At 41.0% G+C, this 121,896-nt stretch overlaps 1 protein-coding gene across 5 annotated transcripts; it reads right to left on the bottom strand.

Annotated features, from left to right (window-relative positions):
• Positions 1-3,587: 3,587 nt before the first annotated feature.
• LOC140486418 (exosomal polycystin-1-interacting protein-like) lies at positions 3,588-70,271 on the bottom strand. 5 transcript variants are annotated; one of them, XM_072585518.1, is made up of 2 exons: positions 70,128-70,271; positions 3,588-5,982 (listed from the first exon to the last, which is right to left on the bottom strand). In XM_072585518.1, exon 2 carries the CDS (start codon positions 5,926-5,928, stop codon positions 5,260-5,262), a length of 669 nt encoding a protein of 222 aa, XP_072441619.1. In that variant the 5' UTR covers positions 5,929-5,982; positions 70,128-70,271; the 3' UTR covers positions 3,588-5,259. The 5 variants fall into 5 exon arrangements, with proteins under 5 accessions (XP_072441619.1, XP_072441621.1, XP_072441618.1 ...); XM_072585520.1 differs by lacking the exon at positions 70,128-70,271 and adding an exon at positions 21,558-21,652; XM_072585517.1 differs by lacking the exon at positions 70,128-70,271 and adding an exon at positions 20,493-21,041.
• Positions 70,272-121,896: the final 51,625 nt, after the last annotated feature.

The following is a 121,896-nucleotide window of genomic DNA, read 5'->3' as shown; positions in this document are numbered from 1 at the left end:
AAGATTATTCCATCCAAACTCATTCCCCTATCCTATTGCTCCACGTTTCCCCTAACTAATGCACCTAGCCTACACATTCCTGAACACTATGGGCATTTTAGTATGGCCAATTCACCTGACCTGCACATCTTTTGACTATCTCAAGGAACATTTTGAAAATGGCATCAAACTTTAAAACTATGATTAAAGCTTATTGTCAGCTATAAGGATGCTCCTAATGACCCCATAGGATTTAGTCCTTTTGGACTGATATGTGGAGATGAGGTGAAAGGACCTTGACCAATGCTCGAGGACTATGCTTCCAGTCTATGTTTCGTGCGTTGGATATTGTGAATGGGAGGACAGTCAGAACATGAGTCCAACTGTGTAGAAAGTGAAAAATAAACATTAAAACAATGAATCAGATTGAATATTTGAACGCTGATTCTCCAATACTCAGTTCAGATAATGCAAAGGCAATTCAAAGACTAGATGACGTATTATGCTATCCTTCCAAAAAGTTTTGAAGTGACTTACAGACTCAATAGTTTTTCTTTTAACTCTCTGCCAAGCGGAACAGGTTCCTCATGTCTACTCTATGTTGACCCTTCACAATTTTGTATATCTCAATCGTGTTCCCTTGTAGCCTTCTCTGTTCCAAGGAAAACAACCCCAACCTCTCCTTGTAGCTGCAATTCTTCAACCCTCACAACATTCTTGTAAATCTTTCTACACTCTCTACAGAGAAATTACATCCTTCCTTTCATGTGATGACCAGAACTGCAACACTTCAGTTGTGACCTCATCAATGTCTTGTACAGTTTCATCACTACTTTCGGACTCAAAATCTCTGCCAATGAAGGAGAGCACTCCATATGCCTTTATACAACCTTGATCTGCATGTACTGCTACCATTAGGGACTTGCACGTCAAGATCTTTCACGTTGTTGACCCCTCTTAGTATATTCCCATTTATTGTGTGTTCCCTTTTGATGTTTGATCTCCCTAAATACAGTTATCGAAGTTGAACTCCATCTGCCACTTTCCTGCCCAGTCCACCAACTTATCTATATCATTTTGGAGGAGCACTAATTCATCAGCCAATGGAGGATGTCACGTGATAATCAGCAGGAAGTTTCCTTGCCCATGTTTAACCTGAAGCCATGAGACTTCATGGTGTCCAGAGTCAATGTTGAGGACTCTCAAGGCAATTCTCTCCCAACTGTGTACTGCTGTGCTGTCCCCTCTGCCGGGTCTGTCTTGCTGGTGAGTTTAGGACATTGTCTGTGAGATATGATTCTGTGAGTATGACTATGTAAGGCTGTTGCTTGACTAACCTGTGAGTCAACTCTCCAAATTTTGGCATGAGCCCCCAGATGTTATAGGAAGGACTTTGTAAGGTTGACAGTTTTTTCTGCTGTTGTCTTGATTGACTTGTTTGATCAGCTACAAAGAGCCAATTTTGTTATAAATCTGGTTCAGAGTAAATTTGTCAAAAGTGATTTATTTGAGCCACACTGTGGGACATGGCCAAGTTGCACCTAAAGAAGTGAAAGCAAGGGCTAGTTTGAATTTTCCTGTACTAAGGACAAAATGTGAAAAATATATTGACATGTTGGATTCTCTTGGTGGTTTGTTCAAAACCTCAGCACTGGTACAGGTACCCAATCCTTCATCCAAAATACCTGGGATTAGTTATCTTTTAGATTTTGGAATCAATGACATTTTCACAGTGAAATAAAAAAAAAATTACCGAACAGCAGACCCATGGGTGCCTAGTACGAGCACTGAGACACAATTGACACCTGTCAGTGCTGGGCCACGCTGCCACGTCACATCTGAGTGACGGGGTTCAAATCGGTGTGGAGTTGCGTCACCTGTTTGCATGTTAAACAACCTTACGATGCAGAAAAAACTTCACGAGAAACCTTCGGACTTTGGAGATTTTCAGATTTTGGAATTTCGGATAAAGGATTCTGTACCTGTACTTACACTTTTATCACATCTATTAAAGAAAGGCAGAAAATTTGAATGACATTAAGAATGCCAGAATGTATTTGTCAACTTGAAAGCCATGCTGGGAATGCCTGGAGCCTAACATTGAGTATTTGAATTTGTTTTCTGTGAGAAGAAGAATTATGAAAATTCTTAACATGTAGCTTCCAGCAAAGAAAAATGTTGGCTTTGTGATGTATACCGTAAATATTTTGCACAAATAAAATAATTGCCCAATTTCTGCCAACAAACAAGACAGATGTTTTGGACTGGTAATATCACTGAAGACACATCACTGTTTACTTTTTTCAAAAATATTCTGCCATATTTGAATAATAAGGATTCCACAAAACTGTCTAAACTAAATAACTGCAGATGCTGGAAATCAGAAACAAAACTAGAAATTGCTGGAAAGCTCAGCAGTTCTGACAGCTTCTCAGAAGTTCTGAGGAAGGGTCGCTGGACTCAAAACATCAACTCTGATCTCTCTCCACAGGTGTTGCAAGACCTGCTGAGCTTTTCCAGCAATTTCTGTTTTTATTCCCCAAAACTATGTCTAACCACAGGTACCATAATTATTAGTTTTAACTTCTATGGCAAAGATAAAGTATTTTTGATCACCATGAATTATTTATTGAATTCTTCCATACTGCGTGCACTGGCAGAGAGGTAAAAGATACTTACCCTGGCACTTACTCTGATGCAACGAAGAAGATCATCAACTTTCTTATGGCAATACTGGATGTTCCTCCACATGCGATAGTGATGACTTAAGTTGCAACTAAGGATCAGACAACCAGGGTCTGGTGGCATGACCACCTCTGCCTGTCCATCAGGAAGCGGACACCCTCCTTTGCACTATCCCTCAACCATGACATGCAAGTCCTGTTAGAGGATCACAATGCCACCATCCTCTTCTCTGATACATTCAGATTCTGTCAGTAAAGGAACAGGAAAGCTATAGTATGCCAGGTATACAGAGGCTTTCAAAGATGGCATGGATGCGGGGAATGCCAGTGTCATGGCAGATATCCGCTGAGTGTCGAGTTGTTCTAGGAAGGTACATGGTAGGATAGGACTGGCGTTGGACATGAAAGTCGCCACAGGTAGGTAGCTAAATGAGGCGGGGTTTGTAAGATATGGCGAGAGAACCTGTAAAAATCCCTCCAGAAAAATCTTGACACAATGCAGACAGAGCCAAAAAAACTCATATAATTCAAACCTTTAAAACTGTGTCCTCGCCAAAATTGGGTGAGCTGAGGGATGGCATACGGTGGGGGAAAATGGGAGGTTGGGGTAGTTGAAGGGAGATGAAATGACAAATTCTGAAAATTTCCACTATTTTTGTTGATAGACATTGAATATCTATGCTATTAAATAATAAACATATAACTCTCTTGATCAAATAACATTCTTATTCAACCTAAAGGGAGTGGTTGAGGCAAAGAATATTATTTATATTATGAGTAAAGCAAATATGTATTTAAAAGTGTGGAACACTAGAGGAGAAAACAAAATGAGTCAAATGGCTTCTGATTGTGATTTACGCTTTTATGATTCTAATCCCAGAAATTACAATTAATGGTATTAGCAAACAAAAGTTTAGTATGATATTCTTTCAGATCATATTTTATTAACATAAATGAATCGTGCATTGGAATAACGGACAGAGGAATAATATACCTTCACAAAGCAGGTAATTTTATCAGCTGAAACAAGTTTGCAAGGAATTGGCAGTGTCCTGAAATCAAAATCTGCAAAAGAAAATCATGTGAGGTATCAAATGGATTTCTGATCCGTGCAGTGATATAAGTTAAAAATACCCATGTTAAGCATTCAGCAGTAGTATCAGCAATAGCTATTTTAATTGCCCTTTTAACGATCTTAAATTGGAAAACATAGACAGAATCTGCTTGGACTTGCGAGACAAGACTGGCAGTAGCAACACTTAAAAGTTGAGACAGTGTTCCTGTCTTAAAGCAATCTTGCTCGATGCAAAACCTGATCAATATTTATACCTCAACTAAAAGCAGTAAAACAGATTATTTGAGATTTAGTTAATTGCCATGTGTGAACACTTGCTGCAGGCAAACAGGTTTCTTAAATTACAAGTAAATTACTCTTCGAAAATACATTGCTGGTTATTAGCACTTCGAGACATTGTGAAACCATGAAATATGCATTATTCAATAAAGTTATTTCTTGACATGTAAAGTCAGGTTGAAGTTAAAATTATCTTGTTAAAATGACATATTAACACGTAAGTTAAAACTACTGGATAAGTCATTAGAATTCCAATGTCAGGTCTTCACTACACAGTCTCCAAACTTTATTGTCTGTGTAAAATCTAGTGTTGTCAACAGTGTAAAAACACAGTAGGTGTTTGTGTAGAAGACAGCAATTTAAGTGTTGAAAATAGTGGGTAATCTTATGTGCAAATAATTACGCAAATAGTCTTATTCAGGGGAGTGCATTTGCCACTAATCCAATCCTGATGTTTATGTTTTAGATTCTTCAATGCTGTTTATTTCTCAGGGCCTCCTAAGTTACTTGTTCTCTTCTCAGACTCCAGATTTCCTGGTCATCTATCCCAGATTTCCTGATTCCTGCTCCCTCTCTACATCAGTGGAACAGTTGCTCTGCATTAAAATCAAATTCCTTTTGCAAAGTGCAGTGAATGGGGTATTCTTTATACTTGTTTGTCATAGCTTAGAAGGAATGATCTCATTCTGTGAATTCTGTGATCTGGGAACACGTGTCAGCTTAAATAAACGTATAGCCAAAATATGCTGTTAATAGTCTTTTGCATCTGACATTATAGTAGGATCACTTATCTGAAAAACCTCAATACTAATAAGGTACAGACAACACAGAAATCTTCCAAACCTGATTACAGTCACGTCAGTGTTACATATATTGCTGTTAATATCATTTTAGGCATATTAAATTGAAAAAATATTCTTATTTTCACAATGTTATATTTTAATAAATTAAACCTTGATAGTTACTATCATGGTCTAACATTATCTTCAAAGTTATATTCCTAACCTAAAATTTACAGTGGAGTCAGTTGATGGTAGATGTTTTCCATGAGTTCTTCCTTGTCTATATTTGAAGCTTCTGCACAAAAATAGCATTAAGAAGAAATACAAGCTACAGGAAGGAATAATACAGGAACATTTGTGCTTTAAAATTCCCCAAAATGCTTGGACAAAAAAAAATCGCAAACTCAGCATCTATGTTGTACTTTGTTGACTGTCCAAAAACAAGTTTACTGCACAGCTCCTAAACGTAGATGAAAGTAACAAAAGAACTGTTAGCGTCAGAAGGCAGAGAAGTGGCGTCATAATGAAGATCTGGAAAATATTCTGCAATGTTTGTGACATTAGGCACCGAGTATGCTTTTAACTTAGAATCTCCATTTAACAGAGCCATGTTTAAGAATGAAATATAAAATGAGAATCCTGTGCCATTCTGCAAGGATGACTTGACGGCTGTGCCACCCGTGCTGTATATCGTTATATTTTGCAGCGGATAGGCATTTGCCTTAGGATTTGCCACCCAGAGTTTTTTCAGGCCAAAGATAACAAGATATTCAGTAAGTACGGCATTAGGACTGCACAAAGACAGCCTGAGGTTTGGAACTGATGAGTAGTTCAGCAACAGCCCCACTGTAGCTGTATCTGACACCCACACAACTAATTCACTGCCATAGCTGAAGGTTGGGCTGGATTTATCAATTTCTTGAGACGAGACAGTCTTACAGTTGCATGCGATGTTGGCAAGAGCAAACCCACAGTCTGGTATGCTGGAGAAACAGCTGCAGTTGCGGAAGTTGCTTTCTTTTTGAAAGATGAGTGTGTGGTTACTGCTTCTCACCAAAGCCACACAGACACAGAACCACAATCCAAAAGAAAATACCACCTGGTCTTGCTCAGAACCAGTCACCTTCATGTTTATGACATAACGTTATAGAGCCTGATGGACAGTTTCCATTTTTCACAGCGCCTGAAACAGACAAAAAAGGATGTGGTTGAAACTATTCTTTTATCATTGTACAGTCATTTAAAAATAATATACAAGGGTTGGTGGCTCCTGATCATAAACAACTAATCCAAAAGAAATGTGAAATTGTCTTGAGTTCAGTGAGTATAGATCCAAGTTTGGCTTTTAGTCCTCCTATTGACATAACAAAATAAAACAAAGAACTGCGGGTGCTGGAAATCTGAAACAAAAACAGAAATTGCTGGAGAAACTCAGGAGGTCTGGCAGTATCTATGGAGAGGAAGCAGAGTTAACATTCCAGGTCCAGTTCTGAAGAAGTGTCACTGGACCTGAAATGTTAATTCTGCTTCCTCTTCACAGATGCTGCCAGATCTGCTGAGTTTCTCCAGCAATTTCTGTTTTTGCTCCTGTTGACATAGTTCAAGCTTCTATGTAAAGTATTAAAGGGTGGATAAACAGTTACATCAGCATTGTTAAGAAAAAGGTTTTAAATAACATGATATTGCATTTTGTGGATTGGATGGGCAAATGCTGACAGAATGACTACTTGGCCAAACACCTCTCCTCAGGTGCAAAAATGACCATGCGATTTTGATCACTTGCTGTTTCAATTCACCATTTTGTTGTCATATTTCTGTACTAGGTCTCCTGCAGTATTCCAGTAAAGCCCAATTCAAGCTGGAGAAACATCACCTAATTTTTCCAATCAGGCATTTTACAATCTTTTTGACTCCAGCTGATACCACATAATCTAAGAATGCCTTCGGAATCAGTGTCCAGGTTAATCTGTCACTCCCTGATGCTTCATCCAATACTACCCTAGTCTATAGGTCAATGTTTCCTTGAGATGTACCTTGTTATGATCCCAGTTGATGGTATTACTGGCTAACTCATACCTCCAAACAAAACCTGGCCTGATAGACTTTTTTTTTAGTTTAATTAATGTAATGGTCATTCACTGGAACAGAGTCACACAAGATATGGAGTTTCTTTAACACTTGAACAGTTTTATTACACACGTTATGAGACCAAAAAGAAAGCTAACTAGAGATAGAATTTCAAAAAAAAGAGCTTCAATCTATTCCCCAAATCATCGCTTGACAGTGATTCAAATCCAGAGAAATTATACCTCGGAATCAAATATTGAATTCAATTTAATTGATTACATAAGTACTGTCAAAACCAAGAGCTTGGTTATTTCAAGTTCTGATATCAGAAGATTTCTAATCAATCACTCTTGGTGTGGAAGTTGCACAAATTAAACTTTTCTGCAGAAGTAAGTCAATTCATTAGTTGCTCCAAAGAAATACTTTTTAGGAGAGGTACTAAAGACTTGCATCTGATCCCAGTTAGGGTCCCACCAGACTATCAAAAGACACTCAATCTTGGTGAAGGGGTACTGGTGGCATTGCTGGATGGCTGAGGAGTGACAGTGTTCCTGGGTGACGGGTGTGTGACAGTGTTTCTGTGGGGCAGGGGAGTGGCAGTGTTGCTGGGTGAAGGGAGAGTGACAGTGTTTCAGTGTGACGGGGGATGGTGATGTTTCTGGGTTCTGGTATTGTTGCTGGCTAAAGAAGAACTGACAATCTTGAATTAATACTTCGGGGGTTCCCTGCACTCTGACACATTATGGATTAAATTCTGGAAGGACTCTATGACCTAGATTTTCTTTGAAAATCCCTTCACAAAAGTAAATTGCACCCTTATGCCACTATTTTAAAATCAAAATTCTAAAAATGACTTGTGCCTTCTTCCTTGGGATGAATTTCTGCTGTACCTTTCGAATTACCCCCAGAAAGTCATACCATTGCTGCTTCACCATCTTCCCTGCTAGGCACTCCTTCCAATCAACTCTGGCCAGCTCCTCCTTCATATCTTTATAGTTACCTTTACTCAATTATACATTTGATTCCAGCTTCTCCCTCTCAAACTGCAGAGTGAATTCTATCATATTATGGTCACTGCCCAGTGGGAGTTCCTTCACCTTAAGCTCTGTAATCAAGTCTGCCTCGTTTCACATCGCTAAATCCAAAATTACCTATTCTCTAGTGGACTCTATCACAAGTTGCTCCAAACAAAAACTTCTTATAGACATTTCATAAATTTCTTTTCTTGAGATCCACTACTAACCTGATTTTCCCAGTCCATCTGTTTATTGAAGTCTACCATGATTATTGAAATTGTGCCTTTCTTCATGCCCTTTCTATCTACTGATTGAGTTTCTGCCTGACATCTTGATTACTGTAAGGAGACTTGTACACAATTCTCATGAAGGCCTTTTTTCCCTTTGCAGTTCATCAATTCTACCTTCACTGACTCTGATTCTTTTTTCACCTCTTACTATCAATTTAACTTCATTTCGTACTAACAAGTCAACCCAGACCCACAGTTCCATCTACCTGCCCTTTCAATAGGATGTGTATCTTTGGGTAATTAGTTTGCATCCCCTTGCAGTCATGTCTCTATGGTACCCAGAGCATTGTACCTAGCAACTTCAGTCTGTGCTACAAGCTCATTTCCCTTCATTTGTATTCTGCATGCATTTATGTATAACATCCTCAGTCCTATGTTGACTGCCTCCCCTTCTCATAGCTGTCTCCTTATCTGCTGTGCCTGAAGTTAGATTCCTGACCCTTGCTATACTCTTTGTCCTATTACTAGTTCTGGAAACTTTAATAACCTCTGCTGAGCCCTCACCCCCTTTAACTTTTTCCATAAATTTTTCATGGAACTGAACCCAACATTGCATTATTTAGTTTAAAGCCCTATCCATAGCCCAAGTTAAGTGATTCATTACATAATTTAGGTGGAGCCCGTCCCATCAGAATAGCTTCCTCCTTCCCTAGTCCTGGTGACAATGAAGTCGTATGAAGTCAAACCCGTTTCTTTCACACCAATCTTTGAGCCATATGTTCAATCTTGTTGACCCTGTGCCTATTTGCTTATGGTAGTGATTCAGAGACTATTGCGTTTTTGGTATTCAGGTAGCCCTTTCATCTCATGTCCATATATATATATTAGATCAAAAGGATTGGATCCTATGGACTCAGTAGATGCATCCCTAATGAGAACCAATAACAAGGGAATTCCTGTAACTACTTATAAGGACACTCTTGGCAATAAGCTATAATTATGGTCTTCAAAGTCTCATGTCATTTTTCAAAAATACTTTGAGCTTGGGTACAATACGTGAATCTAAACTTTTATTTGCAAACAAAACATAATTCCTTTGAATATTTATCCAACAAAATTTGAACTTTGATCTGATTGTGTTGCTTTCCCTGTTTTGTAAAATATTGAACTAACTTTTCCACAATCATTTTTGTATTCATTTTTCCTGAAGTCCTTATCTCAGGAAATCTTGCAGCAATATTCATAGTTGAAAAGATCAATACTGGTTCCTATTTCATTTTTTAGGTAGGGGTCTAATATAACCTATGAAGACCCTGCCAAACTATTTAGATTTAGATTCTCTACAGTGTAGAAACAGGCCCTTCGGCCCAACAAGTCCACACCGACCCTCTGAAGAGTAACCCACCCAGACCCATTTCCCTCTGACTAATGCACCTAGCACTATGGGCAATTTAGCATGGCCAATTCACCTAACCTGCACATCTTTGGACTATGGGAGGAAATCAGAGCACCCCGAGGAAACCCACGCAGACACGGGGAGAATGTGCAAACTCCACACAGACAGTTGCCCAAGGCTGGAATCAAACCTGGGACTCTGGTGCTGTGAGGCAGCAGTGCTAACCACTGAGCCACCGTGCCGCCCTTTAAAAGGCTGTTTACAAACCAAAACACTGTGATGGCTGGGAATTGAATCGGGGTCAATTGCTTGGAAGGCAGTTACGCTCACCACTGTACCACCTTCACTCTCCTTTGAAGCTGGTATCAGGAGCAGGTTTAATTGATAGTTAGACTATCTCCATTACTGGTGTGACTGACAAAATGTGGCAATAACTTTATGATCGATAAAAATATTATAATATTTTAACCTGTGTTTTCTCAATATGTAAGTGACCCTCCAGTGGAATTTTATGAGTCACTTAGAAAATTTTGATATGATATTCCAATGGGATTCCACCTAATGGAACTGATATTAGCAGTGATTTCAATTTCCTCATTAGTACATCATTTTGTCAAATTACAGCTTCCAGGCATTGTTTCTGATTTAATTTCTGTGTGCGCTGTTCCTAATAACGCTGACAATTCAGGATCCATTTGTTGATGTCTATTAAATATAATGGGCTAAACATGTCTATTTCATTCTTTTTGCTTTCAATCTTTTTATTTTAGTAATCAAAAAATTGTACCCCTCAAATGAATTTCCAAGTCATTTTCCTTTATCATAAATGAGTCCACTTCCTGTCTAATTCTTTGGACCTGAGACCTAGTCACAAAATAGTCAGGAAACAATCCAGAATGTTCCTCCTGCAGCTCCACAGTTCCTTTTACGTCCACTGTTGTCCTATCATAGAGAGTGAGAGCAATATGTTTACATCAGCTAGGTTATTTCTCAAGATAAGATCAATTCCTTCCAGAGGGATTTATTTCTTGATCAAACCACAACTTCTCGATTTATCAAGTCACTCTTCAATCTAACTCTACGAATGGAACCATTTTGCAATCTTCATGTATGTCTCCAATTAATATATTCTCACACTTTTGATCACATTCTCACAGAATCCCTACAGTGTGGAAGTAGGCTATTCAGCCCATCGAGTCCACACTGAACTTCCAATGAGCATCTCATCCCAACCTATCCCTCCATTCTATCTCTATAATTCTGCATTTTCCATGATTAATCCACCTATCTTGCTCATCTCTGGACACTATAGGGCATTTTAGCATGGCTAATCCACTTAACCTACACAGCTTTGGACTGTGGGAAGAAACCAGAGCACCCGAAAGAAACTCACACAGAAACAGAGAATCTGCAAACTCCACACAGGGAGCCACCCAAAGGTGGAATCAAACACAGGTCCCTTGTGCTGTGAGGTAAGCAGTACTAATCACTGAACCACTGTGCCACCCTGACAGAAGAAACATATATCGAAGATACAGTCATTTTGGTTTGAGATCTTTTCCAGCTCCTACATGCTGCAGCAGAGGCATACCTTCTGCGCTGCTATTCTACTTAGCCCCATAGTATATTGGGAAATTGCATGCATGTAACCATTGTCTTCTGGCCACTAATGTCCTTTAGGGAAGCAAATCTACATACTTATCTTTGTGTGATTCCACACCGACAGAAATGTGGTTGACTCTTAACTAACCTCTGACATGCTCGAGCAAGTCATTCAGTTCAAGGATAATAAGTATCGGTCTAACCAGCACCATTCACAAAAAGAAATAAAGATTATTGGAAGTGAATTTGATGTAACAACATCATAAAACGGCCTGTTGTGATATACGAGGAGATTTCACTTCAAACTCATTTTGGAGATCTGTTTCCTAGTGAAAGTGTCAATTTTATTTGTTTAAAACTAAAAATCTTTGCACTATCTTCCAAGCCAATGAAAACTAAAAATTGGTGTGATGTATAACACACCTGCTGATTCACTCCCAGTCTGTTTTCCAGGGCTGATGTAGACCAAGTTCACCCCCATATGTTCATTCAACTTTGCTTGGGTTCTTCTTAGATTTTTAGCTGACTATTTATGTCACTGATGTGGAATTATGATGCTGCAGACTTTTAATGATAACGCCCCTGTTAAAAAATATCATTTTGCTTTGAATTAAATATTATGTTAAAAAGCTCTTAGACTGAGGAAGTGTTGGATGTCTTGAAATGCACAAAAGTGGATCAGGTTCTGATCAGGTGTACCCGAGAACTCTGTGGGAAGCTAGGAAAGTGATTGCTGCACCTCTTACTGAGATATTTGTATCATCAATAGTCACAGGTGAGGTGCTGGAAGACTGGAGATTAGCTAACGTGGTGCCACTGTTTAAGAAGGGTGGTAAGGACAAGACAGAGAACTATAGACCAGTGAGCCTGACGTCGGTGGTGGACACGTTTTTAGATTAGATTACATTACAGTGTGGAAACAGGCCCTTCGGCCCAACAAGTCCACACTGACCCGCCAAAGCGCAACCCACCCATACCCCTACATTTACCCCTTACCTAACACTATGGGCAATTTAGCATGGCCAATTCACCTGACCTGCACATCTTTGGACTGTGGGAGGAAACCGGAGCACCTGGAGGAAACCCATGCAGACACGGGGAGAACTCCACACAGTCAGTAGCCTGAGGCGGGAATTGAACCCGGGTCTCTGGTGCTGTGAGGCAACAGTGCTAACCACTGTGCCACCATGCTGCCCACTGTGCCACATTGTTGGAGGGAATCCTGAGGGACAGGATATACATGTATTTGGAAAGGCAAGGACTGATTAGGGATAGTCAACATGGCTTTGTGCATGGGAAATCATGTCTCACAAACTTGATTGAGTTTTTTGAAGAAGTAACAAAGATGATTGATGAGGGCAGAGCTGTAGATGTGATCTATATTGCCTTCAGTAAGGTGTTCGACGAGGTTCCCCATGGGAGACTGGTCAGCAAGGTTAAATCTCATGCAATACAGGGAGAACTCACCATTTGGATGCAGGACTGGCTCATAGGTAGAAGACAGAGGTAGTGGTAGAGGGTTGTTTTTCAGACTAGAGGCCTGTGACCAGCGGAGTGCCACAAGGATCGGTGCTGGGTCCACTACTTTTCGTCTTTTATATAAATGATTCGGATATGAGCACAAAAGGTACAGTTGGTAAGTTTGCTAATGACACCAAAATTGGAGATGTAGTGGACAGTGAAGAAAGTTACCTCAGATGACAACAATATCTTGATCAGATGGGCCAATGGGCTGAGAAGTGGCAGATGGAGTTTAATTCAGATAAATGTGAGGTGCCGCATTTTGGGAAAGCAAATCTTAGCAGGACTTATACACTTAATGGCAAGGTCCTAGGGAGTATTGCTGAACAAAGAGACTTTGGAGTGCAGGTTCAGAGCTCCTTGAAAGTGGAATCGCAGGTAGATAGGATAGTGAAGAAGGTGTTTGGTATGCATTCCTTTATTGATCAGAGTATTGAGTACATGAGTTGGGAGGTCATGTTGCAGCTGTACAGGACATTGCTGTTGGAATATTGCGTGCAATTCTGGTCTCCTTCCAATTGGAAAGATGTTGTGAAACTTGAAAGTGTTCAGAAAAGATTGACAAGGATGTTACCAGGGTTGGAGGATTTGAGCTATAGGGAGAGGTTGAATAGGCTAGGGCTGTCTTCCGTGGAGCGCCAGAGGCTGAGGGTTAACCTTATAGCAGTTTATAAAATGATGAGGAGCATAGATAGGATAAGTAGATGAAGTCTTTTCCCTGGGCTGGAGGAGTCCAGAACTAAAGGGCATAGGTTTAGGGTGAGAGGGGAAAGATAGAAAAGAGACCTAAGGGGCAACTTTTTCACTCAGAGGGTGGTACGTGTATGGAATGAGCTCCCAGAGGAAATGGTGGAGGATGGTGCAATTGCAACATTTATGGATGGGTATATGAATAGGAAAGGTTTGGAGGGATATGGGCTGTATGCTGGCAGGTGGGACTAGATTGGGTTGGGATATCTGGTTGGCATGGATGGGTTGGACCGAAGGATCTGTTTCCATGCTGTACATCTCTATGACTCTATGACTCTATGACTGAGATAGAAAAAGGTTAAGCAACAGCAGACAGCAACTATTTACTTAAAGCTCTGTTATCCCTGGCTGTAAAGAGTCCATGAAATGCAAAAGACTCCTTCAGGACTGTAAGAGAAGTGACTGCTCCTTGTCTTCCAAGAAAATGGGAGACAGGAAGTCACTGCAGAAGGACTGCACTATGGGTAGCTCCTCTGCTTGCTGGAACAATAGCTTATGTGAAATTAGCGTAGCAGTCATTTTGCTTTGCTTATGATAAAGATAGGTTGCCAATGCTATTTTGTACCGAAGCCCCAGGTACAAGCCCCATCAGAAAGGGTTTTAGCTCAGAGAGTTCAAGGGGGAATTCATTCTAGTGCTAGTCTACCAAGAGTTGAGGCAGGTAACAAATGCCATAACTGTGATACCAGTGAGGAACAAAATAACCTTCTCTAGCTCTTCCTCCAAAAAGCTACTTACCTGCTGAACCCACCTTTTCTTGTAAACACAATTTGACCACAGGAATCATCACAGCTCCTGAATCTGAATTCAAGTTTCAACCCTTGCTTTTGGAAAGAGGAACTTCAAGAACTACTAGACCTGCATTGATCTGGGGACTAATTTTATTACAATCTTTGTTAGTATCTGTTATCTTTACCATATATTGTCACACATATACTTTCAGTTAATAATCTTATACTAATCTTTTCCTTTTTGAGACTTTGCTGCTGGCTATTTTATTTTCTTAAATTCAGTCATGGCATGTGGGCATCTCTGACTTAGCAAGCATTTGTTGCTCAACCCAAATTGCCTCGAATGCAGTTAAGAGTCAACCACGTTGCTGTGGGTCTGGAATCACGTTGGCTATACCAGGTAAGGACAGCGGTTTCCATTCCTGAAGGGCATTAGTGAATCAGGTGGGTTTTCCTAATAATCAACAATGGTTTCATTGTCATAATTAACCCCAGCAGGATTTGAACCTGGCTCCCGAGAACATTAGCTGAGATTTCTGGATTAATAGTTCAGTGGTAATATCACTCGACCATTGCTTCCCCGCATTGAAAGTCTGAAAAATTAAAAGAGGGCAATGTATGAACTTATGCAAATTCCCAGTTCACTGTGCAGTCTCAGGGTACACCCGGTGTATAGTTGTGACACTTGATTTCATTGGCTAAATTAGATAATAGCTCATAATTTAGCTTCATCCATGTACGATGACGTAACTTTGTGTTTTTATTCCTCTCATGTCATTCATAGTTGTTCAATGCCTTCACTCTCTTTTTAAACAGCTGCTGCTCAGAGTTGCCACTATTTTTAGTCAATTGCTCAAGCCGTCCATTCACTTCTTATCTCATTAAGCAACAAGAACAATAACTTGCATTTACATGGCATTATTAAAATTGATGGAATGCCTCGTGGCGCCAGTTTATTTTTTTTAAAAGGCAGACAGTACCTATTCACAAACAGTATCCTGATCATCAAGAAAGAAAAACAGAAAAACAGGAATGTAACAGACGAACAGTTTAAATGGATACAACTCATCACCAGTTAGGGAATCAACATATTATTTGATTAAACTATTTATTAAGCTGGGATGTTTTATGAATATGCCATTTCATCTGTATCTATTAATTTATCTTCTTCTTACACCATTAGAAATTAAAATTGAAAATGTTGTAAACTGGGTAGTTGATAAACTGCCTCCACACAAAAGTCAAAATTCACTTCAGTAAATTGAATCAATCCCAGCTTTATGTTATTAGTCACAATTTCACAGTCATGGCAAAAATGACAGTTTGCTGCTGGGCCATAGAGAAAGCGATTGACAAAAATCTAGCGGTCTTTGTCATTTATCTTTCTCCAGTGTCTGGTTCTGCACTAAGTGTGATCTACAGGAGGCCCTCAATAGTGATGACATTAAACAGCCCATCATATCGAACCATTCTCACAAACAGCAAGTTAGGAATTAAAGTTGTCTAAACTTGTGATTTTTACTCAATTATTTTGCAGAGTGAAATAAATAATTGGGATGGGGTAGAGGTTAATTGCAGAAGCTAAAGGGCTAGATCCAAATTTAAAAATAATTAAAAGGAATTTCTTTTATCATCAGAGAATAATTGTGGTGAAGAAGGAAGCACTTCAGCTCATCATAAATGCACTGGTTTTCTGAGCATTTTGATTTAGTGCTAATCCCCCACCTTTTCACTATATTCCTGCACTCTATTTCCATTCAAATAATCACCCAATGCCTCAAATGAGCCACACTTCCAGGCCGTGTATTCCTGAACCTGGGTTATTTGCTGTGTGAAAACGTTATTTTCTTGCATTTGCTTCTTTTGCAAAGCACATCTTTTGTCAAATCTCCCCTCAGCCTTCACCTCTCCAATGAAAACAGTCCCCATTTTCTCTAAACTATCCTCAAATAAAGTTAAAAATCACACAACTCAAATCACAAAACTCCCTTTCAATTCTCATTCCTTCTAATTCACTGAGTTTTCTTCTTTCCCACAATAACAAGGGCAGTATCTGTCTTGTAGATAAAAACAGAAACACATTTATTCAATGAATACCTCAGTCCTCAATGCATAAATCCTGTTTTTGGTTTCTAATCAGCCCTGTTCCTCCTTCCACTAATGAAATATTTATAGAAGATATTGGCCAACTCTATCATTTTTGCCATGACTGTGAAATATGTTAGCTGTTAATATTTTTATAATCCCTCTTTGCTTCTCTTCTTTATCATTTCCCTTCTGTATCTCTGGAATCAGCTCATTTCTCAGTTGTACTTATTAAGTAACACCTGTCATAAGCACATTTTCTTCTTTAACTTAATTTCTCTTTGCTCTGTCTTATGGGGACCTCTGGATTTGTTTATCTTATGTTTCCCTTTTGAGGGAACATACCTCAACTGTGCCCAGAATATCTCCTCTTTGAAGATAATTCAATTTTCTGTTGCTATTTTCATTGCCAATCTTTAGGTCCAGTCTATCCAGCACAAATCCATTGCAGTCTGCTTGTCATCAATTTTGTTTGGGATTGACGGGCGTGAATTTCCATTGTCATCCTAAACTTTATAAGAGCATATGGTATAGGAGCAGAATTAGGCCATTTGGCCCATCGGGTTGCTCCACCATTCAAACGCAGCTGTTTCTCAATTCCATTCTCCTGCCTTCTCCCTGTAACTCTTGATCCCCTCACTCATCAAGAATCTATCTCTCTGTATAAAACAATGATTACTGTCCCCAAGTATGCTGCCAATGTCACTTGATCTACTTGGCCCACCTCAGTTCCAAGGATCAGGTCAACAGTGCCTCCTTTCTTGTTGGATTGGATGCGTTCTATTGGAGGAAATTCTTCCAAATACAATCTACAAACGCCTGTTCCTCATTGGTCCTTACTCTAACACTTCCTATATATACCAATCAAAGTCCTCCGTGGTAACTATTCTATGATATTTATGCATCTCTGAAAATTCCCTTGCAGATTTATTCCTCTACATTGTTCCCTCTATATCCTATCTCATCAAGATAGAGAAAATTGACATTCTACACCCGTAAGGGTAGTTTTTTAGAGCTGGGAAAGCCCTAAAGGAATCTTTGAATTTTAGAAGAATGCGAAGCCATCTCTCTCCTAGTTTCTGTGTTCCTATAAAAATGCCTGAAAAGGATAGACAGAAATTATGCAGACACTGGCTGTGGGGTATAGTGTCAGAGGGCAGTCTCAGAATTAAAGGCAAATCATTTAGGACTGAGAGGAGGAGACTGGCAAATCTTCATTCAGAGACTGGCAAATCAATGGGATTCTCTGTGCCACAAGCCTGTGGAAGCTCAGTCATTGAGTAAGCTCAAGTCAGAGATTGAGAGATTTCTAGTTGTGAATAATATCAAGGGAATTGCGTGAGAATATGGCATTGAGGATAATCAGTCATGATCTCAAATGGCAGAATAGGCTAAATGGGCAGAATGGCCTATTACTGCTCCTATGTTCCAAAGTCTAACTTTATTTACATTTTCAAGGTGGAGATGCTGAACAAATCCAACTCACAATCGTCCCAACCTGCTGCCACTGACTTGGATGAAACCTTTCGGAGTTGGGGGTTTGCTGGGCACCTCATTCATACCTGCCTTTGAGTCTATTCCTCAAGTGGGCACCTGCAGGCATCATTCTGCCTTGCTATTATGTTATTGGTGACATGGGGAAGCCTATGCCAAGCAGTTAACTCAACCTATGTGTGGTAGTGTTGGGCATATGGAACCGCCTTTGCAGGCCCTCTCTGTCCATAAGAACACTAGCCTCTGCCCCAGAGATCACACATCCTTTTTTATCCTTTCCTCATGGTCTCAAACTCAACTTTCATAGCCTCACCGGGGACCTACATAGTTTTACCAATGCTAAATACCTTGCTGACTGATTCAAAGGATGATCTTAATTGGGGATTCCCCTTAGTCTGAGCAGTGTCCTCCATTCCTGCCTGGTACTGAAAGGACTGCTCCCAAAAGGTAGGCAGTTCCTTGAGGCTAGACTACATGTCCCTCAGAAGTAGAAATCTTGCCTTCAGCCTACTAGTGGCCTGTTAAGCATGTTGTTGACCTTCTTGTAGGATAAATCTGCATGAGCATTATAGCTTGGGACAGGGTCTGCAAGGGGCTATTCAAAGAGGCTAATAGTTTAAAAGGTTTTCATCTGTGCATTGACTTCCATTTATGTGCAGTCTGGGGTACAATGGAAAGTGCATCCTGTGTTATAGTCTACAATCACCAACAGCATCTTGGTTTCTGTGCAAGTATAGATTGCAGAAGTGGGTCTCAGTTATGGGGAAGTATTGTGGTGAATGTTGACAACTTCAGTGTCATTACAACTTCAAGGTCCAGACTATTTGATTTTGAAAATTAAAAAAGTGTTGGTTGATCACAATTTTATAACGAAAGCATGGATTATTAACTGGCTGGGGTGGGGAGGAATTGCAATAATTTTAACTTAACCTGTCCGTCAGAAAATTGATTGTGTCAGATTACCATTTTGTGTTGCATCCAATCAAGGGGGTGGCATGGTGGCTCAGTGGTAAGCATTGCTGCCTCACAGCACCAGGGACCCAGTTTCAATTCCCGCCTTAGACGACTGTGTGAGGAGTCTGCATATTCTCCCTGTGGCTGCATGTGTTTTCCCTGGATGCTCTGGTTTCCTCCCACAGCCCAAAGGTGTCCATGTTGTGTGGCTTGACCATGGGAAATGTAGGAATACATGAATAAGGTTGGGGAGTGATCTGGGTGGGATGCTCTTTGGAGGGTTGGTGTGGACTCAGTTGGCCAAATGGCCTGCTTCTATACTGTAGTGATTCTATGAAGTCACTCAGAATTAACCAGTTTCATCTAATTTTGGACATCTGTGTTCAAATTAAATGTTATTTCCCTTCTCTTTCTCCTGCTTGGAACTTAACATTGGACATGTAGGCAACAGATTGAAGTTCTTTTGGGAACTTATTACACTGGTTCAGGCCCAGATTTATCTCATTGTGATCTGAATCAATGCATAAGGTTGTTTCTTCGGATCAGTGAACTATTTTTACTTCAGTCTAGACACCAAAAGAATCCACCCACAAGTTTGCTCTTGACAGTTTCAAAGGTCATTCTCACTGTTAGTGTGGAGGCATCAGCATCACTGTAGCTAGACTTGACAACCTGTTTATTTATCCTGCAAGTACAGTGGAATTGTAATTACAGTAATAATTGTAATTATTCCTTACGTACTGTATCTACAAAATTATGTTATCTCAATATGGTCAAAATGCAAAATAAAGAAGTATAAATCGTTTGAATTTCTACAATAAAATATTTTGTAAGAAAACTTCAGTCACTACCAAGTTAAATTTACATTGCAGTGTGTCAAATATTTATTCTTGATTTTCATTTTGATTCCTTAACTTCAGTTATTTTTTCAATACGGTTTAAATTAAACACCTTTGAAATATTCAAACCCCATATCTTAATTAAAGCATCCAGGGTGGATCATTTACAAATACATTAACAATTCTCTGACATACCTCTGTGAAATTTTCACAAGAAGGGACTGCCAGTTCAGCTTCATATGGTGTCATTGGCTGCTGAATTATTCAAAAGGAGTCATAACTTTAGTTCTACCAGTGTTAGCGATGAATTTTGATTTGTTCCTATTCTTTCTCTTGCTTTCCTGAAAGCTGCGATTTGTATTGGGTAGAGCCTTCAAATACAAGCACCAGTTGTCCTACTTCTGGGCCAAGTGACCACTGCTGATGTCCTAATGTGAGAGATCCGTAACTGAGTCCCGACAGAGGATTGAGGCACAGTGACACAAGCTCAATTCTGTTCTCATCCAGAATCTGCACACACAGTCACGCATAGCAATTGTGGCCTGGCATCTTAGAGGATCCTCCCTTAACTAACGCAAACTGTCAAATTCCAACTCCAGTTTTGGCTGAGCCCAGCCATTTCACTACAGATTGTAGGTAACACCTGAGGACCTTTTTGATCATCGTAGCTCAGTTCCCGAATATGCAGAATATTCACCTACCGAACCACTGCTGTAGATGAACAAATTCTTCCATTCAAGTTAGGAACTTTCATTAAAGCTCGGACACTCATATAAATGCTCCCTGTCGGACAATTTTCAGAAGTTTTGATGAAAAGTTTAGCATGCGTAAACAGGTGAAAAGCAGAATAATTGTTAAATATCATTTTGTCAAAAACATTAATATCTAATAAAGTCTGATTCAGGCTGAAAGAAGGAAGTGTTACTTCTCAAGTTGAACCAGCACACACACCAAGCAGCGAGATCCACAGGCAATGCACACATAAAAGAGAAAATGCATATGACTTACGTTACGCAGATAAAACATTGTTAAATTTTGAGTCAGTCGTCATCATCGAATAATGTAAAAATGTAGGTAGAACAACTTGGTTAAGTCATCAGATGGAAGAATAATTTTCTCCAATTGCATCTGCTTCTTGTTGCATGGTTATTTAATTACTGCTTCATAGCAACCTGCTGGCAGCTGGCTTATGGTTCTACTGTGAAATATATAGGGATGGTTCCAATTACGCTGTTTTCTGTCTTAATCCAGAAACCAGACTACTGTACTGAAGCTGCAGTGGCTCATAGCGGTTGCAAATGTGTTTTTTAAATGGTATATAGGTGGGAGCCAAAGAAGGCTATTTGTTTCTCCTTCTTTACTATTTCCTGCCAATAGGTTGCTACAGGCAGTGGGGGGAATATTTCAGCAGTGAACTGTATGCGTATTCATGCTGCTGATCACCATTGTCTTGCTCCTTGGCAATCACCAGACTGGGACACAGGGGAAGAGCAGAATCAGCAGCATGAGCACAGACACTGGAACAGATCCACATTGCAAAAATATGAAAAACTTCAAAATGGGTCAAGTTAAGAAAAACACTCCTAAGATTGAGGCAAGATTCTATAGCTCCCACTAGTGCTACAGAATGCAATAAGTTTTAAATTTTAATGTTCCAGTTTAGGTATATCAACACATTTATATAGTCTTAAAATACAGGATATTATTTGGCCCATTGAGCATGCACATTATGTCCCTTGAAAACAGTTCCACTTATTTTCTTTCTCCACATAGAGTTGTAAGGTTTTCTGTCTTTGAAAGTGCAACTAATTTCCTTTAAAAATTTACAATTGACTTTCCTTCCTCCTTTCAGCCAGCACATTTTCGCTGGTAACAACAACAGGGCAAGTGTCTTCTCCTCTCCATGCTGGATCTTGCGCCAAAATATCATAAAATTGTGTCATCTAGTTATTAACACTCTGTTCTCACCCACCCCCCATTCCACACCACGCCCTCCCACTGCTGACCCCCTGCCTGTGGGAACAGTTTCTCTCTCAGTATCTGAAAAGTTATAAAACATTTTGCTGCTCTCACCTTCCTCTGCAGAGGATGATTTCATGCCAATTTGTGATGCTTTGCCATAATCCTGTTTCATTTTCATAGTGAAAAATGTTGTTGGCCTACAACATCTTGTCAGCCTGCTCTGCTGTTAATAGGAGTGGGAACCCTGTAACTTGTGTTTTTGTTTTCAGTTCCTATTTTATGAGTTAAAATGTGTCATGTTCTAGTATATTACAAACTTATAAGTCAATACTTTTAAAATTTGTATATAAACAAAACTCTGGAGATGGCAGCAGCAAATCATGTGATCTTTGGCATTTTGAGGTACGGACATACATGGTATGGAAAAATGTAAGGTTATGGGCTTTGGCAGGAAGAACAGAGGGATTGAATATTATTTAAATGGAGAAAGACCTAATTAATAAGGACTTACAGTCATCTAAGGAATTCCCACATCCCCTTTTCAAGCGTTATTTATATTTTTAAAAATTACCTAATTCCAGCCAACTTCATTCTGAACAAGAGTAAACATCAAAATTTAATGTGTGCAAGATAAATATGAATGGATCCTCTGGACCTTGTGTTGTATTATGATGGTTTCCTCATTCAAATTTAGACTGAGTAAATCTCAAGGTGTCAGCATCAACATAGGGGACTGGGGGTCTCCTGATGAAGGTCTTATGTCCGAAACTTCGATTCTCCTGCTCCTTGGATGCTGCCTGACCTTCTTCAGCACCATACTCTCGCCTCTGAGCTCCAGCATCTGCAGTCCTCACTTTCTCCTAATAATCCAGAACCTCAAGCTCATGTTTTGCTGACATGAGTTTGAATCCTTCCATGGCAGATAGTGCAGTTTCAATTCAATAAAAATTCTAAAATAGAAAGCTATACTAAAGGTGGCCATGCAAGCATTGTGAATTGTTGGAAAAAAGCTATCAGGCCTTTTCGTCATCACTTATCTTCCTTTAGGGAAGGAAAGGTGCCATCCTTACCTGCCCAGTCTCCAGATCCTCAGCAGTGTTGCTGACTCTTAAGTCTTCTGGGCAATTAGGGATGGACATTCAATAAGATCATGGCTGATGTGATAATCCTTAACTCCAATTTCCTGCCTTTTCGTCATAACCTTTGATTCCCTTACTGATTAAAAATCTGCCTACCTCAGACTTGAACATACTCAGCATCCCAGCCTCAACAGCACTTTACAGTAATGAACTCCACAGCTTCATTATTCTCTGAGAAACAAAATTCCTCTTCATTTCCGTTTTTATTATGTGACTCCTTATTTTGGGACCTTTGGTCCTAGGTGCTTCTACAAGGGACGTCACCTCTCATTCTTCTAAATTCCACTGAATATAGACCCAACCCACTCAATCACTCCTCAAATGACAGTCCCTCTATACCTGGGATCAGCCTTATGAACTTTCTCTGAAGTGCCTCCAATACCAATATATCCTTTCTTTAATAAGGGGCCCAAACATTTTGCACAATTCCAGCTGTGGTTTGACTACTGCCTTTCATGTTTTAACAAAACTGCCCTTCATATATGTTCTATTCGCTTTGAAATATAGACCAATATTCATTTAGCCTATTGCCTGCTGGGTTTTGTTGCTAATTTCTTTGTGATTCATTAACAAGGATTTCTAAATCCTTTGTTCTGTTGCTTTCTACAGTCTTTCTCCATTTAAATAATATTTAGTCCCTCTATTCTTCCTGCCAAAGCCCTTAACCTCACATTTTTCCATTTCATATTCTATCCAGCAAGTTTTTGGCCACCCACCTAACATGTCTATATTCTCTCTGTAGATTCTTGTGTCACCCTCACCACTTACCTTCCAATTACTTTTGCGTCATCCACAAATGTGGCTATTGTACATTCACTTCTTTCATCCCAGTCATGAATATAACTTGTAAATAATTTTGCTCCTGGCACTTACCAGCGTGGCTCTCCATTGATTACAGATCATCACTCTGAAAATGCACCCTTATTCTAACTCTTTGTCTTCAATTAGTTAGCCAATACTCTATCCATGCCAATATACTACCTCAAAACCATGGGCTCTTATCTTAATAAGTAGCTGATTATGTGGTACCTCATCAAATGTCTTCTGCAAATCCAAATATATTACATCTGCTACTTCCCCTTCATCTATCCTGCTTATTACCTCCTCAGAACATTCTATTACATTTCTCAGGCATGATTTCTCCTTCATGAAGTCTTGCTGACTTTCCTTGATCATATTATGTATTGTAAATGCTCTGCTAATACATCCTTTATGATAGACTCATATCATTTTCCTAAGAGCAGACATCAATCTAATCGCCTATAGTTACCTGTTTTCTGTCAGCAGTTTTCTGATCCTCTAAGACTTTTCCAGAAACTAAGGATTCCTGGAAGATTTCTTCCTATGCATCCACTGCCTCTGTAGTTACTTCCTTTAACATCCTAGGATGCATCCCATAGTTAATCTGGTTGTGGTCTCATCTCCACTTTTCTACCTTCCTGTCTGTACTGCACCACCTATAACCTTTGACTTCCTTTGTCTATGAGCCACCCTATGTTTGGAAAAAAAAGGACTTTGAATTTTAGAAGTCAGATGATGAGGGAAACCATTTTGGTGCCATGCTTTAAAAATTAGCAAAAGCTACTTGTAGACAGTGGGAAGTCCATCAAATGCTATCAAGCTAGCTGTAAGTCATTAAAGCAGCTAAGGTAATGCATAGCAAAACCTGGAAAGTGGGAAGAGAATTCCCCAACTTGTTTCTACATTGAATTCATCAGAGGACCAGCCTTCTGGTAGTTAAATTACAGGAACCACCACAGCTTATTGAGAATGCTCCACCACTGAATTTCACTTCATCTTTAGCTTAACAACTTCTAACAGACCACAGGCAAGATGAATTGAATATAAAAATAGAGAGGTTATGCTATATCCAAGGCATTAGTAAGACTACGCCTGGAGTACTATGTACAATATTGGTCTACTCATTTTAGGAATGATGTAAATGTGTCAGAAACAGTTCAGAGAGGATTTATCAGACTGAGACCTGAATAGGCCCATTATTTTATGAGGAAATTTTGGACTGGCTAGGCTTGTATCTGCTGGAGTTCAAAGGAATAAAAGGCAACTTGTTTAAAACAGTTAACCTCCTGCAGGGTCGTGACAGGATGGATACAGAATGCGTGTTTTCTTTCATTGGAAAATCTAGAACTAAGAGTCACTGTTTAAAACTATAGAGTTGCCCATTTAAGAAATGAAGCAATTTTTTTAGATACAGAATGGTGAGTGCTTGAAACTGGCTTCCTCAAAACATTGTGGAAACAAAGTCTTTGAATATTTTCAAGACAGAGGTAGCTATATTTTTGATGATGAGGGGGTGAAGAGTTTATGGGGTAGACAGTAATGCAGAGCAAGGAGATCAGCCATGATGTTATTGAATGGTCAAGCAGACTGAGGGGTTGAGTAGCCTACTCCTGCTCGTAATTCATACTTTCATTTATATATTTGTAAGGTAGGCCAGCCACAATGGAAATTAAAATAGTTATGATTTTTACCAATTGTTTACCTTTATATGTATCTAATCTTTGTGTGCACATTCGGAAGTGTTTGAGGCGTGTGAGTGAGACTATGCATTTTAAAACTGGGGGCAAGTGATACCTTTCTTAATTTTTTAATTCACAAAAATCATTGCTGCTGGTATTATTTAATATGGACATGCACTCTGATGGTGAGAAAACGCATACCTTTTGCTGAACAACATATTGTTTATGCACAGTAAAAAAAATAACAGAAATTCTGTTTGTCACAAAACTAATTCAGTATCCTTAACTTCAAGCTATTTTCAGTCCTACATTTAATCTAATAATTACTGCAACTGTTAATTTAGTTGTTAATACTTCGAAACTAGAAGATTTCAGATTTACTAACCAAACTATGTTCTTTTAATGCAGTACTTTATAAAGCTTCTGTTTTTCCCATGGTCAAGAGTATGGTTAAGAAAAAGTAAAGCTGTAAGTTATAATAGAATTTACATTTGTAATAGAATTTGCACAACATTGAAAATAAAAGTACGTAAAGGGTTGAACAATCCATTATTGAGATATCAATATGTTTATGAACAGGTCAACAACTTAAAAGTGCATATTGCCATTTTGGAGATGGGTGGGGCCCAGAAAGGATTTAGGATTCAAAGATATGCTCAGAACATTGTAGCTTCATCAAATGATAGCAACAATATATTTATGGCATATTTTATAACACAAGTTCTGCTGGTGGGACATAATGATGTTCATATGCAACAAGCTATAAGGCATGATAACATCCTTTTAAATGTAATTGACTATGGCAGTGTAAGAAACGACAATGATTTTGTTCTAAATTCTTAGTTTTACATTGTATCATACAACAGGTATCCTGAAAAGAGATTAATACTCAATAACCATAATAGGTTTGCTGTGCTGTGGTGTAAACAGTAACTTATGCTACCCTTACATGCACATTAAAATAGAAGTAATACATTCAACACCATGAGCCTGTTCCACCATTCAATTATAATAAATAATGGTTAATCTGAACCTCAGCTCAATGAACTCATTTTTGTTCTGCATCCTTTGATATCCTGGTCATCAGAAACTCTTGATCTCAACAATGAAAACTTAGAATTGATGCAGCATCCATGGTTTTTCTAATAACTGAGCATGTATTTGATTAATTATATGCAAGTGGAGGGCATGGTTTAGAATTGTTACTGGAGCACATACAAGAATATACTTATCAAATCTAGAGTAAGGGTTGAATTTGATGACATGCTGGTACTAAAGGGCTCTTATGGCACAGTGTTAATGTTTTTACTTCTGGGCTAGGTTAGTCTTGGCTCAAGTCCCACCTGCTGCAAAGGTATAGCAAAGCAGTTTGATTAAACTGAATCAGCGGTGTTAGCGGTGAGAATGCCTAACTCTGGGAATAAATCTAAATTGAATGAAGATTAACTCTGGTTTAATTCTTCCCAGTGGGTTATCAGGATTTTAATGCTAGAATTTTCAAATCTCAATACAATTGTGTGATTAAAAAGGCTTGCTTAATTTTGCATCTATATGGCCTGCTGCAAAATTTAAAACTTTGCCCTCTGCTGAATTATCAGCAAATAAAATGACCCTTTTTTTTCCTGTTGCATAAGACCATAGACATAGGTGAAGAAGTAGGCCATTTGGCCCTTCAGGTCTGCACCGCCATTCAACCAAGTCATGCCTCATGAGATATTCCTCAACACCACTTTCCTATCTTAAACTCTTGAATCCTTTACCGATTAAAAGTCTGTCTATCTCAGCCTTGAATATACGTAATGACCCAACCTTAACAGCCCATAGCGTCATACAGCCTTTTCAATGTTGAAATTGTACCTAACTCCACCACTTCTGTGGTAAAGAATTCCATAGACTCACTTCACTTTGAAAGGAACAAATCAAACAACGGTTAGCAGAAAGTTGTGGGTTCACATTCAATTTTAAAGATTTGGACATGCAGCACATTTTGAGGTGTAGTCTTTTGCCTTTTGCTTTAAAGGTCCACAGAATGTGAGTGATGCTGGTTGGGCTGATGTTAATTACTGTCGTTGGTTGCCTTTGAGCAGATAATGGTGAGCTACCTCCTTGCACTACCACAGTCCATGTGCTGTTTCTTTTTTGAAACTTTCTGGTGATTGTTAATAACTTGCTAGGCCATTTCAGAATCATCCACATTGCTGTGGATCTGGAGTCACATGTAGGCCAGATCAGGTCAGGATAGCAGTTTCCGTCTCTAAAGGGCATGAGTGAGCCAAATATTTCAGCAATTGACAATAGTTTCATGGTCATTGCTAGATTTACAATGGAAGACTTTTTATTGAATTCAAGTTTCACTATCTGCCATGGTTGGATTCAGACTCATTTCTCGGCGTATATGCTGAGGGTTTTGGATTCCTAACCCTTTAATATTAACAGTACATTGCCACTTCCCTTGAGAAAATGAGATGCTAAATTAAAACTCTCTCTCTTCACAGGTAAATGTAAAAGATCCTATGGCATTATTTTGAAGAAAAGCAATTCTCCTGGGTGTTCCGGACAATATTTATCCCACAGTCACTACCACTAAAAACAATACTATTTGGTCTTTACCTCATTGCTTTTGGAGAGACTGTTTTGTAGGTAATTTGACTGCTATGTCTTCTGCAAAATAGCAATGTCTACACCCTGAAAGTATTATATTGGCTATAAGAGCACATTGAGACATTCTAAGTTTGTAAAAGGTACTGAAAATAATGTGATTCTTTCTTTCCCTTTTACCCCATTGAGTCATTGAAACATTTTGATTAAGTCATCTGTCAATCTTTTATAGGCTCAAGTCAAGTTTTGCACATGTTCTGATAAGTTGACACCTTTAAAACCTAGTATAATTTTGCTGGGTCTGCACCATGTCCCCTTTGGCCAATATATCCTCAATTACAGTGCCAAGAACTGAACGTGATATTCCAGATGGTGTCTGATCTAAGCTCTTTAAAACTGTGGTATGACTTCTTTCTCGACAAAGACCTTTGATTCAACTTAAATATGTTTTAGATGTGTTATCCCCCTCAGCACTCTAAAGCCAACTGTTTCCATTTCTGCCATATTGTCTGTCTGTAACTTGACCGCACCGAGTGGCTAATGAAACCTCAACACTTGCCTTTATTATTTCTATTGGCTTCTCTAGTGCTCATCTCCTGATTAACATGAACGTGTTAAACTATATCTGGGGTAATAGTCATCTTGATGGTATTTATCCTCCATAAACTCCAGCCTCTCCAAATTCTTTTGAATTTATCCATTCCAATATTAGGTCCATCCACCAGATGGGGGATGCTCCACAAATATCTCCCATCAATGATGGCAGAGACCAGTAAAACAGTGCTAAAGAAAGCGCTAAAGCCAAGAGAATTATCCATCTTGGTGTCCTCCTGAGATCCCCAGCAAATTAAGCCAATTTAATTCACACTATAGAATATCAAGAAATGGCTGAATACACTGGATACAAGTAATGCAAAGGCTCTGACATCTTCTTAGTTATGGTACTGAAGACTTGTTCTTCAGAACTAGCCATGCTCATAGTCAAGCTGTTCAAGTGCAGCTGCAACATTAGAGTCTATCATTTGCCGAGAGGTGCGAGGGAGGAGGGAAGGACTTCTGGGAAGGTGAGTCTAACTGTTTAAAAGACTTGCTTCAGGCGTTGCGGCCTCCATTTGCTGAGAGATGCGAGGGAGGAGCGAAGGACTTTGGGAAGGTGAGTCTAACTGTTTAAAAGACTTGCTTCAGGCACCGGGGCCTCCATTTGCCAAGAGGTGCGGGGTAGGTTTTAAGTGGGTGAGATCTCTTATTTTCTTCTCTTCCTTTGTTTAGTTCTGTGTGGGCTTTCAGAGTAATGGGATACTGATGTTAGGGCAGTTGCATGTTCCTCCTGCAGAATGTGGCAGGTGAAAGACACTTCACATGTCTCTTGATTGTCAACAAATTCATGGAAGGTGTTGACTTTGTTATGATGCAGCACCTCCTCCACAGTCAAAGCACAAAAGAAGATGTGAGTGGGAGTAGGTAATTTGGAGTTGAGAGTGTGGTGCTGGTGATGAAGGGCTTTTGCCTGAAACATTAGCTCTCCTGCTCTTCGGATGCTGCCTGAGCTGCTGTGCTTTTTCAATTCTAATTTCCAGCATCTGCAGTCCTCACTTTCACGGAGTCGTTTTGGAGGCCAGTCATCTCAGTCCTAAGATATTGCTGCAGGAATTCCTCAGGGTGATGATCTAGGCTCACTATCTTCAAATGATTAATCAATGACCTTTCGTCCATCATAAGGTCAGAAGGAGGGATGTTTGCTGATGTTTACACTATGTTCAGCGCCATTTGCAACAGCTCAGATACTGAAGCACATGCCAATATGCAGCATGACCCAAACAACATTCAGGCTTGGGTTAAGATTAAGTGGTGCACAGATAACATTTGCTTCACTCAGTTGTCAGGCAAAGATTATCTCCAACAAGACAAAATCTACCCATACCTACTCAGCATTCATTGAATCTCCCACTATCAAAACCTGGGGGTTACTATTGACTACAAACTGACTTGACCAGCCATATTCATACTGTGACGGCAAGAGCAGACTGAGAACTCTGAGGGACAATAATGTAACACCACTATGAAAGTATCTCCAACCATGGACTGCTGCAGTTAAAGTGTCTGGCTCCCCACGACTTTCTCAAGGCAAATTAAGGATGGGCAATAAATGCTGGAACAGTCAGCGACACCGTGATCCTACGATTAAAAATCAAAAACCAGCCTCATCAAGAGTTAACCATTGACTCTGATGAAGATTCTCAGGAAAAGTTCTACTTTGATGAAGTCCCCGGTATCATCAGAACAGATGGAAAAATCTATGATCTGGGAGTCTTTTTGGCTGCGACTCTGGTACTGGAGCAGAACCATTAGGAAAACAGGTTTGGAAATATCACAGCAATTAGCATCTTTCTGTTGTTAAAGTTTGTTCAGTATTGCCTTATTATAACGAACACATCCTTCACCAGAAGGATGGATTCAAAGACACATGGATGCATACTAGGTCAAAACATTGCCACCACCCTTCAATTATGTGATTGTCAAAGTTAAAGATATATGTCTGCCTTACAATAACTGTTAACTGTTGGACAAAACATGGACTTGTTTAATTAGTGATGAACATTCTCTTAGCACCAAACTATTTTAATGCTCTTTAAGACAGGTAAATACCCTTTGGGATTGTTTAAGAAGACATGAATGCATGTAAAGACTATATTAAATAATTGGAACCATCAAGCACACTACATGACATCTGGCAAGAGAGATGTCGAGTTAGCTGTCAAGGTGGTGAACAAAGGAAGGTGTCAAGCTGTAAAGGTTCTTTCCACTGTATTAGTGCTTAATGGTGGATTTCCTAACCTTTTATTATCATAGTGAGGCACCTGTCAGTTCATGGTTTAGCTGACAGATCCAAGTGGTTGCAAATTTTTTGAAGTGGGATCATGAATTCAAATAAGAAAGTAGTGATTTTGTTTATCAATGCAAATGTGTTATCATTGAATAATGAATTCATGAATGGACAGTCAAGAACTTTATTCAATCTCAGCCTGAGATCTGCTCCTGGTGGAAACTGGGTAAGTGGGCATCGTAGTTGTGAAGGCAAAATATGGTGGTGGGAGGCATGAGTTGATACTAAGCTGTAATAGGGGCTGAATTGGGCTTTTGGGAGGGTTACATGAATGGTGGGGGAGCGTATTTTCACCATAGAGATAAGTGGAGGGTATAAGGGGCTTCATGAGGTTAGTGGAGGGCATGAGTTAGCATGGGTTAACACGGATCAGGCATGGAGAATGTTGTGGAGGTGTGAGGGCTGGAGAGCTTCTCCTTGTTAATAGTTTTGGTAAGTTTTGAACTGAACCAGAAGTTTGCCTCCACACTGTCAGCCTCTGCTCTCACTGTGGGGTGAGGGGTGTACCAGCCACTCGCTCCTCCCACCATCTCTCTCCCAGGAATGAAAGTCTAACCTTCTGAAACACTTTCTCTCAAAGTAAGTTTGTGGACCTGGGAATTGTTCTGAATCTGCAGTCCTGCTCTGGGAACAAAATCCGAAGCTAACATTCCAATCCAACTCACACTGTGCCACTCCCAGGTCAGTGGTCTGAAGTCAGGACTTTTTGATTCAGAGAGAATCCTGCAGTTTCATTTACTGAAAGTCCACTGCCTTTAAATGCCTCAATCCTCTATGTTCTGGAAAGATCAGTTACACAAAACATCTTGTGTATGTGTTCTATTCTTGCACCATCCTGTTTATCCTAATCCCTGTCTTTGCCAACTTACTTTGGCTTCCAGTTCTTTAGTGTCTTCAATTTAAAATTAATATTCTAGTCCCATCACAGCTTTTCCATTCCCTATCTCTGTAACTTCCCCAAATCTTAAAATTTCTCTGAACTACACTGGGTCAAAAACTCTAGTATCCTATTTTTTAAAGCAAAACCTGCATTTTGAATAATTAACTATGAAGTAGGATTCATGCTTTCATGATCTGTTTAAGCCCCAAATGTGCAACTTGTGTTAGTTCAGTGAATACTGGACTTTATGGTTTGTTTTCTTTCAATTAAAGGCATGTTGTTTGTTGAATACATTTCATCACCATGGTAATCATTTGCCACAGAACTGCCTTCATTTGCTTTTCCAAGTGGAAATCCAACTTCTAATGTGTTACCATGTAGCTCCTGCACTAAAAAAGTTCAACACATGATCACTCATGATATTGCCTGTGGCCTGTTTGGAATCTGAAGTATTGCTGTAATATTTTTATGCAGTTTGACTTCAAATCAGGGAGTGGAGCCCTGCACAAGGCAAGCAAATATGGCCTGAGAGGGCGCTGGGAAATGGAGGATAGGGGATTTGACTGTGGAATCTAGGAAATAGGTCTGGGGAAAATAGTACAGCAGAGTTTAGGGGTTGCCAAAAGCCAGGAGTGAGAACTGGGGAAGGGATAAAAAGGAGAGATTGGAACAAAGAATTGCAGGCACAGAAAGAGGCCTTGAAAGAAATGGGAACTTACCCATTCAAGCTAACATATTTCAGCTTTCAGTGTATTCCAGTGTTTCTAAAGATATAAAAGCAGCTGGAATGTTGTGCACAGTTCTGAGCACTGCCCATTAGCAAGGGCATGAAAAAAACAGAGAGTGAAGAAAAGATATATGGGAATGATTCCAATGATGTGGAACTTCAGTTTTGAAGGTAGATTGGAGAATTTGGTGTTATTTTTCCTAGACAAGTGAATGTTGAGAGTGAATTTGATCGGCAAACTTGAAAACCGTGAGCAATCTGGACAGAGTAGATAGTGAGAAACTGTTTTCACTCATGAGTGAATCAAGAACGAGAGAGCACAGATTTCAAAGAATTGACAAAAGTATCAAAATGGAGATTCACGCAGCAAATGATTAATGTCTAGAATAGACTGTAGGTAGGTTCAATTGAAGAATTCAAAGCAGAATTGCAGACTGTTAATATAAAAAAGGAAGAATGTGAAGGATGGTAGTGAGAAGGTAGGAGAATGACACTAGGTGAACTGTTCATTTAGACAATAGATACAATAGGCTGAATGACCTCTTTCTCTGCTGTAATGATTCTGTGATTCTGCGATTTAAAGCAAAACTTACATTGAGCATGCCAAAATTTGCTTTTAAGTCTTGGCCATTTCAGTGGAAAGCTATTGAGAACAAAAACCTTAGGGGAACCATTTTTAGACATAATTGGATTTTAAAAAGTATATAAGTCATGAGAACAAGTTGAAGCATGAACTTTCAACACATGCTGAGTTAACTTTGAAAACAATGATGTTAAATGAACTGTTGTCCTGGAACTATAGCAGCAAACATAATATGCGAGCTAACGCATGTAGACAGCTGGAAGGAAATGTGCAATAACCTGCTTCTCCTGCCACACTGTCAGACATTTATTCATTATCTTATAGCTGTGATTAATGAATTCTCTAAAAATATGGTTCTGCCTAACTTTTATGGACCTGTCTGAAACCAAAGGACACACAAAAATGGCACAGGTCAAAATATTGAACATGGAAATTTTGAGAATTTGAAATAACGTGATAGCATTTTGTTAAACAGCTAATACAATGGACATTTTAAGCATAGAGCGTGGAGTCATACAGCATGGAAACAGATCCTTTAGTTGAACCAGTCCATGATGATCATAACCCCAAACTAGACCAGTCCCACCTGCTTGTGATTTGCCAGTATCCCTCTAATTTTTCTTATTCATGTGCATATCTAAATGTCTTCTAAATGTTGTAACTGTATCTGCATCCACCACTTCCTCTGGAAATTCATTCCACACATGAACTACTTCTTTAAAATAAATTGCCCCTTACATCGTTAAATCTCTCCTCTCACCGTAAAAATATGCCTCCTTGTCTTGAAACCGCCCACCTTAGGGAAAACGTACCTGCCATTCACCTTATCTATACCCCTCATGATTTTATAAACCTCTATAAGGTCAGCTCTCATACTTCTACACTCCAGTGAAAAAAGTCCTAGCCTCTCCTTATTAAGTCAAACTCTCCATTCCTGGCAACATCCTGGTAAATCTCTTCTGAATTCTGTCCAGCTTAATTTTATCCTTCATATAACAGGGAGACACAGTACTCCAGAAGTGTCCTGTACAATCTCAACATAATGCAGATTGCCTGTGTTGTATGCAAGGGTGAAAGGAGACAGGGAAAGAGGTTTGAAATTTCAATATGGAATGGAGGGGTCAGGGAATTTATTTGTATTCCTGATGAATTTGGGATAGGGAATAGTTTTGGAAGACAAGAGCAGAACAGGATACTACTTTAGGTCATCCAACCAGACCTGGCAATGAATGCTGAAACCAGTTGATTATCAACTTTCAAGCCCAAGGCTTGGACTTAAAGATGAGGGCCATATATCATGAGGCAACTCCATCCTAAAATCAGCATCTCAAAGGGTCTGTGAACTGCTTGCAAAACAAGCTTATTCCTCAAGTAAGGACACTAAGTAATGGACACAACTACCCGAGGTGCAGTCCCACACAGTAAAATTGTAGCAAGACCTGTTTACCTTTATGCTGTATCCCTCTTTCAATAAAAGGTAATATTGTGTTTATTTTCTTAATTACTTATTTTATCTGCATGAATTTTTTTTGTGATTCAGATCCAAGGACACCCAGATCCTCCTGTATCTGTTGCTTTTCTATTCTTCGTGTCAAATGGACGTTTCATGTTTCCACATTAGATACCAGTTGCCAAATCATTCCCCATTCACTTAATCTATCTATATCCTTTTACAGTACTGTATCCATTGCTCCTGATGTGGTCTCCTCTACATTGCAGAGATTGGATGCCTACTCTCAGAGTGCTTCACAGAACATCTCCGGGACATCTGTACCAATCAACTCCACCACCGCGTGGTCGAACATTTCAACTCCCCCCTGACTCTGCCAAGGACATGTAGGTCCTGGGCATCCTCCATTGCCACTCCCTTACCACCCAATGCCTGGAGGAAGAACGCCTCACCTTCCGCCTCGGAATCCTTCAACCCCATGGCATCAATGTGGACTTCATCAGTTTCCTCATTTCCCCTCACCCAACATCAATGTGGATTGCACCAGTTTCCTTATTTCCCCTCCCTCCACCTTACCTCAGTTCCAACCTTCCAGCTCAGCACCGTCCTCGTGACCTGTCCCACTGTCAATCTTCCTTCCCACCTATCTGCTCCACCCTACTCTCCAATCTATCACCTTTATCCCCACCTCCTTCCACCTATTGCACTTTCAGCTACCTTCTCCCCAGCCCCACCCCCCCCCCCCTTCCATTTATCTCTCCACCCCTGAGGTTCCCAGCCTCATTCCTGATGAAGGGCTTTGGCCTGAAATGTTGATTTTCCTGCTCTGCGGATGCTGCCTGACCTGCTGTGTTTTTCCAGCACTGCTCTAATCTTGACTCAAATCTCCAGCATCTGCAGTACCAACTTTCACCTGTGACTACAATACAGTTAATCCTTGTATCAAAGTCATTAATACAGATTATAAATAGTTGAAACCCCAGCACTGCTTCTGCAGCACTTCATTAGTGCAATGATCCATTTATCTTGACTGTTATTAAGTGAATTTTCTATCCATGCTAATAGATTTCCCCTGATACAGAGTTTACATCTTCTGCAGTAACCTAGTATGATTCTGTAATGAATGTCGTTTGGAAATCCAAATATACTCCATCCATTGGCTCAATTTACATCACTACATCTTCACAAGATTTCTAATTAAAATGTCAATGACAATTTCATTTTCACAATACTATGATGTGTCTGTCTTGTTTTATTATGATTTTCTAAATTTTCTAGCACTTTCTAATGCTGAGTGGAAGACTGACTAACCGGCCTTGTGTTTCCTGCCTTCTGTCACCCTTTTCTCATGAATAGTGGTTTTACATTGTGGCTTGCCAATCTACTGAAATTTTAATAAAAACTTTACCACAGTCTGTTCCTTTCCTTCTATTCTTCCATAATGTCAAATATTCTTGTGTATTCAAGACCCAGCCATGGCTTCTTCTGTAATCATATCTCAGTCGTGGTTATGACACTTATTTGTGCTATCAATGTAATATCTTGTTACAAATGTGGATGCAATTAGTTAGAGATTTTTTATTTTTACCATATTTTTCCAACTCTACTTATATGGCCCTCTCACCATATCTCTGTGTTTGCAAGCTTTCTCCCTTCCTGTCACACTCTGGTTATTATTACCCACAGTATGACATTGCTCTATTGGCTTGGCTGTTTTGTTTTGAAATAAGAGACTTTCCAAATATTATCATGCATGAATGTTCCAACTATACTGACTAGTTAGTTTAAAGCCCTGTTTATAATCCATTTAAACTATTTGCGAGTACAATCTCTCTAGTACAATTCATAAAAAAGATGTCACAATGATAATCGCTCGCGCTTTCCTCAGTACTGGTGCCAGTTCCCAATGAACCAAAACCTATTTCTTCACCACCAATCTTTGAGCGTTATGTCTCATCTCTGATCTCATTTATCCTATGTTAAGGTGGCACAGTGGTTAGCACTGCTGCCTCACAGCACCAGAGACTTGGGTTCAATTACTGCCTCAGGCAACTGTCTGTGTGGAGTTTGCACTTTCTCCCTGTGTGGGTTTCCTCTAGGTGCTCCGGTTTCCTCCCACAGTCCAAAAATGTGCAGGTTAGGTGAATTAGCCATGCTAAAATTGTCCATAGTGTTAGGTGTAGGGGAATGGGTCTGGGTGGGTTGCCTTCCAAGAGTCAGTGTGAACTTGTTGGGCCAAAGGACCTGTTTCCACACTGTAAGTAATCTAAAAAAAAATTTGTTTGTGACTCAGATGATAATCCAGTGATTATCTTTTGTGATTCTGCATTTTATTTCAGTCACTAGCTGCTCATACTCCCTCAGTAGAATTTTTTTTCTTAGCCCTGCTTACATCAGTGGTACCCACATGGACCAATTTTAAAAATAATTCTGACTGTTGTAAAAAAATCGGGGCTCGGTAGACTCCATTTATTGATATGCAAAAGTCGAGGGCTGCAGATGCTGGAGATTAGAGTCGAGAGTGTGGTGCTGAAAAAGCACAGCAGGTCAGGCAGCCTCCAAGGAGCAGGAAAATCAATGTTTCAGGCAAAAGCCCACCCTGATGAAATGTCGATTTTCCTACTCCTTGGATGCTGCCTGACCTGCTATGCTTTTCCAGCACCACACTCTCGTCTCCATTTATTGCTATGTTTCATTGGTTAGCACAAAATTTACTGAGTAATTTTAAGGGATAATAGCAGATGTAGAGAGTGTATTTCACAATAAATCAAATGAAATGGAGTCAATTAGCTAGCCCCACCATTTTGCCCAAAGATTGAATAATTACATTTGTCATTGAGAAGGAACTGTCAAAGGAAACCCAAGAGTGAGGACAGGAAGAGGAGCAAATTCTACAGATATTGGATTGAGCTCAGATTTAGGACTTTTCTGGGTGAGTTTGGCCTCAACACAGCCCTGGTATTGCTCACACAAAGCAGCAGTACTCTGCTGTGCAATCAGTGAATTCTCAAGCTTTGGAAAATGAGCCTGTCACAACAATAAATAATTGGGAAGTTCTTAACAAGTTCGACAGAACTGAGCATTTTTCAAGTGAGATCTTATACTAGACTGGAGGTGTATTACATCAAATGGGAAGCCTATGTGGGGTTCAGACTATCAGGAATGGTATTATACCACCTCACTTCACTAAGCGTACCAAGAGATTTGTATCCATTACTGCTTTACTGCTTTCATACCAATACTTTTAAAAGTGCTTCACACAATGCATAAGCATCAGAACAATGGCAGTGGAAATGTACAAGTAGAAAGTCTTCACCCCAAAAAACATGAGAATGCGAGATTATGAAATGAATGTAATGTGTTGAAGAAAATAAAGTCTCAGTAAACAAACGATAACCCCACAATTGACAAAGGCAGCAAAGGTAGAATCCATTGTAATTGAGGTAATAAGAGTCAACTGTAATCATTTTATGCCACTTGGTAAGCAAAATATCTTATCTTGTGTAATAAATTATTCTATGTTTAGTACTGTATGTACGGTTTAAGTTTGCAAAATTAGCAGCATGTGTTCATGGGAAGAATGCAAAAACTGGCCAATGGCAAGTTGTAGTGATGAATTATTGATCCCAGCATTATGAAAGCAACCAAATGGATGGTCTAACAAACTAAGTTGAATGTGGTAAGCATTACTGAACTCAGTTGGTTCTTCATACAACCCAGGAAATAATTAATTAGATAAATCTGGAGATATCAACCTTCAATTCAGTTTGGATTCCCTGATTTGGTACAATCTAGGCTGATGTTTCAACAACTAAAATTTCTTTAACATTCAGCCCAGGAGAAAATAAATATTGTCCTGTTATGAGGCTGTAACCCTTTTACAGACAAGGGTTCTTGTTCTTTATCATCCCTATTCGCAACAGGACTATATCAAGATGTCTATAATTGGTGAAAATGCTCCCTATAGACCATTTTCCAAGTAAGTTTCATTACTGGTGCTACTTGATTTACCGTTAATCAGAGTTAATGACTGAGTTGATGCAATGCTGAATCAGCCAGCTTCACAGTGAGTTGGCTTTAAGCTGGACATTTCCTGGTTCTTATGTTTGAATTTCCTCCTAGTCAGTACTGTTACACACCTATCTATTAGAGGTTATGGTGGAAGAGGGAGAATTCCTTCAAACATTTTAAACTTGATTTCAATATGCACCAAGCACACATTTTTCAAACAGGGAATCTTGTTCCCCAGAAAGGTTATTACTCACTCTATCACATAGAGTCATAGAGTCATTGAGATGTACAGCATGGAAACAGATCCTTCGGTCCAACCTGTCCATGCCGACCAGTTTTCCCAACTCAATCTAGTCCCACCTGCCAGCACCCGGCCCATATCCCTCCAAACCCTTCCTATTCATATACCCATCCAAATGCCTCTTAAATGTTGCTTCTTCTGGCAGCTCATTCCATACATGTACCACCCTCTATGTGAAAAAGTTGCCCCGTAGGTCTCTTTTATATCTTTCCCTTCTCACCCTAAACCTATGCCCTCTAGTTCTGGACTCCCCGACCCCAGGGAAAAGACTTTGCATGTTTATCCTATCCATGCCCCTCATAATTTTGTAAACCTCTATAAGGTCACCCCTCAGCCTCCGACACTCCAGGGAAAACAGCCCCAGCCTGTTCAGCCTTTCCATATAGCTCAAATCCTCCAACCACATGATCCAATGCAATTTCAGATTCCGCGCATATAAAACAAAAGGAAAGATAAAATAGCAAGAACATTTTGTTATTTCACTTTGAAAACAAAATTTATGTTGCAGACTAAATTACTGCAATGGTAATTCTTTTTCTGAAATTCAATCTCTGCCATATATTAAAATGGGTAACAACCAAATTTCTCAACCAGGTCACTGCCAAGCAGTTCAGAACTCAGGTGGTATCACTAGTATTGGTGCAGTGTCTTTGTGTCTGCTTACAACAGATTTATAAAGCTTAATTTAAGATAACATTCTGTGGAGTGCAGTGTTATCAAGAATGTTTTGAATCCTGTGGAGTCATGTCATTGAAATAGTATTCAAAGCCTCTTGCTTTTTAAAAATTTCTCATTGCATGTGGGTATTGCTGGCTCGCCCAGCATTTATTGCCTGTCCCTAATTGTCCTTGAGAAGATGATGGTGAGCTCTCTCTTGAACCACTGCAGCCCATGTGATGTAGGTTGACTCAAAATGGTGTTAAGGAGGGAATTCCAGGACTTTGACCCAGCAACAGTAAAAATGGTGATATTTTTCTGAGTCAGGATAGTGAATACCTTGGAAAGAAACTTGTAGGTGGTGGTGTTCCCATACATCTGCTACCCTTGTCTTTCCAGATGGTAGCAACCATGGGTTTGCTTCACTAATGGTCTTTAGGGACAGAGATCTGCAGTCCTTCTCTAGTCTGGCCCCTATGTAATTCCAGACCTACAGCAATGTTGTTGACTTTTATTGTCTCTTTTATGATCTCTTTTATTGCCTCTGGGCAATAAATATTGGCCGTAGGTGATTTAATTAAAAAACAGTGAAGCAATGTTATGCAGTAACCTGACCAACTGTACACATCAAATCTTTGGATCCTGATGAGTAGAGTGTGGATGCGAATGAGAATTCTCACTGATAAAAAGGAAACAATTTCTTATCAAAATGAAACAGCTATGTCTTCAGGATATGAGGGCTCTTTGGGAGTGTTTTAGAGCTCCTCAGGAGGGTTTAAACAAGTTTGGCATGGGAGTGGGAACTGGAGTATGGACCAGAGGACGGAGTAGTTAGTATACAGCCAGATACAGCATGCAGAGGGTCAATGAGGAGGGATAGATAGTTGATAAGGCAAAGCTGTCGTCAGTGTGATGGGTTGAAATTTGTCTATTTTAATGCAAGAAGTATCAGGAATAAGGGTGATGAACTTAGAGCATGTATCAGTATTTGGAACTATGATGTTGTGGCCATTACAGAGACTTGGATATCACAGGGGCAGGAATGGTTGTTGGATGTTCCAGGGCTTAAATGTTTCAAAAGGAATAGTGGGGAAGGTAACAGAGGTGGAGGATGGCATTATTAATCAGGGTCAGTATCACAGCTGCAGAAAGGAAGGTCATCAAGGAGGGTTTGTCTACAGAGTCAGAATGGGTGTAAGTCAGAAACAGGAAAGGGGCAGTCTCTTTATTGGGAGTTTTCTACAGATACCCAATAGCAACAAAGATACAGAGGAGCAGATTGGGAAGCAGACTTTGGAACGGTGCAGAATTAACAGGATTGTTGACATGGATGATTTTAACTTCCCTAGTATTGACTGGAACCTCCTTATAGTTCAAATTGTTTGGATGGAGCAGTCTTTGTCACCTGTGTCCAGGAAGAATTCTTGACTCAACATGTAGATAGGCCGACTAGAGGGGAGGCCATATTCGATTTAGTGCTTGGCAATGAACCAGGCCAGGTGTCAGATCTCTTGCTGGGAGAGCATTTGGTGATACTGATCACAACTCCCTGATCTTTACTATAGTCATGGAGAGGGTTTAGAGCAGATAGTATGGGAAAGTATTTAATTGGGGGAGGGAGAATTGCAATGCTTTGGAAAGGAACTGGGACACCTACGCTGGGAACAAATATTCTCAGGAAAACACATGACAGAAATGTCGAGGCGGTTTAGAGAGCGCTTGCTGATAGTGCTGAACAGATATGTCCCACTGAGGAAAGGAAGGAATGGTAGGGTGAAGAAACTTTGGGTGACAAGAGAGGTGGAACATCTAGTTGAGAGAAAGAAGGAAGCTTACTTAAGATTGACGAGGCAAAGATCAGCAAGGGCTGTAGAGGGTTACAAGGAAGCCAGAAAGGAACTGAAGAATGGACTTAGGAGAGTTAGAAGGGGGCATGAAAAAAACCTTTAGTGGGTAGGATTAAGGAAAACCCTAAGGCATTCTACACTTTTGTGAGGAAAAAGAGGTTGGCCAGAGTGAGGGTAGGGCCAATCAGGAATAGTGAAGAGAAGGCTTATGGTGTGTTGGCTTTCATTAGCAGGGGGATTGAGTTTAAGAGCCGCGAGAGTATGCTGCAGCTCCATAGAGTCCTGGTTAGACCACTCTTGGAATATTGTGTTCAGTTCTGGTCACCACATTTTGGTAAGAATTTGGAAGCTTTGGAGAAGGTGCAAAGGAGATTTACCAGGATGTTACCTGGACCAGAGGGCATGTCTTATGAAGAAAGGACTGAGGCTTTTCTCATTAGAGAAAAGAAGGGTGAGAGGCGACATTATAGAGGTGTACAAGCTGTTGAGAGAGATAGATGGAGTGAATAGTTAGAGAATTTTTCCCAGGGCAGAAATGGCTATCACAAGGGGGCATAATTTTAAGGTGATTAGAGGAAGGTTTAGGGAAGATGTCAGATGTTGATTCTTTACACAGAGAGTTATGGATGTGTGGAATGCATTGCTAGCAGTGGTGGCAGACTCAGATACATGAGGGACATTTAAGCAACTCTTGATGTGCACATGGACGATAGCAAAACGAAGGGTATGCTCTGATATTAGAGCAGGATAAAAGATCGGCACAACATCAAAGGCTTGTACTGTGCTGTACTGTTCTAGTTCTTGTTTTGCTCTGACAGCATTTACATTTATAAGGAACTCAGAATTTATCTTTACTCCTAATTGAAAGCAAAAGCAGAAAAGTTGCTGGTTCCCCTGATTTCATTAAAGATTCACTATAATTGTAGTGGAACTTCCCATGTTTCTTTGAGTGTCCTGATGTACATTACCATATTGAAGTGCCTCAGTGGCAGGGACTAAAAGGTTATTTAAGGTTATGCTGACTCAGATGAGAGGGCACAAAGCTTTCCAATGTCCACTGATTGATGCCATCATGTCCTTGTGAATGAGAATATCGAGGGTGTAGGTTTGCTCGCTGAGCTGTAGGTTTGATATCCAGACGTTTCATTACCTGGCTAGGTAACATCATCAGTGGCGACCTCCAAGTGAAGCAAAGCTGTTATCTCCTGCTTTCTATTTATTTGTTTGTCCTGGATGGGGTTCCTGGGGCTTGTGGTGATGTCATTTCCTGTTCATTTTCTGAGGGGTTGATAGATGGTATCTAGATCTATGTGTTTGTTTATGGTATTGTGGTTGGAGTGTCAGGCCTCTAAGGATTCACTGACACCGTCAGAAACCCTAACCACCTTACCATACATCAAAGAAGTTTCAGAAATGACAGCCAGACTACTAAGACCCCTCAGAATCCTAGTAGCACACAAACCCACCAACACTCTCAAACAAAAACTAACAAACTTAAAAGCCCTAGTACAACCCATGGACAAAACCAACGTCATCTACAAAATTCCATGCAAGGACTGCCACAAACACTACGTAGGACAAACTGGAAGAAAGTTAGCCACCAGGATACATGAACACCAGCTAGCCACAAAAAGACACGACCCTCTCTCCCTCGTAGCCCTACACACGGATGAAAAAACCCACCATTTCGACTGGGACAACACATCTATCCTGGGACAGGCTAAGCAAAAACATGCCAGAGAATTCCTAGAGGCCTGGCACTCCAAGCACAATGCCATAAACAAACACATAGATCTAGATACCATCTATCAACCCCTCAGAAAACGAACAGGAAATGACACCACCACAAGACCCAGGAACCCCATCCAGGAGAAAGATATAAATAGAAAGCAGGAGACAACAGCTTCGCTTCACTTGGGGGTCACCACTGATGATGTTACCTAGCCAGGTAATGAAACGTCTGGATATCAAACCTACAGCTCAGCGAGCAAACCTACACCCTAAACCTCAACCTGAGCTACATAACTTCACAAACCTTGCAAAAAATGAGAATATCCTCTTTCTCCATCTTTCACCTTATGATAACTCATAACTTTGGAAAGCTTCTAATTCCTTCTTGTCAACATCTGTCACCTTCACAAATCTCCTTTAATCTCTGGTCACTATCCGATACCTCTCCACAATACACTCATTGTCACCCCATCCCACGCCTCTCTTGTAAAAGCCCTTGGGAATTTTCACTGTGCTGTTGTGGAATGGTGTGAGGTCCTCTGGCAGAGAAATGGAGGCAGAGCTGTCTGGTTATTATTCGCAAATGCATCTTTTCTTGCAAGTGTTGATCTCAATTTGTTGATCAACAAATTGAGACATTTAGGTAGCCCTTGAACTCTGGTGCAGAGATTCTGAAGTACATTGTTACCCTGCACATGTTCAAAGTTATTCAGGCAGTTCACAACCTGATTGTAATGATATGTGGTAGGCAGCCCAGCATTGAATAAATGATTGACTGATTACATGGCATAGAATAGGGCCCAAGTTCGCGTGAGGCTTATTACCATTTACAATGGGCCCATGCTACGCAAACTCAGATCAAATCCCTACAACAAGGCTTCACAAAGTGAGGGATGGGATTCCAAGTGTGCTTCCACCATTATAGGCCCACCTCCTAACCCTAATCTCAGTTCTTACCTCGCATCAAAATGTCACGGGGAGAAGGAGCTTGAAAAGAACTGCCTTAAAGGGCATTTGGCTGCACGCAGCAGGGACTGAAATTGCTTGAAGACATGTAGAAGACCTGAAAGAAGCAACAGAAATGGCACAATGGAATGGCGAGTGTGTGCTAAGCTTCTTGGGAGACTGCTCTGGAGATGGGCAGATTAAAGAGGGCCACTTTCATCAGGAACCAGGAGGACCTTCAGAGAAGTTCTGAGCAGGTACTGTGAGCAGGGTTAATGTGATCTCTGCCAGCAATTTAGTGCCAGCATCTGGATGCAGTATCAGCAGAAGTTCAATGATATGATAGTAGTGGTCAGCGTCAGTGAGTGGATAACCATAATGCATGGATAGGAAAGGATTAGAAGGATATGGGCCAAATGCAGGTAAATGGGGTTGGTGTGGATGGTCAGCATGGGCCAGTTTGGGCCAAAGGGCCTCTCTCCGTGCTGTATGATTCTGACTCTGACTCTAATACCACAATTTGCATAGCTTACTAACTCCATCAATTAACTTGCACTTTTTTTATTCAGCACAGCCAACCTATATTCAAAGAACAAAGAACAAAGAAAATTACAGCACAGGAACAGGCTCTTCGGCCCTCCAAGCCAATCCAGATCCTCTATCTAAACCTGTCATCTATCTTCTAAGGATTTCTTTCCCTCTGCTCCCTGCCCATTCATATATCTGCCTAGATACATCTTGAATTTCGCTATCATGCCTGCCAATACTAACCGCAACTGAAACGAAACATTACATCAGTAAACACTGCTAGAGCCAACACACTCACATCTTAAAGCCTTCATAAGCTGTAACTGTGTGGTGCATCTGTCAAAACACTTTGGTCTACACTCACTGATAAATTTCCCTTTCTTTTGCAGGTCAAGATTGTCCTGGGTCAAGGTAGATGGCAGGAGCAGGAGCAGTAGCTTGCCAGTGTGGGGCAGGCATGGCCGGATGTGCTGACCCCATTGATGAGAGGTGCTGGGAGAACTGGAGTGATTGTCAACATTGCTGAAACCATTGACGACCTCTCAATTTGCCGCTCATACACTATCCAAGTTCTAGAAGGTAATGCAGAGGCAGGACCTGCACATGGTGCAATTTTGGAAAGGGGAGGATTGCAGCCAGGGCAAGGGGAAAGGATCATGTGGATGCCAACTCCCCAGAGACTGAGGACATACATGTGCTTTGGTGCAATGGTGTCATCTCCAGCTACAAAGGGACACGAAATAATGATGGCTACCATTCTCTCCATCTTAGTCTGTCTTTTGGTTCATATCCCTCTGGATAATGGACAATAAATCCTGTTGGTCTTCAGAGCTTCTGAAAACTTTCTATCCTCTTGGATTGAAGCCTGATTTTGTCCATAATACCATTATGTGAGACAGCCTGAGGCCTTCATGTGGCAGAGTGGATTGGATAGTTTCAGGGGTGGAGGGGAGGGAATAGATTTTAGGATGTTTCCCATAGTGGGTTCACTTTACAGTGCATTGTTGTCTGGAGTCAGTCATTTATTTTGTATGGAGCTGTTTCATGGGCTTTATGCTGTTATTGCTTGGCACTGGCCTTAGCTTGTGTCATTGTGTATTGGTAGTCATTGGCACTGTGCCCGTTTGCCCTGAGTCCTGCTGGTTTTCTTTAATGCTAGGTGCTGTCTGCCCTGAATTGCTACCCATCACTGGGTACTGTCTGCCCCATGTTTTGTCTGTTTTGCTTATTGATGAAGTTTGCCTGACCCAAGGTTTTGTTTGCTGCGCAGCTTTGTCTATCTTACTGGTTTTGCCAATTTTTAAAAATTATTCTTTCATGGGATATGGGTGATATTGTCAAGGCCGGCATTTGATCTTCATTCCTTAGGGTGGCAGGGTGGCTGGGTGAAATGTGAGGAGGATGTTAGGAGAATACAGGGTGACCTGGATAGGCTAGGTGAGTGGACAGATGCATAGCAGATGCAGTTTAATGTAGATAAGTGTGTGGTTATCCACTTTGGTGGCAAGAACAGGAAGGCAGATTACTACCTAAATGGAGTCAAGTTAGGTAAAGGGGCAGTACAATGAGATCTGGGTGTTCTTGTACATCAGTCAATGAAAGCAAGCATGCAGGTACAGCAGGCAGTGAAGAAGGCCAGTAGCATGCTGGCCTTCATAACAAGAGGAATTGAGTATAGAAGCAAAGAGATCCTTCTGCAGCTGTACAGGGCCCTGGTGAGACCACACCTGGAATATTGTGCAGTTTTGGTCTCCAAATTTGTGGAAAGACATTCTGGCTATTGAGGGAGTGCAGCGTAGGTTCATGAGGTCAATTCCCGGAATGGCGGGACTATCTTACACTGAAAGATTGGAGCGACTGGGCTTGTATACGCTTGAGTTTAGAAGGCTGAGAGGGGATCTGATTGAGACGTATAAGATTATTAAAGGATTGGACACTCTGGAGGCAGGAAGCATGTTTCTGCTGATGGGTGAGTCCCGAACCAGAGGACACAGTTTAGAAATAAGGGGTAGGCCACTTAGAACAGAGTTGAGGAGAAACTTCTTCACCCAGAGAATGGTGGGTGTATGGAATGCTCTGCTCCAGAAGGCTGTGGAGGCCAAGTCTCTGAATACTTTCAAGAAAGAGTTGGATAGAGCTCTTAAGGAAAGTGGAATCAAGGGTTATGAGGATAAGGCAGGAACAGGATACTGATTGAGGATGATCAGCCTTGATCATAATGAATGGTGGTGCTGGTTCGAAGGGCAGAATGACCTACTCCTGCACCTATTGTCTATTGACTAATTGTCCATTGAACTGAAGTCATCCTAGGTCACTTTAGTTAAGAATCAGTCATATTAGTCTGAAGGTGGAATTACATGTAAGGTTAAGTATCGCTCATTTGCAATTTATTCTTGGTGAAGTAAGTGGGTTTTTCAGCCTTCAGAATTCATTGGCTGTAAGCTAATTTAGATTTAACTCCCAAAACAAACAATCTGTTCTGAATGATTCTATCAAAGAAAAATGGCTATCCTCTTAAAGAAACATAACAAGCTTTTAATTACACTCAACTTCAAATGCATGCATCCCATTTTCTACCATTAGACTTTAAAATTGAAAACTGTATCCTAAAATGCATGAACATGAACTAGATATGGACTAGAACATCAAATCAGTGTCTTCAAGACTTAGTGCCAAGTACAGCTTTGGAAGAGTTGTAAAGTTGGGAAAGGCTCTTGAATGAACCTTAGCAAACCTCTACCAGCCATGCTGGAGTCTCTGAGGTAGCACTGGATAACAGCACTGGACCAGAGAAGACTTCTACAAGACCAGAGTGAACATAGATGGAGAATTAAGTATTCTATGTTTTATTTAATAAAATTGGTATTTCATAGTTGATTTTGTTTAAGAATTGTGACTCAGATGTTGTGATGGTTTGTCACAGAGAGATGGTAAAGTTTTCAGGAAATCGGACTCTGAAGATGTACATGTGGACAGCCCTTCCAGAATGTGAATGCATCTTCTTCCTCCCTTCCTTTGCCTCCTTTTCCCTTCCTCCTTTATCCACTTCTCTCCCTCCCTTTCCTCCTCCTCCTCTTCATCTCCCTTCATTCTCCTCCTCTTCCTTTGCATCCTTCACTCCATTCTCTTCCTGCTTCTTCTCTTTCCACTTCTCTCTCTCTCTCTCTCTCTCTCTTTCCTCCTTTTCCTGTTCCATATGTGATCCTTCTGCTTCCTAGATGCAGTCTTGGTCAGTGAACTGTAAGATGCTTTCTCTGTCCGGTCCAGTCTGCAGGTCACCTTGATGACCTCTGATAGTGTTAACCTCTCCCCACTCTGAAGCTAAAGGTCTGGTTCCAAAATAAGTGAAAATTCTGTGACCACTTCGTTGAATCACAGCCATTGAACACACCTCACCTGGTTGGCTGGACAGATAGGAGAAGCACTCCCTGAAGACTGAGGCATCTTCCTTAGAACCTTTCTCTCTCTCTCTTTCTCCTCTGCCCCTGAGCAACTTGTCTTCTTTCCTGCCTCTTCTCCAACTTCCTTTGTTGCTGCAAACTAAGCATTTCTACAGATGTAGCCCCTATGACTCAGAGTATGTGGTTTAATCAGCGCTGTAGCAACTGACACCTTCCAAATATACAACTTCCTGCAGATTTTTACCAACTTTTACAAACTCTTCCAAAGTGGTCAGTGCTTCCACAAACTGAATAAGAGCAATTAGAAGGTAATAAGCAGCTAAACAACCATTTGAATGATGATGTTTTAAATTATGCTGGAGGGGAGGGATACTGAATGGATGTTCAGCAGTAAATATTTAAGAGCAAACAGCAACTAGAGTGTCAAGGTCAAAATAACCGGTTGGGCATTAAATTGGCCTTTGATGCTGACTGACGTCATGACACTCTCACTTTGTATACTTTGGTATATGCATGAATGCATCCAGACCCACCTCACTAACCGTCATGGCTCTTAAGCACAAGATATTTAGCATCTACTCGACAGGAGGTGGGCAGTAGAGTGCAGATGTCATTTTTTTCTCCTATATTGGCAGCTGTAGAGTTGATACCATCAGTAGGTTTTAGCAGAACCTTTGAAATATTCCTCATCAAAAGAAAAACAATAATTAATCACAACACTTATTTGTGGTCTGAGCTGATGCAGCATGAACTTATTTTTATGTGAATCTTACATTAGCTGGTTTCAGCTGTTTGGATGGCAATGTTTGCCTAATCTGCACAGTATTGTAAGCATTTCCTCTTCTGTATGTGTTGGAGAATTTTGAAAGGAAATTCTTTCGATGCCTAGTATGCAACAGTCTGTGTTTCTTGCTGAATTGATCAAGAGAAAACCAAAACATGAATATTAATAATTTCACAGTTTTGTTTACTTCTTTCTTGGGTATGGCTTCACTAGTTAGAAAGTTGCCTGATAGTCAGAGTCAGCCCGTTGTCTGAATGCTCTTTGAAATGAAATTGGTCTTGCCAAGTTGTATTTCTTTGAGTCGGGCAGATTACCAGCATACTGTTCCGCATGCTAGTCTGGTGAATAACAGGTCAGTGGCCTGAGGGTTGATGATGCTAATAATATTTAATGTCATTTTATTTAATTTGTGGTCATCAGAGATTGGATGTCTATCACAACACAACTACAGCTGAGACAAAGCTGCCTTTGTGCTTCTAATGTCTTATGTTTAATTATCTATTAATAAAATTTGCCTCTTTCATTTCCCTCTTTATTTTCCATGTAGTCATTCAGCCAAAACTTTCCTGTGGTTTAACTCTTTCACAAAGTCTGGTATTGCTTAAACTTACACAATACCTTCAAAATGAGCAAGCACTTTATTGGAAATCTAAGTTTGGCAGCATTATTAATCAATATAAATGCAGACATCATGTACAGTACTACCAATTACTTTATGCCATTCAGAACTGGAAAATAGATTTTTGCATAAAGTATTATTTCAATTTTAAGTAGAAGAAACTTGCATCAATCTTTGCAATGCTGTGTGATTTCCTGTTAAAGAATGTATTTATTGGAATGGAACAATCAGGGAGGTACACCTGAAAAATGACATGGACAATTGCCTGGAAACAGGTCACCTGACTGATGACTTAGATGGAGGGGGTCCTGACATGAGAAGAACAGAAAAGAAATTCCAAAACCAGAATAAAGGATGATATATCTCTAACCCAACTGTTTGTGGAAATTATTTTGTTTCAACTGAACCTGTACTAAAACTAATTAGTTTCTCTTTACTGCTTTTGGAATCTTCTCTGTTGTGCTTCCAATAATAATTCTGAAAGACTGGGGTGAGAAATTTGCTCTTGTGTGGAGGAAGAAATTCAAGGGTTGACGTCATGCAGTTCAGAAGTGATGTGGACCTGCTGCTTGGGGATTCCCAGGCAGTGTAATGGGAAAACAGGAGGCTCTGAGAGCTTAATGGAATAAACCTAAATGAACTAAATAGAAATGAATTGTAGCCATCTTGCACCTTTCGGTTTTGAGTAGCATCATGTGCCTGTACACTTATAAAAGTAAGTCAGTAACAATACTGAGGCAGCAGATAGCATTTCCTGTTATTCTTAATACTGTCTGATAAGTGATTTGGTAGGCGTTTATCATAGCTGTTTCTCTTTTCTTTGATGCACTTGCTTTGCATTTACACAGCTCTCTTTGAATTGCTTTTTAATTTAGACCTTTTCTCGAAGCACCAACAGTATAAGGGATTGCTTATTAGGGTATACTGCATCTTTCACTGTTATAATGAACATTCTTTTCAAAATGCAACACGCCTCAAGAAGTTGTGAAATTATGTACGTTTCTAAAAAAAAGACGTCTTCCTATAGTGGTTTGTTCATATAGTGGACTGACAGACTGTTGGTCTTTTTCATCGTCCTTTAGGTATTTAAAAGGATGTCATTTTTACATGGCTGGATATCGCCTTCTAGGTGATCCTTGTCCTTATAGCAGAAATAGTTGTAACCAGTGGCTAGACGTTAAAGCTGCCCATGCAGTGTGACATATACACAAATTGTGAGTCAAACTGAGCATATTAAATAATTGTGGTCTTTGTCAATATGACAGGAAGCTGGTGTAATCTGACTGGGTATAATTGGCAAATGTGGTAGGAACTGATTACACACCAGTCCCTGCCACTTTTTACATCCATCAAAAATGAAATAAATACGAGCAGTGGGTGAATAATAAGGCAATATATTATGATACTATGCAAATAAAGGAAAATGTCCATTATTGTCATAAAATATAAAAAAAAACCTGTCATTCATTGTGTTACCTATCATTTGTGTCCGAGCAAATCTGGGTGTAAGCAATACCAATTCATCCCTGATATCTTGCATCAGGGCTAGATACCTATTTTAAAATACACAGTTACTGAAGGTGATGACTTGCAGCATACATGTCCAATTTTGCAAAAGCGACTTCAAACAGTCCTGAGGCTCCCTATATCCATATACAAAAGTGTTAACCCTTATAGCCTGTGTGTACCTTGAATGCTTTGTAAAGAATATAGATCAATGTGAACTGTGTAAATAGCAAATTGTGATGTCTAATTTCTAGGATAAGTTTAACCAGATCAGAGGCAGGAACTTCTTTTTCCAGAAGCTAAGTTATTAATTTATTTTCAATCAGGCCATAGTGTATTTTTAATGATTACTTTAAAAGTGTCTATAAATTAAGTCAAACTAACATGTTTGTAATTCCTCACACCTGATTCACTGTTCTTCTTAAATTTTGGATCTGATTTGAGTTGCTGAGAATATTCCAGATAGCTGGAAAAGCATAGGTGCCACATTCTTGAGTATTGGTTTAAGAGTGCCATTGAAGCTAGCAACTAATTTGTCCTGAGACCTGTTTTCTAGCCTGGACTTTATCTGCAACTTGGAAACTTTCAGACTGTCAGTAGGTGAGGAGTGTGTGAAGAGCAAACAATATGATTTTGAAGGGATATTTGATACTTTTGACTAACTGCATACTGTCTGAGTCCCTTTAAGTTTTACCATCTTCCCTTTGATATGTTCCTAGGTCCTGCTGGTCATGTATGTAACTCTGACTTTGTTCACTGGCTGTATTTGCTTAGTGCTGCCTTCTAGGGAAGGTCTGGATATCCAATGTTCTGTTCTTGTCACAGGATTTCCTTTCTCTTCTTTTCTGCCTGCCACTTCTTCCCCTATCAACCTTGACCAAAATTGGGAACAGACCATATTGGCTTGAAGATTAGTATTTGTCTTCACACATGTAGTCTCAAATTCCTTTAAATTGAATCTGCTGGCCTCCTTGTTGTTTAATGAATTTACTCGGTAGTCAAGACTAAAAGTTACATTTTCAGCTATGCATGGTTATGCAAATAGGTTGAAAAAGAAATACAAACAAACACATGAATTAGAAGAAGGAATTGGCCATTTTATCCCTTGAGCCTACTATGTCACTCAAAAAGATCATGGCTGATCTATTTCTCCATATTTTTGCCAACCTCAGATAGTCAGTCTTACGTCTGTGGTCAGCAAGGTTTTGGGAAGAATTCTGAGGGATAGAATTTATGACTACTTGGAAAAGCATAGCATAATTAAAGGCAATCAGCATTGCTTTATGAGAGGCAGGCCATACCTCACAAATTTTTTTGAGTTCTTTGAGAAGGTGATGAGACAGCTTGACAAAGGTCAAGCAGTGGATGTGTGTACATGAACTTCAGCAAGGCATTTGATAAGCTTCCCCATGGTAGGCTATTCATAAAGTCAGGAGGTATGGGATACAGGGAGTTTTGGCTGTTTGGATTCAGATTTGATTGGCTGACAGAAAGCAGAGAGCAGTTGTAGATGGAAAGTATTCTGCCTGGAGGTTAGTGGTGAGTGGCGTCCCGCAGGGCTCTGTTCTTGGGCCTCTGCTCTTTGTAGTTGTTATAAATGAATTGGATAAGGAGGTTGAGATGTGGGTTAGTAAGTTTGCTGATGACACAAAGGTTGGAGGTGCCGTTGTTAGTATCGTGGGCTATTGCAGGCTGCAGCATGACATAGACAGGATGCAGAGCTGGGCTGAGAAATGGCAGACAGAGTTCAACCTGGATAAATGCGAAGTGATGCATTTTGGAAGGTCGAACTTGAATGCTGAATACAGGATTAAAGATAGGATTCTTGGCAGTGTGGGGGAACAGCAGGATCTTGGTGTTCAAGTGCATAGATTCCTCAAAGTTGGCACCCAAGTGGATAGGGTTGTTAAGAAAGCATATGGTGTTTTGGCTTTCATTAACAGGGGGATCGAGTTTAAGAGCCGCAAGATTTTGCTGCAGCTCTACAAAACCCTGGTGAGACCACACTTGGAATATTGTGTCCAGTTCTGGTTGCCCTTTTATAGGAAAGATGGGGAGACTTTGGAGAGGGTGCAAAGGCGGTCTACCAGGATGCTGCCTGGACTGGAGGGCTTGTCTTACAAGGAGAGGTTGATTGAGCTCGGACTTTTCTCCCTGGAGAGAAGGAGGAAGAGAGGTGACCTGATCGAGGTGTACAAAGTAATGAGATGCATGGATAGAGTCATTAGTGAGAGACTTTTCCCCAGGGCAGGATTGACTGCCAAAAGGGGTCATAGTTTTCAGGTGTTAGGAGGAAGGTATAGAGGAGATGTCAGAGGTAGGTTCTTTACGCAGAGAGTTGTGAGCGCATGGAAGCAAAGTCATTAGGGACATTTCAGTGACTGCTGGACAATCACATGGGCAGCAGTGAATTGAGGGTTAGTTTATTTTATTTTAGATGAGGATTAATCCTTGGCACAACATCGCGGGCCAAACCTTTCTATGTTCTATGTTCTAACATTTCGCCCCTTTTTATTATCAAGAAGCTGTCCAATTCCATCTTAAAAATAAACAAAAAATCTACTTCAACTGACCCTTGAGGTGATTCAAGTGAAATAAAGGTTCTCCTGATCTGTGCCTTAAATGGGTGAAGCATTTTTTTAACAGTGACACCTATTCTAGATTCTCCCACTACAGGAAATATCCTTTCCGCATCCAACTTATCAAGACACTTCAGGATCTGATATGTTTTAATCAAATCACCTCTTACTCTTCTGGACCCCAGCAGATACAAGCCTGGACTACAAGTATAAAGACAACCCACCCATTCCGGGTATTAGTTCTGATATGGAGGTGCTGGTGTTGGACTGGGGTGGATTATTTTTGTAATTTTCTCTCTGCCTCAATTAATTTGATTGTAGATCATCCCTTCACTTGCTATTCAGTTGTTGATACCTTACTCACACCGTCTTACACTTTTGATCACTTGCAGAGATTTATTATTCAGCCTATCAGCACCCCACTCAAACCATTTGTCTGATATTTTGATCTCTCTGCCTATAAAATTCTGTGCTTGTGTGCTTTCCTTTAATTCATCTGACAAAGAAGCAGCACTCTGAAAGCTTGTGATTTCAATAATCCTGTTGGTCTATAACCTGGTGCCATGTGATTCTGACCCAGTATTTGTTCAGTAAATCTTCTCGGAACTGTTTGCAATGCATTTATATCCATCCTTAAATAAGGACTGGAATTATGCACATGTGGTCTTAGTAATGTTTTACATAACTGCAGCAGAGCTTCCCTACTTTTATATTCAATTCTCCTCATAATAAACAGCAATGTTCTACCAAATTTCATAATTACTTGCTGCATGCTAACCTTTTGTGATTCATGCACTAGGACTGCCAGACGCCACTGTATCTCAGAGTACTGAAATTTCAGCTTTGAGGTAAAATGCTTCTTTTTTATTCTTCTTCTCGAGAAATGATCAGATTGTTAATTGAAAGCCCAGTTGCCAAGTACAGCAAAATAATATAAGTGACAAAAAACGAAAAAAAAATCTACATCATATTAACTAAGACAAGAGCCTCTTCAACTGAGACTTACGTGGTGTTTATCTTTCACTTCAGATGATCAGAAAATCCCTAGACAAGCAGGGGAAAAAGAATCAGTGGTAGCTGTCTACCTCATCGACAATTGTTTCATACCCACACCTGCTCATTATTGCTATAACAAATGGAAAATAGGAAATGCTGAATATTCTCAGCAGATCTGGTGGGATCTGTACAGAGTGAAACAAAACATGATGGCTCAGTGATTAGCAATGCTGCCTCACGGCGCTAGGTATCTGGTTTGATTCCAGCCTCAGGCAACTGTCTGTGTAGACTTTGCACATTGTCCCCGTGTCTGCGTGGATTTCCTCTGGGCGGTTTGGTTTCCTCCCACAGTCCAAAGATGTATAGGTAAGGTGAATTAGCTGTGCTAAATTTCCCATAGTGTTCAGGGATGTGTAGGTTAGGTACGTTACTCAGGGGAAATGTAGAGTAATAGAGTAGGGGAAGGGGTTTGAGTGGGATACTCTACGGAGGGTCAGAGTGGACCTGTTGGGCCGAATGGCCTGTTTCCACACTGTGGGCATTCTAAATTCTAAGTCTTGAAACATTAAGCAAGAATTTACCTTTTTCCAATCTACCCACTTATACTGAGTTAAAATTGAGTTAATTTACTCAGTTTCACTCTCCATTGATGCTGCCAGCCCTAAAGAGTATTTTCAGCTTTTCTCTTTCTATTTCAGATTTTTTAACATAAGCAGTATTTTGGCTTTCCACAGCATTAGGGGTTATTCAGAATATATTTAGAGGCTAGTGGGATGAATCCAAACTGCTTCACACTGCAAGGCACCAGTTACATATTGTAGGGCTGGCCTCATGAGAAGGCCAAAGTTAAAGAAACTTTATACAACCACTTGTTCATTTACAATGATCTTGCAGCCCACAAATTACTAAAACCATTCAATAAAATTACCAGATGAGACAAATGAAAAATCAAGATTAAGGCAGAACTAGGCGGAGAGATTGCCCAAAAGGGAATATCACTTCAGGTTCAGGTGGAATTTGTACTCTAGGTCCTTAACTCCAAACTTTACCTTGAGTTCAAAGTTACACTCAATCCAACAGCAATAAAGCAACAGCCATGGGAAAAGACACAATTATCAGTGACATATGACATAAAGTAGGTTCATAAATTGTTTGCATTGTGTAGTAATTTTGCCTAGAGAGTTTCTGATTGGTTGGGTCACAGGAAGTGACAGCACAGTAAAGTCTAATAAATTAATATTCATTGAAGAGGTTCAAGGGTGAAGTTGGTAGTCAGTGTAATCTGGTTAACCGACTTTCTGGAATAAATCGATCTGACATAGATTGGAACCTTCTGAGATAAGTTCTGAAAAAAAGTACATTATTTGTGGTTTTCCTGGAGTTTCTGAAATGATATCTCTTTTTGAGCGATCTCTCTGATCCAATTCTGACTTAGTCTGGATCTTTCATTCTCTCTCATCTAGTATTTTTAAGCTTATTAACAATTGATGTTCAAGGAACTGATGTGGCTCCACGAAATGGTGTGTCTAGAAGTGAGGGTTAAGGTGAGAGGGGGGAAGTTTAAAGCAGATGTACAAAGCAAGTTTTCTACGGAGAGGGTGGTAAGTGCCTAGAATGCGCTGCCAGGGGAGATGGTAGAAGTAGATATGATAGCAACATTTAGGAGGCATTCAGACAGACACAAGAACAGGCAGGAAACAGAGGGATATGGACCATGTGCAGGCAGATGTGGTTAGTTTAGAATGGGCACTGACATGGTGGGTGAAAGGGCATGTTCCTGTGTTGTTTTGTTCCAGGTTCTACGATCTTCATTTTTAGCAAATCTAAGGACAGCTTTAAGGTGCCAAAAGATAATTAATTGGTTATATGTTAAAAAGAATATTGCATGCAATTCTGGTCTCATTCCTAATGGATAGATGTTGTGAAACTTGAAAGGGTTCAGAAAAGATTTACAAAGATTTACATCTTTGGAGGATTTGAGCTATAGGAAGAGGTTGAATAAGCTAGGGCTGTTTTCCCTGCAGCATCGGGGGCTGAGGAGTGACCTTATAGAGGTTTATAAAATCACGAGGGGCATGGATAGAATAACTAGATAAAGTCTTTTTCCTGGGGTGGGGGAGTCCAGAACTAGAGGGCATAGGTTTAGGGTGAGAGTGGAAAGATATAAAAGAGACCTAAGTGGCATCTTTTTCACGCAGAGGGTGATACATGTATGGAATGAGCTGCCAGAGGAAGTGGTGGAGACTGGTACAATTACAGCATTTAAAAGACATTTGGATGGGTATATGAATAGGAAGGCTTTGGAGGGATATGGGTCAGTGTTGGCAGGTGGGACTAGATTGGTTTGGGATATCTGGTCAGCACGGACAAGTGGGACTGAAGGGTCTGTTTCCGTGCTGTACATCTTTATGTCTCCATGATTCTATACTGTCTTTGTTCTTGCTTGTCCCCATTCATGAGACAGCACCTTCTAAATCCATAATCAATATCACCTAGATGGACAAGGACAACAGGTCCAAGAGAACACTCTCACCTGCAAGTTCCTCTCCAAGTGACACATCATCCTGAATTGAAACTTCATTGAAGTTGTTTCGTCAATGCCACTGGGGGGTCAAAATCATAGAACTCCCTGCCTCCATAGTAGCACTGTTGGTTTACATGCACAGCTTTAGATAGCAGTGTTTCAAGAAGGCAGCTCACTATGACCTTCTCAAGGACAACTGGGGATGGGCAATAAATGCTGGCCTAGTCAGTGACCCACATTCTGCGAATTAAAGTGAGAAGGGAACATAAAGAGAAATCCTTACAACCTGCAATTGAAAAGTTGCAAAATAAATTATCTGGGCAGCTTTCTGTGATCATTTATCAATGGGACAAAAACTGGATGGCCTTTAGTATCTGTTTAAAAAGTCTCAGTATTTTGCTAAAACATTGCAGAAAAACAGCAACAGTTAATAGATAACACACTTTCCATTTGAAAGAGGGTGTCCACATTCTGAACAAGAGAGTGCAATTTGGTAATTAGGAAATAAAGGATAGGAAAATAATGCAATAGGCAGGAAGCTAATAGATTTTTGGACTCAGGATTTCCTTTCTACCACTTGCACAATTCTTGATGGCTGCACTAACTTGCAGGTTTGTTATATGGAGAACTATCGGTGAGGCTTGGGATACAGATGATCTACCTTAAGAGCATCAATAACTTTTCAGCCTATTTTCTCTGTTTTGATGGCTGACAGCTCACTGCAAAAACTGCTACCACAATGCTTCAACCAGCTAATTCTGAGATACTGTGCTTTCAGAGATGCACCTTCAGGAAATGCAGTAGGGCCAGATGGGACCCAATTTAATAACCTTTTTGTAACCCAATTCTGGTCAAGGCTAGATCCCCCAAACGGATTAAACATTGATGCATTTGGTACAAGTTGAATGCAATTGAATTGTTACTGTTTATTCTCCCAATGTGATATGAGAAGTTTAAATAAATTTACTTTTTATTCGTATTTTTAGTCAACCTGTTCAGAGATGTTATTGCACACCTCTGGAGCAGGTGGGACGTACACCTGGTCCTTCTAGTTCAGAGGTAAGGACAAAACCACTGAACCACAGGAGCCCTTGGTTTACTTTTTATATGCTAAATATTGAAAATTCTTTCAACTTTAACAAATTTAACCTCCTCAAAAATCTGATAAAGAAACTTTGTCATGTTTGTGTACATAAATGCTACAGTTTTGGCCATGTCTACTGTTACATATTCTTTTATTTTAACTTGGTTTTATGTTTTAGAAGAAAGTATTAAAAAGATGCCATGGACAATGGAATGTCAGAGTTGCCATAGTGATGACATGCGCACAATACTCTTGCCCAAGAAAACATGCAGCTTAAAACCCCCTCGGCATTGAATATGTGCCATCTGAGAGAAGTTGCTGCTGTAACTGAGATGGATGATTTACTAAAAACAAAAACAAATATTTGGAAGATACCCTAAAGCGATGTTTAACAAAACAACAAAAGAGAAAAAAGCAGAGATGATTGTGATCAAAAGAATAGATTGTAGCTGACCTTTGCAAAAGGCAAGAATATTTTCTTAAATCTTTAAATCCCGTAATCAATCTGGGGCACATCTGAATGAGTTTCTCTTGCATTCCTCCACATGAACCAGACTGACCACTGGAAATAAAAGGGTTGACCTAAGGCAAGAAAATGCACCCTTAGTGTTGATATCAGGAGCATATTCCACCATTTAGTTTAAGGTGATAATCCTAGTCTTCATTTAAACACGTATTGGAAGCTGGCTGTTAGCTTGCCATCCACTAGTGGTAAACTGCCGATTTCCTTCTGCCATATCCAGTTCTAATCGTTTGATTGTTGATCTTAATGTTGTCAAGCTAGCATGGGGGAAACTATGCAAATCCTTTCCTTTAATGAGACAGCCTGCCAGTTTCACCAAGCAAAATATTTCTTAATCTGTTTGAGCATTCAAAGATTGATGGTTTGTTTCAGAGCCAGAAGGTCAGTGGTGAAGAACTCATTGCAGCCTGTGCAAAGATTAAAACAGATCATTTAAATTTCTTACACTCTGTGGAACTATGGCAACTCTGCAGAGTTGTAGTAGGAAACCTGAAATGATGGTTTCACTTAAGAGCATAAAAACTAAAGATTAGGCTAGACAGATCCTCAAGCCTTTTGATTCAATAAGATCCAAAAGAAAGAAAGGTGCATGTTTATTTCGCAATATTCACCATCACCACCAGACATCTCAAAGTGTTTGATAGCTTATGACATATGTTTGAAGTGTTGATATTGCTGTAATGTAGGAAATGTAGCAGCCAATTTGCAAATATTAAGTTGGCATAACTAACGAAGATTAGTTAGTCTATTTGTGTGGCACCAATTAAGGGATAAATTTTAACCAGGAATCTAGGCTACTCTTCAAAAATAGTGACATGGCTACCTTTATGTTAACCTGAGAGGGCGGATGAAGGTTCAGTGGTGCACCTCATCTGAAAAATGGACCTCTTAAAATGCTGCACCCTCTCAGTGCTGCACTGAAATTCATGGCTGAACATTTATATGAGTTCCACTTTCTCACCCTGTCCTAGTCCCCTTAAGGCAAAAGTGAGGACTGCAGATGCTGGAAGCCAGAGTTTAGCTTAGAGTGGTGCTGGAAAAGCACAGCAGGTCAGGCAGCATCCAAAGAGAAGGAAAATTGATGTTTTGGGTAAAAGCCCTTCATCAGTCCCCTTAACTCTCTTATTGTACACGCTCAATGTCAAAACATCCATTGACCCCTACTGTAGAGAATTCCAAAGATCCACAACTCTCTGAACACAATCATTTCTCCTCATCTTGATCCTAAATGGTTGATAATCTCTTCTGAGTTCATGACCTCTCATTGTGATGGTCAGAGTGAAGGTATGCGAGCACTTACATTTCAGAATGTCGCCAAATCCTTAAAAGACATCCATTGTCTTCTCAAGCTTTCAAACTTGATGTGTTTTTAATGGCCTTCCAAACACACACACCACCTGATTAATATGGTGTGTGGAAGGAAATTGAACTTAATTTTCCATTCAAATAAGAAACCTGACCTCAAGGGGAAAGTGTGCGTATTCCACAGTAAACATTCCTATCCAGTAATTATGCTAGACAAAAATAAAGCTGGGTTGTAGGGGAAAATAATGCTCCCTCAAAAAATACTAAGGCCCAAAATTTTGCAAAGGTTCTTGCTTTGCATCTTGGCCTGCATCTGGCAACCACTATTTTAACCATGGGTGAGAGTGGATATAGGAAGTATATCACACAGCCACAACTTGAGGATTTAAATCCACAGCTGCCTTCATTCAGAAGCAATTTTTGTAACAGAGATTTCCAAAAGACAATTTATGCTATTTATGAATAGAAGGAAAATGTTTAAACCTATCACAGAATCTTGCAGAGAACACATACCCTTTTGAAGAGGACGGATACTTCTTCAGGATTGTTTAAAATAGTCATAAACAGTAGATAAGGTCCATGGAACTATCAAGTTGTCAAAACATTTAAATCCCAAACCTTTTGACTTTTGAACCAAAAAAGTGGTAATTGAAAGAAAATGGTGCTTGCCAATTCAATAGGTATTTGTTGGCAAAAACCTGAGGAGCTATCCTTATAGTACTCACACTACTTGACTGCTTCCACAAGCCTCATTCCTGATGAAGGGCTTATGCCTGAAACGTCGACTGTCCTGCTCCTTGGATGCTGCCTGACCTGCTGTGCTTTTCCAGCACCACACTCTTGACACTGTTTCCACAGGCATTTTCATTGTGGGCAGGAGGGCACTGGTTGATCACAGCTTGATTGACTTATACAGGAATTAGCTGTCTTTGATGTGGGACTACAAATACAAGTGTTTTTTTTAAGCATTGAGTACTTGAAAGGATTTCAATTTATTGAATGGTCTATTATCAATGAGTGTGCTTTTACAATATAGTGAAGTCTGTAATAAATATTTAGAGCTTTATTTTATTTCACCTCAGCATGCTCCTGAGGTTTTTCCATGATAAGTGTTGAGTGTGTTGCAACTGTTTATACCGGGGTAAAGGGTGGTGGATGAGGCAATATGGATTGGTATAATTTGGTGCTAAATTGGCTTAATTACTATAAAGGACCATGGGATGATGGAGGAATAATGGATTGGTATGAGTTGACACTAACTTGGCATAGAGGCTATAAATGGTCAGTTGTGTCATTGACATGGAAGATGTGGATGACCTTCGGGAGTGGAGAGATAGCATGGAGAGTTTGAGAGTTCATGTGGGTGTGTGGGAGACATGAGGCAGCTTGGATTGGTATGAGTGAGGCATAGGGAATGCAGAGGTCACAAGGAGATGTGAGGGGTGAGTGCTAATGGGCCTTACTGTTTTTAATATAACTGAGGTGGCCTTTTAACCAGTCCACTTTAGCACTGAGCAGCCTTTGTGATTGCCTTTGTGCTATTTCAGAGTTGGCAGTTCAGGTAGATTCCGGTTATGTTGAAAAGCTTAAGGACATTTATCTTGAGTTGGGGTTTGTGGGGTTGAGAACTTTCCAACTCTGTGCACCTGCTTGGGTATGAAGGTTTGACCCTAACTATGGCCATTCACTTACAAAGACAAGTCTTTGTACTCAAAGGACCCTTTATTTTCAAACATAGCTATATCGCTCTCGAACTTAATATAAAATTCTATTTATATTATCCTTCCTAGAATTTTCTTTACAATAAGTTTAAAAACTTGATTGAGTTTTTTGAAGGAGTAACAAAGAAGATTGATGAGGGCAGAGCAGTAGATGTGATCCATATGGACTTCAGTAAGGCGTTCGACAAGGTTCCCCATGGGAGACTGATTAGCAAGGTTAGATCTCATGGAATACAGGGAGAACTAGCCATTTGGATACAAAACTGGCTCAAAGGTAGAAGACAGAGGGTGGTGGTGGAGGGTTGTTTTTCAGACTGGAGGCCTGTGACCAGTTGAGTGCCACAAGGATCGGTGCTGAGCCCTCGACTTTTTGTCATTTACATAAATGATTTGGATGCGAGCATAAGAGGTACAGTTAGTAAGTTTGCAGATGATACCAAAATTGGAGGTGTAGTGGACAGCGAAGAGGGTTACCTCAGATTACAACAGGATCTGGATCAGATGGGCAAATGGGCTGAGAAGTGGCAGATTGAGTTTAATTCAAATAAATGTGAGGAGCTGCATTTTGGGAAAGCAAATCTTAGCAGGACTTATACACTTAATGGTAAGGTCCTAGGGAGTGTTGCTGAACAAAGAGACCTTGGAGTGCAGGTTCATAGCTCCTTGAAAGTGGAGTCGCAGGTAGATAGGATAGTGAAGAAGGCATTTGGTATGCTTTCCTTTATTGGTCAGAGTATTGAGTACAGGAGTTGGGCTGTACAGGACATTGGTTCGGCCACTGTTGGAATATTGCGTGTAATTCTAGTCTCCTTCCTATCAGAAAGATGTTGTGAAAATTGAAAGGGTTCAGAAAAGATTGACAAGGATGTTGCTAGGGTTGGAGGATTTGAGCTATAGGGAGAGGCTGAACAGGATGGGGCTGTTTTCCCTGGAGCGTCGGAGGCTGAGGGTGACCTTATAGAGGTTTACAAAATTTTGAAGGGCATGGATAGGATCAATAGATAAAGTCTTTTCCCTGGGGTTGGGGAGTCCAGAACTAGAGGGCATAGATTTAGGGTGAGAGGGGAACGATATAAGAGACCTACAGGGCAATTTTTTCACGCAGAGGGTGGTACGTGTATGGAATGAGCTGCTAGAGGAAGTAGTGGAGACTGGTTCAATTGCAACATTTAAGAGGCATTTGGATGGGCATATGAGTAGGAAGGGTTTGGAGGGATATGGGCCGGGTGCTGGCAGGTGGGACTAGATTGGGTTGTGATATCTGGTCAGCATGGATGGGTTGGACCGAAGGGTCTGTTTCCATGCTGTACATCTCTCTGACTCTATGACTCTATGTGCAGGTCAGGTGGATGGGTCATACGAAATTGCTCTATTGTGTCAAGGAATGAGCAGGCTAGGTGGTAAATGTGGGATTATGGCGACAGAGTGAAGTTTGGTTCGGGGTGGGATCCTCCCGGGAAGGTTGGTGCAGATCTGATGGGCCGAATGGTGTCTTTCAGCATTTTCTGGACTCTATGATTCTATGCAAGTTTACTAAATATCCATATTTAATTAATCATGCTCAATTGAAAATAGCCTGATTGCTAGATTGTTCATCAACGTAAGGTCTATTTTGCCAGAGCGGCGAGGAGAGAAGGAGGAGTGAAGCGAGGGCTGCCGGGAAGTGTCAGTTTTCCCGCATAAAAAGGGACTTACCTCAGGAGTCGGGCTTCCATTTTGCCAGAGTGGCGAGGAGAGAAGGAGGAGAGAACCTAGGGCTGTTGGGAACGCAAGGGCTTAAACCTGAGATACTACAAGTGTGGTATCTCCCTCCCGCCCCCCTCCTCTAATCGGAAGAAAAAGACCCTGTAAGGCAAGGCTTTTATTCCTTATCTTTCTTTTTCATTTATTTAAGTGCATTGTTTGGTTTTAGTTAGTTCATATAAAGCTAAGCTGACAATGGCAGGGGACCTCAGACCTATGGCATGTGACTCTTGCTTGATGTGGGAGCTTAGGAACGAGTCTGACATTCCTGACTCTTACACTTGTAAGAAGTGTGTCCAGTTGCAGCTGTTGTTTGACCACATGACGGCTCTGGAGCTGCGGATGGACTCACTGTGGAGCATCCGCGATGCTGAGCAGGTCGTGGATAGCATGTTTAGTGAACTGGTCACACTGCAGGTTAGGATTGCTGAGGGAAACAGTGAATGGTTGACCAAAAGGCAGAAAAAGAGTAGGAAGGCAGTGCCCTCCAAAACAAGTATACCGTTTTGGATACTGTTGGGGGAGGGCAGCAGTTATCAAGATCATGGCATCGTGGCAGGCACTGCGGTTCAGAAGTCGGGGGAAAAAGACTTGTAGGGCCATAGTCATAGGGGATTCTATTGTGAGGGGAGTAGATAGGCGGTTCTGTGGCCGAAACGGGACTCCGTACAGTATGTTGCCTCCCAGGTGCTCGGGTCATGGATGTCACTGATCGGCTGCAGAGCATTCTAAAAGGGGAGGGGGAACAGCCAGTTGTCTTGGTGCATATAGACACCAATGATATAAGTAGGAAGTGAGATGAGGTCTTGAAAGAAGAACTCAGAGAGATAGGAGAGAAGTTAAAGGGAAGGACCTCAAAGGTAGTGATCTCGGGATTACTACCAGTGCCATGTGCTGGCCAGCGTAGAAATGAAAAAATAGGCAGGATGAACACATGGCTTGAGAAATGGTGTAGGAGGGAAGGGTTCAGATTTGTTGGAAATTGGTACTGGTTCTGGGAAAGGTGGGGCTATTACAAAAGGGATGGTCTACGTCTGAACCAGACCGGAACTTTTGTCCTTGGGGGAGTTTTTGCTACTGCTGTTGGGGAGGTTTTAAACTAATGTGGCAGGGGACTGGGAACCAGAAGAGAAGACAAGTGGACAGTGAGGTGGAGACTGTAAGAATTATGAAGATAACATTAACAAAGGGAAGAATAGGCAGACAGCAGGTGAGCGCAAAAAAACTGGTGGCCTGAAATGCATCTAGTTTAATGCAAGGAGTATATTGTGTAAGGCAGATGAACTTAGGGCTTGTATTGGTGCCTGGGAGTATGGCATTATTGCCATCACAGAGACCTGGTTAAAGGAAGGGCATGATGATTGGCAACTAAATGTTCCGGGATATAGACAGGACAGAGAGGGAAGTAAAAGAGGGGGTGGAGTTGCATTGCTGGTCAGGGACGATATCATGGCTGCGCTAAATGAGGACACTATGGCGGTCTTGGGTAGTGAGGCATTATGGGTGGAGCTGAGAAATAAGAAGGGCGTAGTTACATTGTTGGGGCTGTATTACAGACCTCCCAACAGTGAGCGTGAGATAGAAGAACAAATAGTAAACAGATTATGAATAGATTTGAGGCAATAGGGTAGTGGTGATGGGAGATTTTAATTTTCCCAACATTGACTGGGATACACTTAACGTCAGAGGTCTGGATGGAGTAGGATTTGTACGAAGCATCCAGGAGAGTTTTCTAGAGCAGTATGTCAATAGTCCAACGAGGGAAAGGGTCATATTGGACCTGGTACTGGGGAATGAGCCAGGACAAGTGGTAGAAGTTGAGGTAGGGGATTTCTTTGAGAACAGTGACCACAATTCTGTAAATTTTAGAATACTCATAGATAAAGAAGAGAGTGGTCCTCAGGGAAGAGTACTAAACTGAGCCAAAGCCAATTATATCAAAATTAGGCAGAAGCTGGGAAATGTGCATGGGACACAGCTATTTGAAGGGAAGTCCACATTTGAGATTTGGGAGACTTTCAAAGATAGGTTAACATTAGTACAGGATAGGCATGTCCTGTAGAAGGCAAAGGATAGGAAGGGCAAGATTTGTGAACCGTGGATGACAGGAGAAATTGCACGACTAGCCAAGAAGAAAAGGGAAGCGTACATAAGGTCTAGGCAGCTAAGAACAGAATGGACCCTGGAGGAATTTCGGAAGAGTAGGACAAGTCTTAATCAAGGAATCAGGTGGGCGTAAAGGGGTCATGAAATAGATTTAGCAAACAGAATTAAGGAAAATCCCAAAGCAATTTATTCTTATATAAGAAGCAAGTGGGTAACTAGAGAAAGGATTGGTCCACTAAAAGATAATGAAGGAAGGCTATATGCTGAACCTGAGAGAATGGGTGAGATTCTGAATGATTACTTTGCATCAGTATTCACTGACGAGAGGAAAATGATGAATCTTGAGATTAGAGATAGAAGTTTGATTAGTCTGGATCATGTTGGCATAAGTAGGGAAGATGTGTTCGGTATGCTAGAGGTTATTAAGGTGGACAAATCCCCAGGACCGGTTGGGATCTATCCCAGATTGTTGAGGGAGGTGAGAGAGGAAATAGCTGGGGCCCTGACAGATATCTTTGTTTCTGGATTAGTGGTGCTGGAAGAGCACAGCAGTTCAGGCAGCATCCAAGTATCTTTGTGGCATCCTTTAAATACAGGTGAGGTGCCGGAGGACTGGAGGGTTGCTCATGTTGTCCCCCTCTACAAGAATGAGATATTCTGGGTAACTACAGACCAGTGAGCCTAACGTCTGTGGCGGGGAAGCTGCTGGAGAAGGTACTGAGAGATAGGATCTATTTATATTTAGAAAAGAATGGGCTTATCAGTGATAAGCAACATGGTTTTGTGTGGGGGAGATTGTGCCTTACCAACTTATTAGAGTTCTTTGAGGAAGTGACCAAGTTGTCAGATGAAGGAAGGGCTGTTGATATCATATACATGGTCTTTAGTAAGACATTTGATAAGGTTTCCCCATGGTAGACTAATGAAGAAAATGAAGTCACATGGTGTGCAGGGTGTTCTAGCTAGTTGGATAAAGAACTGGTTGAGCAACAAGAGACAGAGAGTAGTTGTTGAAGGGAGTTTCTCGAAATGGAGAAAGGTGACCAGTGGTGTTCCACAGGGATCAGTGCTGGGGCCACAGTTGTTTGTAATATACATAAATGATCTAGAAGAGGGTACTGTTGGTATGATCAGCAAGTTTGCAGATGACACAAAGATTGGTGGAGCAGCAGAAAGCATAAGGGACTGTCAAAGAATACAGGAGAATATAGTTAGACTGGAGAATTGGGCTGAAAAGTGGCAGATGGATTTCAATCCGGATAAATGTGAGGTGATGCATTTAGGCAAGTCTAATTCTAGAGAGTATTATACAATGAATGGAAGAGCCTTGGGAAAGGTTGGTTGGCAGAGAGATCTGGGAGTGCAGGTCCATTGTACCCTGAAGGTTGCTGCACAGGTGGATAGAGTGGTCAAGAAGGCATATAGTCTGCTTGCCTTCATTGGACGGGGTATTGAGTATAAGAGCTGACAAGTTATGTTAACATTGTACAAGACATTGGTTTGGCCGCATTTAGAATACTGCGTAAAGTTCTGGTCACCACATTACCAAAAGGATGTGGACGCCTTGGAGAAGGTGCAGAGAAGGTTTACGAGGATGATGCCTGGTGTGGAAGGTGCTAACTATGAAGAGAGGTTGACTAGGTTAGGTTTATTTTCACTAGAAAAAAGGAGATTGAGGGGGGACCTGATTGAGGTTTACAAAATCATGAAGGGTATAGACAGGGTGGATAGATACAAGCTTTTTCCCAGGGTGAAGGATTCAATAATGAGAGGTCATGCTTACAAGGTGAGAGGTGGAAAGTTTAAGGGGGATACACACGGCAAGTACTTCACACAGAGGGTGGTGGGCAGCACGTTGCCAGCAGAGGTGGTAGGGGCAGGCACAGTAGATTCATTTAAGATGCGTCTGGACAGATGCATGAGTAGGTGGGGAGCAGAGGGATACAGATGCTTAGGAATTGAGCGACAGGTTTAGACAGTAGATTTGGCTCGGCTCAGGCTTGAAGGGCTGAAGGGCTTGTTCCTGGGCTGTAAATTTTCTTTGTTCTTTCTCTAAAACTGACTCATGTAAGATATGATGCAGTACTTCAAGCTAGCTTTGCCAATTTTGCTTATCCAATCCTTACAAAAATTACAGAACCTTAGGATTATTGCATTGCCCTTGTCATATCCTCAACTGATTTTTCACTTCACCCAATGTTATGATTACTGTTATGAATTCTACAAATCTACTCCTACTGGAGTTTTCAGCTTTTTTTTATTTCTTAGCTCTACCTGTATTAATTCTGCATCCTGATTTTCGGAGCTAAGGTCTATCCTCTCTACTACCATGGGGCCAAAGGAGCAAGAATAAGCCATTTAAATGCTCAAGTCTATTGAACCATCGAATGATCATAGCTGATGTGTGACCTAACTCCCCATAACCAATAATGTCTGCCCTACCAGTTTAAATTAGACTTCACAAGCATGGCTTGAGGATGCACACCAATGCCTATTTTTAAGGGGGAACAAGAAAAATAAGAAAGTAAAAATTTAAACCATCTCTGCCTTGGACTGAATTGGAGAACAGTAAAAACAATTCAATTCATCTTTCCCTCTTATCCAAGACACACTTCTGAAAGGCTATAATTGCTCTACATTTACACTGTGCCCTCTAGCTCCTGGATTCCTAAACCAATGGAAATAGGGTTTCTCCATTTATCTTATCTGTTCATCTTAATGTCTTGTGAATTTATCTAATCTACTATTATTAAATTTTCCCAACTTCCTTTCCCATTTTTCCCATCTTCCCTTATAAGTCACGAAAATCATGGGTGAGATGAGCTAAATGTTCCTCTTCTGTACCTTAATTCAATGACTTTGAATTTTAAAAAATTGAATTTGACATGCTAAGTTTCTTGAATTCGGCAGCAAACCTGAAATCTCCAGTTAATATTTCAATGAATTCAGGAGCTGGTTTCCAGGGTGAGGGTTACTTAGAGTCATAGAGATGTACAGCATGGAAACAGACCCTTCGGTCCAACCCATCCATGCCGACCAGATATCCCACCCCAATCTAGTCCCACCTGCCAGCACCTGGCCCATATCCCTCCAAACCGTTCCTATTCATATACCCATCCAAATGCCTCTTAAATGTTGCAATTGTACCAGCCTCCACCACATCCTCTGGCAGCTTATTCCATACACATACCACCCTCTGTGTGAAAAAGTTGCCCCTTAGGTCTCTTGTATATCCTTCCACTCTCACCCTAAACCTATGCCCTCTAGTTCTGGACTCCCAATCCCAAGGAAAAGATTTTGTCTATTTATCCTATCCATGCCCCTCATAATTTTGTAAACCTCTATAAGGTCATCCCTCCGACACTCCAGGGAAAACAGCCCCAGCCTGTTCAACCTCTCCCTGTAGCTCAGATCCTCCAACCCTGGCAACATCCTTGTAAATCTTTTCTGAACCCTGTCAAGTTTCACAACATCTTTCCGATAGGAAGGAGACCAGAATTGCACACAATATTCCAACAGTGGGCTACCCAATGTCCTGTACAGCCGCAACATGACCTCCCAACTCCTGTACTCAATACTCTGACCAATAAAGGAAAGCATACTAAACGCCTTCTTCACTATCCTATCTATCTGCGACTCCACTTTCAAGGAGCTATGAACCTGCACTCCAAAGTCTCTGTTCAGCAACACTCCCTAGGACCTTACCATTAATTGTATAAGTCCTGCTAAGATTTGCTTTCCCAAAATGCAGCGCCTCACATTATCTGAATTAAACTCCATCTGCCACTTCTGTCAGTGAACCTCATTGAGTCCAGTTTTTATAAATTCATGGATTCATACAGCGCAGAAAAGGTCTTTTGGCCCATCAAGTTTGCACTGAAATAACTTCCACTAAAAATGCATGAATCCCAATTTTATGCACTTGTTCCATATGCTTGAAGTCCTCATCCAAGTATTTTTTGAAGTTGTACGTTCTCTCAAAATTTCACTACCGATCAGAATTCGTTGCTGTGTTTATTGAAAATGTCCCATGTAAAAAATGGCACAGTGGTTAGCACTGCTACCTCACAGCACCAGGGTCCCGGGTTCGATTCCAGCCTCAGGCGACTGTCTGTGTGGAGTTTGCACATTGTCCCCGTGTCTGCGTGGGTTTCCTCCGGGTGCTCCGGTTTCCTCCCACAATCCAAAGGTGTGCAGGTCAGGTGAATTGGCCATGCTAAATTGCCCCTAGTGTTAGGTGAAGGGGTAAATGTAGTGGAATGGGTCTGGGTGAGTTGGTCTTCGGAGGGTTGGTGTGGACTTGTTGGGCCGAAGGGCCTGTTTCCACACTGTAAGTAATCTAATCTGTTCCTGGGAATGGAGTAAGGATGCTGGTTGGTATGAATTTGCAGCAATCATTTGTTCAACCCAACTGTAAACAAATGCTAATTAGAACAAGATACAACGAACACTACCTTGTTGGAAATTACTAACCAAGATAGTAAATGGAAAACGATGCCATGCTGCTGTCTTAAAATCAATTTTTTCACTTGTTTGTTAACCAATGGGTTAAATATTAAAATAGTTCACGGAAATGGAAACTGAGGATAACACATTGCATCTCCATGATGAGCCAAGCCATCTGGACTACACAATGTGTTCAAACAACTTCAGTGACTGAAAATGTTCCCAAAATCTGGAGCCTAAGTGAGCCAAGAAGGAACCTGCTTGCCCTTACTTTGCACTCATTTTTATTACCCCAGAAGGACTTCTTTTCACTTAGTATCTGTGATGATTGTAACACATTTAGCATTTGTTATGTAACTTGAAACACATAAATAACAAATTTGCTGTACTAATAAGCAATTCCTCTATTTATATGCAAGGAAACCCATTTAAGCGCTCCTTATTTTCCAAATAAACATTTCCTTGTTTTAACACTGAATTATTGATGATGAATAAAATAAAAATAATAGTAATAAATGCAAAAAAAGGCATTAACACCTAAAACCTGAGACAGCAGACTCAGGCAAAAGAATACTTCTCTTACCTTTTGTAAGGTTCTGTTGTCTCTCGTCAGCTTAAATCAGTTAGTGAACTGCATTATCTCATGTCTCACACCAACTATCCCTTTGACAACACTTGTAAATCTAGAAGTGAAGGAATGTGCTTTGTGATCTTGGACTTGCTTCTTTCAATGCTCAGTGGAGGCCATAACCCCCCAGCTGTTGTCATAGCAACACTTTTAAGAAGAAGGGCAGCCCAAGGTCCACATTTAATTATTAACACAGCAGGGAGACAAATATTCTTCATTTACAATTACGGCTTCTAACTTCCTTCCTAGTTTAGCATTTCCACAGACTCTTAAAAACACGAGATAGAATTTGACTTTACAACACAACAATTTCACCAACTGAACTCAGTCAAAACACATTGAGCTGAATTTTCCCATGTTGTGTGAAAGTGTTTTGTCAAGTGAGATTCACGACGCCCATCCACTGTGGCACACAGCAACTTTTCTCATGCAATCATCTGCTCTTCACCTCATAAATTATGCATTCAGTTCTTCATGTGGAATCACGGAACAGGGAAGGCAGAAAGCCTCTTTGTGACATGGATCTTGTGAGGTTTATGCCACTAGCTCCATATATAAAGCTCAGTTGCAGAACTTTGGATGCTGCAAGCTAGGAACGGGTTCCTAAGCTGTGTTAATCAACAATAACAAGTAGGGACATATACCCTGAAAGGGAAGCTGGCAGCCTGCTTTGCTGACTGGAGGTCCTGGTGGACAGGATGGTGGAGAGGAGGGCAGTGCTCTATCTCAGCATTCAGGAAGAAATGCCTCAAGGCCTCTGGCACTCAGAAGATAACTGGAGACCAGGCGACAGCATAGTCCCAGGCAGAGGATAATTGTCAAAATGCACGGTATTGCTCAGAAACAGCAGACAGGGCAGCTAATAGACTAGGTTGAAGGATGGAGGGGTACACCAACATTGAACCGAAACCTGCAACACATTCTAAAAGATGGAAGACTTAACAGCAATCTTAACAACACATTTTCAGCTCTGATACTTTTCCAGCAACACATTTTCAGCTTTGATCTCCAGCATCTGCAGTCCTCACTTTCTCCTCAACAGCAATCTAGACTTGTTCAATATATCATTTCAGTTGCATGACACTGTAATCTTTTGCTATAACCTGCTATTGTTTGATTTTTAACTTTGTCCACCCTAGTTCAACACTGGCTCCTCCACATCATATACCAACATTATCAGTAAGGGGCTGGTTTCAGCATGCATGTATTTGGCTGTCTCTATGGAGAGGTTAGTGACTGCCCTGGAGACCCAACACTCAGAGTTTCTGCTGGATGTGCATCTGAAGCTGCATTCCATTGCTGCAATCGTAAGTACTTACCATTAGTGTTGAAAAGTGTGGCGCTGGAAAAGCACAGAAGGTCAGGCAGCATCCGAGGAGCAGGAGAATCGATGTTTCCGGCATAAGCCCTTCAACAGGATTGTTATGGCTTCCGCAGCCTTTTTACATTTGACTGCTACTTTCACTTAAGCTGCTGACAACACTTATATCTTTTTGACTTGATGAAGGGCTTTTGCCCGAAACGTTGACTCTGCTGCTCCTCGGATGCTGTCTGAATTGCTGTGCTTTTCCAGCACCACCATCTCAGCTGTAAACAGGCTCCCTTCACTCCAGTTGGGGATGTGAGATGGAGATGATGCAAAGACCCAACTGTGACACAGGTGACAAAAAGTTGCATTTCTGTAAATGTATCTTCATGTGCACAATGTCTGTCTTTGTCACTATTGGACCTGGTTAAGTCACATCCATGTGAGAGATGGTCAGGATGGAAGAAGTTGTAATTACCAAGCATTGCCCATCCCTCATAAACATCTGACTCCTTAAATGCAGATAGACCCAGACCTCAGAGATCCTTGAATTGTGATGTTGATGGCTACAGTTAAGGTGTTGCACTTTAAATTGATGGTAAGTGTATGTGTAATGATGGTGCTAGGACCTGAGACCTGCACTTTTACACCCCACCATGTAAGTGAGAGTATGGAATCACTGATTCCTCACATCTTAGGAGGGAAATGTTCATTCTATCTAGCAGCTTTTCAAGGGACAGCATTGTATATCTTCAAGCTTCAAGGCTGGAAGATATACAATGGGCAGCTTATGTGTCCATTTTCTGACATAATACATTGGCTGCGAAGAAAAGCTGCACAAAACGCTGCCTCTCACAGGGTCAAAGCTGTTCTATATATAACCAACTACACAAGGGTAACTGAACAGTCTACATTCATTCTAAAACATTGAAAGCTGAGCAATGATGAGAGGGTCAAGAGGAAATTTCTCAGACTGCTTATCATGAAAATTTTCATGAAACAACACTTGGTCATCATATACTGACTGTAGACTTAAAAGTGGCCTAACCATAGCCCCATGCAATGTTAGTTCCTTGTCTCACTGCTGCCCTTTCCCTAATGGTCAGTAAGTCATGCAATGTGTAGGTACTTGAAAATGGGATAATTTCAAGATGTGAAGCATTCAATCAGATGGATAATGAGACATCTATTTAGCAACTTTCACTGTATCTCAATTAGGAACTCAGGAACACAATCTGGAAAGACATGACTACAACAATAACAGGGTCAACATGGCCATGAATCAGGGGATGCTTGCCATAAAAGCAGCAGAAAGAAACCCCCTTAAAGGAAGTCTAAACTGAGCTCACTCATCTAAGAAGTGGGTTTCAATTAGTTTTCTATAGCATTCTGGGGGGTTAGTAATGCATTTCTCGATCATGCTTTTTTGATCGTCCCTCCTACTCAATGTTCTGATCCTCATCTTTATCCTCAGAAGATTGTTGTTGGTCGCCCATTTTCTCTGCATTCAGACCATCCTCTTTTTGTGGCTCCAGTTGTGAAGAGAATGGTATAGCACAATGATATGGGATGTCCTTTCTGGCATACACCACAAGGCTTTATAATAAAATCTTATCTTAAGGCCTATGGTCTGTTCCACTATGGGCCTGGATGAAGTGTGAGCAGTGCTAAATTCTTGTTCTGTATTAGGCTGAAGGTTTCATAAATGTGTCAGGAATCATTTTTGGAGGGGTTAACTCCATGAATTCTCTTAATCCCTTAACGCTCAGCTATCACTGTATAGCACAAAGGTCTCGGAGGAAGATAGGAGCCTATGAGCTTTTCAGTAGGTAAGCATCATGGCAACTCTCAGGATATCCAGTGCAGACATGGATAATATCCTTCTTATGACGGGGTGGCCAAAACTGGGCATAGTGTTCCTGAAAAGGACTCATCAACGTTATGTACAGCCTCATCTTGACAATCCAACTCTTATTCTCAAAGATCAAAGCAAGAAGGCAAACACCCTAAATGCCTTCATAACCACTCTATCTATATGTGATACAAACTTCAAAGAAGCTGAACCCCTATGTCTTTTTGTTCAGCAACACCACCCAAGGCCCTACTTTTAATTGTATAAATCCTCCCCTTGTTTGTTTTACCAGAATGCAATACCTCACATTTATTCAAATTTAACTCCAACTGCCACTCTTCAGACCATTTGAGCCAATTGATCAAGATCTCTTTGTAATCTTCGATAACCTTCTTCGCTGTCAACTATACCACCAATCTTGGTGTCATCCACAAACTTATTAATCATGCCTTCTATATTCAGCACCCACTACTGATCCCTGTGGAACACAGTTGGTCTCAGGTCTCCAGTCCAAAAAATAAATCTTTATCTTTACTCTCCGTCTCCTGCCATTAAACCAGTTTTATATCCATATGGCAAGCGCACCTTGAATCCCATACAATCTAACTTTATTCATTAGTTTATCATGTCAAAGGCTTTACTAAATATTGTTTACTGTCTTTCCCTCATCAATCTTCTTGATTATTTCCTCAAGCAACTCAATCAAGTTTATGAGAATGATTTCCCTCACACAAAACCATGCTGATTATCCCTAATCATTCCGTGCCTCTCCAAATGCATATAAATCCTATCCTTCAGAATCACTTCCAACAACTTACCCACCGATGTCAGATTCTTAGGGCTACAGTTTCCAGGTTTCTCTTTACATCTCTTCTTAAACAAAAGCACAACGTTAACTACTCTCCAGTCGTCTGGCACCTCACCTGTAGTTATAGATGATGCAAATATTTTTGCAAGGGTCTCGCAATTTCCCCCTAACTTCCCACAAAGTCTTGGGATACATTAGATCTGATCCCAGAGATTTATTAACCCTTATATTTTCTAAGACGTCCAGCATTTCAACTTCTGAAATATGAATTGTTTTCAAAACACCAATATTTATGTCCCTGAGTTCTTCTGCCACCATTCCTTTATTCACAGTTAAAACTGATGTGAAATATTAACTTAATATCTTTCCTATCTCCTGAGATTCAACACAAAAATGACCTCTTTGATCTTTAAGGGGCCTTACTCTTTCTCTAGTTGCTGTCTTGCTTTTAATGTAGAATCTCTTTGGATTATCCTTAACCTTATTTGCCAAGGCTATCTCATATCCTTTTGTATTGCCTTTTGTATTACTGTTGCTATGCCCTCAATGACCTTTCAACATTCCCTCCATTTCATTCCACTCATTGTAGCCTTCAATGTCCCCAGTTTATCTCCAGAGCCCATGACTTTGTGAATTACTGTGCTCTTGTTGGTCCAACCCTTCTTCATGTGGAGGCGATGTAAAACCTCTCCTGGAGCTCCCTTCTATGTTCTATGAGATTCCCAACCATCTATCTCCAATTGCTTCCTTTTGCTGTAATCATTCTTGTAATGATCAAATCCAATGAAACTTGTACCCAGACTTGATTTGTCCATTTTCCCTTGGACTATGGAGATCTCCCTTATTAGCCCTTGAACATTACTGCGCCAACCCCTGGGACTGACTGTGGCTTAACTCCTGGACTAATTAGGCAGGGCAACAAACTGAGTACTGCATAACTCAAACTGTTGTCTCAAAAGCACACTGCCAACCTGTCTGTGATCTCCGGACTTGACGTACAGGGCTGAGCAAGGCCCAGTCTTGCACTGCAAGGATACAGAATCCTAGACTCTGATAGGACCAAGTTCTTGACTTACTGTGGTCAAATTCCTGGACTGGAATCTGAGCCTCTTGACTGACTGTTGCATTATTCCCTGACTGACCGTATTACCCCTTGACTGCACTAAGGACAGCTAGATCCAGGCCGAGCTAACTCAGTGGTCGAGCAGCATCTTGAAGTGATTAACTAGGGATGAATATTTTATTTTGATCTCAGAAGAAAAAGTTGCACATTTAAGACAGAGATGGGGAATTTCTTCTTTCAGCAGGTTGTGAATCGATGGAGTTCATTACCACAGAGGGCAGTCGAGGTTGAGTCATGACGTATACTCCATACTGAAACAGACAGATTTTTAATCAGTGAGAGAATCAAAAGTTATGGGAAAATAGCAGGAAAATGACATTGAGGATTATTGGCTCAACATAGAGTCATATAGTCACAGAGATGTACACCATGGAAACTTCGGTCCAACTCATCCATGCTACCCAGATATCCTAAGTTAATCCAGTCCCATTTACCAGCATTTGGCCCATATCCCCCTCCTGCTCCTCAGATGCTGCCTGACCGGCAGTGCTTTTCCAGCACCACACTTTTTGACCCCTATCCCCCTAAACCCTTCCTATTCATATTCCCAACCAGATGCTTTTTAAATGTTGTAATTGTACCAGCCTCCATCTTTCCTCAGGCAGCTCATTCTATACATGCAGCACCCTGTGCGTGAAAGCATTGCCTGTTAGGTCCCTTTTATATCTTTCCCCTTTCACCCTAAACCTATGCCCTCTAGTTCTAAACTCCCCCACCCCAGGGAAAGAACTTTGTTTATTCAACCCTGTCCACGACCCTCATGATTTTACAAACCTCTATAAAGTCAACCCTCAGCCTCCAATGCTCCAGGAAAAACAACCCCAGCCTATTCAGCCTCTCCCTGTTGCTCAAATCCTCCAACCCTGGCAACATCCTTGTAAATCTTTTCTGAACCCTTTCAAGTTTCACAACATCCTCCTGATAGGAGGGAGGCCAGAATTGCACACAGTATTCCAAAAATGGCCTAACCAATGTCCTGTAAAGCCGCAACATGACCTCCCAACTCCTATACTCGATGCTCTGACCAATAAAGAATACCATACCAAATGCCTTCTTCACTATTCTATCTACCTGTGACTCCACTTTCAAGGAACTATGAATCTACATTCTAAGGTCTCTTTGTTCAGCAATACTCCCCAGGATCTTATCATTAAGTGTATAAGTCTTGCACTGATTTGCCTTTCTAAAATGCAACACCTCCCATTTATCTAAATTAAATTCCATCTGAACTCCTCGGCCCATTGGCCCATCTGATCAAGATCCCATTGTACTTTGAGGTAACGTTCTTCGCTGTTCCTGACACCTCCAATTTTGATGTTATCCGCAGACTTACTAGCTACACTTCCTATGTTCACAGTCAATCATTTATAAAAATGACAAAAAACATTGGACCCAGCATCGAAATACTTGTGGCACTCCACTGGTCACAGGCCTCCAGTCTGAAAGGCAAGCCCCCGCCGCCACCCTCTGTCGTCTACCTTCGAGCCAGTTCTGTATCCAAATGGCTAGTTCTCCCTGTATTCCATGAGATCTAACCTTAGTAACCAGTCTCCCATGGGGAACTTTGTCAAAGTCCATATAGATCACGTTTACAACTCTGCCCTCATCAATCTTCTTAGTTACTTCTTCAAAAAGCTCAATCGGGTTCGTGAGACATGGTTTCCCACATTCAAAGCCATGTTGACTATCTCTAATCAGTCCTTGCTTTCCAAATACATGTAAATCCTGTCCTTCTGAATTCCCTCCAACAACTTGCTCACCACAGATGTCAGGCTCACTGGTCTATAGTTCCCTGGCTTTTCCTTAACAACTTTCTTAAATAGTGGCAACCACATTAGCCAACCTCCAGTCTTCCGGCACCTCACCTGTGACTATCAATGATGCAAATCTCTCAGCAAGGGGCCCAGCAATCATTTCCCTAGCTTCCCGTAGAGTTCTAGGGTACACCTGATCAGGACTCTTTGGGATTTATCAATCTTTATGCATTTTAAGACATCCAGCACTTCCTCCTCTGTAACATGGACATTTTTTTCAAGATGCCACCATCTATTTCCCCACATTCTATATCTTCCATGTCCTTCTCCACAGTAAACACTGATGCAAAATACCGGTTTAGTATCGCCTCCCATCTTTCATTCTTAACATATTTATAAAATCCCTTTAGATTCTCTTTAACCCCATTTGCCAAAGCTATCTCAGGTCCCCTTTTTGCCCTCTGGATTTCCCTCTTGATGTTATTTTGATTGGTATTCCTGATATAGTAAATTGGTAAGTTTCCCATATTAATATAGTGACTACCTTTCATAAGTAATTGGCTGTAGAGTCCTTTGGAAATGCGCTGAGTTCATAAAAGATGTGATACAATGCAAGATTTTCTTCATCGCATTAGGTGCCTGAATGGGGCAATAAATGGGCATTCATGGCAACATATTTTTAGATTCAATATATTCAGTCAAACCAATTTATTGAAAGTGCAATACTAATAAGACCATAAAACCATAAGATATTGGAGCATTTGGCCATTTGGCCCATCAACTGCCCATTCCCAATCTCTGATTGTGAGATTCATGTCCTGTCACAGCTCCAGGGGATTTGGAACTACATGGCTGTCTCATATACTGTTTGCAAACTATGAACAAATTGAGGAAATAATAATAAGCGATTATTGAGATAAAAATCATGTTGCGGTCTAAACTGTGTTATCTGATTCCTCTTCCCATATATTCCTTAAATTTCAGTTTTTGTCCTGGTGGCTGTGCTGACCATCTAAATCAAAGACAACTGGAAAATGGGAATGGGCAGTCTTCAGCAGCAACTTCAAAGATGGTTCATAGAATCATAGGATCCTACAGTGCAGATAGAGGGTATTTGACTCATTGAGTCTGCATTGACCCTCCAAACGTCATCCTACCAAGAAGCAGTCCACAAGCTTTGAAAAGAAATTTTGTAATTCTGTTATTGGTGTGAACGGCTGCTTCAGACTGAACTTGACACTGCTCTAGAACAGACAGTGAGAATACTGAATGATAATAGTAAAATGCTTGAGATTGTGTGAAATTGTGCTCACAGCCAATTGGAACAAGTTTGACTCTTGGCTGTGAAGTGCCAAAAGTTCTTATCATTCTATAAAACAGTTAAATACCTATTCCCATAAATGAGATCAAATTTTTCCAGTGTTTAAACAGGACTTTACTCTTTTCCAATAATCAGCTTGAATTGTAATAACAAAACCAACACAATTACACTTTTACTTCCTTAACACATGCAATTCATTTATATGTAACTTCATAAACAAATCTTTGATGGCCTCCTGTTTAACAACATTTGGCCACAAATATTGAATGCAATGTAATAGTCATACCACTACTGTTGTGGTAATTTAATTAGTTCAATGATAAATTAAGTGAAATTCTTAACACCTTAACCAAAAAAGTATCTTTCATTACTGAATGTGGCTAAATTTCAAACAGAAAGAGTGCAATGTCAGGCAGAATGTAGAAAGGACTGCCAATTTACCACTGTTCATTTTGCCAGTCCAAGGCCAATTTCACTCCCCAAATTTCTTCAGGACTTCCTTAAAGACTAGACTCTGAAATTAGGGAATTAATCTTGTGGCTGTTCTCTGTACTTGCCCAATTGTTGAATAGTCGCCTTGTGCCTCAGTGACCAGCAGCCCAGAAGGTATCATCTGACAAGAGGAACAAACGTATGCTATTATTTCCTGGAAAGTAAATAGCCTGCACAGTTGTGTTAACTCTGAGGAATGCTGTGAGGCAGGACAGAGTTGTTTCAATGCCTGGCACTGAGTCAATTCACTACACCCAGTTTACTGGAAAAGGATTTGGCAATCATTACATTAGAACTCAAACTTAGTTTTCTTTAAAGGTGCAAGAGGACATATGTCAACATGTGCTTTGTAATTTGAAAAGTCTGTATTGTCATGTGCAATGATTTCCAAAAAGCACTTAATTAAGTTCTGTACATAAAGACAAACTGTCAGGGATTAAAGCAGAACCTTGCGGAGAGAAGAACTTTGCTTAAGAGTGGAAAACAGCATGAATGGCAGCAAGATCTGCATAGTGAAGAGCTTAAAGTGCTGTACACAGAAAGATCCACAACTTTCCATTGTGGATTTATGTTTTATGATTGATGTTGAAACAGCTCTGAACAATTGAACAAATGCAACACAACAAAGGCTTGTGTACCCTGATGACACCCTAAACTTTTATGAATTCTTTCATGGGATGTGGGTGTCTCTTGCAAAGCAAGTATTTGTTTTTCATCCCTAATTTCCCTTGAGAAGGTGGTAGTGCTGTCCAGCTGGTGCAGGTAAGACCCATGGTGCTGTCTGGAAAAGAGTCCGGGATGCTGTTTCTTTTTGATTTTTCTCTGTTGCATTGCCTCACTGAATGTCTTGCCCTGCCATTTCAGAGGGCATTTCGGAGTCAACCTTATTGCTGTAGCTCTGAAGTCACATGTAGCCCAGACCAGACACACTTTCCTTCCCTGAAGAATGTTGGTGAACCAGATAGGATTTTATTACAATTGATTACAGTTTCATGGTCATCATTACTTACATTTCAATTCATAATTTAATTACATTTTTTGATAATTGAATTTAAAATCCATCAGCTGCCATTCTGAGATTTGAACCTCGTCCCCAGACAATGAGGATTAGCCTGTAGTTCGTTAGGCCATAGCCAAAGTGCTGAAGCTCAGAAGCTTGTTCTTTTGGACTGGGGCTGAAGGCCTTGACTAAGGGTACAGTACAATTGTGATGGAAGCAGCAGAATTTTGAAGAGTTGGGAAGAGTGTAATGCAGGTGAGGGAACAGTCGGTGTAGGCTATCCACGGTCAGTAGCACCCTGACCTCATAGGGGGCAGGGGGGAGCAAGGAATGAAGATTCTACGTGCATGTTAGATGCCAGCATCTGGGTGGGAAGGGATGAGTAGGCAGAGGCCAGTGTAGACAGGTTGGGAGAGGATGCTGTGTGAAGCCTATGGGCGTGACAGGGTGGGCTACTCGGAAATGGATGTGGCTATCAGTGACTTGGTCAGGCTGAGTTTGGAAGGGCTGGTGGAGGGAACGCTTGCTGTCACCTTCCATTGTGCTGGAAGTGAAAATGTGCAATTGGAAGCAAATGGCTGTTGCCACACTTGGATTGGGTGGTGAAGTGTCTCAATCTGTGAGGGAGGAGGCTGTATTAATGACCACAGGTAGGGCTTTTAAAGGGAAACAGCATTGGTCACAGGCCCATGAAAGGTATAGCCCATTGATTGTTTGTTTCCTGGCCATCCTACAGCATTGACTCACTTTGGACATTGTAGTTCCCAGACTCAGCCACTGATGGACAAAACTCTTACAGCTATTCCTTGCGCAAAGGGATTTTAGGTGTGAGCGGTGTTAAATCAGCAAGGCCAAAGAGATCAGCAGCACCCAGTAGCATGTGTTCATATTGATTCCCCCGCCACCCTGCCCCTCATTTGCAGATGGTGAAGGAGGCTATCTGAACAGATCTTCATTCATTACAGCTCATGTGTGGCCATGCTGCTGGTTGGCATAGAAATGCATTGACCACCTACACAGAGAGAAAGCAAATACCTGAAAGTTAAGGTTATCAACATTTATGTACACTATTATCCTTCTTCACCCATGTCATCAAAGTGTCCTCAATACATTTTCTTCTTCCTCCCCCTCACATTACATCTCTGTCCACTCTCTGTGTCCACAGATGAAGTGGTGGGAACCTGCTCTGATGTGGAACCTGTTGACCCTATGGACTTGGTGGAAAAACCCTAGGGCACTTGTATCCTGATAGGCTAGACATGTCAAGACCCTTTCTTGGGTTAAACCTTTAAGGGTCAAAGGAAGAGGAGGCTGGTGTGGAAGGCAAGGTGGAGGTGGAGCGACTGGAGATTAGGGAATCTTGACCAATCCAAAAACCTGTCCTCAGAAGTTCAATGCCAGGAGGCACCCAGTAGATGTGGAATCATACCCAGGCCCCACGGTGGTTTCTCCTAGGACATTGCAGAGGTGGCTGGGCTCAGAGGTCCAATAGCCATTGAGGGTGCTGGGTATAATTGTCCATGACAGCGTCCAAGCTTTCCATGCAGACAGACAGTCTGCCACGGGATTTACTGCACTGATGCAGCTTCTGGGCAATGAGGGCCATTGTGGCCCATATGCCTGTCAGCCACTGCTGCCCACCCTGTGTATTTGATCAGGTTACTGCTGCTGTAACCATAGGGTCATCTCTTGCCTGGGGCTGAGCAAGTTGTTGGTCTTTGGCAGCTTCAAAATGCTAGTGCTCAACTAGGTGCACTGTGGTATTTTAAAGATGGTGCAGGCATCAGGGAGGCTGGTATTTGGGCAGATATCCAAATGAGCAGCAAGTTGTTCTGGGAATGATCAGGTGAGGTATAAGTCAGACAGGAGAGATACCTTCAGGTTTTGGTAAGTAATTATTGAAGGAAGCTTGGTAAGGTAAGGAGACAAAACTGGCTAGGCCATGTGGAAAATAAAAGTCAAAACTCCTTGATGCAACTCGAACTTACCTAGAAAATGTAAGGTTCTGCCTAAAGGGTCATAAACTCTATTTATTCATGTAGGTTGCTGAACTAAAGGGTTGTGCTAAAGGTCAAATAATCAGACTAAATTTCTGATTGAGAACATCCCAAAGCATCCAATGTTGTCACTTAGTTTGGTGTTTCCCACAGAAGGCTGTTGGAGTTTTGGTTTGGTGTAGGCTGCAGCTTACTGGTTAAGAGAGTCAAAGGAAGTGAGGTGAGAGTTATAGCCCTTGATGTCAAAGCTGCATTCCACTGAATGTGGCATCAAGGAGTCTTAACAAAATTGACCTCAATGGGTATCGGGGAGGGCAAACTCTCTGCTGGTTGGAGTCATACCTTGCATGTTGGAAGATGATTGTGGTTGTTGTGGTCAGTCATCTCACCTCGAGGCCATCTCTGCAGGAGTTCTTCAGGGTAGTGTCCTAGGCCCAACAATCATCAGTTGCTTCATCAATGACCTTCCCTCTATCATAAGGTCAGAAGCAGGGATGTTTGCTGATGATTGCACGATGTTCAGCACCATCCGTAACTCCTCAGAGACTGAAGCAGTTCATGTTCAAATGTAATAAGATCTGGACAATATCCAGGCTTGGGCTGACAAATAGGTAAAAACAATAACTGCAGATGCTGGAAACCAGATTAGAGTTGTGCTGGAAAAGCACAGCAGGTCAGGCGGCATCCGAGGAGCAGGAAAATCAATGTTTCGATTTTCCTGCTCCTCAGATGCTGCCTGACCCTCTGTGCTTTTCCAGAACCACTTTAATCTAGACCCTTGGGCTGACAAATGGCAAGGAACATTCATGCCAAACAAATGCAAGGCTGTGAGTATCACCAAAAAGAAACACTCTAACCACTGTCCCTTTATATTCAAGGGTGTTAACATCACTAAACCCACTACTATCAACACGCTGGGTCTTATCATTGCCCAGAAACCCAACTGGAATCGCCACATAAACATAGTGGTTACAAGAGCAGGTCAGAGGCTAGGAATACTGCAGAATGATTTTCCCTCCTGATTTCCCCAAAGCCTGTTCATTATCTAGAAGGCACAAGTCAGGAGTGTGATGGATTACTGTCTACTCGCCTGGATGGGTGCAGTTTCATCAATGCTCAAGAAGCTCGACAAAGCAGCCTGTTTGACTGGCATGACATCCACAGGCATCCACTCCCTCAACAAGCGATGACTCGCAGCGTTGTGTGCTCTCTACAAGATGCACTGCAGGAATGCACCAAAGATCCTCAGATAGTGCTTCCAAATCCACAGCATTTCCATCGACAAGAACAAGGGCAGCAGGTATATGGGAATTCTGGAATTCCCTCCCCAAGGGCATTGTGGGTCACAGCAGGAGGACTGCAGCGGTTCAAGAAGGCAACTCACCACCACCTTCTCAAAGGCAACTTGGGGCAGATAATAAATACTGGCAAACCAGCAACACCCACATTTCACAAAAAAAAGTAAAAAATGAATGTTAGTCAGGCTTGCACTTTAAACTAAGGAAATGTTAACTTTCTTGTTAACTGCATGGAAAGCAGTTGCATACTTAGCTCAATTTGTGGGTGGGAAAGAAGCTGGAAGATTTGCCTCGCTTGGTGCTAGAAGAAGAAATCTAAAGTGGTCTTTACAGAATCTTGTGGCAGGAAGCAGTCAGCGACAGGGGTAGGATAAGCGTTAGCTTGGACATTAGGTATCTGCTAGCAGCCAGCACAAGGAAATGAGGAGTCTACTTTTGTGAAATCCTGAAGGAAAGGTTGGAAGGTTGCCTAGCCAAAATCTAATGGAAAAATTCCATAAATCTTCTTCCTTGGAATACCGACAACAAAGGAAATAAATGCTGGATTACAGTTAGTTATCTTTGGTGGGTCACTGGAAAATTGAAGGAGTCTTCAAGACACTTGTATGTGGAGGTGAACCCTTTGGAGGCAAGTTAATAGATAGAATGGCGTTCATAGCATATTTAATATAAGTTATGTGTTATGTTTATAGTATTTCCTGTTCATCTACAATAAAAGTTGCTTCTTTTTTAAATGTGCAATCTTGTGGTCTAGTTCTTTTGATCATTATTGTGTTTGAATAGCCAGTATCTTTAAACATCTACTGTCCCTAACAGGATATTAACACACTGCAGAAGATCCATTAGTATTCCACCAATTACTCATGGAATGAGACTGAATTATGAGCTGTTAAATCTAACTAAATAAAATATTATTGAGTTATTGTGAGCAATCATGGTATAAGTGCACCGGACCAGAACAGCTCTCCCACCTGTTTCTGATATAATTCTGTTCAAAGCCATAGTCAAGGTCAGCATGCAGACTACTTAAGCAGATTGGCATTTCACAAGAGGGAAAGCTAAAAGTTAAACTAAACATTGTAGAGACTAACATAACAGAATCTACTTTGAGATAATGTCCAGAAATTAAAGAGTCATAAAGTCATAGAGATGTACATCACGTAAACAGACCCTTCAGTCCAATGCGTCCATGTCGACCAGATTTCCGAACCTAATCTAATCCCATTTGTCAGCACTTGCCCATATACCTCTAAACCTTTACTATTCATATACCCATCCAGATGCTTTTTAAATGCTGTAATTGTACCAGCCTCCACCACTTCCTCTGGTAGCTCATTCCATACACCTCTATTGGTCAGAGCAGTGAGTAAAGTAGTTGGGAGGTTATGTTGCAGCTGTACAGATAAGGCAATTTTTTGAAATATTGTTTGTAATTCTGGTCTCCTTTCTATTGGAAGGATATTGTGAAACTTGAAAATGTTCAGAAAAGATTTACAAAGATGTTGTCAGGGTTGGAGGTTTTGACCTGTCGGGAAAGGTTGTCTTCCTTCGAGCATCAGAGGCTGAGGGGCGACACTATAAAGGTTCATTAAATTATGAGGGGCATGGATAGAGTAAATAGACAAGTTCATTTCCATGGGTAGGGGACTAGAGGGCATAGATTTAAGGTGTGAAGGAAAATTTAAAAGAGTAACTGCAGTTTATGCAGGTACACGTCATTAATGCCTCTGTGGAGTTCAATAAACATGATAATCAGGAATAACAGGTTCTAAGGTCTTCAGCTGTGTATGGTCAAATAGAATTTAGTTTGCCTTAATGGGCTTTGCGCATAAATTATTCAATTGGAAACATGAGTGATTTAATGGTGGTGTTTAATAGATGAAAATACAACCACAATGATTTGGTGATAGGAAAAAGAACGGTCAGTTTTGTGTGATAACACTTTTGGATGTATAAAAAATATAAGATTTAGTTTAACTTTAATGTATAACATTTTCCACCATTGAGGGGCAATCAAGAAGGGTATTTCACAAGTTTTCTAACACAAGTGATTATAATAACAGGATAAATTCTAACTGTGACAAATGAAATTAGGTTCATAAGAAATTAGTCTGCTTATGATCACAATTTCAAATTGTTGGAAGAAAGCCTAACTGATAAATTGTCTTAATGAAAATAAAATAGCCTTGGATAGTTTGATAATTGGAAATCTACCATGACAATGCAATGTACATAATTCAACTTTGCAGTAGAACTATGCTGTGACTCAACACAATTAAGTACTTTGCATTTTACTGATGCTGTATTTTAATTATATAATTGGATGTAGATGTCAGAATGTAGAGGGGCCAGCCAATTTTCCATTCCACTTTCTAAGGAATTAACTAAGGAGAGAGGTTGCGGGAAGCTGTTGAGCAGCAGATCCAGTCCATTCCTCTTGACCATGGCAGTCGCAGCTTAAGCAACCACTCCAGCGTCAATGGATTGGTGTCGGTATTTTTCCTTTGGTGTTTTGGCGGCGTTTGCAACTGTAATGGAGTGGATGATCCCTCGGTCCTTGGGAGTTCATTTGGACAGGTCCATGGTCCTTGTAAGTTGAGATGGACCCTGCTCCTTGAGAGTTGGGACAGTCTCCTATGCCAGTGGCTGGACTATCAGGTGAGGTGAGGTGGCTTTGGCAGAGGCAGAGGTCTGGGTCCGGTCAGCAGTACCAGAGGCTACTTCAGTGTGCTTCCTCCTTGATGTTGTGGCCTCAGGGACAGCTTTGGTGGCTGTGGAGTCAAGCGGATCCTGTAGCTACTTAGGCAATCAAGAAGCAGTTGATGGAGCAAAAATGAAATTGTCTTAATTGTACGTGACTTATTTCTTTTTATAATTTGTGTAATTAAAAATGGTGCAGGATTATAGCAAGTTATACACGTTTTACTTTATTTTCATAAATACAAGTGATAATAAATTCCTCGGAGAAAGTGAAGACTGCAGATGCTGGAGATCAGAGTCAAGAGTGTGATGCTGGAAAAGCACAGCAGGTCAGGCAGCATCTGAGGAGCAGGAGAATTGATTTTTCAGGCATAAGGCCCTCATCATGATTCCTGATGAAGGGCTTTTGCCCAAAACATGTCGATTCTCCTGCTCTTCAGATTAGATTAGATTACTTACAGTGTGGAAACAGGCCCTTCGGCCCAACAAGTCCACACCGCCCCGCCGAAGCGTAACCCACCCATACCCCTACATCTACATTTACCCCTTACCTAACACTATGGGCAATTTAGCATGGCCAATTCACCTGGCCTGCACATCTTTGGACTGTGGGAGGAAACCGGAGCACCCGGAGGAAACCCACGCAGACACGGGGAGAACGTGCAAACTCCACACAGTCAGTCGCCTGAGGCGGGAATTGAACCCGGGTCTCTGGCGCTGTGAGGCAGCAGTGCTAACCACTGTGCCACCGTGCCGCCCAGATGTTCCCTGCTGTGCTTTTCTAGCACCACACTCTCAATAATAAATTACTATACTAACTTGAATGTGTTGAGCATGCTGCCTTATATAATATACTCAACTTACTGATAATTTAACCACAACTTTTATTCCACCATTCTAAGGCTCAGAGCACTGAAACATCAAAATAAAATTTCATTGATCCAGTTGGCCAAAAACAACTTAATTTTTAAAAATTACTTTAATTCTATCACAGAATATGGGCTTTGTTGGCCCACTACTAATTTATCCTGAGAAAGTGATGGTTCTTATCCTATTTTCTATTCAATCTTGACCACTCCAATTAGTAGTAGTAAATTTAAAGTAACTGTTAATTGTTCTTATAATATTATCAAATGTATTTATTTCTTCTCTTGCATACTATCTGGTAAATCATGGCCTCCTCCTGAATTTACAGAATAAAGAAATGTTTGCTTGTTCTTCAGTAGATAGTGCTGAAACAATTCTGTATCTCATGAACTGTCTGCTTCATATAGTCCAGTTTAGTTTTCTGTATGAGGCATCTGTGATTTCAAAACTGTGTGAAGTATACCTTTCTGCAGAGTCATGTATTTAACTATTGTTGCTTTTCTTGCTTATACGAGTTGCTTGAAAGCTGTTGCAGGAATTTTCAACTTATTTATCGACATAGCTGGTTTTGCAGTTCCAAGTTTTGTACATTAACTTCAATTGTATCAAATGTTAGGTCTATTTCAGCGAGTTTATTTGAATACTTGAAATAATTTCCTTTAATTTCTAGCTTGTTAAGATGCATTGCTAATAAAGTTCTGCATTAAGAATCTTTGCTATCATCATGAAGCATTTTTAACTTCTATCTTTTTATTTTCATTTCCAAAAATGTTCTATAGATTTTGTGCATTGAATTTGAGAAACTTATAAATGCTTTAGAATTGGTGTACCATTTATGGTGAAGAAGTGTTTTTGGGTTTTAGTGAGTGTTGAAATTGTTGCTTTAAAATGAGGAAATACTGTATTTATATTTCCTCCATTTTTCTTAATGGTTTCCATCCTTGTTTAATTAATATGTCTGCTATGCACCCTTCCTGTTCCTTCTTCGAGATAATTATGACATCTAAATTGAAACAAATGGCATCGCGCTGGTTTAGCAGTTTTAAGAATAATTTTGGTTGGAAAATAAAAATCTATTTTGCCTTTAAAATACTGATTTTCAATAAACTCGTCTTCAATCTTCAATTGTTTTTCATGCTAATTAGTCAAAACATAATGCCATTTTAACTATTTTCTTAACGAAAGTCATTTTCTCAAAGTTAAAAATCACACAACATCAGTTATAGTTCAACAGGTTTATTTGGAAGTTCAAGTTTTCAGAGCACTGCCTGTTGAAGGAGCAGCACTCTGAAAGCTAGTACTACCAAATAAACCTGTTGGACTATAACTTGGTGTTGTGTGATTTTTAACTTTGTCCACCCCAGTCCAACACCAGCACCTTCACATCGTGGCTACCATTTTCTCAAAGTCTTTTTGGCTGCCTCTCCTGATGACTTTTAAACTTCTTTCAGTGTTTCAGCCTTGAATTTTCCCTTAACTGTAAATGTTTTCACCTTTTCTCCAAGGGACATGACTCAATTCTGATATTACCTGTTATATCCCAAGTCTATGATTTAGATTTTCCCCTTGTCGCTCTGGTAAGAAACTGCATAGTCCCTGCAGGATTTTTCAATATTTTGATTATTTATAGCTGAGTTAAGCTTTAATGGACAGGTTTGGCACTGTTATGGCTTCTGCTGCTTTTTACATTTGGCTGCTACTTTCATATAAGTTGCTGACAACATTCATATCTTTCTAACTTGTTTCTTTTTCTTTCTACACCTTAGATGATTGTCCTTTTTTTATTCACTCATGGAATAATAGGCATTACTGACTGGTTAGCATTTGTTGCATGCCCCTACGACATGAAGATTGGTGGAGTAGCAGAAAGCATAAGGGACTGTCAGAGAATACAGGAGGATATAGATAGACTGGAGAGTTGGGCAGAAAGGTGGCAGATGGATTTCAATCCAGACAAATGTGAGGTGATGCATTTAGGCAAGTCTAATTCTAGAGCGAATTATACAATGAACGGAAGAGCCTTGGGAAAGGTTGATGGGCAGAGAGATCTGGGAGTGCAGGTCCAATGTACCCTTAAGGTTGCTGCACAGGTGGATAGAGCGGTCAAGAAGGCATATAGTATGCTTGCCTTCATCGGACGGGGTATTGAGTATAAGAGCTGGCAAGTTATGTTAACATTGTACAAGACATTGGTTTGGCCGCATTTAGAATACTGTGTACAGTTCTGGTCACCACATTACCAAAAGGATGTGGACGCCTTGGAGAAGGTGCAGAGAAGGTTCATGAGGGTGATGCCTGGTTTGGAAGGTGATAGCTATGAAGAGAGGTTGAGTAGGTTAGGTTTGTTTTCATTAGAAAAAAGGAGGTTGAGGGGGGACCTGACTGAGGTTTAAAAGCTCATGAAGGGTGAAGACAGGGTGGATAGAGACAAGCTTTTTTCCCAGGGTGAAGGATTCAATAACAAGAGGTCACATTTTCAAGGTGAGAGGTAGAAAGTTTAAGGGGGATACACGTAGCAAGTACTTCACACAGAGGGTGGTGGGCATCTGGAATGCATTGCCAGCAGAGGTGGTAGAGGCAGGCATGGTAGATTCATTTAAGATGCATCTGGACAGATGCATGTGTAAGTGGGAAGCAGAGGGTTGCAGATGCTTAGGAATTGGGCGACAGGTTTAGACAGTAGATTTGGATTGGCTCAGGCTTGGAGGGCCGAAGGGCCTGTTCCTGGGCTGTAAATTTTCTTTGTTCTAGTTGCCTTTTGAGAAGGTGGTGGTGAGCTGCTGTCTTGAACTGCTGCAGTCCACATGATGCGGGTTGACCCACAATGCCCTTAGGGAGGGAATTCCAGGATTTTGACCCAGCAACAGTGAAGGAATGGTAATATATTTCCAAGTCAGGACAGCAAGTGGCTCGGAGAAGAACTTGTAGCTGGTGGTGTTCCCATCTATCTACAACCCTTGCCCTGCTAGATGGAAATAATTGTGGGTTTGAAAGGTTTTGTAGACCTGAAGATTCTTTTCATGAGATCACCACTGTTAGCATATTAAATGAGACAGTAGAGTTCACCACTGATACCACCTTGTAATGTGGGTATCTCTGCCTGAGCCATCTGGGTAGATACACTGCTACCAATGCATCTTGATCTTGGTATTGGTATTGGTCTATATTAATGATACTAAGTTGGGAAGGATAGCCATGTGACATATTTAACAGAAAATATGCTCCGGCCATACTTAATGAAATAGGTTTATTGTGTAATACGTAAGAATTAATTACATTACATCTGGGTTACATGAAAGTCCTTAGGAAGACCACAAGTAATTTTGTTTGCATTACTGGTTAGCACTGGAGACTGAACTGGCACTGAACTGGTTAGCTCCTCCCAGAACAGTCCTTCACATCCTAATGAGCAGAGCTTATCGCAAGATTTTAGTTAACCCTTTCAAGTACTAACTGGCTTATGCAACCACAGGAAACTGCCTTCTTCCATTGCTGCAGTCCATGTTGTACATGTATATCTACAGAGCTGTTAGAAAGGGGTATCCAGGGATTTGACTCAGCAACAGTGAAGGAATCAAGATTAGAGTGGTGCTGGAAGTGCACAGTGGGTCAGGAGCATCTGAGGATAAGTAAAATTGACGTTTCGGGCAGGAATCAGGCTCCTCGGATGCTGCCTGACCTGCTGTATATTTCCAGCACCACTCTAATCTTGACTCTAATCTCCAGCATCTACAGTCCTCGCCAACAGTGAAGGAATGACAATGCAGTTCTGAGTCAGATGGTGTGTAGCTTGGAGGAGAAATGCACAGAGGGTGTTGTTCCTGTCTAGTCCAACACAAGTGCAGGGAGCAGAAGCCCTTCTGTACATGCCCTTCTTTGACATCACAGAGGCCTTCATGTATGCCAACCAGCAGGAGTCATGAACAGTTTACCTCAATTCGGAGATCCCCCAGAAATTCATCACCATTCTTTGCTTGCTGTGCGCAGCATGCAAGCCATGATCCTTACCAATGCGTCCACCACAGACCCAATTTGGTATAAACTGGGGTCATCATATCACAGCGGTTCTCCATCTTCCTTGTGACAAATGTCCAACCACATCCACAAAGCTTTCTGCTGGAGTACAGCTTTTCTACAGGATGAGTAGGGAATTGTTGAACTTGCATCACCTTCGGTCCAGAATGAAGACCACCCAAGCCTCTGTCATTGAGTTGCAATGTGCAGGAGATGTTTGTGTGTGTGCGCCCACTCTGAGGTTGGTCTCTAAATCGTCAACAGTGCATTCATGGAGGCAAATGAGATAATGAGCCTTAGGCAAAGCATCTGCCAAGACAAAAGTCCATATCAGCCTGCTCCTGCAACCCAAAACTGTCCCCTAACCATCAACATCCACAGAGAGCCATTGGACAATGTGGATCAATTCTCGTAACTTTAAATCTTCATTTTAGCGAGCACTGATGTGGATGACAAAATTTGACATTGCCTCCGATAGACCTGTACTGCCTTTTCCCATTGAAGGAGATGAATGTTTGATGGTAAAGTCCTCAAAACTGCCACCAACCTCATAGTCTAAAGGGCTATCTGTGTTAGTGACATGGACAACGTATAGAGGACATTGCAAATCCCTAGAATGATATCACCAGCGATGCTGCCACAAAATCTTGCAAATCCATTGGCAAGATATTTTCTCCAATATCAGTGACTTCTCTCAGGCCAATATCACCATCACAATGTCAAACTGGTTATTGTCAATCAGTTATGTTCAGTATGTCATAGCAACCACATACCTGACACAAGATTTCCAAAACAAACTCTCTACTCCAAGCTCCAAATGGTTATGAGGAGGACAGAGAAAATTCTTCAAAGATGTTCTCAAATCCTCCTGAAAATGTATGGTATCTCTAATAACTCTTGGGAATCATTTGTCTAAGTCTGCAGAAACTAGAGAAGAAGAATCTGTGAAGGTGCCAACCATCTTGAGGATCTCTGACATGTCCAGGTGGAGGCCAAGAGCAAACAGCAGAAGATGTTCACAGACTCCTGAGCATCACACTCGGGACCCTCTTCAAACGTCACCTGCACCCCCTGTACGATGGTGTGCCGATCCGATTAAAAGAACTGTTTAATTTTTTAAGGATCAACAATTCTGGAGGCGGAGAATTTTATCCTCAGTCTTGAGGGACTGCCTAAGAAGAAAAAAGGCTCTTTTCAGTCCAGCTGTTAGAGATCTCTGAGTTTGGAAGGTGCTGTTTTAGAGCTTATAGAATCATAGAGTCCCTACAATGTAGAAGCAGGCTGTTTGACCCATCAAGTCCACACCAATCCTCTGAAAAGCATCCCATGCAGATTCAATCCTTACCCTATCTCCGTAACCCTGCATTTCCCACAGCCAGTCCATCTAGCCTGCACATTTTTGGACTGTGGGAGGAAACTGGAAGCACCTGGAGGAAACTTGCACATATGTGGGGAGACTGTGCAAACTCCACACATACAGTTGTCCAAGGGTGGAATCAAACCTGGGTCCCTGGCCTGTGAGGCAGCAGTGCTAACCACTGAACCCTTAGTGTTTCTTACTGAGTAGCTTCAGTGCATCTTTCATTAATTCCATTGTGTGTGATGGTGGAGAGATTGACAATCAAGTGGATTTATCTAATAAAGCTGAAACCAGATAATTGTACAATAACCATTATTGTTTCATCAAGTTTGCTTTCATACTGAAAGGAGATGGTTGGACCCAAATTGGTGTCATGCGGGTGAAGACTGGTTGAGGTCCATTTTCAGGGACATAACAGACATTTCACATAGTTTGCAGGCCTCTAGTGGGAGGCCCAGGATCACCCTAGATTGGATCTTGGGTCTAATTTTAATTATTTGTACAGGTTGTTGACACCTTTCGAGGCAGGTGGCCTATTGCCAGTGCTCTACTTTCAGACTGCTTACCTCTTTGTCAGAGACCCTCAGGGAAGAGTGGGAAAAGGCACCAAGAGAGGTGAGCTAATCACAGTGGCCCTCAAAATTGTTGAGGAGCCAGAATGTTTTCTTGTAGAATATTATTTGGTGGCACAAGTCTGGAACCTGCTCCATTCATTGCTGATATATTAATAGCTTGGCTGACAGAAGTGAATACACAATCACCAAGTTTGCAGATGACAAAAATAAATGGAAAGGGATGTAATAAAGATGCAACCAAGAGTCTAAGGATATAGACTAAGTGAATGGGTAAAAACGTGACAGATAGAATTTAACGTAAGAAAATATGAAGTTATGAGATTTCGGAGGAAAAGTAGAAGAGTTGAATAATACTTAAATGTAGAAAGCTGCAGCACAGAGGGATATGGGGATTCCTTGCACGTGAATCACAAAAAAACAGCATCCAGACTCAATGGCTAATAGGGAAGGCAAATGGAATGTTGGCTTTTATTTTAAAGGGAATGGAGTATAAAAATAGGAAGGCTTTACTTAAACTATACAAGACACTAGTCAGACCACAGTTGTGAACAGTTTTGGGCCCCTTACCTATGGAACGATATACCCGCATTGGAGGCAGCTCAGAGAACATTTATTGGGTTGATCTTGGTTATGGAGGGATTATTTTACAAGGAGAGGTTGAGTACTTGAGTCTGTACTTATTGGAGTTTAGAAGAATGAGAGGAGACGTTATTGAAGATTCTTAGGGGCTTTGACAGGGTGGATATGTAGAGGTTGATTTCCCTTGTCGGAGAATCTAGGACCAGAGAGCATAATCCCACTGTAAGGGGTTGCATATTTAAAACAAACATGAGGAGAAGTGTTTTTTTCTCTCTCAGAAGGTAGTGAATCTATGGAATTCTTGACCGCAAACAGCTGTTGAGGCTGGGCCATTAAGTATATTCAAAGCTGAGATTGTTAATCAGTAAAGGAATTGAGGGATTATGGGGAAAAGGCAGCAAAATGGAGTTGAGGATGATGAGATCAGCCATGATCTCAATGAATAGTGTATCAGATCTAATGGACTGAATGGCCTACATCTGCTCTCCATCTTAATTTCTTATGGAAACATTTGAGCCTGATACTGGTGTTAGGTCTCTCATTTAGACATGAATACCCAGGGCACCTGGATAGCTGTCTATGCCAGCACACAAGTGCCTGTATCCCAACACTAACAGGAAATGGGTATTGTTGCAATTGCTCCTTGTTTTGACCATTTTCTGCACATCAAATGAATCCAGTTAGGCGCGGTTTCTACCTCATGACTTACTTTCATGCCTGCAATTTGCCAATTTTAGTTCTGCCAGTGATGGGTGTGGGTTATAAAATATAAGCAAATAGCGTGCATTTTCCTTTAGGGAGGGTGTGTGGTAAGATTGCAACTCCTGGAACAATATTGGTAGAAGCCTGGGAACATATTGCTTTCCTGGCTTTCCATCAGTCAGTATGTGGTGTCAAGAGATTCAGAGAAGTACAAAATAACATTTATGAATCAGTTTATTCATTAGATCGGACACAAAAACAGTCCCATTACATCCTTCTCTTGACCAGAAATCGTAAATGCACAATAACAGACACTTAGATTTAAGGAGCAAAATCAGTGGAGAATTCTGATAATGGCATGAAATGATAATGTGAAATATAATGAATGGGTAATTCAGATCCATAGCGATTGACATTTTTGAAGCTGATTGGGGGAGCTGTGCCTAATATATTTTCCTTCTCACCTATCCGCTCTACCCTCCTGTCTGACCTATCACCTTTATCCCCACCTCCATCCACCTATTGCACTCTCAGCTACCTTCTCCCCAGCTCCACCCCCTCCCATTTATCTCTCCACTCCCGAGGCTCCCAGCCTCATTTCTGATGAAGGGCTTTTGCCCGAAATGTCGATTTTCCTGCTCCTCAGGTGCTGCTTGACCTGCTGTGCTTTTCCAGCACCACTATAATCCTGACCCTAATATATCTAGTTAACCTGGTGCCCCATGCTTTGAAGGACCTTTGCCCAGGCATCTCCTGCTGCACCAAAAATGAATCCCATCATGACACCAACTTTATAATCATGAACAATTCTACCTATTCACTTATCAGACAACAAAGAAGAAATATTTACTTGTGAGTTGGGTCTAGCACTGGCACTGTTTAAAATGGCAGGCATTTAATTCACACATCGGGAAATTCAGAATGACTCCTGCTGTTGCAACATATTGAGAATTGCTGTGGAGAGTTTTGAGAGGTTAGTTCTGAGATTGGTAGGGAGCATTGCTGCATCTTCACATGAATGGCAGAGGAGGAGGTAACCTGTCCACACAAAGGCTGTCATGGATTAGGACGCAGCAGCAGAAATATTTCTGAGTTTGCAGTATGGTGGGAAAGTGGAGGAGTCACTGGGAAGAAGGCTGGCTCTGTCTAATTATCCCTGCCAACTAAGAATTGGATTTTCCATGCTCCTTGGTACTGACTGCCAAGGTAAAGCACAAAATCATCCTCATCAGCATTATCTCCTCTGCTGCCCCAGTGCTGTTTGTGATCTCACCTACTGATTACCCTTGGCCTAGTTTTAGTCTTTTCACACTCAGGGACTCACCATACTCAGATCCTAATCTCTAATGTACAAATAGCGCCAGTATCTGAGTGGGTGGCTGTGGGTTTAGATGATTAGATTAGATTCCCCACAGTGTGGAAACAGGCCCTTTGGCCCAACAAGTCCACACCGACCCTCTGGAGAGTAACCCATCCAGACCCATTTCCCTCTGACTAATGCACCTCTTACTATGGGCATTTAGCATGGCCAATTCACCTGACCTGCACATCTTTGGGTTGTGGGAGGAAACTGGAGTACCCGGAGGAAACCCACGCAGACACGGGGAGAATGTGCAAACTCCATTTAGATTAGATTACTTACAGTGTGGAAACAGGCCCTTGGGCCCAACAAGTCCACACCGCCCCGCCGAAGCGTAACCCACCCAAACCCCTACATCTACATCTACCCCTGACCTAACACTACGGGCAATTTAGCATGGCCAATTCACCTGACCTGCACATCTTTGGAGTGTGGGAGGAAACCGGAGCACCCGGAGGAAACCCACGCAGACACGGGGAGTATGTGCAAACTCCACACAGACAGTCGCCCAAGGCTGGAATCGAACCTGGTACCCTGGTGCTGTGAGGCAGCAGTGTTAACCACTGAGCCACCGGGTGTCACATTAGCTGACAGGACTGCTGTATTAGTACTTTGCTACTCATTTCTTTCTTTCTCTTAGATGCTGTGGTTGGATAGGAAGCAGATCCTGAGGCCCTAAAAACAAGATGGATGAGTGTTGGAGATGTGGTGCATTCAAGAGTGTGTAAGCTTGACAGAGAAGACAATACGTCTTTGTGGGTACATTCAATAACCTTGATCGCCCCTGTGAGCCCATTACGTTTCTTACCAGGTCCTCCAGGATGGACTCTTGGACTTGACCTCCTTTACCTCTTGCTCCCACTCCCTCCTGACAGTGGTCCTTGAGGTCAGCCTCCATCCTATAATGTCTTGAAATATAGCCTTCCTACTCTTATCTAGCACCACTATTAAGGTCTCCGGTGTCACATCCAGGAACGTGGGAATGCTGTCTCTGCCCCGATGTTCGATTTCCCATTGTTTTCAAAATGCAGCACTTATCGTCAGTAGGAGCTTCCTGTGATTTAGTGCAACCTCTTTTAAGCACTACCTTTAAGATGAGGAGGCTGTCTATACCATGACGTCTCCTCAACCCAGAATAGTTCCTGGCCGAGTGCTTGAGCAGGAGCCATGATCAGGTATTTGAGGAGGTAGCAGCAAATTTGCAATGGGTATGGTCAGCTTATGAATCACAGGTCCTACTCCCAAAAATAAACGTTCATGGTCAAAATTCTAGCCCCGTCAATAATCTGAACTCTGAGGTAAGACTACCAGCTTGTAGTTGCATACTACACAATTCTGAGTAAGTTTTATCAGCTGCCGACTTTGCCAAACTAATTTGTCTCTTGAGTATTTCTCTTTAGCTTATATTATAATATGTTAGAGGGACTGTGCAGATGCACCTCCTGAGACCATTCTAATGTTTGTAATGTCCTGAAGAAGGTGCGGTGTCAATGTAACTAAACTGAGAGATTGATAACTGTACTGTAGTTACGGTGATTCTTGTGCAAAGACTTTCTATCTTAGACATCTTAAGAACAAAATATTCCAAATAGTTGCCTTGGCCTCAGATGGAAGTTAACTTGGCAAAGAAAGGTGTAAACATGATCAGAAGAAAATGAACCCTTTTGATATGCAATATAATGGTCTTAAATTCAAATGTATTTCATCCCAAGAAATGAATTTGTAAATATTGATATTCAACAGTAATCAAACAAGGAACATAGAAAGTTAGCATACAGGATATAGGTTTACTTGCTGAGCTGGGAGATTCATTTCCAGACGTTTCGTCACCTTACTAGGTAACATCTTCAGTGGGGCCTCAGGCGAAGCAGTGTACATGATTCCTGCTTTCTATGTTTGGGTTTCATTGGGTTGGTGATGTTATTTCCTGTGGTGATGTTATTTCCTGTGGTGATACCATTTCCTGTTCTTTTTCTCAGGGGGTGGTAGATGGGGTCTAACTCAATGTGTTTGTTGATAGAGTTCCGGTTGGAATGCCATGTTTCTAGGAATTCTCGTGCGGGTCTCTGTTTGGCTTGTCCTAAAATGGATGTGTTGTCCATCTTGAAATGAACCTCCCAGCTCAGTGAACAAACCTACATCCAGAACCTCAACCTGAGCTACAAATCTTCTCAAAACTCGCTAAGTTAACATACAGGTGCAGCAAACAATTAGTCATGCAAGTGGCCTGTTGAGGCTATGTAGAAACTGATCTCCATATTTAAGGGAGGCTATATTTGTATTTTAGACAGTACAGCAAGACTTCAGTAGATTTGTCCCTGGATTGAGAGGGTTGTCCTGTGATAACAGGCTGAGTAAATTGTGTCCATACTTGCTGGGGTTTAGAAGAATGAGAGGAAACTTAATTGAAATATATGAGATTCTGTTGGGGCTTGACAATGTGGACACTGAGAATTTGCCAGGGGAATCCTGAACTTGGGGGCACAGTCACAGGTTAAGGGATGATTGTTTATGACTAAGATTGGGAGAAATTTCTTCACTCAAGAGGTTGTGAATCTTTGGAATTCTGTGCCTAAGATGACTGCAGATGCTCAATCACAGTGTATATTCAATGCTAAAATTAACAGATTACTCGTCTCTCAGGGAAACAGACAGGAAAGTAGGGTTAACGTCTACAATTAGCCATGCATGGTTGAGGTGACTCAATAGGCCTTTTTTTATGTGCCTATGTTCGTGAATTTGAAGTGTCATACTTTAAATAGTTAATCTTCAAATAAAAAACTTGGCTCCACGATCACTTGTTTCTTCTAAAGCTGCACGGAAACTCCCTAGTCCAGCTGATTTCACTAATGAGGGAACATGGCAAGGAAACACTTCTGTTAACCATGCAGCTGGTACAGCTGAGGGAAAGATGAACTTCACGATTTGAAGAAACAGGATCTTTCAAAACAGTGAAGTTCTATATTCAGCACATCTAATAATTGCTCCTAAGTAAATGGCTGAATAATCTCTGAACTATTGTGACACCATGAGCTGGTTGCCCTCTTTCGGTTTGCTGATGACCGTTGTGGCCCAACTTTTTCTGCTTCATTTTTATTCTTTCTTAGGAAGTGGCATCGCTGGCTGGGCCAGCATTTATTTCCCATCTCTAATTGCCCTTGTGAAGGTGATGGTGAGCTCCCTCTTGAGCCACTGGTGTTCATTTAGTGTAGGTGCATCCCCATCCTGTCATAGAAGGTAGAACATCACTAAACAAATTAGAGGAAACCTTCAAGACCATCAACAATATCCTTACTGGCATAAAATTCACAAAAGAGGAAGAAAACAACAATAAACTGCCATTCTTAGATGTCACAGTAAAGCAAACAGTCAATTGGGAACTTCAAATCAGCATCTACAGGAGAACAACACATATTGACCAAATACTTAAATACAGAAACAATCATTCCAACACCCACAAACAAAGCTGCATTAGGACATATTTTCAATGAGCTGCCACACAATGCAGCACCAGGAACTATGAAGAGTAGAGGAAAACTACCTTTACAACATATTCAAGAAGAATGAGTACCCAATAAACATAGTCCGCCGATTTCTCAGCAAAAAACCAAACAAGCAAACAAAATGCAGCAAACAACCAGAAACCTTAGCCAGTTTACCCTACATCAGAGACATCTCTGAAATGACTGCCAGATTACTCAGACCTGTTGGCATCATGGTAGCCCACAAACCAACCAACACACTTAAACAGCAGCTTTTGAATTTAAAAGACCCTATACAGACAACAAGCAAAGTGAACGTCATTTACAAAATACCTTGCAAGGACTGTACTATACACTACATTGAACAAACAGGCAGAAAACTAGCCAGCAGGATACATGAACATCAACTGACCACAAAAAGACAAGACTCACTATCACTAGTATCCTTACATACAGATGAGGAAGAACACTACTTTGACTGGGACAACACATCTATCCCAAGACAAGCCAAACAGAACCATGCATGTGAATTCCTAGAAGCATGGCATTCTAACTGGAACTCTATCAACAAGCACATCAATTTGGACACTATCTACCATCTTCTGAGAAAAAGAACCAGAAGTGACATCACCAACCCACAGAAACCTAAACACATAAATAGAAAGCGGGCCATACTACCAGTGCTTCACCAGTGGCTCACTTTGTATGGTGATGAAACATCTGAAATCGAATCTTCCAGGTCAGCAAGCAAACTCACCTCCAGTAGCTCAACCTGATCTAAAAATCTTTTCAAAACTTGCTAACGTAGAACAGTACGGCACAGGAAGTGGCCCTTTGGCCCACCATTGCACATCTTTTTTAAACTTTTCTCTCTCACCTTAAACCTATGCTTCCTAGAATTTGACATTTCCACCTTGGCAAAAAGACTCTGATTATCCACCCTATCCGGGCTTCTCATAATTTTATATATGCTGTCAGATCGCCCCTCAGCTTCCAATACTCTAACGGAAACAATTCAAGTTTGTCCAATCTCTTCTTATAGCTAATGCACTCTAATTCAACTTAACGCTCACAGGCCGATAATTTCTTGAATGATCCCTGTTGTCCATCCTATATAAAGGAACGACTATGGCTATGCTCCAGTTTTCTGGGGCATTACTTGGGAGGTAATTCCAGAATTTTGAAACAGAGACAGTGACAAAATGACAATACATTTCCAAGTCAGGATGGTTAGTGGCTGATAGACGTCTTGGTATAATGAAGTGGGCTCTAGAAGTACTTAAATCACACTTTTGAAGCAGAAGTGGAAGGGAGGAGTCAGTTGAGAGAATTATTTCAAATTTTTGCTCCCAAAATAAAATGGCAAATAAAACCTAAAAAAAGTAAATTCAAAATGCTAAAACTAACAAAGTTATTGGAAAATGGAGTGAGGAAAAGGAAAATGAACTTACAACACTTAAAGGTAGTTTTAATTCCAAAACAATCATAATGAAAAATACATTGGTCAGAGTATTGAGTACAGGAGTGGGTGGTCGACTTGTGGCTGTTCAGAACATTGGTTAGGCCACTGTTGGAATATTGTGTGCAATTCTGGTCTCCTTCCTATCGGAAAGATGTTGTGAAACTTGAAAGCGTTCAGAAAAGATTTACAAGGATGTTGTCAGGGTTGGAGGATTTGAGCTATAGGGAGAGGTTGAATAGGCTGGGGCTGTTTTCCCTGGAGTATTGGAGGCTGAGGGGTGACCTTATCGGGGTTTATAAAATCATGAGGGGCATAGATAGGATAAATAGACAAAGTATTTTCCCTGGGGTGGAGGGAGAACAGAACTGGAGGGCTTAGTTTTAGGATGAGAGGGGAAAGATATAAAAGAGACCTAAGGGGCAACTTTTTCATGCAGAGAGTTGTACGGGTATGGAATGAGCTGCGAGAGGAAGTGGTGGAGTCTAGTACAATTGCAATATTTAAAAGGCAATTGTTTGGATCTATGAATAGGAAGGGTTTGGAGGGATATGGGTTGGGTACTGGAAGGTGGGACTAGATTGGGTTGGGATATCTGGTTGGCATGGATGAGTTGGACCAAAGGATCTGCTTCTGTGCTGTACATCTCAATGACTCCATAGCTCTAAACATGCTTTTATAATTGATTTACATAACTCCAGAATCCTCATAGCACTTGACAAGCAATGACTAAACTTGTGCAGGTTAGGTGAGTTGGCCATGCTAAATTGCCCATAGCATTCAGGGTTGTGTAGATCAGGTATATTAGTCAGGTGTAAGTATAGGATAATAGGTATGGGTATAAATCTGGCTAGGTTACTCTTCGGAGGGTTGATGTGGACTTGTTGGGCCAAAGGGCCTATTTCCACACTGTAGGGATTCTATAATTCTGTGCAGCTCTTTAAGTGTTGCCATGGCTGTTTATTCATACAGAATTTGTGTATTATTAAAATAACACATACTTTGTCAAAGTTTTCATCTCACCAGGACAACTTGCAGGAAAAGATGTTATACCGCAAACTCACCTGGCCAAGCCTAATTTGATTGTCAACATAATTCTTGTATATTCAGAATTATTTAGCCAATGTTATCCAATAACAAAATCAAATCCAATGAGGTTTTGTTTGCCATTTTGTTTTGGGAACAACAACTTTGAGCTTGGTAGGTGCAGGCTGGTTGGTTATGGTCAGTACCTTGATTGTTGTGATCAGCCAGCAATTTGCCGGTTTGTGGCACATAGGGCTGACATATCTTGTATCACATTGGACCTGAAAGTCATACACCGCAATACACACCTCAATGAAAGGCACATCTCTTTATTTTGATGGCGGCATATTATTAGTGACGAACACCGCTCACATTGCTGCTGTGTAGGAGCAGCGTTGTTCATCTGTTTTTCAAACATAAGAAATACTTTATTATCTGACATAGACTGGAAATGTTTAGAATGGAAAGTTAGACCCATTCATGAGTTTGAACGATATACATCACGTCAGCCATTAACCCACAGGTTGGAGCCTTATTTCAGCTACAAGCTTGCACAGTTTATAAATTGCTTGGGCCACATTTAAGTAGTTGCTGATGAGGTCAGACACATAGTGCATAGACTGGAGGACTCCCAGTGAGTATATAGACCAATGAAGGTAGGTTTGCAGTGGACAGTTTTAGGGAATCCCTGGACTTTTTCTCAACTAGGACAGGGAGGACATTTGACTGCTCTATTTCAAAAATGAACTCGAGTGCAGGATGGAGCCTACTAACACATGTTAAGAAATTTTTACACGCAGCTACAGGTTCAAATGTACAAAACATATGATTTACATATAGGAAATAAACAAGAACCAGGAGATTAGTGTCACTCCATTTAAGACACATTCCTTGTGGAGCAGAAAGAACATGGACAAATACTATGAATGTTTCAACTCAAAAAAGTAGATGACAGCCATTTTCTATGTTCATTTCTAAAGGCAATACCCTGACTAGTCAGAGTACCTGGTTTAATACTTAAACTAGCATTGCTGTTAACTGTCAATCATCATTAACTAATGCATTTACAATGGCAAGGCGTCTACCAATCAACATTCACTTCCCAATTAACCAGCTCTCTCTTCCTTTAATATAATATAACTATATGGATTTTAATATTCCTTTAATATAATATAACAGAGATGGATTTTTAGAGCAGCTGGTGCTGGAGCCGACCAGGGATAAGGCGATTCTGGATCTGGTATTGTGTAACGAACCAGAATTGGTCAGTGACCTCGAAGTGAAGGAGCCATTGGGAAGTAGTGACCATAATACAATAAGCTTCAATCTGCAATTTGAGAGGGAGTGGGTACAATCGGAAGTGACAATATTTCAGTTGAATAAAGGGAAATATGGAGCTATGAGGGAGCAACTGGCCAAAGTTCAATGGTGCAATACCTTAACAGGGAAGACCGTGGAGGAACAATGGTGGATATTTCTGTGTATAATGCAGAAGTTGCAGGATCAGTTCATTCCTAAAAGGAAGAAAGATCCCAGGAGGAGACATGGGCGGCCGTGGCTGACAAGGGAAGTAAAGAAACATATAAAGTTAAAAGAGAAAAACTTAGTGAAGATAAGTGGGAAAACTGAGGACTGGGAAGCTTTTAAAGAACAACAGAGGATTAGTAAGAAGGAAATACGCAGAGAAAAAATGAGGTACGAAGGTAAACTGGCCAAGAATATAAAGGAGGATGGTAAAAGCTTTTTTAGGTATGTCCAAGGCAAAAAAATGGTTAGGACAAAAATTGGGGCCTTGAAGACAAAAACAGGGGAATATATTACTGGGAACAAAGAAATGGCAGAGGAATTAAATGGGTACTTCAGATCTGTGTTCACTGGGGAAGACACAAGCAATCTCCCTGAGGTAACAGTGGCTGAAGGACCTGAACTTAAGGGAATTTATATTTGCCAGGATTTGGTGTTGGAGAGACTGTTAGGTCTGAAGGTTGATAAGTCTCCGGGACCTGATGGCCTGCATCCCAGGGTACTGAAGGAGGTGGCTCTGGAAATCGTGGATGCGCTGGTGATTATTTTCCAGAGCTCAATAGAATTGGGGTCGGTTCCTGAGGATTGGAGGGCGGCTAATGTTGTGCCACTTTTTAAGAAGGGTGGGCGGGAGAAAGCAGGAAATTATAGACCAGTTAGTCTGACCTCAGTGGTGGGAAAGATGCTGGAGTCTATTATAAAGGATGAAATTACGACACATCTGGATAATAGTAACAGGATAGGACAGAGTCAGCATGGATTTATGAAGGGGAAATCATGCTTGACTAATCTTCTTGAATTTTTTGAGGATGTAACTCGGAAGATGGAGGAGGGAGATCCAGTGGATGTAGTGTACCTGGACTTTCAGAAAGCTTTTGATAAAGTCCCACACAAGAGGTTAGTGAGTAAAATTAGGGCGCACGGTATTGGGGGCAAAGTACTAGATTGGATAGAGAATTGGTTGGCTAATAGGAAACAAAGGGTAGTGATTAACGGCTCCATTTCGGAATGGCAGGCAGTGACCAGTGGGGTACCGCAGGGATCCGTGCTGGGACCGCAGCTTTTTACAATATATGTAAATGATATAGAAGATGGTATCAGCAATAACATTAGCAAATTTGCTGATGATACAAAGCTGGGTGGTAGGGTGAAATGTGATGAGGATGTTAGGAGATTACAGGGTGACCTGGACAAGTTAGGTGAGTGGGCAGATGCATGGCAGATGCAGTTTAATGTGGATAAAAGTCTGGTTATCCACTTTGGTGGCAAGAACAGGAAGGCAGATTACTACCTCAATGGTATCAAATTAGGTAAAGGGGCTGTTCAGAGAGATCTGGGTGTTCTTGTCCACCAGTCAATGAAGGCAAACATGCAGGTACAGCAGGTCGTGAAGAAGGCTAATAGCATGCTGGCCTTCATAACAAGAGGAATTGAGTATAGAAGCAAAGAGGTGCTTCTGCAGCTGTACAGGGCCCTGGTGAGACCACACCTGGAGTACTGTGTACAGTTCTGGTCTCCAAATTTGAGGAAAGACATTCTGGCTATTGAGGGAGTGCAGCGTAGGTTCATGAGGTCAATTCCTGGAATGGCAGGATTGCCTTACACGGAAAGACTGAAGCGACTGGGCTTGTATACCCTTGAGTTTAGAAGACTGAGAGGGTATCTGATTGAAACGTATAGGATTATGAAAGGATTGGACACTCTGGCAGGAGGAAACATATTTCCTCTGATGGGGGAGTGCCGAACCAGAGGACACAACTTAAAAATACGGGGTAGACCATTTAGGACAGCGATGAGGAGAAACTAATTCACCCAGAGAGTGGTGGCTGTGTGGAATGCTCTGCCCCAGAGGGCAGTGGAGGCCCAGTCTCTGGATTCATTTAAGAAAGAATTGGATAGAGCTCTTAAAGATAGTGGAGTCAAGGGTTATGGAGATAAGGCAGGAACAGGATACTGATTAGGAATGATCAGCCATGATCATATTGAATGGCGGTGCAGGCTCGAAGGGCTGAATGGCCTACTCCTGCATCTATTGTCTATTGTCTATTGTCTATTGTTTTTGCTTTTCACTCGTATTTCTTGCAAATTATCATAATGAGTGCGAGACATTACCCTTTAACCAAGTGTGTCTTTTTTCAACAATATCGTAGTGATGGTTATAACACAGAAAATGTGCAGCCAACAAACAGCACTATATTAATAAACCTGATAATCTAAGTTTTGTGAGGTCGATTGAGGATTAAATATTGGCCAGGAAAGCAGAAAGAGCTTCTCTATTCTTTCTCGAAGTAGTGGAATGGGACCTTTTGAGTTCACCTAAAAACGCTACCGGGGCCTTTGTAACATCTTATCCACATGACAGCATCTCTGAGAGGGGCAGAACTTCCTCAGTATTGCTGTAAATTGTCAGAGACAATTTAACTACGTGCTCATGTCTCTGCATGAATGTGAGCTCACAATCTAAGTGTCAAAAGTCTCACTTTAACATTTATATTAACGAACAAAATTACCACTTTTGCCAAGGTAGGATTCAGACAATGGTGTAGGTTTCAACTTCACACTAGCCAGCTACAGTGTGCAGAGTTCAACCCGTGTAAGATTGAAGGGGCAAAGTCATTTAGATGCTGGGGCCTCATCTGAATTGAAGTGATAAGTATATGACATTGCAGTTCTCATTTTGGGAGACAATCAGTGGACCATACATTGTTTATACTGACTAAATTTCCTGAATTTCAACACAGTTGTTTATGCCTCAATTACTTGAGTGATGTTAGGGAGGAGTTTGATTCTTGCAACAATCCCAATGTTTTCACGGGTGTCCAGTCCCTGAATTGCTACGTTATCCAATTAAATCAGTCATGAGGAACAACAGGCATTCATGTGGACAACCCTGGTTCTATTGATATTCTTCATGTAAAAGCACTTAGCATTTAGGTCTTTGTATAGTTATTCCTTTTTGACTAGCTGTTTATAAACAATTTTAAAATACAATTTAGTAAGTACATCACTGTGATAGAAAAGTGCTTGCTCTTTCATTAATGTCCAAGCATGTGGTACAGATGAACTTAGTGTGATTTGTCTCAAGTGTCTAGTGAAGTATTTAGTGTACAATACATAAAATACTAAATTGGTGGAACTAAATTTTAGAGTGTGTTAAGAAAGAGTAAACGAGCTGGCATTTAGAGGACATTGCAGAGGGCTCCAAGCCAGTGAATTATTTTTAAAGTGCTATCAGTTTGTGGGCTAATAAGATAGAAAAGTCTCACAAGTGAGAAAACTGATAATAAATATACTGCAAATATAAACAGCAGGGTGACTCAAGGAAGGCATGGTGGCTCAGTGGTTAGTATTGAAGTCACTCAGCACAAGGGACCTGGATTTGAGACCACCCTCAGGTGATTGTCAGTGTTGAGTTTGTACATTCTCCCTGTGTCTGCGCAGGTTTCCTCTGGGTGCTCCGGTATCCTCCTATTGTTCAAAACTGCACAGGTTAGGTGGATTGGCTATGCTAAAATGCCATAGTGTCCAGGGATGTGTAGGTTAGATGGATTAGCCATGGAAAATGTGGGATTATAGGGATTGTGGGTGTTCTATGATTAAACTAGCAAAGTAAAGTTTTGACTGAGGTTCTAAACTGACTCTGAAGTGAAGCAGATTGAAGATTGTGGATGGAGGTAGGGTACCCAACTTTAGTAAGAAACTGCAATGAAGTGCAAATCTCATGACTGTGTCAAATCCGAGCACTTTATAAACTCATCCAACCTCAGTGAGGATCCTCTCCTTCCCATTTCCTGAGCAATAACATCTTTAACTGGTGCTGGATTGCTCTGCCCACGCCCATGTCCAGGGATGTACACAGCTATCCCTTGGGCAAGGTTGTTCCAGACAAAGTCAATGCTGTTCTGGCTGACTAGAGCCCAGATTGTAGACACCAGCTCCTGCCAGACTGTCAGCTCGTGAAGTTGCAACGTCAAGACTGTTATCAATTAATTGGCCTCTTGTGATGTTGCTTAATTACTCCTGTTCAATCCACCATCAGCCAGGATTTAATCAAGTGACTGTTATTGAAGTAGGCTGTTCCTGATGCTGATTTGGTTTAATTTTCTCCTGTCAACGGGAGAAGTTTGGAAAAAGTTTAAAAACAGGAAATTTTGTCATGCTGAAACATAAATTCCACTCGTATACTTAGTGAAAGGCTGACAGATGCAGGCTAACTGCGAGCTGAGCTGTTCTGTTACACAGGAAGTGTATTGGCACGTTCCTTAAGGGTGTTGGAGAAACATTAGATAACAAATCTTGACTTGCAACTTCTAGTATTGTTTTACTTGTGTTGTGGCAAATAAGTAAAGTTTCACAACAATAAAGTCAAGGCGATGCCTTGTAAGCTGGGGCTGTAAGACACATTTTAGCAGGTAGGAACCTCGAATACTTTAAGGCCTGACATCGGCAAAAAGATCTGAAGAGGAATCTTGTGTACCTTAAGCCCTAGATCAGCACTGAGAGCAGACTCTGATTCTGCTAGGCAGGGTAAGCAAAGATTGAATTGGAATTGTTAGTGCTTGGTTTTGTCTGGCAGAGCCATGCTGGGCTGAAGAGCCTTTTCTGATGCTGTTGGTTTCTATGACTCTATAGCGGTTCATGATTTTCTGTACATACAAGACAGAATTCTGCTTAGCCAGTCTAAGGCTGAGGTTGTCTGAATAAACATAATGTTCTCCTGTGCATCTGAAAAAGGAGATTTAATGACAACAGCAGCAACTCATATAGAATCCCTACAGTGCTGAAGCAGACCATATGGCCCATCGAGTCTGTACTGACATTCTGCAAAGCATCCCACCCTATAACTTTGCATTTCCCATGGTTAATTCACTTGACCTGCATGCCTTTGGAGACCGGAGCAAATCCACACAAACACAAGGAGAACATGCAAACTCTACATAGTCACTCAAGGGTGGAATCAAACCTGGGTCTCTGGCATTGTGAGGCAGCAGTGCTAACCACTGAGCCAAAGTTGAACCAGCTTTAATATATTCGGTACCTTAAGAGAGTTTGCAGATGAATATTTACAGAGTTGATTTGATTTGATTTATTGTAGTCACATGTACATAAGTACAATGAAAAGCTTTGTTTTGTGAGCAGTACAGGCAGATTATAACAAACAAGGGCATACAGATCATAGGGTGCTTAGACAAAGTGAGGCATACAGGTTACACTGCACAGGAGGTGCAGAAACAAGATCAAAGTTAACAAAACCAACATTATTTGAAGTTAGAGAGTCTGTTCATCAGTCTAATTGTGGTCGGGAAGAAGCTGTTCTTGAATCTGTTGATGTGTGTGTACAAATTTCTGTACCTTCTGCCTGATGGACGAGGTTGTAGGAGAGCATTGCTGCAGTGGGAGGGGTCTTTGATGAGGGTGGCAGTTTTTCCAGGGTAATGAGAAGTGTAAATGGAGTCCATGGATGGGACGTTGGCTTCTTTGAGGGTCTGGGCTGCGCACACAACTTTCTATAGTTTCTTACAGTCCTGGGCAGAGCAGTTGCTGTACTAGGCCATGATGCTTTCAATGGTGCATCTGTAAAAGTTGATGACGGTCCTTATGGATGTGCTGAATTTCATGAGCCGCCTGAGGAAGAAAAAGTGCTGTTGTGCCTTCTTGACCGTCGCGTCTGCATAGGAAATCCAGGACAGGTTGTCAGTTATCGTCACTCCTAGGAACTTGATACTCTCGACCCTCTCCACCTCAGCCCTATTGATATAGGTGGGGGCATGTCTTCCTCCTTTCTTTCTGAAGTCAATGATCAGTTCTTTTCTTTTTATGACAATGAGAGAGATGTTGTTATCATTACACCACGTCACCAAGTCCTCTATCTCCTTTCTGTATTCTGACTCATTGTTGTTTGATATCCATCCTACCACGGTGGTATCATCAGCAAACTAGGAGGTGGTCTTCATTCAGAATTTGACAACACAGTCATGGGTGTACAGGGAGTATAGTCGGGGGCTGAGAATACATCATCGGGGAACTCCAGTGTTGAGTGTTATTATGGAGGAGGTGCAGTTGCTTAACTTCACTGATTGTGGTCTGTGGGTCAGGAAGCTGAGGATTCAGTTGCAGAGGGCAGAGCTGAGACCTAGGTCTCAGAGTTTTGAGATCAGTCTGGAGGGGATAATGATGTTGAAAGCAGAGCTATAATCGATGAGTAGGAGTCTGATGTAGATGTCCTGGTTATCTAAATGTTCCAGGGATGAGCGCAGGGCTAGGAAAATGGTGTCTGCTGTGGACTGTTTCACCTGTAGACAAATTGTAGGACATTGAGGCAGGCGGGGAGACTTCATGATTATAGAGGTCAGAGCCACTGGGTGGTTGCCATTAAGGCATATTGCAATTGCTTTCTTAGGTACTTGGATGATGGTGGTCTTCTTGAAGCAGGTGAGAACTTTGGCTTGTAGGAGGGAAAGCTTTGAAGATGTCTGTGATTACCTCTGCCAGTTGGTCTGCACAAGGTCTAAATGCATGGCTTGGGATTCCGCCAGGGACAATTGCTTTCCTTGGGTTAACTCTCAGGAAGACTGACACAAAAGCAAAGTCCTGCAGATGCTGGAAATTTGAAACAGAAACAGAAATTTTTTGAGAAACTCGTCAACTCTGGAAGCATTTGTCGAGAGAGTTAATGTTTCAACTCCAATTATTCTTCTTCTGAACTGGTTTGCTTTTCTTTTTTTTTTACTTTTTTACTGATATTGCCACTTTTTGAACCAAAGGTGGAATTTCTTTCTGAATTGATCAATTATAGAGTCATAGAGATGTACAGCATGGAAACAGACCCTTCGGTCCAACCCATCCATGCCGACCAGATATCCCAACCCAATCTACTCCCACCTGCCAGTATCCAGCCCATATCCCTCCAAACCCTTCCTATTCATATACCCATCCAAATGCCTCTAAAAATATTGCAATTATACCAGCCTTCACCATTTCCTCTGGCAGCTCATGCCATAGATGTACCACCCTCTGTGTGGAAAAAGTTGCCCCTTATGTCATTTTTATATCTTTCCCCTCTCACCCTAAACCTATGCCCTCTAGTTCTGGACTCCCCAACCCCAGGGAAAAGACTTTGCCTATTTACCCTGTCCATGATCCTCATAATTTTGTAAACCTCTATAAGGTCACCTCTCAGCCTCCGATGCTCCAGGGAAAACAGCCCCAGCCTGTTCAGCCTCTCCCTATAGCTCAAATCCTCCAACCCTGGCAACATCCTTGTCAATCTTTTCTGAACCCTTTCAAGTTTCACAACATCTTTCCAATAGGAAGGAGACCAGAATTGCATGCAATATTCCAACAGTGGCCTAACCAATGTCCTGTACATCTGCAACATGACCTCCCAGCTCCTGTACTCAATACTCTGGCCAATAAAAGAAAGCATACCAAACACCTTCTTCACTATCTTATCTACCTGCGACTCCACTTTCAAGGAGCTATGAACCTACACTCCAAGGTCTCTTTGTTCAGCAACACTCCCTAGGACCTTACCATTAAGTGTATAAGTCCTGCTAAGATTTGCTTTCCCAAAATGCAGCAGCTCGCATTTATCTGAATTAACCTCCATCTGCCACCTCTCAGCCCATTGGCCCATCTGGTCAAGATCCTGTTGTAATCTAAGGTAACCCTCTTCGCTGTCCACTACACCTCCAATTTTGGTGTCATCTGCAAACTTCCTAACTATAACTCTTATGCTCGCATCCAAATCATTTATGTAAATGACAAAAAGTAGTGGACCCAGCACCGATTCTTGTGGCACTCCACTGGTCACAGGCCTCCAGTCTGAAAAACAACCCTCCACCACCACCCTCTCTCTGTCTTCCACCTTTGAGCCAGTTCTGTATCCAAATGGCTAGTTCTCCCTGTTCGTTTTACTTTGTTCAAAAATGCGAATTGATCAAAAACTCCTTTTAAAAATTGCATCAGGTGCTGAATGTCCTCACTATATGTGGGTTAACTTAATTGATAACAATAATAACTGGCAAATCACCCTAAACTCAGCAATTTGCAAGGTGATTTACAATATGTATAATGACTTGGAAGGATGAAGTTAACTTGCTGCACTCAAATTTGCAGTATACACAAAAAAGGGAGGAAAGGCAGGTTGCAAGAGGGGCACAGTTTACAGAGAGATTTTGATAGGATAAGTAAGTGTGTGAAAAGTTGGAAAATGTGAAGTTGTTCACTTTGGAAGGGAGAAAACTAGTACAGAGTATAATTTAAATGGGGCAAAACTGCAGAAAGCTGCAACACAAGGGGACTTGGCATTGAAGTTAGCCCCTCTAATGTTCTTTCTTTTCTCAATCCTTCTGCTCTTAATTTTACAATCCTTCAATTCGATTACTGAGGATGATTCACAGCTACTTGTCTGATGGCTCTTGTGGTGCAGGTTCAAATCAAACCTGCTCCAGGGATCTGTCGTAACATCCCTGAACGTGTTGATCTCGGAAAATATCTCACAGCTATTTGCACAGTTCACTCGCATCTCACACGTGATCTTTCCCTCGACCTTCAGCAATTTGCAGCTTCAAAACAAACCTAATTCCATTAATCTCAATTGTCTGCAGGGACTGCTGCAACAGGTGTTGTGTTATTGACTGATGCTGTGGAGGGGGAAGTGTGTAGATGAGGAAATAGAAGTGGGGGCCAAGCAAAGCATCGACCCCTGGTGCCTCCACAGGAAGAGAAATAATTTCACGAGATTCTGTGGCTATGACTACAGAAATAAGACGAGAAGTGAGCAATTGAGGTCTCACACAGCTGGGCATTTGAGTTTAAAAACAGAATGAAAAGCTGAAACTATTTGTTCCCAACAGTACTATTTTGTAGCACAAGGACTCTTTACAATTTGATTGCTCTCTTTGGCTGAAATTGTGCCAAGTGTGACCTCTGTCTTCAGAAATAATGATGAAGGGGTGTGGGTGTTGGACAAAGTTAAAATCATACAACACTGGGTTACAGTCCAACAGGTTTTATTTGGAAGTACAAGCTTTCAGAGTGCTGCTCTTCATCAGGTAGCTAGTGCGGCAGAATCATAGGACACAGAATTTATAGTAAAAGATCGAAGTGTCATACAACTGATGTGTTAAACGAACCTAGATTGCTGTTAAGGCTTTAACCAACATAGAATGGGTTGCAGGTCTGATTCATTAATATGTAATCCCAAAACTTCACATTCCCGAGATAACTTTAGGTTTTATGAAGAAAAGTTGACATCTCAACTCAGACAATACATTAAAGGTATGAGGTTAGAGTCTGTACTTATTCCAAACTCAACTCAGGCTGGTTCTATTTCCAAAGTAGGAATTTATAAAATATCACATGGACTGACTGCCTACAGTGTGTGTTCTTTTTGAACAAAATGGAATGTATCTGCAAATACAAACCTGCAAATGCAAATTCACCCCACAGACTTATATGTGTGTTTGTGTGTGCGTGTGTGTATGCATGTGAGGGGGAGAGAGAGAGAGAGTGCGCATGTGTGTGCGTGTGCACATGTGTGTGGGTGTGTGTGTGACAGAATAGTGAGTGTGTGTGTGCTAGATAGAGTGTGAGTGCATATGTGACAGAGTACATGCCTGTGTATGTGTGTGTGTGTCTGAGAGACAGCGTGTGTATAAGAGAGGGTCTGCGTGAGTGTGTGAGTGGATCGTGCATGATCCTGAAGGTGCTGAAGGATACCCTCATAAGAACAGGGTACGATGCTCAACTCATCGATCGCCAGTTCTGACAATCCACAGCAAGAAACCACAATGACCTCCTCAGGAGACAGACACGGCATACGACCGATAGGGTGCACTTCATTTTCTGGTACTACCCAGAAGTGGAGAAACTACAGCATGTTCTTTGCAGCCTGCAACACATTATTGATGAGGATGAGCACCTCACCAAGAACTTCCCTACGCCTCCATTTCTCACCTTTAAACAACCTTAAATAGACCATTATTTGCAGCAAACTCACCAGCCTTCAGGGCAATATCCACTACACCACACAACCCTGTCATGGCAACCACTGCAAGATGTGTCAAAGTGTCAACATGGATTCCACCATTACAGGTGGGGACACCACCCACCATGTACACGGCAGCTACTCATGTGACTTGGCCAACATTGTCTTTCTAGCACATGGCAGACAAGGATGCCCTGAGGCATGGTACATTGGAGAGAACAAGCGGACGCTATGACAACTGATGAATAGACACCATGCAATACTCACCAGAGAGGGATGTTCCATCCCAATCGGGGAACCCTTCAGCAGTCAGGGACATTTGGCCTCAGAACTTCAGGGTGACCATCCTCCAAGGCAGACTTTGGGATATGCAACAACGCAGAGTCACTGAGCAAAGGCTGATAACCAAGTTCAGTACCCATGAGGATGGCCTCAACCAGGATCTTGAGTTCATGTCACACTACAGGTGACCCCATTACACTATACACTCTCATGCACACACTCACACATAAGCACACATACACACTCTTTTACACCATCATACTCACACACTCACGCAGACCCTCTCTCATACATACGTTTTTTCAGATACATATACACACTCACACTCATTCTCACACGCACACCCTCTCACATGCGTACACTCAATCGCACATTCCATCAAGCATGCACACTCTCAAATACTCTCTTACACACACTCTCTACCTGTCTCCCACACACACTTAAACACTCTCTCCCCCTCACACACACGTGCACTCACATATAAGTCTATGGGGTGAATTTGCATTTGCAGGTTTGTATTTGCAGATACATTCCATTTTGTTCAAAAAGAACACACACTGTAGGCAGTCAGTCCATGTGATATTTTATAAATTCCTACTTTGGAAATAGAACCAGTTTGACTCAAGTTTGGAATACATACAGACTCTAACCTCACACCTTTAATGCATTGTCTGAGCTGAGGTGTCAACTTTTTTTCATAAAATCTTGAGTTACCTCAGGAATGTGACTTGAAAGAAGTTCTAGGATTTATACATTAATGAATCGAAACCTGCATCCCCATTCTAAGTGATTCAAGACTTAACAGCAATCTAGTTTTGTCCAATATATTTTGATCTTTTCTATAAATTCTGCATCCTTTGATCCTGTTCCACTAGCTACCTGATGAAGGAGCAGTGCTCCGAAAGCTAGTGCTTCCAAATAAACCTGTTGGACTATATCCTGGTGTTGTGTGATTTTTAACTTCAGGAATTATATTTACTTACTGGTTATGCTTTTGAACTTTCAACTGTTTATTTGTCTCCCTCTAGTGTACAAAGCACAGAAAAGCAGCAGTATTTGTTTTGTGTCTAATTTGAGATCCTTGATCCTCTGCATCCCAATGGGGAATTTATTGCTGCCGTGCTGAACCTGGGACCAGCTAGAGGGGAATTATTATGTAAATAGTAGTAACACAGTGACAAAATGACAACTGTGCAAAAATTCAAGATAAAATGTGGATATTGGAAGTCTGAACTAAAACCAGATGATGCTGGAATTGTTAAGTACATTTTTTGAGGTCATTGACAATTTATCAGAAAGTTCTGATGAAAGGACATTGTCACAAATGTCTACTCAACTTCTTTTACTACATGGCTTGGAGTGCCAGTGCTGCACTGGGTGGACAAAGTTAAAAATCACACAACACCAGGTTAAAGTCCAACAGGTTTATTTGGAAGCACTAGCTTTTGGAGTGCTGTTCCTTCATCAGGTGGTTGTGGGGTTAAGATCATGCTCACAGAATTTATAGCCAAAGAAGTCCAGTGTCATGGAGATGAGATACAGTAAATAATCTTAGATTAAAACTTTCATCTTTTATAAGCGGCATGGTGGCTCAGTGGTTAGCACTGCCGCCTCACATTGCCAGGGACCCGGGTTTGATTCATGCCTCAGGTGACTGTGTGGAGTTTGCACATTCTCCCTGTGTCTCCATGGGTTTCCTCCCACAAACTAAAGATGTGCAGGTTATGTTAATTGGCCATAGTAAATTGCCCATAGTCAGGGTAAATATAGGGTAGGGGAATGGGTCTGAGTGGGTTACTCTTCAGAGGGTCAGTGTGGGCTTGTTGGGCCAAAGGGCCTGTTTCCATACTGTAGGGAATCTAATCTAATCACGATGGGATTTGCTGATTTCTGTTCTTTGATATGTAAATCCCAGAACTCTTAAATTACATTCTCAAGATAGCTCAGCTTTTTGTTTTTGCAGAATTACATTTTATTTTTCTCAAAAACTGCATGAGTTCATGTAAAACTCTGTAAAATTATACAGAGGATTTATCAGTCTGACACAGCATTGGGACACAGACAGACTTCACACTTGTTGTTTAAAAAGCTGAGCTATCTTGAGAATTGCTAAGTCATTGTTGACTTGTCAAATTTCCTTAGCCTCCTGAGGAAGTAGAAGCATTGATGTGCTTTCTTGACTGTGGCATCAATGTGGATGGATCAGGATGGAGTGAGTGTGGGAAGTCTTCTTAGGTTGTCCTTTGAGACCGAAGATGACTTTCTTTCCAATTGAGACTGTGGGTCCTGAGGTGACTGATCAGTCCAATCCTGGATCCATACACCCTGCTGTTGCTACTGCTGCTGCTGGAGCAGGTAGTACTTGAAGAAATGGGTGGTAGAGACGCTGGGGTTTCTGCAGACTGCTTCTGCTGTGCGTAGCCTCCACTTGGGTTTGTCAGAAATATTCAACTGATTGTCTCCATCACAGATGCGTCGTCTCTAATCTGTACTCATCTTGTGGCTACATATCCAATCTTTTCAAATAGAAACATGTTGAAATTAAAAGTTAATTATGTCAATAAACAATTTGGGGTTCTCATCTGTCATTATGCCATTTGAGTTAGGCATGTAGGTGAGGTAGCCTGCCCAGTACAACTGATTGACAGTAACCAGTGCCTTGAAGCTGGCAATGTTGACCTGAGTCTAGATTAGAGTGGCGCTGGAAAAGCACAGCAGGTCCAATACATATACACAGGAGAAAGTGAGGACTGCAGATGCCGGAGATCAAGGGTGAAAATGTGTTGCTGGAAAAGCGCAGCAGGTCAGGCAGCATCCAAGGAGCAGGAGAATCGACGTTTTGGGCATATGCCCGAAACGTCGATTCTCCTGCTCCTTGGATGCTGCCTGACCTGCTGCGCTTTTCCAGATACATATACACACCCACACTCACTCTCACGCGCACACCCTCTTACATGCGTACACTCCATTACACGTGGAAACTGGTGAAATCCACATTTATTAATGATTTTTTTCAAAGTGTCATGATTACAAGTAATAAAAGTTTGCATTTATATAGTAAATAGTTGCACGCACCAGTTGTGCTAGGGTGCTTTAAAACCAATTGAGTATTTTTGAAGTGTAATCACTGTTTTTTTAATTGGAAAAGCAAGAACCAACCAAGCTCTTTCGACAGCAATATGATATGATAACATGAAAAAATATTCTTTTGTGATGTAGATTAAGAGATAATTTTGGTCAGGATAATGGGGAGAACTCTGGTCCTCTGCTTTGAAATAGTGCTTTGGGATCTTTTATATCAACAAGATATAATTGTTTGTAATTTTTATTAATGACTTGGAAGAGGGAGTCGAAGGGTGGGCCAGTAAATTTTCAGACGATACGAAGATTGGTGGAGTTGTGGACAGTGAGGAGGGCTGTTGTCGGCTGCAAAGGGACTTAGATATGATGCAGAGCTGGGCTGAGGAGTGGCAGATGGAGTTCAACCCTGTCAAGTGTGAGGTTGTCCATTTTGGAAGGACAAATAAGAATGCGGAATACAGGGTTAACGGTAGGGTTCTTAGTAAGGTGGGGGAGCAGAGGGATCTTGGGGTCTATGTTCATAGATCTTTGAAAGTTGCCACTCAAGTGGATAGAGCTTGTAAGAAGGCCTATGGTGTATTAGCGTTCATTAGCAGAGGGATTGAATTCAAGAGTCGTGAGGTGATGTTACAGCTGTACAGGACCTTGGTAAGGCCATATTTGGAGTACTGTGTGCAGTTCTGGTCGGCTCATTTTAGGAAAGATGTGGAAACTTTGGAGAGGGTGCAGAGGAGATTTACCAGGATGTTACCTGGAATGGAGAATAGGTTGTACGAGGATAGGTTGAGAGTGCTAGGCCTTTTCTCATTGGAACAGAGAAGGATGAGGGGTGACTTGATAGAGGTTTATAAGATGATCAGGGGAATAGATAGAGTAGACAGTCAGAGACTTTTTCCCCGGGTACAACAGAGTGTTACAAGGGGACATAAATTTAAGGGGAAGGGTGGAAGGTATAGGGGGGGATGTCAGGGGTAGGTCCTTTACCCAGAGAGTGGTGGGGGCATGGAATGCGCTGCCCATGGGAGTGGTAGAGTCAGAATCATTGGTGACCTTTAAGCGGCAATTGGATAGGTACATGGATAGGTGCTTAAGCTAGGACAAATGTTTGGCACAACATCGTGGGCCGAAGGGCCTGTTCTGTGCTGTATTGTTCTATGTTCAATGTGAACAAGAGAGGACAGACAAGGCCTTTGTTTTATGTCCCATCTGAAAGATGACTGCTTCAATAGTGCAGCACTCCGTCAGTGCTGCATTGGAGAGCAAGCCTTGACGTTTGTGCTCATTTCCTGGAGTGGAACTTGAATCCAGAATTGAGCCCCAGCTGACACACAGCTATGGTCATGCATGAAAAAATGACATTCACTTTGTGCGTAACCATAACCCAAGTTACATCCAGCTTTCGCTGATGACTGTGGAGAGAATTGGAAGGTAACAAAATAGGGACTTCTAATTTAAAAAAGTAACAAAAAATTGTAGATGCAGGAAATCAGAAACAAAAACAGAAATTGCTGAGAAAAACTCAGCAGGTCTGTCAGTATCAGTGGAGAGAAAGCAGAGTTAATGTTTCTGGTCCAGTGATCCTTCTTCAGAGCACATTGTTTGTGAGGGGTTTTTGTTAGTCTTCACAGAATGTACAGGGATCTGCCCCAGATAAGCTTTGATTTAACATCTTATTTGAACTGTAAACTTTAATCAGATGATTGGTTTATTTGAACCATAGCCTTTGGAGGTAGGACTGGAAAGTACTAGAGACTCAGCTGGATAGACAAAATGTGACTGGACTGAGATCACATAGTGTTACTTTAGTAAAATACACATACTGTGACCCAATCATTAATCTGTGGGATAAATGTTGCACAGATGAATCTAATAAAAACAGGTTTGTTGCTAGTCAATGGCAATTTGAGTCTTTCCTCACTGATCCAGATAATTTCTGTTTGATGACTGCTTTAGTTTAATTTGTGACTTTGAAGGAAGATTTACTCTGTGCCTTTTGTGTAATGAAATCAAAAGCCTGTTCTTTGTAAATTATACACTCGTTTAATTGCTCTTAACACACAGAGAAGCTGCTTGTCTCCTGAGGCTAGATAGTATGACAGTCACCCCTGACTGATATTAGAATATTCACCTCAGAGCGTATGCTTGATATGTAAGATCATATTTTTTTACCTAAATTATTGATGAAAAATGACATATATCACTGAAGCTTGCATTCATCAGGTCAATTCGCAAAAGTATCAAAGTGAAGGAGAACAGATTTATACAGTCTGAGTGGAGTGTGTTGATTGATTTGATTGATTGATCTTCACATTCATATTCTTGCAAACTGAAGAGTGTACGCTGAAAATCTTTGCAAAATATATTTTTTTTTAGCAATGCTCAAATTCTGTTTTGCTAAAATGACTTTTCTACTTCCTTTATCCATATAAAACAACCAACTTTTAAACTGTTGTTTAAAATCAATTAAGTGGACAATGCATGACACAAGTTACTCTTGTCCACTAAACTGGGAGTGAAACGAACAAGATAATAATGAATGTCACAAGGTGCATTGTGTCCATGCTGCTCCACTGTTTGTTATTTACAGGAATTACTTACCTGAAATTCAAATTTTCTGGATTTACGAATAAGCTTCAAATAAAGTCATAATGGAAAACAAATAAAATACGAAGAACTGTGAATGCTGAAGATCTGAAACAAAAACAGAAGTTGCTGGAGAAATTCAGTGAGTAAATGCACAACTTAGGGGATATAGGGTCTTGAGATTCACTAATTCGTCATTATTGTGCTGGTTAATATCTAGCAAAGTGAGAATTAAGGAAATTACAAATTGCTGCTTCGGAGAACTGAGTCATTTGGGGTGCCCTTCATGACAGTTCACTACCACCTGCTAAAGGGCAATTTGGTATGAGTTATAAATATTGGTTTAACCAGTGATGCCCAATTCCATAAATTAATTTTTCCTTACTGAAAATATCGAGTGTGAGAAGATTGGGCCTTGTTTCAATGTCTCCATTGTCAAATAAGTTTGCTGGCTGTCACTTTCCTGGTTCACTCATGAAGTTTAATAGATAATACTCTACATACCATACAAAATATTAGAAAGTTTGAGATGTGTGAGAGAACTGCCAATGCCTGAGAAACTGAACGACAGCATTCACCAGTACTTTAAATATCAAGGAAGAAACAAAAAAAATCTCCAAAATAGTTGCATTCAGACCAACAAAGGTTATGAGTTAGTTTTAGCTTTGCACCTCAAGGAATTACGGAGTGTTTCACTGTGTAAAAAATGGTAATTTTGCTATATAAGAATACATGTAATATATGGAAAGAAATTGTTTGGAATTAATGTCCACTATCAAATTAGAAATCTACAATTTATCAATACAGATACACATTATATACAAACTATAAATGTGAATTAAACTTATTGGATTTCCTTACCACATTTAATCACTATCTTTTACAATGAATATTCATTGTATTTTTTTTATGCAAAAGCCTGCAGAGGGCACTGTGTACCTTGGGAGCATGAGTGCTTTACCACTTTAAGATTCCAAAAATGAAAGATACCATAATGTTTCAAGTTGTGTGCTCTGAATGATTTTACTATTGCTTGCTTTGTGCAACCTGGAACCATTTATTTTCTCCTGCACTGATTTTAAAAAAAAGAGAACCACTGATCTAATGGTGAATACTGTAGATTTTTACAGATCTGCTGTTGATATTAAGTTTTCTGAACAACCCCAGCTGTCCTCTTTGTATTAGGTCTATAACTGATTCTCTGATGACAAGACTTAATCTATTTCCTTCAGTGTGTTTAGGGATTTGCAAGGTTCCTGCAGGGATCACTTACTTCATTCTGCAGCTGGTCTGACGTCATCGCCATTGCAGCCTTGGCTCACAGCGCCATCTTGACAAAACGGTAACACTTTGTTCCACTACGTTTTCAACCAGAGCACAATAACTTACTTTGACCAAACGGGTCATGAAGGAATTGAGTGTAGGCCGACAGATGGGCTTGTAGAGATGCTGCAACAGATCATTGTCACGCCGACCAAAATGTACCAGACATTTATAGACTATAACTTGAATGGTACTTCACGGTTAGTAATGTAAATCATGGAGGGTAGTAAATCATGATGCCTATTGGAGAGGGGATTCTGCACAAAGCAAAAATATGACTGTCGGAAAACTTAACAACAGATCACAGCCAAGTGAGTAGTTGGAGAAAGAAAAACTGCATCATTAGTGAAGTAATCAGATAATGTCAATCCTATTTGATTATTTCACCATTGTATAACATCTCTTTTTTTCACATTAAACACACTAGCATATTCCACAACTGCAATAGAAGGGAACACAATTCTTCTGGGAGTAGGTTTTGGTCCAGTTTAGAGTGACAAATGATCTATCTGGAAAATTGTATCTCCGAAATGTAAAATATTTGGGCAATAAAAACTAGTTTTGAGCCAATATAAATCTAATGTGTTTCAAAGGTCCAATTAACATTTGTAAAATAATTTTCAATGAGTGTAGAGAGTGCGGGGTCTATCATAGTGGCAGAGTTAAAGAGAGTTCAAGTTTCTCTTGTGGTAACAATATCTTTATTACTGTTTCCTTGATAAAATCTATATGTCCTGTTGCTAACCTGAAGATATCATGTAGCAATGTAACTTAAGGAAGAATTGAGACAGAAACATTTAAATGCGTCAGGAAACCAGTGTGAACATGTGCTATTGTAGGAGTGTAGTAAGAACTGCCATTTTGAATGAGAGTAAGAAAATTTTAAAGAAAGGGCTGCCTTTATTAAAGTATCTTTCAGCACCTTGGGATGTCCCACACCATTTTAATGGATAATAAACACATTTAAAAGTGTCTTTATTGTAATATAGGAAATGCAGTAAATTGTGTTCATCAAATGTCCGCAAACAGCAATGTGATAATGACCAGATAAACATTCTAGAAATTGAGATGAAACAAAGGCAAGGATTCAGGCTAATAGCTGCTCCTTTTTTGAGGTGTTTTAGGTATTGGAGGTGATTTCCTCAAATTCCAGGAGCAGCAATTACTATTTTATGCGCTGTTGCATTGTTTTGGAACTTTGGGGGAGAAAAGATCAAAACAACAGCACTTTAAAAAAGGAGGAAGACAGACAAAGGCAGTGACCACATAGTCAGAGAAAGAAATGTACACTGCTGTCTGACACAGCAGTGAATCTACACAGCAACTGCCTTTGCTGTTTGAGTTCAAGTATCTCTGGATATCAGAGTACGTCTAGGAAAAATTCACAAACAGCGAAATTCATAACTGACCTTGGACGAACCTGTGTGGGAGTGTTGTGAAAGGGCAAAAATGGCCTTTAGTAGAGTGATGTGCTCTTCCTGTTGGATGTGGGAGTTTAGGGAGAGTTTCCATGTTACTGAGGATTATGTCTGGAGGAAGTGTCTTTGGTTGCGAATCCTATCAGATTGTGTAGATCGGTTGGAGCAGTAGTTAGAGGCATTAAGGAATTTACAGGAACTGGGGGTATGATGGATTATGGCTATAGGAAGGGAGAAAAGCAGCAGATAAAGTCAAGTAGATGGGTTAACTCCAGGAAAGGTAGGAGAAGGAGGCAGGCAGTGCAGGAATCTCCTGTGGCTATCCCTATCTTAGGCCAGTATGCTGTTTTTGGAAAATGTAGAGGGTGATGGATTCCCAGGGGAATGTAACAGGAACAGTCAGGTTTCTGGTACCAAGAATGCCTCTAATGTAATGAGGGGTACATC

This window comes from Chiloscyllium punctatum, chromosome 15, assembly GCF_047496795.1.
Source record: "Chiloscyllium punctatum isolate Juve2018m chromosome 15, sChiPun1.3, whole genome shotgun sequence".
Classification (NCBI taxonomy): Eukaryota; Metazoa; Chordata; class Chondrichthyes; order Orectolobiformes; family Hemiscylliidae; genus Chiloscyllium; species Chiloscyllium punctatum.
Note: the sequence above shows the minus strand (reverse complement) of the source record. Positions and strands in the feature narration are given on the sequence as shown.

Coding starts and splice junctions, on each gene's coding strand:
- LOC140486418 (XM_072585518.1), bottom strand. CDS start 5,928: ATGAAGGTGACTGGTTCTGAGCAAGACCAGGTGGTATTTTCTTTTGGA.